This window comes from Sturnira hondurensis, unplaced genomic scaffold, assembly GCF_014824575.4.
Source record: "Sturnira hondurensis isolate 20B ecotype Veracruz unplaced genomic scaffold, ASM1482457v3 Scaffold0021354, whole genome shotgun sequence".
Lineage (NCBI taxonomy): Eukaryota > Metazoa > Chordata > Mammalia > Chiroptera > Phyllostomidae > Sturnira > Sturnira hondurensis.
The window spans coordinates 19,501,872-19,646,050 of NW_028093985.1; the positions used below are offsets into that span (position 1 = coordinate 19,501,872).

Consider the following 144,179-nt stretch of genomic DNA (forward strand, 5'->3'; position numbering starts at 1 on the left):
GAAGATCCACTTCGAGGTTCACTTGCATGGTCACTTGCGAGCCTCAGTTCCATAGGCCGCTTGAGTCTCCCAATGATGGAGCGGCTGGTTGACCTCTCCTAGAGCTCCCTCACCATGTGGTAGCTTGTCCCGATGAAAGCGATGTGAGCTCAGGCAGGTAGGTAGGTGGATAAAGAGGATCCACCTGAGACAGAAGCCACAGCCATTTTACAACCTAACCTTAACAGGACAGCTCATCACTTCAGCCCTGTCCCATTTACTAGAAACAGCCCAGCTGACACTCAAAGGGAAGGCAACTAAGCTCCAGCTCTTGAGGGGGCTGTATCAAAGAATGGGGACACCTATCTTTAAAACCACCACAAGTTGTCAAGCCCTGGTGCCAGATTTAAGTTTTCCTAGATTCTAGTTTTTGCTGTAACGTTCTAATTTACCATGGACGATAAATACGGTCATTTCCCTACTCTCAAAATGATAGACTTACTTCTTTCATTTTTGAGAAAATATCTCACCAAACATTCAACTCTGTATAACCATAGTTTCTCTGACAGTCATTCTTTCGAGTGAAAATGATATTCTGTGAAAAAAGCAGTTAGTTCTGCTCACTGCTCAAATAAGTATACTACTGCTTTTCCTTGGAGCAATCATGTATTTCTGTATGCAGAAGGGCTTTACCCATAATTCCTATTAAATCACATAGAACAGCCCTGGCTGGTGTAGCTCAGTGGATTGAGCATGGGCCTGTGACCCACACGATCGGGGTTCGATTCCCAGTCAGGGTGCATGCCTGGGTTGCAGGCCAGTTCCCGGTTCCCCGCAGGGGACCCACAAGAGGCAACCATGCATTGATATTTCTCTCCCTCTCTCCCTCCCTTCCCCTCTAAAGATAAATAAATAAAATCTTTAAAAAAGAGTTTCTTTTAAAAAATAAATAAATCACATTGAATATTAAAATCATGTATACTCAGAGGTCAAAATTTTTTAATTTTGATAATTTTAATTTTGAAAAATTAATAATTTTTACCTCTTCTCCAGGATACTCTTTGGTAAAACTGACTTTCTTTTTTTGTTGTTTGTTGTTTGTTTGTTTGTTTTGGGCAGACAGACTAGACTGCTCAGGACTTCAAACTGGGAAAATCATTTTAGAAGGGGATAAATCAGGAAGCGCTTCAAGGAAAAAGGTTTGTACTGAGATTGGCTAGGAATTACATTCAGATTGGCAGAGAAGGAAAGGCGGGAAGGACAATAAGCAAAACCGTGGGGCTAGACTGAAATGAGCACGTTGTGTGCAAGAACAGAGAGAGGAAAAGGGAGCAAGGTGTGTGGGCTTGATACAGGCACCTGTGAAGGCCACCAGCCTGCTGCCTCACGACACAGACCCTGTCTGAAGGAGCGGTGTGACAGAGGCGGATTGCTGCAAGTCCAAGGGCTTCTCGGGGTTGCTCTGGAACCAGAAATGTGGTGGGAGATTCCCTGCAGGGTTCCACGAGGCAGAGGGGGTCATGTTTGCCTCTTCGCCACTCCTGAGGGCACCAGTGCTAGTCACGGCCACAATTAATAAGAGCTTCCCCCATCTTGCTTTTCCTCCTTCCCTCTCGCAGGTCTGACGAGGCCCACAGCGGCGCGGAGGAGGGAGATGGGGCAGTGGGAAGAGGACAAGCGGCTGACTCTCCCTCCCGCCTCCACTGTAGACTTCTGGGCCCGGTACAAAGCTCAAGTGGGAAAGAAAAGAAATTTTAAGTGAAATGAGATCAGAGTTTGGATATTACACTGGCCTGGACTCTAATGACTAAAAAGATACCACTCATTTTTCACCTGGGAGCAAGCACAAAACTATAAAATCTACCTGAGATTTCAAGGAAGTAGAGATAGAGCACAGCTGAGCTTGAAAAAAAAACAGGTGGTGCAAGTCCGAAGGACAGTGGGAGAAAAGAGACAGCTGCTTGCAGCTGACTGAATTCAACTCTTTTAATAAACCGGCTACAAGAGCTATGTATCAAACACTTATGTTTGCCAGGCTGGGGTTCTGCTGGGCATGTTTCGATGACTGGACAAGATGTGTGTATATTTAGGCAAATGGTGTTTTCAGAGTGACTGGAAGCAGGCTAATCTGAGGTCACGTCCTTGCTCCTCTACCTTAAAAATGCGACACATTTTAATCTCTTGGACTCTCTCATTCCCTTATCTATAAAATGAAGATAAACAATGCCTACTTCCTAGGGTGGTGGTAAAGAGGAAGTAAGATAACACGCTTGGTAACACCGAGTCTGGGACACTAAGCCAGTGGGAGCCATGGTTACGGTCACCACGGTCTTAACAGCAGTAGCAGTTTAGGAAACACTGAACAGACATGAGCATGCAAGACAGGCTGACAGTGAATCAGGACTAGAATGAGGAGAAAAATCAGAAACACTGAGTAATAAAATAAGGCAAAAGTGGTAGCCATACAGACAAGATGGAGGTGAAGGGCCAAATGTAAGGAACATTTGAGAGCAAAATAAACAAGAGGTAACTGTTTAGCTATAATATTGTAAATAAAGAGAGTCAAAGGTAGCTTAAAATTTTAAAGCTTGGTTGGATGAGAGAAAAGTAGAAATGGGAGAGATACATACAGACACTGGCAGAAGAAACAGATTGGATCTACAAGAGTGGTAAGAAGAAAATATTAGTTTTATTTTGCTATATGCCAAATTTAGGTGATGCACAGCTTTCCAGTGCAGATAGCCTATGTTTGGAAAGTCATTATTTATTCACTTGTGTAGTATTTCTTGAGAACCTACTCGGTGTCAGACATCATGTTAAGTTCTAGTGAGAACACTATAAGGACTTGGCGTTTCAGTGAGACATCTGGGCCAGACAGAATAATTTGGGGACCTTCGACATAGAGCTGGTCCCTGAAATCATGAATATGAATCAGTTTACTCATGGGGAGTGTCAGTAAGAGACAATCTCTGGGAAGAGTCCCAGGTAAGGAGACACAAGAAATGGGCAAATGGGTGAGCACTCAGCCAGAATCACATGTTGTAATTATTTTTATATTAAATTCTAACCACCTAGAGCTTATACATATTTAATTATGACAAAAAGTGGTTTCAGAGCAGCTGTTCATAACTTTTAAACTTTTTATTTTGAAATAATAACAGATTCACAGAAAGTTGCAAAAATAGTAGAGAGGTCCCATTCATGCTTCCCCCAGTTCCCCCTAATGACCACATCCTGTGTAGCTATGGGACAAAATGAAAATCAGGAAATTGACCTGTATAGCCCATTGGCTTTATCCAGATTTTACGAGTTTTATATGTGTATATACATGTGTGTATAATTATATGCCATGCTATCCCATGACTGGATTCATGTAATCTTTCATCCTTAATTGTTAAATATTTTTCTTTCTGCTCACTTGTTCCCAGGGTTATGTGAACAACCCACACCACAGCAATTTTTTTGAAGTATGTTTTTTAGTTTATGGATACTGACTAAAGTTCAAACAGCCAATATAGCAAAGGTCATAACAGACTTTTAAAATATTTAATTAGCAAGGAACTTGTATGTGTTTTACTCTATTGAATACATTGATCCAAATTCTTCTGAGACTTTTAGCCAGTCACTCACTGTTGTCCAAGTTCTTTATCAGAGAAGTGTGAGTTATGATTTCCAAAGTCCTTTATAACCCTGCAATTCTACAGTTTTAGAATTCTAATTCCTAGTCACTTGGTCTCTTGATACAAAGCACAGACTTGCAGTTACTGCAACAATTCTTTCGAGTCAGGTCAGTTTCTTACCCAGTGGCCAGTGGCCAGTGGCCAGAGGGGCACAGTTAATCACTGTCTTATTGTAGCAAAGCTTGAAAGATTTTAACAGTTTCCACAGGTTTCTTCCTGTGGCTTCTTCCTCAGAATGGCTTGTAATACCTTAGGTAATGGCAGAATAAGCTAATAGTCATTCTAACAAAAGTAACTTATATTTTTCAAATGAAAACATATTTACTCCATAATTTTTAATAACAATTTAACTAAATCATCATGAACCATTTCTATTCTGGCAACGTGTAACATGTTAGCAGTGAACACCATTCGTACTTAATTAAATCAAAATTTGTGATACTCTGACCTGCTAGGCAAGGAGGAAGTTTTATTTAGGAAGTAAATAGTATTAGGTCAATTGCCAAGAAAAGTAATATTTATAAAACTAGATTTCCCCCTCCTCCAAACATCTGCAATTAATTTCATGAAAATAATAAAAACTTTTGTGCTTGGGTAAAACTGGTAATAGAAGGTCCATGTAAGTAAGATCAGTGTTAAAGTAAATATTTGTAGGCTGAGTAAACCCTACTTTATAGATGTAGACAACGGCCACATGAGAAAGCTTAAGACTATGTTTTACATATTGATGGCAATGCACTGCGATAGTAAAGATAGCTTTCTGTTACCGAACAAAGGGTCCGGGGGGGGGGGGGGCAATACTTGGCCCACCGAGGGATGCCAAAAACTGCTACAGAAAACAGGGGCCCCTCCCAAGGACGATACACTAATATCTATAGGGCTCTTCTGTCCGCCGCCAATTGGAAAGACATCTCTCAATGCCAGAGATTTGTGAAAAGGAAACAAAATGTTTATTTAATGCTATTCAGGCCTAATGCCTTCCTTAAAATATTAAAGTCTTTAAGGGTATACACCTACACACATACACACAGCGCTCCCTTCTCCCACTGTCCCAACTCCGGGTACCGTAAATCAGGAAAAGAGCACACGTCCGTTTTTCAGGTCGCTGGCACGTGAGCTGTGTCGCCTGCCTGTCCAGGCAGGATCTCCAATTAATCCAAAGTCATGTGGCACCTTCCACTGGCAAGAGTTCTTTGTACCAAGTTCCAGTCAAAGTCTCTCCTGCTTTCCAGGCCCACCGAAAGCGTGCGTCTTTCTTCTTCACCTGGCCGCAGGGATCTCCATTCTGGCATAGCTGCGTGGTTTTCCCTTTCACCTGGCCAAGAGGGGGGTCTGCACTCTGCTGAAACCGCGTGGCTCTCCCTCCTAATGGCTACAGGGGTCTACATCTTTCCAAAACAGCATAGCTCTCCCCCTCACCTGGCCAAGAGGGGTTCTTTTCACTCTGCTAAAGCCACATGGCTCTCAAGCAGGCACTCTCTCAGAGAAGCAGCCCCAGTTCCAGCCTGGGTAGCCGCCACTCACTTCTCTCTGGCCCAAAACTTGGCCACAGCTATTTAACATATCTATGAAACCAGTTAAAGGTTATAGATATGTTAAATAACCATTCCAGAGGTTAGCTGCAAAACTGTTGCTATGCAAAACAGCTCTCAATGGCCCTGCTCCATTCTTCCCTTCCCCCAACTGACACCTTGGGGGGGGTGAGGATATCTTAATATTTCCTCCAATATTCCTGTACACTTTGAGTTCTGGACACTATTCCAAATCTTTTCTGGGCTCCCCCTTGGCTGCACCCTGTATCATTTCCACTTCAGTAATGTTCCAGAAAATAATGTGCACTAAAAGGAACACCACGAAGTGTTTCAGTACACTTCGTGGTAATCCTTTTACTGAACTAAGGTTAATAGAGTAGTATATCATTTCATTATACCCACAGTCTTTCAAGGGAAAACTTAAGAACACAGAGTACTTGGCTTCTAGTCAACAAGGCTGGTAGAGAGAGTTAAGAAGTACAAAACATGACAAAGCAAAACCAGGACATTTAAAAATAATAATGGCAAAAAATAGAAAAGATTTTATGTTATCGTCAAATTTTGGGCAGAGAAACTTAGCCAGATCTGGGGACCTACCTCTAGTTTTTTTCTTGTACTTAGGAACAAATATCCATTTTGGAAATACCTATGAAGGAATGTAATACCACAGAGAGACCATTTTGGGGGCACTAACTCAGGGAGGCAGGCCAGAACACCCCCAACTTACAGGTGCTCAGAGGCATTAAGTAATTCTCCATTATCACACAGCTGCTGAGGGGCAGAAATGAGATAGAAACCAAATCTGTCTGACTCAACAATGTACTGCCACTAGGCACAGTCCACACTAGTACTATCTACTTATCATTCCTATACATTTAAATGGAGCAGAGCCTCTAGTGAAATGCACTCAGCACTTTGCTCCTATATATTGCACTTATTTTTTAAACCACAATAAAATACCATTTCTATTAAATCAGATGATGTTTTTATCCAATTAAATCAAACTATATGTTCAAATATTTTCTATTCTTTTGGAAAAGAAAAATTTAAATTAAATATAAATAGGAAAAATTACATTTGTAACATATATAACAAAGGGCCAAAAATCTTCACTTCCCATGAAATTCATAAGTAAATATGTAAACATGCCAAAGGGAAAAGACAGACAAAACAAAGGATTACTGCATTTATTTAATAGATATTTTCTGAATGTCTTCCACATACCCTGCACAGTACTATATATATTAGGGGTAGAATGAACAAGAATTTATTAATTTTATTCCTTATTTCTAAAAAATTATTTATTTAGGATAATTCCATTTTGCAAAAATATTCATGTCCATATGTTGGGAACCACTCTGCCTGGTTTCAGGAGTTGTAACTGCCCCCCATGGATAAGGCTGAGTGAGGGGCCTGCAGAATGCGAGCCACTAGGGAGACAAAGCTTGTTTCTGCTTCATCCCCTGCCCCCAGTGCCTGGTTGGGTTAGTCTATGATGGGTACGACACCCCAGAGGGGGGCAATCTAAGCCAGACCGGATCACTTGGGAGGCCACCATGGAAGGACTAGGGGGCTGCAACAAAGAGGGAGTGATGGACCCTCACCCCCCAGCTATTCTGGCATAGCCTGAGTCCCCATTTCCGTGTGGGAGAAGTGCTTCCTGGCTCTAATCCACTCAGGCCTAAAAACCTATGACTGGGAAGGCGGTGCAGCCCTGTGCTGGGAAGGGCAGGTTCTCTGGGGTGATCAGGCCTTAGAAAGAATATGTAAAATCCTGTGAAATCTGCTTTGTTTAGAATGCTCTCATTTAAATGATAAGGGTCCAAGCAAGAAGTTTGTTCCTCAAAGTTTTATGCCCCTTTAGCTATCTGACCCTGACTGAGAATAAGCCCTCATAGTTCTTTGAATGCTATCTATTGCTTAATCCGTACCTGTATTCTTGTGCAAATGAACCCAACAAAAGCCCCTTGAGGAAGGGGGTCTTGGCCCTTCCCCTTTGAGAGATTGGCCACCTTTCCTCCCCAAGCAGATCATGTCTTGGTAGTTTCACTTTCATCTGTGGCAGATGGGGGACTTTGAGGGCAAAGTCGCCCCCATATCCATATACACAAAAATATCTGGAAGTGCATATATTAGGTGGTTATCAACAGGAGGTCAGATTTGTTTATTTGAAGCATAAAATAATGAACATGCATTTCATTTGAAATAAAGTTTTATTTTAAAAGTTTTAAACTTACAGGCATAATATTATTCAGTTATTTCACCTATGGTTCAGGGGTGTTTTTTAAATAAAAATACACTTCTCTTCTCTTATCCAGTGAAAGGTGGATTTCAGCAGAAATGGATTCAGTCCTTTCTTTGATACACTATCTGCCTGCCTCCTGGATCTTGTCCCAAAGACACAACAGATGCACAAACACTGACAGACTACACACAGAGACACAGATACACAGACACAAGACAGTCTCCCACACAGTAGACACACACACACACACACACAGAAACTCACAGAGAAACACAGTCTCAGCCCTGGCTACTGTGGCTCAGCGGATAGAGAAACACAGTCTCATTAAACTTACATTGGTGTAACTGAAAGTTGGGCAGAGATATGATGGTTGTAATCATGGAAACAGCTTATATTATTCTCTAGATTTTCTTTTCTTTTTTATTGCATGCAACCCTTGAATGCAATATTTTCCATGCTTGCATATTATAACGTGTATAACTTCCTTTAGTGGAAAGATTTTGCTTTTATCTGTTTGTTCTATCTATTTGTCCTGGGAACTAGACTGCTTGAGAACACGCGATAGACGCAGGGGCAGCTGCCAGTCTCACGAGATGACAAATAGCCCCAGGGACTCAAAATGGACTAACACCGAACAGTTGACAGGAGACAGTAATTTTCTTCACTTACTTAAAAAAATTAATTTGTTTAGACTCATATATAGAATTTTGTTACTAATCATAAGAAATTGTTTTAAATAAAATACGAGTACCCATTCATTAATTAAAGAATGCAGTGGAGAGATAACACCAGCCCCCATAATATATTCCATATAAATAGTATTCAATATTTCATTCATGAAATTCAATAATTACATGTTAGTAGCATGTCAATGACTATTTAAAAAATAATGGCTTATTGACAGTAAAATGTTTTCTGATTCTGAACTTCTTCAGTTTTACAATTATGTGCAGAGCTAATGATTAACATCTTTTAAAAGAATCAAATACAGGTCAGCAGGTAACCTTGACTGGGGTGGTTCAGGGGGTTGGGCATCATCCACACACTAAAAGCTCGCTGGTGTGTCTCCCAGGCGGGGCGCACATCTGCACTGTAGGCCTGTTCCTGGTTAGGGGACTGTGAGAGGCAGCCAACTGATGCTTCTGTCCCTCTCTCTCTCCTCCCCCTCTCCCTCCCTAAAATAAATAAACAAAATCTTCATTTAAAAAGGTCAGCAGGGAAAACTGTACTTGAAAAATAATTAAATACATTTTAAGAAAAAGGTCAGCAGGTAGTAAGTATGAAGTATGTTTCCCTACTACAATTCTGTAAAAAGAAAATTGAGTATTTATGGAGAGCCTGCTTTAAACCTAACACTATATACATCTATTTGAATGACAATAGACTAGTTTGGATTTCACTGTACTCTAATATTTATCCAATTTTTACTACAGTATATGAAGCCTTTTCATTTTAAATATTTTTATACCTAATAGCTGTCAAGAAACACACATTTACTGAAATCTAAAACAACACATGAGTAAGTCAAAACCTATTTCAAGAGTACTATACATCCAGTGTTTGTACATGGTTTCTATTCAAACACAAATAGTCCAAGGTGTCTATTACTCAGAAACCTCCCTATATATTTTTTAATATTCCAGAAAGATTCGTCTATCTCCTCACTTTTCTATTTCTGTTAGGAAAATAAGGGAGGCACAGAGGGGGGAAAGGAGGAGAGGCAAATGTTTCCTGTAATTGTTGGGGGGCCACCGATTCCTGAGGCATCTCCATTTGACCTCCTCCCACCCTAAAACATCAATTAATTCTCCAGACTCTCCTTTAGCTTTATTAGTAACAAATGTCTTGACGGCCTGTTTGATTCCTTCAGAACACAAAGTCTTCCAGAATCGAGAGAGGACTGGATGTTTTCCTACAGGCACCACTCTAAGGGCCAGTCCCAGCGAGGCTCAGGCAGACCCTCTGCTTTCCAACAGAAAGGCGAATTATATTCTCCCCTCCCTGCTCATTCCTTTAATTGTTCGAATGCTTCTTAAAATTCTAATGCTTCTTTCAGTAAATACAAAAGAGGGGACTTTCTCCCTTTTTCAATCTTACCTAAGCAGAAACTCTGAGTACATCATCAAAATTTTCAACAATTCTTATTCTGTGTGTTATATGAGGATCGTTCAGAAAAAGTCCAATTGGTTGTTAATGTAACGAGAGCAGTTTGCATAGTATCGATGTAAACTGGCAGCCAAGGAGTGTGGACTGGAATGCACATACGCGAACAATGACGATGTCACTGTACTAGTCAGTGGGGGCGGTAGACACTGTCGAGTGAGCATGTGTATTGTATGGTCATTGCATTCAAAATGACTGAGCAAGCAGAGCAACAAATCTGCATCAAATTCTGCATTAAGCTTGAACATTCCTCCACAGAAACTATTCCAAGAATTCAGAAGTCCACAGCTATGGACAACTGGTGATTGGCAGCTTCACTGGGGCAATGTGCCTGCTCATGTATCATATATCATGTATCACGTATCCTATCTCATGTCTCCTAAGTTTTCTGGCATCAAATCACCCAGGTGACTCAGCCCCCCTACAACACAGATATGGTGCCCTGCAACATCTGGCTTTTCCCCAAATTAAAACCACCTTTGAAAGGGAAGAGATTTCAGTCCATTGATGAGATTCAGGCAAATATGACGGGGCAGCTGATGGTGATTTGGAGAACTGTGTGAGGCCCCAAGGGGTCTATCTTGAAGGGGACTGAGGCATCATTGTCCTGTATACAGTGATTCTTTTATCTTTTTCAATAAACATCTCTATCTTTCATAGTACATGGCTGGGTACTTTCTGGACAGACCTCATCTATCATATAAAATACATAACTTAATAACTTGTATATAAGGTATATACTTTATACTGAATAATAATAAAGTATGCTATTCATTTTTGTCTACTATTTCTGCTTCACAGTTGAAGAGACAACAGCTCCTTACTAGCAGGAACAGGCCTTATCGAGCTGCGTACACAGGATCCTGGGGCAATGGGGGGCCTGGTCTCGCGTTCGACTCCACTGTTTTTGAACCTGAGGGCGTTTTGACACAAAAGCATTTTCAGTAAAAATATCTCACATCAAAAACAAGCATTAACTCATCTTAGAATTCTACAGTCAGTTAGATTATCATTCAAGAATAAAAGTAAAATAAAGGGTATTTCTTTAGACAAAAATCAGGAGAATTTACCATAGCTACAGCCTATTCACTTTGATTCTTGAATGACAATTCAGCTGAAGGACAATGGGTGCATGATAAGCAAATTTAATAAAAGATTTTTAAATGCATGTACAAATCTAACCAATCACCTTTAAAATAATAACAGGGACTAAGTTTATCAGCATAAACAAAAAACTAAAATACCGGGCAAAAGTTACATGTAAGGGGGTGCGGGTAGAGACATTCTAAACTTATGCATTAACTGATAAAAGAATTGACATTCCCATGATAAGAAGTTGTTCTAAGAACATGTGTGCCAGATGACATTTTCCAAAGACGCCGCAGCGGTGTCTCCATCCCACATGCTCTTCTGCAGTGTGGCCCTGCGGAAGCACTCCTCCCGTTAGGAAAGGAGGTCTATGTTCTCTTCCCTTCAACCTCTGCAGCCTTGGCATTCACCGTAACAGAGAAAAAGCTGTCGAAGTGATGCTGCGTGCATTCTAAGACCACAGTATAAAAGGTGACACAGTTTCCTCTTTGACAGTCACTTCTGTATCCCTGAACCATAATGCAAGAAGTCCAACTACCCTGAGACTTCTATGCTGTGAGGTAGGCACAAGGAGAGGACATATGTAGGTGCTCTGGCTGTTCCCTAGCTGAAATCCCAACCAAATGCAAGCACCACCTGTCAGACATGTAAGTGAGGATGCCTCCAGATGATTCCAGCCCCAAGTCATTGGGCCACTTAAACCTGTTGCTTCACTGCAAAACATTAGAATCTACTCCTCTCATATTTATATATTCATCAGGGTTAGCCAGAGAAGCACTGTGGTTCCATCTCTCTGGCTAACCCTGATAAATATTGTTGGTGACAAAACCAGCCCAGCCAGTCCTTAGAGAGACACCAAGGGAGGGGAGACACAGGGAGAAGGAAATATCCTGTCTCATTTTGCTCCTTCTAACCTCCCCATTGACTAAGTGCAACTAGAAGCTAGAAAGAAGAAAGAGCCTATTGACATAGTTCATACTGCCTAGCTCCCCAGTATACACAGCAGGGTGGAGAAGAGAAAAGGGTGGGCCTGGATTGGCAAGGCAAGAGTTAAACTCATATAAAAAAGCTGGGAAATTATTACCACAAAATTCAGAATGGTGTTTACCTCTAGAAGGGGGAGAAGATAATGATCCTGAAGGGACACATGGGTGGAAGGGCATTTTCTTGACAGAATGGTGGTTTGTCTTAAGTGGGTGTTTGTCTTATAATTACTCATTAAACTGTACACTGATGTTTTATACTCTTTGTGTATTTCATAAAAGTTTAAAGAAAATAATGCTGATCAATACTAACTTGTGTATTCGAATTCTAAAAGTTGGTGCATTTTCAGATGAGCACATTTGTAGCCCTTACAACAAATCTGTTTAAAATACAAGAGAGTTTTATAGACAAGCAAACAAGTCCTTACAAGTGAAATAATTAAATAACTCATAACTAAAAGATCTCTTCTGTTTCTTTTTTTTTTTAAGGTGTTTTAAGCCAGATGGGGATGAGAGAATAGCAGCTAGAGTCCTGGACACGTTTAAATGCTGATCGCAGAGAACAATAGAGAGGTCAGTGCTGAAGAGGTCGATGGGGCAGAAAGGGAGAGATGGAACGCAGTCCCCCCAAGTCAACAGGGACGCACTCTGCCAGAGGGATGCGATGAGGAATATTTACTGTACTGTGGCTGCAGGAACAGCATGCATGTGGCTGCATATAGATTGTTGGCTAAGTAGTGGGAAACTGAAGGCATTTCCCTATTTGATGCTTCTGCTCTCTCTGTGGCAGAAAACATGGGGAGGACATGTGCGAGTCAGAGATGGAGGCCAGTGAGAAGGCTTGAAGCTCTCTGACATCATGGAGGACCAAGCACTTACTGGAGCAGAGAGAAAAACAGTGAAGAGGGTAAGTGAGTGGGGTGGGTGGGGGTAGACTGGGAGGTTGCTAAATGACAGCAACAGGAGATGGGCAGGGGTGGATAGCCTCTCTTGGATCTCAGAACAGAAATTCTTCAGGAGGATAGAGGAGTGATGGTCTGGCTCTCACCTTCCACTCCAATTGGATTGCAGTAGGTAAAATAGAAAGTTTTGGCAGGAAGCCAAGCGTGGGCAAACTCAGATGACCAAGATTAAGGTATAGTTGGGTCTGTGATAAGATTATCAGGGAATGGGACAAGTTATGTTAAACTGGCTGTAAGGTTTTAAAGAAGAATTCGCCCTAGAAGTGTCCTCATATTAATTAGTGGATGGTATTGTGGCCTAGATGCTCAGATTGGCTCTGGAAGACTCTGAGTTTTTAGGTCACTTTCTGACATGAGAATCTCGTGGTAACAACCACATGTTCATTATACATAATTCTTTCTCTACATGTTCAGCAGATTATCATATTCCTTCGAAGTTCTAGGTTAAGAACCATATTTAGAAGGTGTCTAAGTATTGGACGTGGTTATGGGGTGATCCTCATGGCTAATTCTATCACATAGATAGATATTATTCTCTCCTAAAAGGCTGGATCTGCCAATCAGAAGAGACTACCTTAAAAATTGACCAGAGCATGAATAGGCTTAATGTAGTTTGCTCTGGAAAGTAATGTTTCTATGACAATTCAGTGTTTCCATAACTCTAATTAAAGTGTTTATACATGCAAAACATCCTTGGGATCAAAATAACCTGAACCTGCTCTGACTGGTGTGGCTCAGTTGTTTGGACATCGTCCCACAAAGTGATGGTTCACTGGTTCTATTCCCAGTCAGGACACATGTCTGGGTTGTGGGTTCAGTCCCTGGCCAGGGTGCGTAAAAGAAGCAACTGATAGAGGTTTCTCTCTTGCACTGATGTTTCTCTGTTTCTCTCTTTCCCATCTCTCTAAAAATAAATAAATAAAATCTTTAAAAAAATGATCTGTACCTTAGGTGCTTAATAAACATTTGTTAAACTAAAGAGGTAATAATGGGCTTCCCATGTAGACTTTCCTACAGAGAAAAGAAGGTGTTGGTCACATACACTTTTAGGCCCTCTGATAGTTCCCTTTCTCATTATAAATGAGCAAATTGGTATTCTAGTCTATGCACTGGCCTCCTGTGCATTGGGCTAGCACAAACCTTGTCCCGTGAGTATGATCGACTTTGGGAACCCTGACAAAATAAAGTTTCTAGACTTCCAAAACCAAAACCTGGAAAATGTGACTTGACTGAGGCAATGTCATCCTGAGGCCAGCCTAAGCAGCCCAGCTGGCCTCTCCCTAGGACACCTCTAGCTTGGTTGTTTGGAACAGTGACTCTATTTAAATCAGTTTGACCTCCTGCAATAAAAATCTTTGAGACCATGATGGAGTTGTTACCAAAACAGTGTTGTAATCATAGTTAATGCAAGAGGACTGAGTAGTCTATTAGAAATCATAGTGAGTTAATAAAATATGCTGGCTGAGAGTGCTAATTCCAGAGTCTAGCACGGGGAGTTACTGAGAGTGCACAATTTGTGACTGTTCAGGGGTAGCGACCTAGAAACCGACTTCCCTTTTAAGGCTGCAGCTAGTGAGTTCTCATATGCTTGTAGCAAAACAAAGCAAGGCGACGTAAATGCCGCCTCTTTGTCTCTTCTGTTTGTATTCTAGTTCATTGCTTCTTGTTACATGGGGTTGCACATTCCAGAGCGTCTGGTTCTTTTTGTTTGTAGAAATCATAGACTATTCTCACATTTCTGAAGAGGTAGACATAATGACCAGTAAAAACATAATTTTTTCCCAACATGACAAACATTCCAATAGTAATTACTAATTATGCTTTTGTTTCTGTTCACCTACAAAAAGATAGTTTATAACTGACCAGTTCTACAAAGTGTCATTTCTTGCCACGTTTTCCTCTAAGAGTTTTCTAGCCATCAGAATTTCATAAATTCTCTCTTAAGATTTACTGATTTCCATGGTGGTAAACCAAGACATGTGAAAGAAAAATAGCAGTATAAACAAGACCATCCTTTAATTTTACCTGTTGTCAAGTAATTTAATTCTTATTTTTATACTAAATCAACAAAGGTATACTATAGCTTCAAAAAAAAAAAATCCTGGGCTTGCTGTGGGCAATTTATGCTGCCACCTGGGTGGGAGGTTAGGGACAGGGATGTTGGGGGCATTGTTTCGGAGAGGAAGGTCTGAGAAGCTCTGCTGGCTTCTGGAATTAGTCCAGAGAAGTCTTTGCTTTGCTTTCCCTTCTTATCCTTCACTGAGAAAATTATGAATGCCTTTCAGTGTGGCCTGAACTGCCCTTGTCCTACCCTGTCCTAACACTGGAAGGAGTTTGTAACAGGAGAACACCTGGGGAAGCACACAGAACAAGCCCCCTCACTAGTAGAAACTGTATCAGCCCTGTAGGAGAGGGGCAGTTATTGGCTGAGAAAGGGGTGTGGATCTTGCTATTGTGCGAAAAGAAACTTGTAGGGTAGCTGAAGAGATGATAATGTCCAGGTGTTTTAATTTGAAGGCAAGAGGAGAGAATATCAATCAAAAATGGTACTCACATCCCAGATTAAGATTTTAAAAATAGAATGGATTCTAAAGAGAACATGGAGATCAGCAACAGTAAGAATGTGCCCAAGGGGATCTCTGGAGAAAGTGAGAAGTAGGAAAAAAGGAAGAGAAAAAAATGTCCTCCAGATAAGCCAAAAAATGTCAATTCCTCAGCTGGGTGATTTGTTAGAATGCCAAGAGGACTCTTCGCCAAGAATACAAGCTGCCAACTTCATATTGAATGTATCAGCTGGACTTTCCTTGAAGACAACAATCTGTAAGAAAATTTAATTGCTGTTCGCTGTAAAATGGAGTTTTTAACTGCACACAGGATAACAGACTTGGAAGTGTAAAGTAAAAAGCAGGTACAGAAAAATCAGGATCAGAAGTACTGTGTGAGGGCAGAAGTCAGGCTAAGGGGCATGTGATAGCTGTTGAATGGAAGAGGAGCACCTTTCAAAGAATGCTTGTGGGATGCCCCAGGTGGGACAATGTCCAACTGAGGACCACAGCAGAGAGGCATGAACAAACACAGGAAGTTAAAGGGTACAAAGGATGATGGGGAAGCCTTCAGAGAAACTTACCAAAGTAAATAACACAACCTTTAGTAAAGTTAAAACTACAGCCAGATTATAGTACTATTAAAATGAATTGATTTTTTAATGTATTTGAGTTTTCAAAAAGAAATGTCTATCAGCAAAGTAGTATAGCACTCAAATCAAACATCCTATATTTATGTATGGCTACAAATGGAAAACTTCACAAAATATTCTGCATGAATACATGACATAATCAATAAGGCTCGATTATGTATTTTTCAAGGGCTAAATAACACAGCAGGCATGTAAAAGGCCAACCAACCAGATTCTTTGAGTTACAATCCTTTGAAAAATGCTGGTGGAAACAGTCCTGGTTCAAAGAAACATACGTGTGCTGGTATTTTAAAGTAAAATTTTAACTGAAAAACAGAATGGCTGTTTTAAAAATACAATTTGGACACAATGATAGAGGTGGGTGGGTAACATAAATTAAATCAAACAAGAATTTTAGACCTTTCTCTGAAAGAGCTCACAGTAGTTGTTGCACATAAATAACCCTGGATTTCCACTTCAGCTTCTCTGAAGAGCAGTGAGGATATTGCAGCCTTGCAATTTAGAAGAAATCCACAATTAGAAGAAAACTGTTGGCTATTTCTCTAGGAAAAATGACCCAAATAATAAAACAAGTAAAGTCAACTTTTCTTACGACTAACTATGGTTACCAACCCTGGTATGTGACTTTGCTTAAGTTACTCTATAAGAAGTACATGCAAGCTCTTGCAAGAAGAAAAAAGTCTAATCTTGAATTTTATGATTTTTGTGTAAATTTGCAAACTTATCACTCATTTGATTAGTAATACAATACAAATACACTTTCCACCAGGCTGACTCTAGGCAAGTAGGTCTGCGGTCTATCTGTGTTGCCTTCTCCTATCTCCTCCCACTTCCTTTCTCACAGCCAGCCAACCGCCCCCCCCCACCCCCGCCCCCCCCACCCACCCCCGCCGCCTCCCCGCCCAGAGTCCTGGTGGCTCCAGATTCCACCAGTGCCATCGTCCTTCTAGGCTTGCCCTCTAGAACACAGGCATCAGACTAGCAAGTTTGGAAACCATTTAAAAAATTTTTTGTTTTCCAGCCCTGGCTGGTGTAGCCCAGAGGATTGAGCACAGGCCTGCAAACCTGAGGATCTCGGTTTGATTCCCAATCAGGGCACATTCCTGGGTTGCAGGCCAGTTCACAGCAGGGGATGCATGAAAGGCAACCGTACATTGATGTTTTTCTCCTTTTCTCCTTCCCTTCTAAAGATAAATAAATAAAATCTTAAAACATTTTTTTTAATTTTTCAATTCCAGCTGACATTCAATATTACATTAGTTTCAGGTATACCGTATGGTGATTAGACATTTATATAACTTACAAAGTGATCTGCAAACTCTTTTGACTGAACAGCCTATTAGAAAGAATTTTGAGTATACCCTCAATATCTTTATAAATTAAATGCATATATTAATCTCAATATAACATACTAAAATAGAAAATTTTCAATAGATGAAATAACCATAGTTTTAAACATTTTAAAATGTATTAATAATAATACACAACACATTTTTCTCCAAAATGTTATTTTTAAGTTTTTAGGGGGAAACAATAATTGAATATGCCTCCAATTTTTAAAATCTTGATTTAACATTTTGTGAGACAGCAGTGCAGGTGTCTCTTTTGTTCAGTTTGTTTAAAGGCTCTCTGAGCAGAGCTCACAGAGATGTGTGGACTTAGATGGGAGAACTGCTTCACTAGCTGGGTTACTGATATTTTTCAGTCCCGTCACTCATTACACAGAGATTTTGGTTGAAGTCTGATGAATACATTTCCATCATGCCTACTGTTACCCATTTGCTCCAGCTAACTAATTAGAAGGTCTTGTACATTTTTATAGTCTTAACAAGTGGCTCCAAAATCCATAGGATTGTACTTAGAAAATGTTCAGGTTGGTTAAAAAATCCTGTAAGATACCAGAGTTTTTATAGGCTAAATACATCACTTTCGATCACAAAAGATCACATAATAAAGGAGATATTACTAAGCATCCACACAGCAGAGTGGGCAAAGGGCAAAGCCCCTGGGCCCCGCGGTCTAAGCTGGAATCCCAGCTCCTCTACTCCCCACTGTGTGGCTGCGGGCAAGTTACTGAGCATCCTTATGCCTCAAGGTTCTCCCTGGTAAGTCAGGGTAGCAGCAGAGCATATTCAATAGGGTCATTATGAGAATTAAATGAGTCAATAATCATAAAGTACTTATCATATTTTGCCATGTACAATGTGCTCCTGAGTATAATGTGCACCCACGTTTTCAGTCCAAACTTTCAGGGAAAAACCTTTCACTTTAATTTTTAAGTTCAATTTTTTATTTATTTATATTTAGAAAAAAACTGATTTTCATATTTCAGGGTATTAATTTGCATACAGATATTGTTATAGCTTTCTAGAGTAACACTTTTAATGCACAAGTATAAATAAAAGAATTAAAAACATTTATATAGATTGGAATTAGTACTATCCATGTATAATGCACATCCTTACTTTTTCCTAAAAAATTTGGGCAAAAAAGTGCACATTATACATGGAAAAATATGGCCATATCAATATAATACCTAGCTATACTAAGTATATTTAAGTATGTAAAGGACTATGGGTAGATTTCTTGTGCCCTGCTATTAGAAGTATAATCATTAAAATTGCTTTTGCAATCAATTGGGTATTATTTACCAAAGTAGGACAGACACATACCCTGTGACAGCATACCCACAGAGGAACTATATTTTAAAACGAGTAGTCCTAGCAGCTTTGTTTGTAATATGCAAAAACTAGAAATAACGCCCATGTGCATCTACAACAAAATGGATAAACGAATGGTCACACTGAATGCTGTTCAGCAACAAAAAGAAATGGAAGGAACAAATCACAGCTACATCCACATGGATAAATCGTACAAATGATGATAAGCCTAAGAACCAAGACACAAAAGAGTACATATTTTATATAGGTACTCTATATATGCCTTTTATATAAAGTTCAAAGAGAAGAAAAACCAAAATATTAGTTTAGGAATGCATCTATAAGTAGTAAAACTGTCAGAAAAAATAATCACCACAAAGTCAGACTCCAGGTTATCTCTGAGAGAAAGGACTGTCACTGAGGAAGGGCAACCAAGGGGTGTGTGTGTGCATCTTTGCCTGGGTGTTGGTGATGCTCTATTTTTCTGACCTGGGAGATGTTTAGAAATGTTTATTTTATAATTATATTAACTCACATGCATAGGCATTAAGTACTTTTCTTTATGTGTATGATATTTCATGATAAAGAAATGTTAAAAAATATCCTGCTATACAAATCTTGTTTTCACAAAATTAACTACATTGATAACATCCTATATTATTTGTGTTCTGGCTTCAGCTTCTTTGCTAGAATAGCTGCCTATGAGATGTACTGTGCATTTAATGTGGTTGCTGTCACTGTAACCTTAGTTTGGACTCCTTCCTATAGGCCAAAATTTTTTTTTATTTTTTAGTCTAAACAACTAATCCACCAGTGGTTACACTGACACAAGTTTTGCAAGTTTTTATTTTTTTAAAGTTAATTATTGTTTAAAAATGTCATTAAAAGATGTAATAGAGAAAGAATATCTACTACCAAAATTGCCATTTTAAAATGAATTTTATTATTGAAACACAATCTAGTAAAAACCACACTGAAACAGAATCTACTAAATACAGTAGCATGAGACATATTAAAAACATCTATGCTTTCAGTTTAACCTCATCATAAACTTCCACACTGTGTATCTTATTCCAATAATTGTGTCTTCAGGTCTTGAGCAATATTTTATAACCATATTCTCAAGGTATTCACGGTCAAAGAATGCAACTATTACTTTCCATTTGTGTTCCATGTATATTTCAGCCATTTTTGTTTTGGCAAGAAGCAAACTATTTTCTCAATTTTATGTTGCTTTTTGACTTTCATTTTTAAAAGAAAGTTCAGAAGCTTGTCAGCATTTATAATTGGTGAGTTCTCTTTAAAGTATCAGCTTGAATAGTACTTTAGTTTAATAACCTGGAAATACTGTTGAGTTTTATCTCCATGTTTGGATGTCTAGTTTTTAAATGGCTAGCTAATTGTGATCAGCTCAGAATACTGTTGTCTATTAACTATAATACACAGAGTGAAGTCAACGTTAGCAAAAGTAGATATAAATTCATACTTAAACCGGTGTTCTTTATAATTTCAATTATGGCCAACTTATCGTCAGATCTGACCAGTCATTAGTTTTTCACCTTTCAATGTGGCTCCCAAAGGCTGTCAGAAATGTCAGCTTATGTCTGTTGCCCATTATTGCATTATTAACACTGTCACCACTGCTCCACGCTGAAACAGTCAGTTGACTTAAATGCCATCCACAAATTGTGGCAATATGTTCAAAGTGAACTAAGGGGAGAGCCTTCTCCTCCCCAGGCCTGCACTGTGCTCTCACCCACTCCCAAGAATACCAGGTGCTTGCCTTCCTACTGACCAAGTAGGGATGTCAGTGCCAATCCTCATGTTTAACATTAGTAAAGCTTACTTTCTCTCCTTCTTTTTGGTAAAAAAAAAAGTATGCTTTTAAATAGAAGTTCAAATACCTCATTCTGGAATTTCAGGGGTTATCACCTACACACCTTTCTGGAGACCCACGCTCTAGTTAAGTAGTCTTAAAATAATGTTAGAAAGCCCTCTTTTAATGAAAGTGAACATGAAACTCTAACATTTAAAAAATGGATGGCAATAAGCTGCTCTGACTAACGCTAAGATGGGAGGAGTGGGGGCCCTCTCTGCTAGGCATTTTCTCCATTTTTCAGCCCTCTCTACTAGGCATTTTCTCCACCACCTCTTTATATAGGCTCGAAGATTCTCTGTGGAAACCTAGTTTCCTTGAAACACAGTTGGAAAAATCTTATGCCAGGCCCAGCTCCTCACACCTGCCCTTACTGACACTTGCTCCCTCTTTAGACATTAAGGACCAGCACATTTTTAAAGGCTGGCACGCCTCCTACTCACAACATGGGGACCAATAATAGCTCACGGAGTTACTGCCCATGTACCTTACACTCAGATGTGGCTACATTTTATCTGAGGATAAGAACATTAAAAATGAATACAAAGTGATGGCCCTTCAGCTGAGAAAACAGGAAAACATGTTGTCTGGGCTGGAGGCACTTCCTTGTGTGTTCCCCAGTTCCTCGAGGTTGGAGAATAGATGATAATCCATTTGTTACACCCCAGTTAAAAAAATAACAATGCTACAAATGAAGAAAACTACAAATGTATAAATCAAATACAAAACTGTTAATTAATAAAATGTCTTAAGGTAATTATGAAAAATCATTAAGATATCAGGAAATGGACCATCTGTGATACTGTACTAACAAGAAAAGTAACACGAACTGCTGTAAAAACTGACCCCAAAATGTCTGGCTGAACTCAGTAAAGATCTGTTTTCTCATTCATATCACAGTACAAGGCATGCTATGAAGAAACTATGCTGTACCCACTCATTTAGGGACCCAAGCTTCTTCCACACTGTGGACCAACACATTCAAGCACATGGTGTCAAGGCTGGCCTGGTTTCATCCAGTTGGTGGATGGAAAGATAAAAGAGTAGAGAAGGCATACCTTCTCTTAACTGCAGGGATTATACTCCTCTGATAGGAACTAATCATGTGGCCCTATCTTTGTGCAAACACTTTGGTACATCCGGTTGAGCTATGGGTCCTGGAAGAGAAACCGGTTTTGGTCAGCACTTAGCAAGGCTTCATCACATAAACAGAGCTTGGTATAGGGATTCCCAAAGTATGACATAAATATCACTAGGTCTGCCTTTGGAAATCTCTTGGAAAGTCTCTATCACTCTCTTTTCAACCTGCTGTAATAAAGGAATCTGCTTGCCTGCACTAATTTCAGCTCTTGTTCCCAGAACAAGCCATGATGTTCCATGTCTACACTTTTGCATGTAATTTGCATACGTCTGTCCATTCTCTCCAGTAATACTTCCCTTCCAACCTCCTCTTCCTCCAAATCTAGCAAGCTCCTTTTCATCTATTAAGACCTAAAACGATGCTTACTTTCTCTGTGAACTTCTCTCTGATGACACAGAAGACACACAGATCTCTCTTTAATGTTCACTGGACCTTACTGTTGTAGTTTGTACATACCTCTATTACCAGGTTATTTAGCCTGTACTATAATTATTTAAGAAACCAGTATGTTTTCAAAAGGGTCAGACACATTAATATTCACAATATAGTGACCATTAGTAGTAGACTTAGCTTCTCAGAGGTAAGGACTGAGTCTCATGTATCTTAGTATCTCCCATGCCTACTCAGCACAGGTCTGGCTCACTCAGTAATTGAGGGAAAAAATGCATCCTGCCTCCATTTTCGCCACTTCCTAGTCAGTCTGTCTGTCTGTCTGTGTCTCTCTGGAGTGGTGATAAAACACATAAAATTTACCACGTTCACCATTTTTTAACTGTACATTACAGTAATGTTAACTATATGCCCCTTGTTTGCAACAGATCTCTACAATTTTTTCATCTTACAAAACTAAAATGATACTCATTGAACTAATTCCCCATTTCCCCCTCTCTCCAGCCCTTGGTAACCATCATTCTACTGTCTGTTTCTAAGAGTTTGACTACCTTAGCCACCTCATATAAGTGGGAAAATTTAGTATTTGGTATTTTATGACTGGCTAACTCACTTAGTAAAATGATTTAAACATCCATTCACAGTGTAACATATGATAGGATTTCCTTCTCTTTTTTTTGAGGCTGAATAATATTTCATTGTATGTATATACCACATTTTATCCACTCATCCATTATGTGTCTTTGATTTTGGCCTGTGGTCACTGGGGAGGACTACAAGAACATGTATTTTCTATTGACCCAAAAGAAAAGTACATCCTGTACTCAAATATTTCAGGATGGCTTGGGTTCTGGAGACTAAAAGATAAATTATCCTGAGTACCAAGGGAAAGGAGATTTTTTTTAAAAGAATGATTTTACCAAAAAATGCCTCCTATCACACCCTATTTGAACATAAAAAACTATGAACACAATTTCCATCTGAGGAACAAGAGCCCATAATAAAAAGCTGCTCGCATTCAGAAGGCCTCTCTTACCCCAGTCTTTTCAGCGCCCTCCTCAGTACCTCCTGTTTCGTACCCTCAAAATAGCTCTGCTGAGAAAAGCAGCAGCAAAATTTTAAAGTAGGGCAAAATAAATGAATAAAGGGATAAACAAGAACTCGTTCCACAGAGCACTTGTAAGAATTCTCATGTTTATGCAGAAGCTGAGTAACCTCCGGCCCTTTTTGAGATTAGTAGGTTCCAGCGTTCATTGGCACTGAGCTAGTTTGAGGCCCTTTAGAGACATTCATAACCTTGATGGAATCTAAAGTATCTTTGCATTAGCATGAACTTTATTTCTGCAGTTCGTCTGGGGGCTATTATGAAATACATAGCCACAATGCGTATTTTTTAAAATCTCAAGGTAAACTAGCATTTAGTTTGTAAACGCATTCAACACCTCACGCATCGCAGTAAAATCCCCAGCGCTTAAAATCCTGCAGTTTTTAGTAATATATGCCAAATATAGCTTGAAATTGTAAATAATCCCCCGCAGAGCTGTATTAGCAAATTGGTGTGTGAACAAAGAGCCCTTTCTGCACCAGCATGAATGTTGCCTTTTTCCCGCCCGCCTCACAAGCATAATTTTAGAAAACAGCTGAAGCGCATGTTGACAAATGACAAAGCGACAGACATGGTCAAACACTTCGGTCAGTGCCAAGCATGGGCTGCTGCAGAGGCCAACCGGCTCGAATCCCTAGCTTCACTAACCTCTTTTCTCCGGTCTTTAGGGCGCGGGGCCCTCACCGTCCCCCCCCCGCCCCCCTTTCCCTGGCTCCGGTTACAGCCTTTCGAGTTGAACAAACTTGCTGCAGGCGGATTGGCGATCCGGAGCTCTTCGGCTGGAGCGCTGTATTTATTCATTTATATTCTGCGGCCTCTCGCCCGGGCCGCTCCTTTGTATCCACCGCCTCCCGGATTCCCGGGCCTCCGCCGGCCGCACGTCCCTTGCGTCTGCCTGGTCTCGGGGCCGGCACGTGCTGCGCCCGCCCGGCCTGCCGAGGGGGCGGAGGCCCAGCATTTCTCCTAACCCCTGTAAGGCCAGGAGGAGGAGCACCAGCAGCAGAAGGCGACAGCTGTCCGGCCGCGGGAGCGAGGCGGAGCAGGGCTGCGGCGCCCGGGAGCCCACGACTCGCGGCGGGGGCGGCAGGGGGGCGGGGAGCGGGCAGGGATGTTCCCGGGCACTTCCTGACTGCTGGCCCCGCGCTCCGCGCCGGACGCGCGCGCCCCGGCCCCCTGCTCGCTGCCCGGCGGGGGCCCGCTCTGCGTCGGCCGCGCCACGGTGGAGGCACTGGAGGGGGTCGTGGCGGGGAATGAGCTGATTGCGGGTAAATACGCCTCGGACCGGCCGGAGAGGCCGTGGGGAGCCGCGTTTCTCGGAGTCGCCGCCCTGCCCTTGGATTCGAGACCATGTACGTGCGCGTCGCGGTCCTGCTATTGTCTCTGCCCGGGCGCCGCTGCTGCGTGCGCCCCAGGGCGAGGGGCTCGCGCCTGACCTGGCCGCGCGGCCGCCTGCGCTCCCCGTTCAGGCGGAGCGTCTCGCTGACCACGCGACTCGTCCCTCTGCCCCTCTCCGTCCTGTAGGTCCATTCATATCGTGGCGCTGGGGAACGAGGGGGACTCCTTTCACCAGGACAGTCGGCCGTCGGGGCTCATCCGTACGTACCTGGGAAGAAGCCCGCTGGTCTCTGGGGACGAAAGCAGCTTGTTGCTGAACGCAACCGGCAGCAGCGTCGCGCGTCCGGTGTTCACGGAGTATCAGGCCAGCGCGTTTGGAAACGTCAAACTGGTGGTCCACGACTGCCCCGTTTGGGTAAGGCGCGGCAGCTGCTCTGGGATGACACTGACGCAGCTTTTCTTTTCATTTTTTTTTCCCGCCTCCCCTCTTTCCCTCTTTCATGAAAATGAAGTGCCCAGGGAGAGTTTTTGAACACTTTTGGGAATACATTTGGTTCTTTGTTTCAAGGGGCAGGGAACAGCCCTAAGTGCACTCTTAGAAGGCAAAAAGCCTCGGTGGGAGAGTGGAGCGTTTACACTTTAGGACTGTAGCTTGTCCCCGGGTAGACGCTGACAGTTCCATGTGCCAGCCACAAGGGACAGGGTTACTAAGTTTCACCAGCAGAGAGCAATGTTTTTTTATGCCTACCCTGTCAGTGATAGTGTAATACCTAGTGTTCTAAAAATAAAGTCCTCTGAGAACTCAACACAGGCAAAGAAACGTTTCACTGGGGCAGTTCAGAAATAGGACCCTGGAAAGGAGAAGGAGAGACAGGGACTGAGAATTAATTTTTAAAAACTCATGTATATTACTACCTACCTTTGAAATTTCTTAGTGTTTCTAATTGTAATAATGCAGACCCTCTTGATATATTAGGCATTTGTCTTTAGTGATTCATAAAGCAAATGATATTACTAATACTGCTTGGAATTTTGAAAAGCTTTATATTTTGTAATAATTGACAGGAATTGTAATGAAGTCGATAAACTCTAATATAATTCTTGAGTGTCTGATAAAAGGAGAAAGAAATTTTCTCATTGACACTTAAGTTTAAGTATACAGTAACATCATATTTTTAAATGTTTTCATTTCATCCTGTTTAAAAATGCCTGATTCTTTACTGGTATTTAAGTCATATTGCTACTAAACATTACATTTTGTAACAGAACACAGTTTAGTGTCTGAAAAAAGAAAATAGAAATTATCATTATGTGAGATTTTTACATTTAAGCAGCATATCTTGAAAACTGAATTAGGGGCTATAGGGAACTAATATACATTCCTAAAGAAATGTATAGAATTTACATATAACATTTTCTTATGCAAATTTCCATATTATGGAAACAAAAGATCACTTGTCCAAACGTGTGGTTAAAGGGAAATTTATATTAACAGGCTAAAATAAATTTAAAAAACAGGTTTTTTCAATAACTGTGATGCTATTAAACTCCTGGTTATGACAGCAGTGAGACTGATCATAAGACACATTGGTAGAGAATTTATTGACTGGAGTCCGTGCAAGCAAATAAAACACTTGTTTTAACGTGGTCACTGCACTGTGAAAGAAAGGCCGTACAGTCTAAAAACTTACTGGTTTTACACGAAGCTGAGCAAATGTTGACTAAATACAGGAAATAAAATGGAGGGAAAATAAAATAAGCTGAATTAGGGTGTTAGGGTTACCTTTTATGTTTTTTTCTTTGAGATGTTAAGTCTTTCCCCTTTATGTTGTTAATTTGGCGAACAGCGATTCTTGTAATCCCGTGAATTGTAGTAAATGGAATCTTCTGGATGGATTTAGATAAGCCCCAGTAGTATGGGTTTTTGCCTTTTACTGATTGTTATGTTAAATCATGCTGATTTAATCTCTTGTTTGGTTAGACTCTGGCCCTATAGAAGGCATTGAGTTTGTAACCAGGTATGGTTTTATAGGTTATTATGGTCCACAGATATAGTAGAATACTTTGTACAGTTACTCTTCATAAGGTGATTTTCTTCTCTTGGCATTAAATAAAAGCATATCAGAGATATTAAAGTTGATTGTACTCATACTCATCAGCTGATATTTGGCATGTATTTCATCAGAATATTAAATATAGCAGAGCAGATAAAGCACAAGTTCTGATATCAAAAGGAACTGATTTCAGATCCTCATATTTCTACTTGGTAGCTGTGTTCCTTGCTAAGTCACTTGTCCTCTCTCTGCCTTACCTTTCCTGTGTATAAAGTAAATATAAGAATCCGTACCTCCTAAAGCCATGCCAAAGAGTAAATGAGAGTCCATGTAAAAGATCTTAATATAGAAGGTAGCTCGTGATAGACACCTGGTAAGTGGTAGCTACTACAATAATAGAGTATTTATGACAACTTTGGTACAGCCAAGTATCACTGAAGCTAAGCCAGAGTACAATAGTTTTCCCACGCATCACTCAAGATTCAAACAAATCTTTAAACAAGTACATTGATGCAGAACTGTTAGTACTTAGTAAGTATTGTGTTTGCAGCCCCACAATCAAGTGGAATAAAATCATTGTTTTGCTGTAAAAATTCGGATTAGTTTTTAAAGATGGGCTTTATTCTACAAATGTGGCTCCAAGCCTTGTGTTGCATAACCTCCTAAAGGAAATCCTGAAACTGACTTACAAAGAGTGGAAAAACTTTATTTCCTTCATATTTCTAGAAACCAGTGGAGCATTTTCTCTTTGACGTTGTTTGAGAAGAAATGTGTTGTTTCCTTGAACCTGGAATGAGATAGTTGTGTTTCTTTTTTCTTGCTTTCTTCTATAGATCAGTAGTCTTACTCTGGATCTTTGCCATATGTACTTGGCATTTTAAAAATAAATACGCTTCAAATTTATTTTATGTAGTTCATTTTTTGATATGTTTTTCTCAAACCCACCCTCTTTATTGCAGTATTATTTTATTTCTATACTTTTTCCTGTTTACCAGAAATAATTCCAGAAGCAGTGAGGTAATACATGCATAGTTTTCTTACGCAAGGTTTGAAACTCTGATTTATATTTAAAATAAAATAGAAATTAAAATTAAATTATTTATGACTCTGTAGTCTCAGTACCATAGTGTTAATGATGCCAAAACATATTTTTATGACATTTTCTCTTAAATATTTGTCCCACCACTCATCACTCCCCATACACCTCTCTAGTAGCTGGAATTTTGAATTATTTGAAATGCAAAGAACAAATTACTTTTGATTTGTTTTCCCAGAGTTAAATGGACACTTAATATTGATCCTACTTATGTTTAGTTTTTGTATACCGTTCTTCTGCTGTCCTTCTGCCGTGCTATCCTTGCACACTTGGAGCTCCCACACTATAGCAGATACAGTTGGAACTGAGTGGGTTTGTGGTTTGGGATTTGGAAATTAGCACAGAGCTCTGCTGGGAAGCTTTCACATTTTCTTGATCTGTGTCTTACTTCACTTCTCCCCCCTGTTATACCCTCTACTAAGTGCAAGACTTTGCACTTTATATTCCTATAGTTTGTCTTTGGGTGGGTTTTTTTTGAGGGGGGTTAATTTTCCTTTAAAATGCTGTATTCATCCTACTTTCAGTAGGGTATGTGTAGCTAAAAATTCTGTAATTCTTGTTATTTTGAGTGTACTTGTAGGAAATGGGTGGGTTGGGAAGGCATAGGGAGGCTTTGCATAGGAAGGCTTTGCCAGGCCTGGGGAGGTACTGGTGAGATGCAGCTCTCTGCCAAAGGGCATTGCTGTGAATCACTTCTCCGGAATTTTCCATCATAGGTTAAAAGCTCTGACACACAGGCACAGATCTTTATTGATTGATTCAACACTATTAACTCTGTTTTAAACTCATATTTCAAAGTGAAAACTGTCATAGTCCTACAGTTTTTGGACCACCTAGCCATATCAAGCTATCTGTTTTCTTTCTTTGTGTGTATGTGTGTTCCAGTAAATCTTTATTCTCTCTCTTTCTCTCTCTCTCACACACACACACACACAGACATTGGACCAGATTTGCCTGCAAAGCTATTTTCCTAATCCAATTTTATTATATCGTAGAAATACATACTAAATACACATGAAAACATAAATAATGATTAGTGGTTAACTAGAATATGAAAAAAACTACTTAGGCATATTTAGTAATGGTATTAAGACACATAAAGATATTTTATACCACTATGCACAGAAACTTTGAAAAATTATTTTTAAAACATTAAAGGGCAAATTTTTAAGGGCTCACATCCACAATGAATTATTTTTGGTCCAAGTTCTAAATAGAAGTAATATAACTGTAGCCCAAAAGTAAGGATTTCAAAACTGGAAGGGCTTATCCTAAGTTTTTAAATTTATATAAGCAAAATACATGAATTGCCACTATATTCCTTACCACGTTAGCCCCTTATGATACTGTATGTTTTTGTGGAGGCATCCCCCCCCGTGCATGTGCATGTCCTTACTTCAGGTATGCAGTGCTGTCCAGAGGATACATGAAGAAGAATAGTATAAATGAATTTTTAAAATATGGATACAATATACGATCTCCACAGAATTCACAGTGCATCGCAAACAACACTGAACATTCTGCAGTGTCTAACTGGGTCGCAGAAAGTCCTTCGAAGCTTCCTTACTCAGACGATGCTTTTGTGTCTAATGTATAGTGTTATGCTCTTAAAATTATTAGTTGATAAAAATAAGGCATAATTTTAAAACAAAAAAGTGCTTATTTTTATTTTTATTTATTTTTTTAATTTTTTTTATTTAATTCTTGTTCAGGTATAGCTTTCTGTCTTATATTCCCAGCCCTGCCCAAAGTGCTTATTTTTAAATACAGTTATTGAAAGAGGTTTCTTATTTCGGTAGGCTCTTGGGAGTTCCGTAAGACATGTACCACTACCTGGTCGTCTAAGCTGAAAGAAATAAAATGTTTTTAAAAATAGAGGAGTTGGTAGACTTCAAACATTTTTAAAATTATGTAGTTATTTTGTAAAATAAAATTTTTTTGTGAATCCCAAAAGTTCGAAATATAGGAAAAAATTAAATTACTGTGTTACAGTTTATTTCACGATCAATTTGAAGACAGACTAAAGATTACTCTTTGCATTTTGGTTTAGGATGTTTTTGACAGCGATTGGTACACCTCTCGAAATCTAATTGGGGGCGCCGACATCATTGTGATTAAATACAATGTGAATGACAAGATTTCATTCCACGAAGTGAAGGATAATTACATCCCCGTGATAAAAAGGTCATCACATTCAGTTCCGGTGATTATCGCTGCCATTGGGACCAGGCAGAACGGCAAGTATTTAATGTTCCTTTTATTATATTGAGAGGGCAGGTATCATATTAATTATTAATAGAACCAAGTTTATTAACTATTAATGCAGTTTTTGATAAAAAGCCCCAAATGACTGTGGGTTCAAATGCCAGCTGTTGTCTCTTCATCCTTGGATATGTTAATGAGACATCAAAGGAAGGGATTGCAAACTTCTGCTCTGATTGTGCTGGGTCAGATATCTCAGGGCCAACGCAGAATTCCCTCTCACTTGGTGATATTTTGTCATTCTTAATGGTATTTTCTCAGTAAAGCTGACTTTAAAGTTTTAGTTCTATTCCTTTATTTATTTTTATTGTGGTATAGCAGAGTGAGGACATAAAGTCCACTAATCTTTGAATGCAGCTTGATTCATTTTTCCTTACGCAACCATCACACTGATTGAGATATAGAAACATCTGTGGCACTTAGTGTCTCACTGGCCTCCTCCCAGTTAATAACACCCTTCCAGAGGTAGCCACTATTCTGACTTCTAAAAACATAGGTTCGTTCTGTCTGCTCTTGAACTTCATACAAATGGAGTTATACAGTATGTAATGTCTAGTGTCTAATTTCAGTTAGTGTAATACTATTGAGATTCGTCCATGTTGTGCTTATCTATCATTTGTCCTTTTGATTGCTACGTATCATTCCATTGTACAAATATGCTGCTCCTTTGGATGTTGCTTACGTTTTTACCTAGGAGTAGGGTTGTCGAGCTACAAAAGTAGGTGTGACCATTCCTTGAAATCACATCTTCTCTATTTCTCTACCTTTCTTTTCATGGCTGGCCATGAATTGCAAAAGTGTTATCCGCACTTCCTGAGTTCACTTCCTGACTTCCCATTTATTCTTCAGTCTGATTTTTACTTTTACGATTACACTGAGTTTGTTCTCAGTCAGGGTTGCTAGTTTATATGTTTATTGCCAAATTTAATAAGTTCCAACAATAATTCTCTCTTTGAAATTATTCAGTCACACCTTTTCCTCCTGATTCCCAGTCAGGGCACATGCCTGGGTTGCAGGCCAGGACCTGTAACCACACATCGATGTTTCTCTCCCTTTCTCCCTTCTTCCCCCCGCCCTCTAAAAATAAATAAATAAAATCTTTTTAAAAATACAGCTATTTGTTCCTTCCCAATTGTTCTGTCTTCTTGTTCCCCAACACTGCCCCCCACACGTACACCAACACATCCTGTAGTTGTTGCCCAGAATGTTCCATCCTTTGATTTCACCTCTTCTTGCTCTTTACTTTGACTGTGAACTCCGTCATCTCTTGTCCTTGCCTTGTACAGACACTGGTGATTACCCAGTCTGTTTCTCTGGCTCTCGTCTCTCTTATGGCCCAGAGCTCCACAGACATCTTCCTTTCTCTCCTGAATTCCCTGTCTTGGTGAAGAATGCCAAACCTATCCATTCACCCAAACTAGAATCATCCAACCCAGCTTTTTCTCCTCTTCCCTATAGCCAGTTGAGTAAGAAGGTCTTTAGATTCTGTATTTTAAATAGATCTCAAATTCATTGTTTTTTTCTTCATCTTCATTGGATTTCAGATTATAGTCATTTAATTATCTGTCACTGTGACCTTCTTTTTTGACCTGCTAAAGGGACAATTCCAGATTTTGTAGGACCTGGAACATACAATTTTAGAGTTTTTTTGTAAGAACTGCCCCCCCCCCATCACAGGTACCTATATATATTTAAAGTGAATTGAAAGAGAAAAGAAACCACAACAAATTACAAACCTAAATAGCTGTCAAGTACCACAGGTTGTTAAAAGATGCTTCTATTACTTAACACCTTGACACTTCTTTAACTTTTCTTATATTTTAGAGGGTGCAGAGTCTTTAATCACCTCTTCGTAGGATAACCACTTTTTAATATGTTCTATGGAAAGAAGAAAATGATCAGTTTTTCCCCTGAATGTTTCTTCACTGTCTGCGTTGGTCCTGGCACTATAATTTGTATTGTTCTCGTCCTTCAACTTGGCCACTCTGTGCCATAACACCAATGGCTTAGCACAGTGGGTGGCAAGAGCACGCCTAGAGGCCATTCCTACACCAGGACACTTAACCATGCAAGGAAGTGACTGCGAACTACAAATAATATATCCCTAAACCTAAATCTAAACTCCTCTTAGCACGATCCCTTAGATGCTCCTGTTTACTCTAGAGCTGCCTGACACAAGGTGAAATGGCCTGGATGGGAAAGAGACAGTTGTCTTAACTAGACATAGCTAAAATATCTTATCTTGAAAATTTCACAAAAGCATGTGACCCTGGGAGCCTGACGCTCAGGCTCCTCCCAGGGCTTTGGTAAGGACCACAAGAACAGGGCCTGAGGCTGGAGCTTTTTTTAAAAGCTTCGTGGTAAATTGACCTCTAGTCTCCAGTTCCTACCTGGCCTCTTTCTGAAGCACATCCTCACAGGATAATCATCCCAGAATACAAGTCAGACCGTGACACTCAATGCACCAAATTGTTCAGAAACTCTTTTCTTTTTCCCCAGCTTTTATTTGCAACATTTTAAACCTAAGAAAATTGATAAGAATAGAACAATGAACCCCAGAAATTACACACACACACTTTTCTCCTCTGAACCACTGGAGAGTAAATTGTAGACATTATGAGATTTCTTCAGTTCTAATTATTTAAGCCTGTATCACCTAAGAACAAAGTTATTCTTCTACTAACTGGAATGCAACTGTCACCCTCAAAAATGTAACTGTTACCCATTATACTGTTATTTAAAATAGTCACATTTTCCCAATTGTTCCAAAGCTGTTTTGTTTTTAAAATCATGATGAAATAAAGGACTATACATCGGATTTGGTTGCCATGTGTCTCTACTCTCTTTAAATCTAGAATAGTTCCCTCACCTTTCGGAGACTAGGGTGGGAAGGGAAGTTGGTGTCTTTCATAGCATTGACATTTTTAAAGAACCCAAGCTCATTATTTAATTGCACAATTCCTTCAGGTCTGATAACTCTGGTTGCAGTCAGCAATTTTGGGGGCAAAATAGTGATGTTTTTTGCAAAAGCAATTTTTAAATCACTCCTTCTATACTTACTAGTTGGTATCCTTCTGTAAACACAGCTTTCCCTTCTTTCTGCTCCATCTTTCTTTTAGAATCATTATGATTCATGAACTTGCTCTTTAAATTCAGTATCTTATAAACTGTTCTTCTCATTATTCTCTCTGGTGCTCACATTACCCCAAATTTTCCTAGAGAGGGCCTCTTCAAGCTAACACCAATTGATTTTTGAGTCCTTCCTTATTTTCTGGCATAAGATGTCCAGGCTCACCTTAGACCTTGCCTGCCCCAGCCCTGGAATCGGTCTTCAAGGAACCCTGGTTCCTCATCATGAGTAATGATGTTTAGAAACCAAAAATTGGGCTGTGGGAATGTTCATTACTTTAGATGTCATGGCTTCTAGGTCCATATATACGTGGCTCTATCCATTGGCTTTGTCCCATACACACACACACACACACACACACACACAGGGCCTGGCCCAGATAACACATGTTTCTATTACAAAATCATAGGCATGTAATTCTGTAACATAATCTAATCACACTCAGTCACATCATGTGACATTTTTGGTGAAATTTTCAAATTAAAACTATAAGTTATTATGTGCGTGTTATTACCCTACCAACCACACTCAAGCAGGCATTCCTTCTGCTGGACCCTCTGTGTGTGTGTGTGTGTGTGTGTGTGTGTGTATAAAATCATGGGTTCCCATTGATACCCTTATTCCAATTCAATATTTGTTATCTCATTTCAGTAATTTTCTATGGTAAAGTCTTATCTGAAATACAAGATAAGTGTACCCTCTGGGCCACATGCCCACCATACTGAACTACTGGAAACACTTAATGTCTTTCTTTAAATCTGGGAAAATCCCAACCTTCTGACTTCTTCAGATACCACCGTCCCTTCATTTTCTCTAGTCTCTCTTTTTGAGACTCTTACTAAGCTAATATTGAGGCTTCTGGATCTTCCCTCCATTTCTCTTTCTCTCTCTCTGTCTCTGTCTCTGTCTCTCTCTCTCTCTCTCTCTCATGTTTCCAGTCCTTTTATTTCTCCCTGTCCCATTGTGGGAGAATTTCTTGGTGTTTTGTTTTTTTCCCCCAGCTCACAAATTAGTTCTTCTGGGTCCATTCTTATTTTAAGATTCTGTTTTGATTGCTCTGTTAAGTCTGGTTTTGAGGGGGGTTGCACTTTATGTCTTTCATTTGAGGAGACTTGACTTCATGGTGTGGATGCTTCCTAAACATTTGATAATTCTTGATTTGCCCAGTGTTGCAGTTTGGATTCCCTACTGGATTGATGCCTTTCTCCTCCTCCGCGCATCTGCTGTCTGGGGAAGGGGTGGAGTGAGGGTACACACGGACCTGCAGGCCTGTCCGCTTTCACTGCGACACTCCAGCCAATCTCCCCTGGGTCACCCTGGGGTCTCCTTCCCCCTCACCATCTTTGAGCAGTGAATGTTCTTCTCTTTCTTTACTGTTATTTTTACGGATGTCCCTATTTCCCCTCCTCCTTTGCCCACCTCCACCTAGCCACCCTCCGCCCTTGATGTTGCCGCAGTGCAGAACTTGAAGTCCTACCCGTGCAATGAGTTTTAGCTTTCCCCGGTCTTATGCTGTCTGCCTGCAGTCTCTCAGGCCCTCCTAGTGTTTCTGAGTTGATGAAAATCTCTCCTCTATTTTTTGTGTTGTTGTATATGCACATCTCCCACCTTCCTCCTCTTCCTTCCTCCCGATTCCCTCCTTTTCTTCTCTTCTTCCTTTCTCCCTCACTCTTCTTCCCGCTTCCTTTTCTTCCCACTCCCTGTATTTCATTAGTTTGTGAGTCAGCAGGAGAAGACAGAGAAGAGATTGCGGCGAGGGCATCGCCTGCCATCTTGGAACTGGAAGTGAATGCGTTCCCTGACGTCCAGGCTTCCGCATGTGCTCTGTCTTACAATACCAAGTGCCTCTGTGTATACCCCATCATACCTGCATAGCAAATTCATATTTATATTTTAGATCTCTACCTCTTCCATAATTCCCCAGGCAGAGTCAATTTTCTTCCATTCCTATGGTGATTTTGTATAACTTTCTTTTAGTACTTACATTGTAAATGTTGGCAGTCAAGTCTGTCTGGGTTCCACTGACCATGAACTTCTTTTCTTTGTGTCTTCTTATATCCCTAGTATTTGATGTAGTAGGTGTTCAATAATTATTTGTCCAGAGAATGCTTTAATGGTTTTGTGAATGATATACTTAAGTGAAAAAAATAAATTTCACTGACAAGATGAACTTAATTTACCATTTAAGATTTGATCACAAAGTAATTACAAAGCTAAACCTGTCTGTTCAACTTAAGGACATTTATTGTCTCCCCTCCACCCGCCAATCCCTTGTAATACATGAAACTCCTGGTATCTCCTCTCTTGATCTCTTTTTAGAATTAGTTCAGCAAACACAATCAGTCTCATCTCTTTCCTTTGTTATACATGTTTTGACAAGTTAGACTCTGTATATCTTCTTCCTCATTCTCAGCTCTGAATAAAGTTTTGGCTTTTAGTGAATATTGCATTTATCTTTAAAGTAGAAAGAATTTTCCCAACAATGCCTAGGGTGTATTCATCACCTTCAGCTCCTAAAAATTGTCATACTGTCTTCTTTTCTCTTTGAAGCTCTTACAAAGCCTAGTGCATTGCTAGGCTGGTATTCGTACAAGGATTTCTGAAAGTTTCAGCAGTGGCAACATTGTAAGGTTCTCAAAGCCACTGCTTTGAAAGACTTGCCATTCCTTTGAATTCCAGGGTACATTGTGTTTGCTTTAAAATAATACACATTTACTGATGACTACAAAGGCAACATATAAGAAAAAACCTACAATGTTAACTAGAAGCATAGCACTCTGATTTGCAAAGTGTCTTTGATCCTGAGGGTCGGCTCACAGAAGCGAGCTCCTAAAGAAGGCACCACGGTTTAAAGTTATTTGGGTCCTCAGTGTTCCCGATGACATGTTCCGTGAAGGTTTCTTTAATCCGTAAATGTTTTGTCCATTGTCCTACCCAACACATAATGACTAAGCAGCTTTCATTTTGTGTGTGTGTGGACAGAAAGAAATGTCTTCTGTGACAGTGAGGCTCTGTAAGGATTAGTGAAAAGGAGGAGCTGTCTAGGCTTGTGTGTCACCAAGGTGCTTGTGGCTGCTCACGGTGGAGACGCCTCCGCTGGACTACACCTGAAATTGGTTTCCTTTAAATCCAGATTATTGGTTAAAAATTATTTTAAATTATGTTCACTTAATTTCCCACTTGAAACACTACTGACTTTGCTTTATTTTTGAATAGAAATACAGTTTAATGCCTGCCCACCCCATTCCATCGACATAAGGAGACCTTTGTAGCCATCTAAGAAGCCCTCTGTCTCCAGAAAATCAAGGACACTGCTGATGACGGCTTTGTAAAGACTGTGAAATACCAATTTCAAAATAGGCTAAATTCTGTGTGAAAACTTTATCTGCTCCAAACCTAAAGTTTTCTTAGAAAAAGTAAATGCAGAAAGTCAGAGTAGAACTTACGACATAATTTAGAGGACTCAAGCTTAACTTGTTAAATCACCATATATTTGAAATCTGTAATTCTTTACTCAAACTAAATTTTTAGCTTATTTTTCATGTTCCTTTATCAGGGGGAGCAACAATCAGTTTTTTATTATTTCTCCATCTCTAACACAAGGAAACTTGGACAGGTCACTTTACTTCTCTGTGCCTCAGTTTCCTCCTCTGTGAAATGGGGACTTGAGTAGGTACATGGTTTCTGAGCTCTAAAATCCTTCCAGTGGAGCTAAACTTATTTCAGTCGTGTGTGCACACACATAACTACATGCATGTTATGAACATGTGCTAAACGTCCATGGTGGATGTGGATATTTATATGTACTATAGTGGATATTTAAATATCCACTATATGTACGTGTATGTGCACCATGTGTGTGCGCTCATTGGCAGGAAATCTGTTGTGCTGCTGTGGGGAGTTTCCCAGATGCCCTTTCAAGGCCACTGTTGTTACTAATCCTTCTGTCACTGGGCCTGTTGGTGCCTGCTGCCATGTAGCTGAGTCCCTTTTCAGACATTACCTTCTGCTGATAGAAGTTGCTTGCCCAAGGCTATGCCCTTCCACGTGGCAGTCCTCCTCTAATCTCTGGTGGATTTAGGAATATAAAGGTCCAGCTGCCTTCCTCCGAATGGGGAACCATCCTAAGGGCCACGTAAGCTCCAGAGCCCCGCCGGCGGTAGGATCAGCGGAGGTCCCTGTTGCAACTCTGTTGCAGTTTGCATTTTCCCTCTGCCCAGGCCGACTTCCTCCACTGCTGAGAAGAGTTGTTTCCAAGGTCACCCCCAGCCCCATAACCCTCCTGCACACCAATTTCCATCAGTCTGCTTCCAAGGGAAGCCAACCTACAACAGCATGCATTTCCAGAAATAGATTTACCCGCTTCTGCCTTGGCTGCCTTTAAACAGTGACATATCTGATGCTTTGGCATGAAACAAAATGAAGCTAGCCAACCAATACCGGGTTGAACATACATTTTGAGCCTTATTATGGAGTGTGTATTTATACATAGCTTGGTCTAGCACCTTCCCAGTCAGATCTGGACATGATATAACCATGAATCTTGGAATAATATACATTTTGAATAAATACTTTTTATTCCTTCAGGTTTTTGTATTTCAATCTTGAAGAAAAAGAGTGATTGGATTTGTTCTTTGCAGTTGAATGCTTTAGAGTCTAATAATTGAAATGTTTGGATTGATAAGAATGCACTTTATAGGAAATCTACAAAGATGGTGGCAATTTCACTCTCTCGTGAAGATTCAGGTCAAATTGAGGATTCTGTTAAACTGAAAGTATAAGGTCTATTCAGACTTGGTGAACATATTTCAGATTTAACAACCCACTGTTTTTTATGGTGTCTGTGGGCAACCAATCTGTTCAATGTGTATTGATACTGAGGATGTCAAGGCTGTTTAAAAGGAAGTGGTCCAGCCATTACTGGCTCACGGTACAGTTACTGTAATAGCCTTGGAAATATTCAGTCACCTATTTTAAGTTCTTCTGTTTTGTAAAATACCATTTATTCTTCTTGCAGTTTAACGTTTAACTTGTTTAACGTTCAGATCGTCTATGTACATGGGTTTCTTTCTGTTTAAATTCAAAGCTCTTTGTTTCTCCCGTTTATTTTCCCAGAAGACTTACCTTGCACATGCCCTCTGTGCACCTCAGACAGAGGGAGCTGTGTCAGCACAACGGAAGGGATCCAACTCGCCAAAGAGCTAGGAGCTACCTACCTGGAGCTGCACAGCCTTGACGACTTCTACATAGGAAAGTACTTTGGAGGAGTGGTGAGTGGGAATTCCTGTTACGTACATCAGCGTCATTTGTCAGGGCGCGCTTTAGCTATTTTCCAGAACCTCAGTTAGAACTTTAGTTTTAAAAGCATGATTAGTTTTAACTTTGAGAAATAATATGTGTGTAAGTGGAAAAGAAGGTGTTGTTAGAATAAAATGGTGATTTTATTTTTCCCTTCAAATGAAACATTTTCTGTTGCCTAGTATGATGGTTTAGAATTTTTTATTTGGTGCCACTTTGTTAAAGCATGTTTACTTACACAAACCCATGATGTCAGCTTTAATAGCAACCTTTAAATAGCTCAACTATCTTGGCATCCTGAACCAGTGGTCTTGAAAGTTCTTCTTCATTTCTGTCTTCTACTTGAAAAGAATTACCTTTGTGTGTTTCATCAAGATTCCAGGTACTTCTGATTTTGGTGTTGCTCAAAGCTCCCCAGAGGAACTACCTGTAAAATAGCTCTTGCTGGGTAAGCAGGGAGCGGAGTCCGTTGCCCTGTTGCAGTGACATTGCCTGGCTCTGCAGGCATCCGTGAGGCCCAGTGTAGCACACGGCCCCTGCCCCGCAGCGTTAGGACGGCTTGGTCCTCGGAGAATACTGGGGAGTTGTTTCCGTGATCAGACAGGATTGGGAGTGTTGAGGGTGGTATGGCTGGAGACTCGAGTTGTCTCATGTAAGTGTTAACTAGCTTTGGAACTATCTTCCCAACCCTCTAAGACGTGACGTCTTTTAATAGACACATGTAGGAAACACTGGTAGGAGGTTTCAACCAAGTAAAGCCTGCATTAAGCAGGAGCACTTTGGACTTCCCCATCAGCATCCTAGCTCCTCAACAGGTGCCCTTCCCTGTGCCAGAATATTCACTGTGCTGGCTGATGCGGAAATGTTGAGGTTCCCCTAGATAACTGTAGAAGATGCATTTGTTCTGGAGTTATTACTAAGCTCCAGATAAGAACCAAAGATAAAATAAGGACCGAATATAAATGGTTCTGATTTCCATCAAATATAAATGGCTATTATTCCCCCAGTGTTAGAGAGAAACAGTAATAATCAATTATTAAGGGAGATATACTCGTAATACTGGCATTATCGATGATTGAGAAACTTTTGTCCCACTTATCTGTATTGATAAGCAGTGGGTAGAAGGAGTGACAGGGGTGAAATCTAATTTTCCTGTCAAGCAGATTATATGATAGTAGCTTTAAAAACATCTCAATTTGGTTTAATACTCTTATATTTTCCTGAAATACCTAGGGCGTTGGGGGCTTGGGGGAAGACAGTTGAGTTTCATTTATTGGAGAAGAAGGGGCTGGTTCTCCTGGCACGGGTAGCAGGGAGGGGAGTGCTTAAGCCTGCTGTTCCCCGTTCGGGTTCCCGAACCTGAACTTCTCAAGATCACTCTTCCCACCCCCCAACTCCCACTCTCTCTTCTCTCTTTCTCTTCTTTCCCCTCTGTTTTTCTTTGCTCCTAATACCTAGTGTTATAGCTAGGGTTGGATGCATGATGAGGAATGAAGATGTGGTCCAATGTTGGAAGAAAAACATGGTGCTTTCCTTTTTTTCTTAACTCAAGACTTAATAAGAATGTGGAAATAAGATCAGAGTGCTTTCTTTTTAGACTCTTGAAAAGAAGAGTACAACTGAGATCTTGAGCATAAGAAGTAATGATGTTCATAAGAATATGCATGGAGGTGATAATGTCAAAGTGAAAGCAACATTTAAAACCTTGTGCTTAAAAGTTAGTGATGACGAGCTGTGCTACTGCTGGTCAGATTGGGGCGAGAGAGGCTTGTGCCCTTGAGCTTCAGGGGGCCCCATCTAGCCCTCCTCCAGTTGTACCCTCCCCACGGGGCACAAGACTCTGGAGCCAAGGGATGTGCCCACGAGAGCTGGTAGCCCTCATAGATCTGCAGCATCTAATGTGGTAATCACTAGCCACATGTGGCTATTTATATTTAAATTCATAAAAAATTTTCAGTTCCTCAAGTACACTAGTCACATTTCAGGTACACATTTTAGTAGCTATGTGCGGCTACCAGCTACTGCATCAATTAGCACAGGTAACTACAGAACATTTCCATCAGCACAGAAAAGAGAGTTGTATTGACTGTGTTCCAAAACCCAGCACTCCAGAATTCTCTGGGTAGCAGGCCCTGAGTCTGTTTCCCAGGCCTGTGCAGGCTTCTTTCCTGGGTCCCTCCTCATGCAGGTGGGCCACATTGCTGGTGAGTGCCTTCGCAGACCTAAGAGGTGGCCATGGGGTGATTGTGTATGGAGACCTGGGGAAGGGAAAGTGGATGGAGCTTGGTTGTGTGGCCATGGACATCTGTGTCTGTGCACACACCGCCTCAAGGCAGGAAATGGGAAAAGGGCTAGGAAGAGAAGAGGGTCTGGGGCCCTGGAGTCAGAGACCAGCTCTCCTCTGCTGCTTGAGACTCTGAGGAGTCTGAACATTTAAATCTGACCCTGGTCTTCCTGGCTTTTATGATCATATATTTGTCATAGAAGGAGGATAGAATATCTTTTATGTAACAGTTTGTATCATTTAAATATTTGGATATGTGGTATGGGACCAGAATTTGTACTTTTGTGTCAAGCCTCACAGCAAAGCATAGGCCTGTGAGGAGCTGTGTGAGTACATATGGTTAGGATTTTAAATTTATAAAATATGGGATATACTTCAAAGTAATTTATTCAGGAAAAAATAGAGCAAATGTGAACTTCCCTAGTTGATATGAGCATATGCGACATAGCCAAACGTCTTTCTGCCTCAACTTTCTCTAATACCAACTGCCACGGTTACTGGAGAGACACTTGTTGACGGTGACATGGTTTTATTGCTCAGCTTTCTTGATTATTCAAGGGAATAAACAATTCCTTCTCAATTGGATAGACAAGTTATGTTTAGACAAGGTACAATCTGACCTACCTGGAACATTTTTTTAAAACCGAAAAAGGTGTTGGAAAGTGTTTGCTAAAGCTTCGGTGTAGATGGCACCGGCATTGGAAACATTGGGCAAATATGATTTGGGTGCAAATAATCATGTCAGATACACAGCTTTGTTGGAGCTTTAATTAAAATTTGATTCATGTTTTAGTTGGAGTATTTTATGATTCAAGCCTTAAACCAGAAGACAAGTGAAAAAATGAAGAAAAGGAAAATGAGCAACTCGTTTCATGGAATTAGACCACCCCAGCTTGAACAACCAGGTGCATTTATTAGCTGATATCTAGTCATTTAGTTGGTATTTATTATAGACCATTTTACAAGTCTTAGAGCAATTGTTCTCAAATTTTAGTATATTTAGGACTCACCTGGCATTCTGATTCAGTAAACCTGGGTTGGAGCCTATAATCTGCCTTTTCAACAAGACTCCCAGGTGATTTGGAAGCAGGTGGTACTTGGACTGTATTTTGAGGACTGCTGTCTTAAAAACTTGAACCTATATAGATTCTTAAAAATAGTGTGTGTTGTGGAGAGCTATCTAGATTACAGTCTAGTGAGAAATAACAACCAAATGCAATGCGCGAACCTTGATTGGCTACTGGCTTGATAAAAACATCTAAAAGACATTCATGGCACAGTTGGATAAAATTTTAATGTGCACTAGAAATTACATGATATTATGGAATTATTGTTAATTTTCTTATGTGTGATAATGCTGTTGTGATTAATAGGATGTCATTAATCACAGACAGAGGGGAAGGGAGAGAGAAAGAGGGAGAGAAAATCAATGTGTGGTTGCCTTTTGTGTGCCCCACACTGGGGACCTGGCTTGCAACACAGGCATGTGCCCTGCCTGGGAATTGAACCAGCAACCCTTTGGTTCACAGGCTGGTGCTCAATCCATCGAGCCAGACCAGCCAGGACATTATTATTATTCTTTTTTTTAAATTTATTTTTATTGTTGTTCAATTACAGTTGTCCCATATTTTTCCCCTGTTGTTCTCCCTGCCCCTCCCACACATACCCTCCTCCACAGTCAATCCCCATCCAGATGTCCATGCCCATGGGTCCTCTGTACATGTCCCTTGACTTGCCCCTTCTTAGGAGATGAATTTGAAAGCATTTTTTAAATATTTTATTTATTTATCTTTAGAGGGGAAGGGAAGGAGAGAGGAAGAGAAACATCAATGTATGGTTGCTTCTCGTGCATCCCCTGCTGGGAACTGGCCACTGCCAGGAACTGGCCTGCAACCCAGGAATGTACCCTGACTGGGCATCGAACCATGATCGTCTGGTTCGCAGGCCTGTGCTCAATCCACTGAGCTACACCAGCCAGGGCTTATGAATTTGAAAGTATTTAAAGCCAAAATGTTTTGATGATTTTGCAACTTTCAAATGGCTCAGCAGTGCGAGTGAGTGTTGTGTGAGACAGACAGAGAGAAAGAATAGAGCTAAGGCAAAAAATGACAAAATGTTAATGATGGCAGACTTTAAGGGAAGGATAAACGTGTGCTTATTGTATCAGTCTTTCAACTTTCAGAATATTTGCGAATGTTCATAATACAAGGCTGAAAGAAAATAAAGTTAAAAACTAATAAAATTGCATCCACTGGTATCACAATTTTGTGATACAAGCAATAGAATAGTGCTCTATCCAGATCAATTTGTTGTGGACTTTGCTTTAAAAATGAAGTACTTGATAAGTATTTGTTGAATGAATGAATGTAAATTAATCATGAAAAATATAAATTGGTATGGAAAGTCAATTCCAGGTTTTAAAAACAAATACAGATATAGATACCATAAATCAGTGATTTTCAGCTTCTTTTCACCTCACCGCACATGTTAACTTATAAAATTCTGTGGCACACTAAAAAATATATTTTTTCCAATCTGACACAATCAATAGGTATAATTCTGATTCATTCACACTGGATGGCTGTTGTTGGGTTGGCTGTTGTCATTTTTTTTATTTGATAACCTAAGGGCAAAAAGATCAGTTCCCCTGACTGAGTAGTCAGATAGTGAACATTCTCAGAGTTCTTGCAATGTAGCACACCAGTTAAAAATCATTGCCATAAGCGGTACACACCTGGCTTTGAATTTCCTGTTGTGCAGAGTGAAAGGAGAGACACGGTCTATTATTGTGGCAAACACTGGGGCCATAAATACTTCCTAGATGGGAAGATGGGTGGGGAATAGCCAAATAAATAATGCAGATAGATAATTTCTTAGTTCTTATTAATCAGGAAGAGAAAACACACCAGTTCCTGAGAGAAAGCAAAGCATTTCATGTTATTTACCACTAAGAGAAGTTTCTCATGTGGGTCTTCATCTGGGGAGACTAGGAGATAGAGTGAACAAGGCTTTCAAAAGTGTCCCATCAGCAAATGCAGTCTCAGCTTTCCCAAGGCTGTTTCTCCTCTGTTAGGAGAGCTGTGGATATCACACTGAACATAACCCAGAGGCCCAGGACAATACAGGTCTGGGCACACACGTTTGTTCTGGTTCTCGCTTGTTGCAATGAGACAAATCCTGGATTCTGAGGCATGTGACTTGCAGACTGTACTCAGCCTTAAAGGGTCTGTGAAGGTACCTCAGACAGTGGAGAGGGGGAAGGGTGAGGTTCAGTGCAGAAGGAGCCTGGCCCCCAAATTACCTTGTTATTCATTTTATAGACTGGAGTTTTGCTTTAGAACAAAGCATTTTCATTGCCAAAGAAGTTTAAATTTCACAGGTTCATGTGATTGCAAATTCTCCAAGCAGCCCTTAACAGATAACACTGCTCAGCTCAGCTATGGATAACAATTAGAGAGCAGACAGTTTCTAATCAGAGTCTATGATGAGAGTTTAGGGCGTGGTCTTCTGTGGGGATATTCTGGATTGATTACCTGTTTTTGATAGTAATCAAACTAGGAAACGGAAGGTTGCACCTTCTCTTGGAAATGAGGAAGCCTAGCCAACACTGCCTGGGATATGCTGAGGGGAAAAAGCTCATTCTAGGAAAGAGTATTGTTTTACTAGAAAGAAAAATACACTAATTTTAGGGTCAACATAAAATGGTTATGGTGGTTTTAAACAGTGAAATCCAAGATACTGAGCCCTGGCTTTGAGAAGTTGCAGTTTTAATAATTTATCTCCCCACTTTCAGTCCCAGGAGGAAAATGACTTCCAATGTTAGGTTGGGTTTCTTCAGGACTTATTCTGTAATTTGTTTGAATTTTGTATCAGGTATCAGTAACAAATGAGGACCACCAACATACTAAAATTCAGTATCTGGAGGAATGTTTTATTTTGGGATGGACAAATGATGAGAGATGTTATTTTATTGTTCCTTATGGCATTAACAGGTTTTTTTTTGTTTGCACTATGAAAAATACAGCATTTCTGTGTGTCTGTGCTATGAAATCCTAGTCCTTGGATAATTATTTTTATATGTTTTTAATTAGGTTAAACTATAAAAGAAAAAACTGTAAAATTGCTGTTTTATAGGTCGAAATGGCCAAATTTGGCAATTTCATATGCCTCAATCTAATAATACTAAAAAATACTGTTTTGTTGTGTTTAAGGTGAACCTGAAGTGATTGGGACTGTAGACCTAGAGGGTAACTTACTATTTTCATTTTCTTTTTTGAAACAGAAAAAATGCCCGTCTTAAAGGCTGAAGCATCGCATTATAACTCGGACTTAAATAACTTGCTGTTTTGCTGCCAGTGTGTGGATGTGGTATTTTACAACCCAGATTTAAAGGAGGTTGCAGAGGCCCACAAGATCGTTCTCTGCGCTGTGAGTCATGTTTTCATGCTGCTTTTCAACGTGAAGAGCCCTGCTGACGTTCAGGATTCCAGTATCGTCCGAACTACTCAGGATCTCTTTGCTGTCAACAGAGATACTGGGTTTCTAGGTGCTAGCCAGGAGTCTCTGGGCAACCCGCCATTGAGTGTCGTTGTTAAAGACGCCCTCTTCTGTTCGTGTTTATCGGACATTCTGCGCTTCATTTATTCAGGTATCTTGTCAGACGGTTCTGGTACATTCTCTTGAGCTTTTCAAATGTAGTGTGTCTGTGGTCCTCGGGAGTATTGGTTAGTTTTACATTTACCTTCTTCCTATCATCTGAAGTGAAGATTGTACATGAATTAGTCTTGGCCTTATGCACAGTAATTGTTCCAAGCTTTCTGTGTTCTTTATAAGTTTACTTGCCCTGGTTTTAAAACTACTTATAAAAGCAATAATCTCTTCTCAGATTAAGGAAGAAATACCCCAAATGTGAAAATACAAAAATTTATTGTCCAGCTTAGCTTTAAAGACATAAACTTTTCCAGGTATATATCAAACTAAGTGTCTTTATCTTAAAACCCATGTATATTCACCTTTCTCTCTGATACTTAGATTTTGGAAGGGAATGAGGAGAGGAATTAGCAGGATCACTGTGTTCTGTTTAGGAACCGGAAACAGGGTCTGATATCTGACCAACTTTGGCTATGACTGCTTTAGACTTAAGTTTTGTTCTTACTGCACTCTAACGTTTTTAGGATTCAGCTTATCTTTCTCTTTGTCCTTGTAACAACTCAATAGCAACTTTATTTTAAAGAATAGAAGTTTTATCTGAGTCATTTTAGAAAATGAATTGAAGGTCTCACATCTGAATGTCCCATGTAGGAGTGGAACAGAATAGGATGTAAAAGGACCTTTAAAGTGAGCATCTGCATATGCGTCTGGGGGGAACTTCTTTCTTCTTCAGCTTTCTTTTTCCACGTGGTATCATGCAAATAAAACATTAGGTTAAGCTCATTCCTTCTCTCAGATGTGTCTGGAGAAACAATCTGTTTTTAGACCTCAGAATTGGGGACAGATACGATGTTAATAAAGGTATACAAATAAAGAAGTAGCATTCCTGTAGGAAAGAAAGTTTTGAGTAGCCTTCAGTTGAAATGATTGATACTAAAAATAAGATTTTACCTTTTTTATTTGGGTTGTGGTTATATAATTTTGTGAGTTAAAAATTAATGATTGTAAAAAGTACAGTTGCAGCATGCAGATACAAGTAGCTTAAAATATATACCTATTGGAGTAGAATGTGGTGGTAGGTGTTAAACCCATTGTTCAGTGAATTTTGGCTTGGAAAAGGTGTCAATGATCACTCCTACAGGGCCCACTAGCACAGTGCCTTCTGCATGGTGGGTTCTCTGTTAGTGTCGGTTGAGTTAATGAGTAGACTCCAGTAGCAGAGAACCATCATATGAGGAAACCAAACTAAAGACTTAATATAGGACTGCAGGTTTTTATGTTGAAACCTAGAATCTCACAGTTCAGAATTTAAGACTGATTTTGCAAAAATAGAGTGTTTGCATGATTAAAGGAAAAAATGACTTTAATGATATGTTTAGAAAACTATGGAGGAAGTGTTTGGCTTTCCCTTTCAATGATTTTACTTTTACAATTATGAATTATTCAGGAAGTTTCCCACAATGTCCACTGAACACTTTCAAAGGCACGTGAACACTTTGAGGTCAGTTATATCCTCTTTAATATTACGACAGTAAAATTGCTAGCTGTCTCTCTAGTGACAGAACCTACTTGTCTTTCTGCTAGGGACTGATTTTTCTTTTAGTTGCAAAATTAATACATGCAGATGGGAAAAGGGAAAGAAGCTCATTCCCTAGTTCCCCTCCCCAGAGTCAGTTACCTATCATCAGTTTTTCATAAGTTCAACTCTAATGTTATTTGAAAGAAGAAGAACTGGGAAATTTGCATTGATGAAAATGTAATCTTTGGTAACGGCTGTTTTCCAGGAAGCACAGGCAGTTCCCCACGGCTGGAGCATAGAGTGGGAGGCGATAACGGGAAAGGGTGAGGCTGACAGGGCTGGTGGGACCTGTTCCTGCTGTTCTGTTCTTAGAAGCTGTTCTAGAATTTTAAGCATGAGCAGACAGGGCTTTAGAAAACTCATCTCTGGGGATGTTGGGAAGAATGAATAGAGCAGACCAGACTGGGGTCCAATTAGGAGGTCCCCTCCCTCTGACGATCAACCTCAGGAAGGCAAACATTCAGACAGCAGGTAGTTGGTGTTGCGGTTTGTCCATCATCTGGGCCAGTGCTTTTCAAACATTGAAGTGCATACAAGTCACCTAGGGGTCTTGTTAATGGGCAGGTTGTGATTCAGTAGCCCCAGGGTGGGGCATAACATTCTGCATTCCCAGCAGTCTCCCAGGGATGTGGGCGCTCTGGACCACCGCAGTTGCAACACCTGCTCTTGGAAGAACTGGTTACCAGCCACAGCTGCGGGCTCAGGGTCTAGCATTCACTCTGGAGGCCCAGGAGAGAAACCCAGTCCTCAGTTGTAGGGTACAGAGTCAAGATGGGCTCAGCTGCAAGGCTGACCAACACCACACTGTTTGGGGCTGGGGCTCCCAGTGCCTTATTGTCACCTCTTCCTAAAGCTGGGAGAAGTGAACGCTTAGCGGTTGGGTGGAGACTGAGTCTAGGAATAGCGATTACAGGGCCGAGGGCTGCGATGGCAAGGACAGCCTGCTGACAGCCTTTGATGGGTTCAGAGCTCGGCTTCTTAACCTGACGCTGAGCTGTTGCACTTCTGCTCTGGCCTCTGTATATGTGTCACAGCCCAGCAAGACATGGTGTCGGGCTTGACCGGGGCCACAGGCCCTGGGGTGCAGGGAGGCCCTGGTGCTGGCTGAGGAGAAGCAGAAATAAATGCTTCAGTAGGTGCTGCGTATTAGTCTTCAGTTATTTAGAGAGTATAACCGCAAACTCAAGCAAAATTTATATTATCTAAGTTATATTTGAAAACATATTAATGCTATATTTGCACAGTAAAGACACTTTTTAAAAATACAAAAAATTTGCTGAGAAAAAAATCAATCAGATCCCCACTCTCAGTGTCTAAACATTTATTAATGTTTTGTTTTACCTTCTAGTCTTTGTTTCTGAATCGGTTACTGTTTTTTGTTTTTTGTTTTTTTTTTCCTCAGAGACTTCGGTAAGGAGGTCGGGGTTGTAGGGTTCTTTTGTTTGTTTGTTTGGATTTTTTTTTTTGCTGTTGTTCTTAAACATTTAAAAACTTGAACAGAGCATAGGTTTTAAGACTCAGTTATGTAATGGTTTCCTCACAGAAGCCTACCCCCGGGCTGTGTTAGGGGCCTGATGAGGACAGGAGCTGTTTGTACTCACGTCAGCTGGGTTGGCAAAGCAGAGGCAGAATTCCAGGACATGACACACTCAGGGATATTTGCCCTGAGCAAACGTGGGCTGAAAAACCATGCAAAACATAGGTCCTGCCTTTAAAACAAAATGAACCAAATTACAAAGAATGTCTTAATTTTTTAATAACATACTTGTTTAATCTTTAGGAATTTGAAATTTTGTGTATACAACAATTGGGCCCTATATTTAGGAAGGGCCTGTTTAATAGTCTGGATAGCACATTACACCCGTAAGTTTTCAGTTTATTTTTCTGTCCACATTTCTGAGTAGACACCATGAAAGTGTGTACATGTTACTGTTCCATTGGCTAACAGCTGGCACTGCGTGCTGTCTGGGCACTTGTGACTGACTCTAAAGAAGGAGCAGTTTGAAGCGTGAGGGCAGCAGTTTCCTGGCTGGTGCAGTAATCCTTAAATGGTATACAAGTGTAACATTCTTACACCCCTCATGCCGTCTTTATGCTTGCAAATTCCTGAGCCACATGATCTCAGATGGTTAGACATTGAAATATTTGTAAGAGCCTCAGGAATTTAGCTCTGAGTTCTTCCTGCCACAGATGGCCCTTAGAATTGCACATCACTTATTGAAATGCCGCCCCGGTAAGTGAATATGCGGAAGTGCACTTTCATCTTCCGTTTGCATAGTATCCTTCAGCTGTTGGAGCTGTGCTGTGGCATGCTCTTGTCTGCACTGCATAAAAATGCAGCTCAGGACACACAAGTGCACTGTGCTCTGTAAGAGTCTGAGTAAATAAATGCTCTGAGAAGTTAACCCCAGCCAGTTACGCAAGACAAGTCTAAGTTCTAGAGACCTGCTGCACACACAACATCATGCCTATTGTTAACACTGTTGCACTGAATACTTAAAAATGTCGTAAGAGGATGGATTGCATGTTAAATGGTTTTACCACAGTAGGAAAAAAAAGAGAAGAGAGAAGAAAAGAAAAAAATCCCAGGCTAAGGATCATTGCTTTATTAGGACCTAAAAGTGTTAAAGATGATTACTTAGCAAGTCTAACTGTGAAAACAGCCCAGTCGTTGACTAGTCTTGCTTCCAGGTTTAGTTATTGGATCTTTATGTCTGTTCCTGAACAGATCAGTAGCCTGTGGGAATTTGCCTGCTACTTATCCCATATATTTGGATTTGACACTTGCTTGCTTTCACATAGTCTTCTGAATGGGGATATTGTAGAGGTGTTCTTTAGTTAATATGATTTTATTTTTACGAGACAGTGTCTGTGCTCTCCTTCAACATGCACAAGTGCAGACACATCAAACATACCTGCATGTACTGTTTGCTGCATGCCAGGGACCCTGGGTTTGATAATGGGTGAAATGTCGAAGGACAGAGCCATGGTCGTCAGTACTCAGTGCGCATTAGGGTGACCTGGGAGGCTTTTAAAATCAATGTCTGGGCCCCAGTACCAAAACTTTTAATTTACTTGGTCTGAGGATGAGACCTTCCCCAATGGTATTTTATAGAAGATCTTTAGGTAAATGTAATGCATAGCTAGAGTTGGGAATCCTAGGCATGGAGTAAATTTTCTTGCTGTGGCATCCTTTGGCTTCTAAAGGGTTCTTCTAACATTTTAATATAGACTTTGTTGCCTATGTGTGCATGTGAAATTTTCTGGAGCGATGATGCAAATAATTTATCAAATCATGAAAAGAGTATGTTATCTTAAAGTTAAAAATCATTAGTGCAGAAAGAGGAAAACAGAAAGTATAGACCTGCTCTAGATGGCACAGCTTTGGGAATTTGAGGTGGAAAGGGAGCAAGCAGTGAAGTCAGAATGCAGGATCAAAGGTGGGAAGAAACCTGGTGGGCTGGAGCCAGCGGGCACCAGCTGGGAGAGCCAGCTGTGTTTACTCCCCGTTCTCTCTTCTGTGCTGTCATGTTGGTAGCTAGAATATGGTCCTGGTGGGAGTATTTACCCCACAGAAATAGCAAAGGCCTCAGATCAGGGCCCTCTCCCGTCCTCTCCATCCTCCCAGTATACACTGTAGTCATCATGAAGGTCAGGGGAGGGGAAGTTTAAAGATACGTAAAAGTGCCAAGTGCCTCCGTCGTCTGGAGGCCTGAGAGCTGCTACACTATCATCATTCTCACTCTTCAGGTCAACTTCGGATCTCCTGGGCACAGGCTGCCTGCGACTACCTGATCTCCTTGGTTCCATACCTGTTTGTCATGTGCCCTCTCCACTCCCCAGGATCCAGGGGGGCATCTGGCCAAGTTCTGGATACATAAAGGGAAACATCAGAAGAGATAGATTGAGAGAAGCTGGAAGAGGGCCCCAGGGTACCCAGAGAGGGGAGGTGACTTGCTTTAAAGTCACACCAGTAATTAATGGCCGAGATAGAACTAGAAACAGGGTCCCCCAGCTATGGCCACTGATACATCTTTTTGAATTATGTTTTTAGAAGTTAGGACTTTATATAAACCATGGGGTGGGTGAGGGTGAACTCTCAGAATATCGTGATCAGAAGTGTACTTTTGGATACACATCGGCACTGAGTAAGGGGGTAGGCCAGATGAGGGAACCGCCACTAGGGAGTGGGGAGGCTGCTTTAGGCCATGTGTGGAGAGTGCTTGGGGGAAAGGTGAGCTTTTGCTGACCGTACTACAGGAATTTCTTAAGACAGCGAGGGAGAGGGGCGGAAAGAGTATGAGCCACAAATGAAGCAAGCCTAGGAAGAGGTAATTTGGAGCTGGGTTGGGGTAAAGACGGGGAGGGAGGGACCAGGTGGGGTGGTTTTGCTCCAATGCCAGGGTCACGTAGCTCATCAGGAAATTGCCTACTCCCTGTCCCCTGGTTGGCCTGTAGAGGTGGCTGTGGAACGTGTCCAGATGTGGCCCAGACAACGCGTGAGACCCTCTGACAGCGCGTTCTGTCCCCACTGCCCGCTCCTCTGCCTGGTGGCAGTTGCTGCTCTGCATGATTGGTATGATTTCATTCAACCTTAGAAAAGACCACAGGGCAAGTACATCATTTGGGCATTGGACCACGTGTGATGGTGACTCAGATTCTGGCCGTTGCAGGTGTCACTGGCTGACCACCTGCTCCAGGGAGGTGGCAGCCGTGCAAGGAGGAGGACTAGCTTTTGAGTAATTTAGGGGAAGGCAAGCTTTTTCTTTTAATGTGAGAGCTGTGTAAGTGTTTTAGTGTAGTTACAAGGATGTATATTTGGTAAAGAAAAATTAGACTATGAGAAAAGAGGAACATTGATATTATATTTATTTTTCTTCCTGCATTAACAGAAATAGTCAACATGTATTCCTTTGTTTACAGGTGCTTTCCAGTGGGAAGAATTGGAAGAAGATATCAGGAAGAAGTTGAAAGATTCTGGGGATGTTTCAAATGTAATTGAGAAAGTTAAATGCATTTTAAAAACACCAGGAAAGGTAAGTTTACTTTGACATTCTCTGAATTATAAGTGGTACACTATAATGAATATGATGTTGAGCCACAAAGACTCAATAATATACAAATGTTTTTCTTCAGTATACTTTTGCCATTTAAATATTTTCCATGTAAACACATTATTTCTCACCATCTCCCGTTTTAATTCATTTGAGAGAACTAAAGTATGTGCAGGTCAAAAGCGTTCAAAGCACTGACCAGGGGGCCCTGGTCCGAGATGCTGCCCTGGGGCTGCGGGACGTCCAGGAGCAGGGCAGTCTGTGTGCGCCGTTCGCGGGTCTCAGAGACCTGTTTGAGCCAGCGATTGGCTAAAGGTCTGTTTTTCATCTAACACAGATTCAAAAGTGGACATTAGATTCAAAGGTTATAAAACTACAGGCTTTCTGTGTGGTCATATAACTGTGCACATTAAACCTTTCGTCATTTAGCTTGTATAGTGTCTGTAAGGGTTTTAAGAGTATATTTGTTACATTTTTAAAACAACAACATTGCACAGTTTAGCCAGTGTATTCTGGTTTAAGAATTTGTGATAAATGAAGTGGCTATAGCATATAGAAAGGTAAGTTATGTGCAATGCCTAGCAGAATATAGGTTTATATTAAATGTAAGAAAATTTTTTTCTTTAGTTTTTATACAGATTACTACTATCAATTAACAACTGAAATTATTAACGTTTTAGTTAATATGTTAAAAATGTAAAGCTGTACTAGTTTTTGATGAATATTCCTGACAGTTCTTTAATTGAGAAAAGGGACACTTTTTTAAACAAAGTAACATGGAATTAAGGGCAAGACCTTCCTTTTCTTGTCTCATTAACACGTTGAAGCAGAGGCTGCCCAGTGTTACAGGTGTGTGGCACGGCGGTAGCCCTCTTGCAGTCTAAATCCACTAAAGGATGCTTTTGTATAAATGTGCACATAACCTGCACTCAATTTTCAAAAGTTCTCTAGATAACTAGTTTATAGACCAGTGAAAATGTCTGTCATATACATCTCTGTGCTCTCCAAACTCCTGCCCTTTCATTTAAGGCATAGCTGGCAAGAAAAAAAAAATATATATATATACACATATATATTTATATATATCCATGCATAATATGCATCTACACAGTATTCATAATACACAAACTCATAACCTTTATGTTTGAATGGTTAAGACAGAAATGTTGCCTTTTGTTCTAAGCCAAACCTTCCTTGGGTTTGATTCTGGACAGTCATTCCTCTGAGTACTAAGAATAAAATGAATTGTTATTGGGGAAGCAACGGATCAGTGTTTCCCTCTCAAATCAATGTCCCTCTCTCTCCCTCTCCCCCTCCCCACCTCTCCATCCCCTCCTCATATCCCCCTCTCCCTCTCTCTCCACCCTGCCTCCCTTCCTCTGTAAATCAATAAACATATCCTTGGGTGAGGATTTTTTTAAAAAATGAGGAATAGACTGGATGATTTCTAAGGTTCCTGTTAGCTCTCAAGTTTTGTGATGCTTTTGACTGTTACTCTCTTTAATGTGAAGCACTCACCTGAGTCCTTTCCATCAGTTCCTTCCATGTGTATTTGTGGGGGCGACTTTGCCCGCAAGTCGCCCCATCCGCCACAGATAAAAGTAACACTACCAAGACATAGTCTGCTTGGGGAGGAGAGGTGGCTAATCTCTCATAGGAGAAGGGCCAGGAGCCCCTTCCTCAATAGCTTTTATTGGGTTGTAATACACAGGAATATAGGTGGCAAGGATCAAACAGTAGATAACATTTCAAAGAAATCTGAGGGCTTAGTCTGAGTCAGTGTCTGTCAGGTAAGGGGGTTTGCAAAAACTTTGGGAGACATACTCATTTCCTGCTCAGACCCTTATCATATCAATGAAAGCACTCTTAGCAAAGCAGGTTTCACAGGACTTTTAGGAATTCTTTCTTATGCCTGATCACCCCGGAACCTGCTCTAGCTGGCAAAGGGCTGCACTGCCTCTCCATCGGATTCTCAGGTTTAAGTGGATTAGAGCCAGGAAGCACTTCTCCCAGATGGAAATGGGGACTCAGGCTATGTCAGAATAGCTGGGGGGCGAGGGCCCACAACTCCCTCTTTGTTGCAGCCCCCAGAGTCCTTCCATGATGGCCTCCCAAGGGATTGTGTCTGGCTTAGGTTTCCCTCCCTCTGAGGGGTCTTCCCCGTTATCTACTATCCGACCATGCATTGGGGGCAGGGGAGTAAGCAGAGGCAGCTTTTGCTACCAGAGACAAGCTTTGTCTCCTTTGTGGCTCTCGTTTCGAAGGTCGCTCACTCATCCTTACCCATGGAAGGCAGTTACAACTCCTGAAACCAGTCAGAGCGGTTCCCAACATGTAGTAACATGTATAATGTATAGAATCAGAATGTTCCCTTTGGGGCCAGAATTTGTATGGTCCTGTTTTGCCCTTCTGTCTTGCTCACAGATAGCATTCTAGAGTGGTTTTTGTGTGTGTGTGTGAGTAATAATGTTTTCTCCTCACCAGATATTTGAACTTCCCACCATAGTAGATTAATCCAGAGTGGGGAGTTGGTGACCTTTATTCTTAATGTTGAAGTTATATGCTTGGGCTTTTTTTTTTTTTTTTTTTTTTTAGGCCTAAATCTTGATTCCCCAGCTAGGCAAGCAGAGGTCAGAGTTCACCACAGGCTGAAGTGATGAGATTCATCAGGGGAAATGGGTAGAAGGGGGTAAGGGGAGAGGGACTGGCCCTTGACTCCTGAGAAGTCAGAAAGATGGCAGCAATGTCAAAATAGAGCACCAGATCCTGAGCTGGGAGCCGAGGAAGCGGGAGACCAGCAGGTCGGACGGAGGCACAGGGACTGGAGGCCACCAGCTAGAGCCAGGGGACAGACCAGTGTGGTCCTGTGGGAGGTTGTCTGGGCTCCAGTCAGAGACCTGGCAGGCAACCTGTCATAGATTCCAGCAGTCCCCGCTGAGGGTGGGAATGGCGTTTAGGATTATAAAATTGTAGATTATGGTGGTGCTGAATCAAGTCATCACTCTTGGGTACTTTAATACTGGTCTAGTAGGACATTGTGTAATAAGGGAAAAATGGGTACTTGTGTTAAATGCAGGTTGAGTTTTTGCATATGTACTTTCTGAATTGATGAACAAAGGAGCAGGTTGCATTTGTAAACATATTTTTTCTAGGTTGGATGGCTGTTGTCTGTTTCCCAGGTAACAGAGAATCCCAGGGATTCAGGACCCCACGGCTTCTCAGCCGTGGAGTCGAGTTCTCACTTAGCCAGAGCATTCGCCCCTGGGAGCACCACACAGCACAGTGCCGCTCCCTGACAGGGCACAGACGTAATAGTCCTTGACGGTCAGGGCCCATGAAAGCCGTGGCCGGGGATTCCAGAGCAGGATCGTTTAAACATTTAGCACATTTCCCAAATTCCCTAATCAGATCAGCCCATGTGTGTGTGTGTGTGTGTGTACATATATATATATATGTATATATATATATATATATTTCAGAGACTTTTGTATAACATTTGCCCTTGTATTTTTGTTCTTACTTATAGATTAATTGCCTAAGGAATTGCAAAACCTATCAAGCCAGAAAACCTCTGTGGTTTTATAACACTTCCCTCAAGTTTTTCCTGAATAAGCCAATGCTTGCTGATGTTGTCTTTGAAATACAAGGTATGCTGCATTTTTACAAAGTTTATTATTCACTGTTATTTCTTGTTTTCTTACCTAACCTTCTACTTCAGCTTTGAATATTTTGGGTGTAAGAATGACATTTCTCTATTGCAGGAAATAGATTAACACTGAATTTCAACAAAATCTTCTAGAGAAATGAAGTATTTTATTAAAATAAGAAACACAATTTATATCTTCTTAGTTTTTTTCTTACTATATGTTTCATTAATATTTAGGGGCCAGCAAGGGATGGGGTGATCTTTAATATAACCCTGTTATAAATATTTTTGTTTGTGTATTTCTTTAAGATCCTAGTTTTTGAATCTTCTGAAACCATCCTCCTTAAAATTATATTACCTCTGGCTTATTCTCTTCCACCCTCTTTCTTTTTATTTGAGCAAAAGCAGCCAGGCAGGGCGGAGTGTCAGGCCAGGCTTCCCCAGCATGTGGGTAGTGCTGAGTTACTCCTCCCAGCACCAGAACTGTCTGTCACCAGGGCAACTGGGAACTGCTTTTTATCTCTGTAGGAAAGTACTGCCACCTGTTTCATTAAGATGAGCTGAAATAATGCCCATTATTGATTATGCACTTGGATAAGTTTGGCCCTTTGGTAGATTAAAAACATAATCCTAAAAATGAAATGTCAGCTCCCTTCAATTATGCAAGGATAGAAGGAGTTGTTTTTAAATGAAATAAGTACAACTTCAGGTGGGCTATTACTAAAAGGAATATATAATTCTATTTTATGGTAGAAATGTATACAGCTAACAGTCATTTACTTTTTAAAAATTTTCCCCAGAAAGATCCATTTTACTTTTAAGTTTGGCCACTTAGCAAGACAAGAAGTGACTTGGAAACTATCCAGAGTGCCTTCTAATGAGTTACAGTCAGCTCTGTGTGCAGCGCAAGCTTGGGACACTGAGAACAGGGCAATAAGAGTGACCTTGGAGTACCTAAAACCCAATTTGGAATAAAACAAAGCTAATGAGACTAAATTTGCTTATTTGCATGAGAGTTATTAACACCTGCTTTTAATTTGATAGGAGGCACTGACACCAAATGTTGTATTAGTGTAAACCACTGAAAAGATTTTCAAAGGGAATATGCAACCCATGAAATATGTTATGTAAAAAGAAAAGAAATAAGCCCTGATGTGGAGAATCCTTTCTCCTCAGAATCTCTTGCTTTTCTTCCTGGATTCCACCTGTGGACCCTTGCAGGCCCCTGCTCACGCCCCGCCAGTGCGGAGGAGGGGGTCTGCAGGGCTGGGGGCGGTGTGCCTGTGCAGATGCCCAGCCGCGGTGGCACTGTGTGGCGCCTCTCCAGCTCCAAAACCAAGGCCTTCCAGGGAGTCAGGAGCAAAGGGGAACAGGATGGGGGAAGCAGGTCCAGCGGCAGTTTCTCTGGCATCCCCTTGAGGAGAGACAAGCCTCGCTTGTGGAGAGCGAGGGGCGGGCAGCTGCCAGGATGTAGAAGGCAGCAGTGCTGTCCCTTCCTGAGGAGGCTGAGCTTGTTCGGAAGCCCTACCTCCAGCCTTGGCTTGGCCCAGCCAGTGTGTGTGTGGGCAAGTCACTTACATGTCTGGCCTTAAGTCTTCTCATTTGCGAAGTGAAGAAGGAGGTAAACCATAGAGATTCAGGAGAGGTCCTTTGTGGCATTAAGCTTGATGAGGTAGGAATGGAAAGGCCTGGTTTGGATCTTGCTTGGAAGCTCATCTACTGTAGAATGGGTTTGCTGTGTTGCTCTACATTTCTGATCCTTTGTTCCCTCACCTGTAAAATGGCTTCCTCGGGTCCACCTGGCAGGGCGGTCGCAGGGAGTGAGGCGGTGTGTACAGAGGTGGAGCCGGAGGCCGCAGTGGCGGCCAGCACAGGTGGATTGAGGCGCTGTGTCCTCCTGCATCTAGGGCCTCCTCACCCTTCTTTCCCAACGCTCCGGGCCATTGGCGGCAGCTGGCTGGAGGTGACGCAGGACGTGAAACCTGTGTCCTATCCCTGGACTAGACAGTCACCAAAAATACCACCCCCTCAATTTGTTGTTTGGGCTTGTATCTTTTTCCATGAAATAATTTCTAAAGAAGGTACTGTAGCAGTTCTAAAACTAGTCTTCGTAAACACTTAAGCCTGATACAGAAAGACATGAATTTCCTTTTGACATTTGAGTCTGCCTCGTGAAAGATACTTTTACATTCTGTTCCTGTTTACTTAAGTAGTACATATTCTAAATCTCTCTCGAGTTAGGCAAGTTTTCTATTTTCAGAATGAAACCAAAAACATTTCTAAAAATTTTATTTTTAGAGCTTGGCAAGTAGTGTGAAAAGGAATAACAAATGTAGCATTTTATTTTAGCATGTAATAAAAGTCTTGGATAATCAATGCAAAATTACTAGGAAACTTGGGCTTTTAAATTTTTGTTTCACTCTTAAAACTCTTTTCCTTTAAAAAAAGTTTCTTAAAACTGTAGCAGCAGTTAGATATTACAAAGGAAAGAAACTTTGGGCCTTGATATTTTCAAGGAACATGTTTATCTTTTAACTAGAAAAATCTATGTCTTTTTTCGTCCCTGAGCAATCCTTAGGCTCTCTCCTGTTGCTATTTAGTGTATAAACACTGCACGATGTTTATTTAGCAAGTTTTGTACAACGTTTGTATACTGATACAGTGTATGTACAGTGTTAGAAATGTGCCCAAACCGAGGTGTTGTATTACAGTTTCACAATACAACAGTTTATAATACCAGAAACAGTAGTTGAAAACGGTGAGAAGCAAAAGTTGATATGTTCTTAACTGAAGGTGTAATGGTTTTCTAAACTAAATTCTAAGGTTGAAATTGACTCAAAAATGCCTTAAAGTATTGGACGTTTTGTTGCTGATTTTGTAACCACATTATCAATGGAAATTTTCTATTAAAACTCCTCCAAAGCTACTTATCAAAGTCCTTCCCCATCTACTGTCCATTGGCATTTTTGGCCAGTCTTAAATCGCTCTGTTTAACCCAAGTGAAAGGATATCTAATTTGTTTATGCCGTGCTTCTAATTTTCCTGTCCCCCTGCCACATGGACCTAATTCAAGATATTAGAACCTTGAAATTGCAAGTTAAATTGCACTACCTGTTTGAATTCTTTGTTAATTGTTGTATACATTTGCATACATATTACAGTGCCCTCTGAGTACAGAAGCTGGTCATTCTGTAGATGGACACTGAGGGCAGGCAGCCTACAGGCAAAGAGATGGGGAGGGGAAAGGGCGAGCGGGTGTGTGCGAGCGGGTGTGTGCGCACCTGGGGGATGCTTACTGTGGCCCTTCTCCCTCCCCTGTGGGAGGTGCCTGTGTGGATCCCAGTGGTGGCAGTGAGCTCAAACCAGCCATGATGGGAGCAGCCTGTGACTCCTGAGGGGTTAGTAGCTCTGGAGGAAGAAGCCACTAGGCTTAGATGGAACTCTTTTCTGAGCCAAAAGATGTTTTGCTTGGCTTTGAAGACAGTGAAGAAAGCAATAATTGTAAATATTTTAGAGAAGAGTATGAGATTTTAGGGATGCATAGGTGAAGACTCTTGGTCACGGGAGGGTGGCTTGGCTCATAGAGTTACTTTCCAGAAGGTGACATCTTTGTCACTCACACTGGCAGTGGCATCTTCCACCAAACGAAAAGCCTGGCTTCTCCGAAGCTGGGTAGCTTCTTCCTCATCTTCGTATCTGCACCACTTAACGTGGCAGGTGCTGGATAATGATTTGTTGAACGGATGTAGAGCACACTGAAGGCTGGCCGTGGGTTCCTGGCTTCCTAATATGGTGAGGGTAGTGAGAACGGCTTCTCCACCCACAAGCCCCGGGAGACACATGTCCCTTCTGGAGTTTGCTGTTTTGGCACAGTTGCCGGAGAAGAAGTTTTTACTGGAGAGTCAGTTTAGTTTAATGAGCTTTGGTGAGGCGTATGGGCTGAGGGGTCCTTTAAAATTTTCGGTAGCTCTGGCTCTCCCAGAAGCAGGCATTGCTCATTTAGGAAGGAGAGATTCCCTGGGGAGACAGGGGAGGGGGCAGCTAGCCATCCCCTCCCCAGTTTCCTGTAAGATCTGAGTGCTCTCCTTGGCTCCGCAAAGCTGCTGATTCTGCCAGAGATGGTTTATTTCCTGTGTCTGCTAAGGGGAGGCCTGGCCAGGACTGTCCAGTGAGTTGGCCAAGAGAAGAATGGCGTTGTTTTCTCCGGAGGCACTGGGCAGGGTGGGAAGTAGTGGTACTTCGGGCCAGTTGGAAAGGGTAAAAGGATAGATGTTTCATCATAAACACACAAAGCAAAAATTGTTCAGGGTTTCTATCACCAAGAAATGCAAACTAGTAACAAATAATTGCCCGACTTGCAAATTGTGGTTTCAAAGTCAACTTTTGAGTTCTTTATTTTTCTGTGAAAAACTAAAAAGTCTCTGAATGAATGCTGGCCATTGCCCCCAAATATGGTTTCCATGTATCAGCTTAGCTGTGCCTCATGCAGTAGCAGTCTAATCACAGGGAAGGTGCTAGAGTAATAACTCGGCCAGCTCATCTCACTTAACCTCGTTTCCCTTTGGAACCACACAGGTACGACGGTGCCGGCCCACAGGGCCATCCTGGTGGCGCGCTGTGAGGTGATGGCAGCCATGTTTAATGGGAATTACATGGAAGCAAAGAGCATTCTGATTCCAGTTTATGGTGTTTCCAAAGAGACTTTCTTGTCCTTCTTAGAGTACTTATACACAGACTCCTGTTGCCCAGGTGAGCAGTATAAATAAATGTTAGATAATATCTAACAATTCTTTCTCTTCTTGTCACCCGTTTCAATAAATCGCTCCACGTGAGATCTGCCTTCAGCTAGGGTTTATCAGAGACCATCTTGGAGTGTGCTGAGCAGGTGGAGGTAGTGCTGGAACAGCAGTCAATTTTCAGTCAGTGCAAGTGGCTGAGCCGTGACTGGGAACCTCCTGCGACTCTCAGACTCTGACGTGGGTTCATGTCAGGTCCCAGGTGGCATGGTGGTCCCTGTGGGCACCCTGGAAATGGAGGTGTCCTGGGGGACCCAGTGGCTACTCCAGTTCTATAGATTAGGACAGAAATGTCCTTGGGGCACTGTCCCTTCTGTGAGAAGAGGGTCAGGCAACTGCTTTTGTGGCTCTACAATTTGATGAGGGCACTTCTGGGGACTTTCAGTATACTGAGGCCTCCTTGGTCATCTCTCTGGCCCAAAGGATGTGGGCTCTTTGAAGGCATTCTTCTGACTTCTCCTAAAGCCAGGCTCTTCTAAAGCTGACTTCAAAACCTTTTTCTAAGATGTTTAGAATACGTAACTGACTGAAGGCTTTCTTTCCCTATTCAGTGATTATATTGGAACCAGGAATTAACTGTTTTTGGCAGCTACAAGTTGGAACAGATCTTAACAGGTTTCCACTAGCCGGAGGCAAAGTCCTTTCCAAAGGCTTTTAAGCCTGGGGATGCAGGCACAGGAGACCCTTTGATAATCTTCCCCCTTTGGCCACCAGATGGCTCCCACCACAAACATAACTAGAATAAGGCCCTGGTGGCTTAGTCCAGGCCTGAGACCTTGATTACAGAATGAGGCCAGGCATCCTAGCAAATATAAAAAGAGAATTTTTATGTAACTCTCTTATGCCTCCTTAAATTCCTTACATTCTTTTGTACTTAGGAACCAAGAATGCTATGAATATTTAACATAATGAATAGAATACTTTTATTTCTGTGATTTTCCCCATGCAAATATTCTAGTATCCAGATTAACTTTTTGATTATCCATTTTCACTCATTCTCCCTATACTTTTTACAGATTTGTAAAGGGCTTTATCCTGTAGTTATTATTGCTTCTCTGAACATTTTTTTTAGTTAGCAAGATAAAATCTAAAAATTAAAGCTTCAATTACTCTAAGGAGAGGATGACTGAGAAACTGAAGTTTCTTAATATTTCAAATCTAGTCAGGTTTTAATTTAATATACATATTTGCCAGTATCAAAATAATAAAATAAAACAATAACACTCATTCTGATGAGAATCAATGCTTTTGGGTTTTTTTAGATTTTATTTATTTACTTTTAGAGGGGAAGGGAGGAAGAGAGGGAAATATTAATGTGTGGTTGCCTCTTGCACATTTTTTTAATTTTTATTTTTATTAATGACTTATTGTTTATGCTATTACTGTTGTCCTATATTTCCCCCCGACACCCCCTTCCACCAAGCCTGCCCCCCACTTCCAGTCAATCCCCTCACTGTCGTCTGTGTACGTGGGTTCTTCATGTGTGTTCTTTGACTAATTCCTAATTCCTTCACCTTGGTTCAGTGGGTCCCCATCTGCCCCCTTCTTTCGTACCACTGTCAGTTATTCCATGATTCCATGCCCCGGATTCTCCTCTGTTCATTAGTTTATTTTGTTTATTTATGATCTTATAAATGAGATCATATGGTATTTGTCTTTCACCGCCTGGCTTATATTTGAATAAGTCAATGAATAAGTACTGGAGATGCAGTGTACGACATGACCGTAGTTGGCACTGCTGTACATCTAGGATAGTTAAGATTGTAGATCCTAAGACTTCTCATCGCAAGGAGAAAAGTTATTTCTTTTCCTTTTTATTGTATCCATATGACATGATGGATGTTACCTAAATTTATGGTGGTAATTAGTACCTGTCAATCAAACCATCACCCTGTACACCTTAAACTTACACAGTGATGTATGTCAGTTATTTTTCACCAAAACTGAAAAATATGGTTAGTGGTAAGTTTTATGATATGTTTATTTTACACAATTAAAATAAAGCAAATCTGAAGCTAAAGCCGGAAGTAGAAGAACTGCAAGGCTTTAGTTTAGCTGGAAGAGGGACTGGCCCCATAACTCAGACTGATCATTAAGGGCAATGGTACAGTCTCCCCCTCTGGAGAGCTGGAAACAAAAACAATGCAGGCTCACGTCTGAGTGTGAAGTTCTTTTTTAAATGGCGTTTAGAATGCTGACTGCTCCAAGGTTTTCTCCGAGGCATTCTGTTCTACATCACATGAGACAGTCAGCATTTTTGTTTCTTTTTTTTGTTGTTGTTGTTATTGTTTTGTTTTAGGTCGTGAAGGAAATGGTTTTACTGTCCGCTTTCTCTTATTTCCCTTGTTCGCATCAGCCGGCATTTTCCAGGCCATGTGCCTCCTGATCTGTGCTGAGATGTATCAGGTGTCCAGACTGCAGCACATCTGCGAGCTGTTCATCATCACACAGCTGCAGAGCATGCCGAGCAGAGAGCTGGCGTCCATGAGCCTCGACATAGTCGACCTGCTCAAGAAAGCCAAGGTAATGCGGCCCTATGCCTCTGCTTATTTGGTTTTCTAAAAATCTCATAAAATTGTATTTTTAAAAATTGCATCTTCTTAGGAGATACATTAGTAGCTGTCTTAGAGTGGAAGTTTGGCTAAATGAGGTTCAAGTACCCTCACAGTAATTTCCGTGGCTGGGTAATTTTGAAGATAGGGTTTTTGAGCGATCCCTTTCTAAGGAGGTAGAATTTGCTCATAGGGAATTTTTCAACTAAGTGGTGGCTGTTATTAGGGTAATTTGAATGTGAAGCTATATTGTGTCATGTCAGTGTTATAGGAAGTAGAATTTATATTGAATTTACCCCAAAATGATCACATCTTAGGGTTCCTGAAAGGAAAATGACAGGATTGGTCCATTCATACTGACAGAGATGATTAGGCTGAACTCACTTACTTGGTCAGTCATTCATCCACTTCATGAATCTGTTTTTGAAGTTTCATTTGTTTGTAGGAGGTATTGGTGTACCTCATTAATCCTTTCAAACCACCTTTTGTTGATATGTCTCCTGGTAGCAGGAATATATTTGGTAAAAATGTTTGAGTTGGGCATCACTGCAGTACACCAGGCCTTCTGGCCTCTTCTAGGCTCAGGGCCCTTTTGTTTTTTAGTTACTGTTTTAGTTTTGTTTTTGTTTTTAGGGAACAGAGCTTATGCATTTCAACTAATTGTGAGATATTTACATGGGGCTTGGGATAAAGAGCTACTCTCTAGAGTTAATTTAAAAATGCATTTTTATTCTGCCTAGCATTTTCACAACCTCAGTTCATGTTTGATGTACCATCTTCATTCTATTTTAACAAGTCTGTCATACTTTTTAAAAAGGGACCAAACCTCTCTTATAGTACTTTTTTAAATAGACAGTTCATACATAAGAAAACTTCCTGTGTGGTTGCACTGATTTCTTTTAAGTGCTGCCTCCCCGCCACACACACACACACACACACACACACACACACACACACAGTTCCTCATCAGCATCGTTTAGGGCCGTGTTGGTGGAAATTTTTCCAAACTTCTTTTCCCTGACAGTGTGGTTTCTGATTATGTGATTATCCTTATTTTTTCTGTTGAATTTTAAAATTCTAAGATAAGTCTTTAAATGTTACTGCTTGTTTCTGATCACTTTTCTGTTTGCTAAGATAAAGCCTACATTTACCAGTTCTTCTCTCTTCTATTGTGGGTGGTCGCTAGTTTGGAATTACGGATCCCAGATAGCAGGATAACCAAGTTCTCTTTGATTCTTCTAGTTGAAGGTTCTACTTTACTAGCCAGTTGATCCTGTGGCTGGAATTTAGTTAACCTTTTCCTCATTATTTGTCTGACTTGCTAGGAGGTGAAATTGTCTTTTAGCAGATTGAGGCTTTGGGGCTCTGTGAGTAGTCAAAATTTCCAGTCTTCCTGTCATCTCTGTCAGTTTCGCATTGTGTATCAGGGAAGCATCACTCGTTCCTCCAGCCGAGGTGAGCAGCTGTGGTGTCCCCTCACTTCTGCTTCAACTCCCCCTGCATTCTTTCGGTCCCTTACCTTGATTCTTACCTTTAGGTCCACGTAGTTCCATCAAGTTTAACTCTTAACATATAACAGAGGCTTCTTCCCCCTAATTCAAATCAGTTCCTTCAGATTAAGGGAGAGATTTCCTTATCTCTACTCCCCTTTAAACTCTATCTAGCCAAATTTGTTGATTCCTATGAAGTCCTATTTACTTTCCTATTAGAGTTTTCAACTCAACTTCCTTATAATCTGTGCATTAATACTTGGCTGCTTCAGGCTATCAGTTTTGTTTCTGACCTTTTCCTATTGAGTTCTTGGTACTTTCTTCTCCATTATTATTCTTTACAGAGCTGTTAAACGCTATAGCATTTGGTTTATAGTTTTTTAACGCCTCTTCTTTTTTATTCTGTTGCTTATTTGTCTAAACCTATTAGGCCAGCACACATTCTTCCCTAAAAGTAGTTTATAGTGAGATGCGTTCCATCTCTTGCCAAGAACCCACAAGTATATCTTAAATTTTGGTCAGAAATAAAATTCTGCATTTGAACTATCTTTCTGTAGGCAGCTATTTCTTTCTGTGATCTCCCTTCTCTTTGCAAGTCACAGCCATCAGGCAATGTTCTGAACTTTTGTTGGTAGATTATTCATCTAATAGTATTCGTGGCTTCTGTTGAAACAGCTACATGTTCTCGCCCTACCACCTGGAGATCATTCACGTTCATCTGCTAAAAGATAAGGTGAAAAAAGTATTGTTAAAATGTGATGTGGGATTAGATGACCTGTAAATTCTCATACAACTCAAAAATTCTGATTTCATCTAATAAAAATCAGAGGGACCTATGAATTTACATGTTAAAGTATTCTCACATTGCAACTTTCCAAAAGAGCAGTATTTGAGTTTCTTTCTTGAAATTTGAGATTACAGCCCTGGCTGGTGTGGCTCAGTGGATTGAGTACCAGTTCAGTTCCTGGCCAGGGCATATGGCTGGGTTGCAGGCCAGGTCCCCAGTAGGCATTGCTTGAGAGACAAGCAATCGATGTTTCTCTTGCTCATCAATGTTTCTCCCTCTCTTTCTTCCTCCCTTCCCCTGTCTCTGAAAATAAATTTAAAAAATATCTAAAAAAAGATTTGAGGTTACAAATTTTTCTTCAACTTAAAATTACTTATATTTAAATAATAATTTTGAATGTCATTAAAAGAGCTATATTTGTCCTCAGAGTGGAAACAATTTAAATGTCCATCAGTAGATGAATGGGTAAACCAAATGTGTTTTACACACACAATGGAATATTACTCTGCTTCAAAAAGCATGAAATTTTAATACATGCTGCAACATGGAAAAACATTGAGGACATTATGCTAAGTAAAATAGGCCAGACAGAAAATGAACAAATACTGTATAATTCAGCTTATATGAGGACCTTAGAATAGTCCAATTCATAAAGGTAAAATAAAATAGTTGTTGATGGGAAGTGGGGGTAGGGGAAAGGAGATGTTTTATTTAATGGGTAAAGAGTTTCAGTTTGGGGTGATAAAAAAAGTTCTGAAAATAGATAAAGGTAATGATTGCACAATAATGTGAATATAAATAATGCATTGAACCATATCCTTAAACATGGTAAATTTTATGTGTACTCTAACCATAACAATAACAAAAAGAATTATACTCATGTACCAAAGTTATGTGATAACAAGTTATTGTAATCTGAATTGGGTGCTTAGATGGATCAGTGAGTATCACTGGATTGGTCCAAGGTGATGATGTCATGGTCAGGTTGTTGTAAGTTCCCCCTCCATTAGCCATTGAAGGTCAAATATGCTGGAAATCCTGCTCAGTGAAACAGTACTTCTGAGTTAAAAGCAACTATTCAAACATACGTGCTCACAGAAATATTTATGCTTTGCCACCCATGACCTTAGGTGGATGACGTTTCCCCCTCAAAGTAATTTTTGGCTTGCTCGTTGTGTAGATTTGTTTAAATACGGCCAAGTGTATGCCTTTGCTAACCGTAATCTTACATCTCTGCTACACAGACATAGGTGCAGTGAGTGAAGGCCATGACCTTAGATGAAAAGCTTGAACTAAATCCTCAAGAACCTCAAAAATAGTCTTTGTGAACCACGAATGCAGTCATACATCTGCTTAAAGATATTCAGCCACTGCAGTAGCAGTAGCTTGTTATTCACTTGATTCCGTTTATTCCTTATCATAATTTTATTATTATGTGTTATTAATACTCCTTTTTCTTTCCATTGTCAGAGTAATCGGAAGGCTGCGTCAAACATAGACGCACGAGACATGGATTTGGGCTCCCCATTCGTTCTCCCAGACCGTTCTCTAATCCGGTCATCAGAGTGCTGGGCACTGTGTGCAATGCTGTTTCACTGTCCATTTCTCTTGCAGTTTCACCACTCTGATTGCCTTTCAACCTGGCTACTTCATTTCATTGCCACTAACTACCTCATCTTCAGTCAAAAGCCTGAATTTCAGGATCTTTCAGGTAGATTGCCAATTACTGTGTTAAAAGAAAACTTTGTGTTGTTTGTTCTTATATTTGGGACATAATTTGTAGGAATAGTGGTTTTTAAAAATTAAAAGGTCAGTGTAATACATTCCTTTTACATATGCAGAGTGGTACCTGAGGATACATTAACTAGTCACCCGCGCTGTGTAAGTAGCTTTGTGTGTATTACACAAGAAAGTTTTCTAATGATGAGAGCGCCCCTGATTTTAAATACATTTTTCCCTGAAGTGTCGAGATAAGGAACCCTCAGGCAGCATTTGGAGTTGATACAAAATATCTTGGCTTTATCTACCCAAATCAGAAGCAAAATTAAAGCAGTGAAGATTGAAAAACATTTTTATTGTAAAGAAATTGTAATTGTTGTATATTATTTATAATATATAGTTCTGTTGTAGTGATATCTCTATTAAGTATATCTATCTAGGAATTCACAGTATTACCTGGGAATAACAGTTTTGTATAGATCAAAGAGTGCCCCAAAACTCACCCTGGCCGGGTGGTTCCGTTGGGTAGAGTGTCATCCTGATAAGCCAAGGTTGCAGGTTCAGTCTCTGGGCGGGGCACGTACAAGAATCAACCAATGAGAGCATAAATACGTTGCACAACAAGTTGATGTTTCTCTCTCTCTCTGTCTCTCCCCTTTCCTTTTTTTTTCTAAAATCAATAAATAAAAAAATATTTTTTAAACTTACTGAGCAGAGAGTATGCATAGTGTGATTTTAAAGATAAATTATAAAGATTAAAACCAATCAAAGGTTGAGCTTCTCAGTTGTTACTTAAGAGGAAAGAAAAAGAAAATAGACTAGTTATCAGGGTAGGTAATCACTGCAGTGCAAAGATCTGCTCATGTTATTAACTAGAATAGACTCAAGAAATAATCCAACTAGAAGGAAACTAAAAGATCACCTAGTGAAGTAAATTCAGGCTCTAAATAGAGAACTCTCCTTGGAGGTGCCTGAAGGGCTTCTGGGGTGGGGCAGAGAGTGTGGAGTGGGTGCAGGGAGAGGAGGGGGTGAAGAGAAATGCAGGGAAGAGAGGCTACATTTACACCTCTCGGAGTTTTCCCTCTCACCTTCAACCAGAGTAGCTCCATTTCTGTCTCCTTTATATCTTAGCTTTCTACATGTGTTTTACTTGTAAAAGAGAACCTGCTGCTAAAAAACCCCCTGAGAATCTCTGGTTTCATTTGGCTACTTGTTGTACAGTTAAGGAAACCAAAAAATACAGTTTGGGGCAGCTGTCTTGGCAGACGTTCAGCCAGTCAGCAAATACTGAGTGGCTGCTGGCAGCCTCTTCACATAGAATTCAACTCTTAGTGCCATAGGGGAGCATAATAAACCAAAGCAGAACAATAGGTATTTACTAACCACTTGCTTTGTGCAAGAAATGAACACAAAGTCCATGCATAAAGATAAGGCATGTTTCTGCTTGCTGTTCGTTGGTAGGGACATTCTTAAACAGTTATTTTTTTTCAGAAGCCAGTTGAAATGAATGGACATTTTGATTTTAGAAGCACCTTCATTTTCCCACCTCAGGTTACCTTCATTTGAAAACAAAGAGTACAGTTATTTTCCACTTACTACCTTGCAAAAATGTATGATGCACATGGAGAGTGCTGTCACAGCCTTGGGAGAAAGATGCTCTGTAAATCCTTCGAGTTACTAATTTTTATTTTATTAGTTACACAGTGATTTATAAGTGTGCTCTGACCACCTGGCGTAGTGAGAAGCAGGACCCCAGGGCGTGTTTGAACAGGCAGAGTAAGGAGATGAGGTGCGTCAGTGGTTACCTTCTGCTCCTTCGGGGGGACTACAAGGTATCACAAGTGCTCCGCACCAGTGGGACCTGCTCTGTGCAGGACCTGCCGTGACCATCCTTGGGGCAGAGATAGAAAAGCCTCTGTGGATAAGGAAAATCTGATAGTCTGAACAGGTGGTCACAAACTGGGAGTCTGTGGGTTGAAGGTAGCCTGCCAAGGAGTTTTATTTAGACCACATGGTTTTTGTTTTGTTTGCTTGTTTTAATTTAGTGTCAGCATTTAAAAACTGTAACATTGTCACTTTCAAAAAATCCAAAATTTTGGCCTCTTTTGAAAAGTTGTAAGATCCGGCTGCTCTGGGCCCATCTTCCCACATGACAACCCCTGGGAATAGCAGTAGCTGCCTGTGTAAAGGAGCGTGTCCTCCAGGCTGTGACAGTCACTTCTCCTCTCTGTTGCCTCACACTTGGCCTACTCCTCGTGCGCACCTGAAGTTCAGGAGGGTTCTTGTCACGATCACTCTATAGCTTTCCTAAAGAATTGCCTGTTTTCAGTTTCAAAAATTACCGAATTATTATTAGAATAGTTTTAACTGAGAATTTTTCTTATTTAGAGTTATTTAGAAATTCAAAGGTGAGACTGGAAGAGATCTCATCAATTCTGGCACTGATGCATCTCAGTTAAATAGCTCATTAAATATTAGACATTTTTTATACTGGACTCATGAACAAATAGCAATGCACAGGGATATAAGTTACCTTTGGCATTTATGAAATCATTATTCTAGTTTAATTTAGGTGAATATTGTATTACACATTTTATATTATAGGGGGTACTTTTTGTCTTGTGTTGTTGGTGGTGGTGGCCAGAGCTCATCTGTGATAACTTTTTTCTTTTATCTTAACTGAGGGAGCAGTTCTATATCACCTTTGCATCCTGATGAAACAAAAATGAGTTTCCCTGAGCAGCTAATTCAGTTCTCCTTGTCTGGTCCCCACAGCCTGGATCCAGACCTTGTTGATCCAAGTTAGGGTGGGTAGAGAGGTGGGGACCGACTTAGCAGAAGGAAGCCTGAGTGCCCCCAGAAGGGAATAATGATGAGAAACAAGCTGATTCACCCAGCGAAATACCAAAAGCCTTCAACATCCGAGGGACCAGGTGTATTATAAAGCAGAATGAGGTGTGGGGCTAAAAGCAAGACAATAACTTAAATGTTGATAAGACACTTTTACCACATACCATACCACCCAGGCTTCTCCTTCATCGTCACTGGAGATGGGAGGTTCACCCCTAAAGAAATGAAACCCAAAAAGTTATAAAATCATGAACTCTGAGCACAGTCGAGTTAAGCAGGGAGCTGGACTGAAAACATGGGGCTTAGGCGAAAGTGTGCACATTCCATAGCAAATGTCCAGCCTCCTTCCTGCATCCAGATTGTAGAATTCTGGCAGCCATGTGTTTGCTACCTCCAAACATGTGCAGCACGGAATTAAAGCATGGTGGGGGCGGGGGGCGGGGAGCCAGTTGCAATCCTTTGGGAATTCTTTCAATGAACCCAACATTAATCTGCTCAGTGGTGCTTCAGTGTATTCATTCCACCAGAGAGCAAGTCTAGCCCCTGCCCCAAAGATTCCCAAAGAGCTTTCCAGTATCTCACTCCTCAATAGAAAGAGATGACTGAGGATCAGCAGATATATGAGTCAGTGTCCAACCTCCAAGACAGACACCTTGGCCATTCGCACAGAACACTTCCCTTCTGACACTTCTGCTCACGAAGTGTGGGGGTTTTACCCCACCCCAAGTGGTTGTCCTCACCACCAGCTGGGTGACCCACCATTTAACTCAGTTCTGACACTCTACCTGGAGATAGTGGGAGGGTCAGATCCCACAGGTTAAGGGCTCAGTCCCACAAGACTGTCTCCCACCCCACTTCAGACATCAGTTGCAATTCCAGTATTTCCGACCAACTGGTTATAGATTAGAGGTTCCAATGACTCCTTCCTTGGGTTCAATTAATTTGCTAGATGGGCTCACACACTTACCTAAGTTTACCAGTGTATTAAAGGATACAGATGAGCAGCCAGATGAAGAAATGTATCGAGTGAGGTCTGGGAGGATCCCGAGTGTGGGAGCTTCTGTCCCAGTGGAGTTAGTTGGGGGGGTCATCCTCTGCACACAGATGTATTTACCAACCTGGAAGCTCTCTGAACCTTGTAGTTTTGGAGTTTTATGGAGGCTTCCTTGTATGGGCATGACTGATAATGAACTCAGTCCTTTTCTTAAGAAAATGTAGGGGGCAGCAGGGAGGCATGGCTGAAAAATTCAAGCTTTTAATCATGGCCTTTCGGTGACCAGCCCTCATCCAGGAGCCTAGCCAATGTTGCCTCATTAGACTAAGTGACACTTTGTCACCCAGGAAATGACAGGGGTTGCAGGAACCTTGAAACAGGGGTTAAAGACCATGTATTAGAACAAAAGACACTCCTAGTGCTCTTATTGCTGAGGGAATTACAAGGGTTTCAGGAGCTCTAGGCCAAGAACTGGGTAGAGACTATTACATATGTATATTTTCTATTATCTCACAAGAAGGAACTTAGAGGGTTAAAGAGACCAAAGGAGTAGAAGAAAACCTTAAAAAAAAAAACCTTTAAAACTATCCTCAAAGAATAAGAAATATACACCCATAAAAAGCAGGGGTAGACTATTACTAAGGAGAAATGGTAGATGTAAAGACAGAAAGTAGGGGGGGTGCGGGGGTTGGTTTCCAGGGCCTGGGGGAAGGGGTGGGGATGAAGCTCTTGGTCACTAGGCCGATTTCGGTGTTGTGATTTGAAAAGGGTTCTGCAGCTCAGTTTCACAGCCACATGAATATACTTCAGGCTATTCAGCATACACTGTGCACTTAAAGTAGTTGAGGTGGTCTATTTTATTTCATGTGTATTTTACAATTTACAAAAAGCAGTAAAAGAATAGTCATTCTTGGAAATTTGAAATATGATAGCAAAAACTCAATAAAATAGTTGAAAGCTAAAGATAATGAAATGTCCCAGAAAGCAGAACAAAAAGAGATATGGGAAAGAAAGTTAAAAAAAAGAAAAAGTTGGGGATTTAATACAGGAGGTAAAGATCCTGAATGATAGAAGTTAATACAGGGGGAAAAACGGGTGAAAATTAGCAAGAAATGATACAAGAGGTTGTCTATCTCAGTAGTGAAGGCCTTGGGTCAGCCGAGTGCAAGCGTCTGCTAAGGGCTCAGCTTAATGAACAAGATACACCACTGAGACCTGTAAAAATAGAAAGTAGGAAAACACTGAAAACATTACAGGATAAAAAAACCACATATTATTTACCAAGGACTATGAATCTGAGTGGTAGTGGAGTTCTTAGCAACCCTGGAAACTAGAAAACAGTGGTGTGCTGTCTCCAACATTCTGAGGAGAGTTTTTAACCAAGGATTCTGTACCAAACCAAATCAAAAATCAGATTGTGTCCGAGGGTAGATTGAAGTCATTTCATCATAAGCAAAAATACTTCTGATGTACCCACTTTTTTCAGGAAGCTAATAAAGCAGAGGTGTCAAACTCATTTTCACCGCGGGCCACATCAGCCTCGTGGCTGCCTTCAAAGGGCTGAATGTAGTTGTAGGACTGTATAAATGTAAGTACTCCTTAACTAGGGGCAGGGAGCTCGGCGCTGCCACCAGGTAGAAACAAGGTGCCGGGCCAGATACAACGAGGTGGAGGGCCAGATTCATCCCGCAGACCTTGGGTTTGCCACCTGTGTAATAAAGGTTCTGCTTCACCACAACTGGAGAATAAACAAAGTGAAGGACTGGAGTCCACAGTGGAGGGATCCAGCCCAAAAGCAAGGAGCAGGCCTAGAGAGCAGTAGGATGCAAGCTCTGAAGAAAAGGTCCCCAGGGCAGCAACGACAACACTGCAGGAATGCATAGATTATTTGGTAACTCTGGTTTGGTGTAAGATAAAATGGAGAGGATTTTACAGAGTTTGGGAGGTTGCCCTGGCCCCTGTGGCTTAGTTGGTTGGGGCATCATCCCATGGACTGAGAGGTCTCAGGTTTGGGGACATTCCCCTGTTAGGGCACATACCCAGGGTATAGGTTCTATCTCTGCTCAGTGTGCATGAGAAAAAACAACCAATTGATGTCTCTTGTGCATCGATGTTTCTCTCTCCCTCTACCTTCCTGTCTCTCTAAAAGCAATGAAAATAAATGTCCTTGGGTGAGGGAAAAAAAATTTTAAAGAGTTTGGAAGGTTGAGTTAGCTACAAAGAAAAAAAAACAATTAAATGAAAAAAAAATGAAGCAATGGACAGGATGTATCCTGGTGACTGATTTAACCAAAATTGTATTCAGTGATTTTGGAAGGCTTGAGGGAGGTGTAGAGAGCATGTAACAGAGCTTGGATGTCATCTATTAAGTAGGAAACTAATATAAACTTGATCCCAAATAAAATACATTCAATTAACTTTTTTTTCTAAAAATTTTAGTGGAAGAACGCAGTTTTGTTGAAAAGCACAGATGGCCATCGAATATGTACTTGAAGCAGCTTGCGGAATACAGGAAGTATATTCACTCCCGGAAATGCCGTTGCTTAGTGATGTAACCTGGCACTTTTATATACGTACACTTTTCAAAAATATTATTATGAAGAATGGGGTACCTCTGGGTTCCAGTAAATTCTTGTGACCGAAACATGGGCGTTAAAAAAACAAGCAAACAACAAATATTTTATGGTGTTAAAAATTACCATACAGTTTAATGAGTTTACTAGCTCTCTTCAACAAAAACTGTTGTGATCTTAAAAGGGAACGACATACACCATAGGCTGAATCTAAGGCTTGACCCTAGTGTGTGAAGCTGTTGTACAGCTACTTACTCCCTTGAAGATGCCCTGTTGCTTTGGTAACATTAATACCCACCCCAGTTAAGAAATGTGTAGCTTAAAAAATCATGTAGGATTAATAGTAACATTTTATCATGTCTGATTAATTGCTCTGTTAAAATAAGGGGCATTTAAAGACCTAGGCTGACTATTTCTGTAATGAAAAATCTAGGGGAAGACTGACCAATCTGAGACTTTAGGAATCAAAGGTTGTCTGCGATTTCGAATGTGAAATGACACTTAGTTCCAGATCAGTGACAGCGTTTGAACGCTCATGAAAAGAAAATTCTGGTTTTTGTCTGAGCAGCCCAACTGAGCCACCTTGTCTCCTCCCTGGGATTCTGATTAGGCAGGAGATCTAAGCAGGGATGACTCTACGGCCAGGCCACCTGTACAACTGGACAGGGCTACGGGCTTACACGGGCCCCTGCTTGTTCAGTGCTCTGCGGTCACCATCTTGCAATTCATAATAATGTTTGAAGAAGGGCCCTGCCTTTCCACTTGGTACTGGACCCCCCAAGTCACGTCGGTCTCGTAGTGGGATAGGTACTATGTTTTCTCGCTCCAACGTCCGTGTCCCTGAGAGCAGAGAAGAGGCGCTGCTGTCCAGGGAAGACGTGGAGGCTTTCTGAGGGGAGGGGAGCCTGTGGGGGTTCTGGGATCTTGGGGGGGATCCGTCCCACCCAGGGCCTCTGCTGCTACTTCACTGGAAGTGAGAAACGCCTTCTGTTGTCTTGCCTTTGAAACACTCACGGTTCTGTCTCTGTCACAGCCCAGCAAATACTTGCTCGTTCATTCTGAAAGGCCAGGATATTGGTAAAAGTGACTGACCAGTGTGACTTCAATGTGTATTTATAAAGATGCTCATGGGAAAAAATGGTTTTTTTAGAGAACTTGCTGTCGAAGCCTCCAGTGTTTTTGTTTAAGTGTGTTTACTACGATTAGGACGCTGGTAGCTCGAATTGTTTCTGGGGACCCCAAGGTTGTTTGATGAGGAATAGCATGAATTTGTCCTTCAAGATTACCCAGTGAGTAAAAAGAAAGGCTAGAAATGAGAGACTTGTTACAAGTAGAGAAAATGGTATTAGGGTAGAGGACAGAATTATAAATTCTCTTGTATTACTTGTGAACAGAATAATTACCCTAGAAACTCACAAACTGAGAGATGATGAACCTGATTACTACTACTGTGCTATTGTTAGTATCATTTTCATCTGTAAAACAATTCAGTATTGGGTATATTTTTCTTTTAATTTCTAGTTATTTTAGAATACATAGAGTTTCCCAACTGCTCCAAGGTTTGATTAAACAGTTTTATCCTATAGTATTGGAATCACATACAGTTAGTCCTTGGGTGTGCACCAGCACTGTCAGAGGGAAACAATAAAATTTTTCTACGTATTTCTTCCAAGAAACCTGATTTTATTTGAATTGTGCTGGTGAAGATTACTATAATGCATTTCATGGTTTTTGTACTTTGAGTGAATCAGCCGTTGGCACATCCCACTTGGTATGGACCAGCATTGTGAAGAAGAGAGACTGCGGTAGGTTTCTGGAAATCATTCACATTCAAGAACTTTTAAAATGCAGTGATAGCATTTGGTTCTTCATGGGCCTATTCTTACCCCAATGTTAATCAGAGCGCGTAAAGTTCTAAATCAGTAACTTTTAATCTAGGAAATTGAAAAATAAAAATTCAAAAGCAAGATATATTCTTGCAAGAACTATTTAACATTGAAAGGGACCACAGCTAGTGTTTTGGTTGGTTGACTGGAGTGCAATTGCAAGGCGGTGTTCTGTGGGTGCTCGGCGCGGGGTTTTCGTGAGAGAAGGCCTTTGCCATCTGCGCAGAGGTGACGGCTTGCCGGAGCTGGTCAGAACAGTGATCAAGTGAGTTCTTGAATCTAGATGAAAACTTCTGAATTAGTAGAATGTAAAATAACAAGACACTAAAAATAGCTGTTGTGGAGAAATGAGTGCTCTTTTGATTTTATTTTTAATTGAAAGCCTATTTCTTGATGAATGTGTGCTCTTTGCTGACCTGTGCTTTGACATATTTACCAGTCATTTTACTTAGAGAAGATGCTGTTTGGTGGGACTAAATCCTTTTCCTTCTGGGCCAGGTTTTCACTTCATAGAACCCCTTGCATACTTGTGACTATTCTGTGTTCATACTATAGGAGAGTAGGCTTGTAATATAAAGGTTTCAGTAATGGGCCTGAAGTTCGTCCAGTGCAAGGCAGCATGGTGGCTGCATCATGGGTCGCAGCAAAGGACTGAAGAATTGGATAAATCTGACCTTCAAGACTGAGAAACTTTTCAACTATAATTTTAAAGACTACACTACACTGAACAGTTAACTATACAAAAATATTCTCAAGAGTATTTTATTTTATTTAAAGCATCTGTTTAATTCAACCTTTAATAATTTTGCAAGGAAGGGTATGTGTGTATTTTAATATAGCCTGATCTGAATTTATATGTTTTTAGCTTTAGTATTTAACATTTTGTAACAAATAAACCTTTTTTAAAAAACAAGTTTACCACAGCGTTCTATAGTTATTTTATCTTGGATGTTAAAATGCTGGAATTAATTTGCCAATATTGCCTTATGTTTTTGAAGTAAAATTATGTCGCACAGAAAATTTCCATTATGTGTAAAATTTTTAGAGAATTGCTGATATTATACATGACTCATATGCATGTGATGAGAGAAAAAACTTATATCATAGCTTACATAAAAGGTTATATTTAACGGGTGTTACAGAATTTTTCTTAACAAAATAATTGCCTTTATTTACAAAAAAAATGTTTTGATAATTATTCAGCATAGAAGTGAGTCCTCCCACTTGCAGGCTTCAGTGTTGCCTCTGCAAAACAGTTAAGAATCTGGAACTTTCTAGAGCTGAGGAGCCTGGATAGGAGCTGAAGAAAGACCAGACAGCCATAATGTGTGGATGGAGAGTGCACTACGCAGTGTGGTCTCTCCCCGGAGGCTCCTGGGTTGTCAGTGAAGGCTGCTAAATCCATAAAGGCCTCCACAGTGCCACTGGAATTGTGTTCCTGACACAAGTCTGATCCGGGATCACACACTCCTAGAAGACCTCTGTTGCCCATAGGGGAACCTCCACAGTCATCACTGCCCTTCATAACCTGTCTCAGCTTTTCTTCTTTGACTCTCAGGACTGTCTGTACACTTGCACACTTCGTACACTTCCTATGGCTTGGTTTGGGTTCCCATTCCCTGTCCACTTTGCAGACTCCTGCATATCCCATAAAGCCCAACTTAAGCATCGTCTTTCTTTTTGCTTTGTCTGACTCTCCCAGGAAGAATTAGTTGTTTCTGCACGTGTCTTTCTTAGCTCTTTATTCACTTAGCCCTTTGTGCACTTACCGCACTTTAAGAACTCGTGTATTGGTGGTCTCTGCTTGGCTATAACTTGAAGCAGGGACCATGTCTCAATTATCTTTGTGACCCCTTCTCTAACCTTCTGCTAAGCACAGGGACTGACACAGACTGTGTGTCTAAAATAAATGGCACTGAAAAGGCCAGACTGCCTCAGCTGGAACAAGAGTCAAAACTTGCAAATGCCAGTGGAAAGTATGCTCACACTTGAAGGTCTGTTTGCTCTGTGTCTGGAGCAGCCTGAGTCAGTTGGCGTGAGAGCCGGGGCGACCGGGGCAGCTGGCTGTCTGGGGAGTTAATGAACATAGAGTAGAAAAGTGATCAACTGTTGGACCATTGAGTGGGGTGCAGAACATGTACAAAATGATCCTTGAGGACACCTCTGCCTGGGCATCTACTGCACACTGGGCAGCAAGATGTGTTTGGGGAACAGAAAAGTTCTTACTGGACATGATGAAGGGCAAATGGCTCCCAGTGTTAAACATAGTGTTGACTTTGCCAACAGTTCTTTAACTGTGTGCAAATGATGCCCCTGGAATGCAGCTGGCTGTGTTCTCAAAATCTTAGTTGTCTTGCCCTACTATTAGAGATAAACATTCAACAATGAACTAATGATCAGCATTAATATGAGAGGGTAGACATTTTCTCATTTACATGTTCAGAGAGCTCTCTTATTTACTCCCATTTAAGGAAATAGCATGGAGTTTAGTGGACACAATACCGGATCTGGCACAAATAATGCCCCTTGTTTAGTACAAAATCTTTTATTATGAAACTGTAAGCATGTAATTCTATAACATAACAGTATCACTGAGGCACACCATATGACAATCCAGGTGAAATGTTCAAATTAAAACTATAAATGATTACATCAGAATTATTGTCCTGCCAACCACACTCAAGCAGGTGTTACTTCTGCTGGACCCTGTATATTATTTATTTTTAAAAATTAAGTGGAAAGGAGCCTGGATTTGAGTTTCTCCTCCTTTGGTGGAAACTTGGAGTAGAAAGATCCTCAGGAGAATACTTTCTCAAAAGCAAACTAACCAAAACAGTAAGTTTTCCTTAAACCTGAGCTTAGTTCCTCATCTATGACTTAGTGCCTGTCTTGTTTACAATGACAGGTTTTGCTACTACATCAGAATATACTATTTGTTTTGTCTGAAAGTTGTCTACCCTTCCATTTTCAGATTTTTAAAAAAATATTCAACTTCCCTTAAGAATTGGAAGCAACGTTGAAGCACATTCATAAATATTTTTTTAAGGTTTTATTTGTTCTTAGAGAAAGGGAGAAGGAGAGAGGAAGAGAGAGAGAGAAGCATTAATATGAGAGAGAAACATCGATCCGTTGTTTCTTCTCGTACACGCCCCAACCTGGGATCAAACTGCAAACCAGTCACACGCCCTATCCAGGAATTGAACCTGCAACCCGCCCAACCAACTAAGCCACGTTGGTCAGGGCAATAAATAAATAATTTGTTAAGCCACATGGTCTATAGGACAAAGTCTAGTTAAACCAGTTTTATGAGCCCCAGAAATTCTTATCACAGCAGGAAGTTACTAAGTGGCCACTGTCCCCTCTCACAGAGGTCACTTCAGACTTCTGATAGTTTTTCCTTTCTTCCTCACTGCGAGTACCTTGCTTTTGCCTTCACTCTGAGAAACACTGAGGCTGTAGAAAAAGAACTACAATTTCCTCAGTCCCGGTTTTCATTAAATTATGTGGATGACTTATTTTCCTGGAAATAACATATCTAATTTTCTGTGCATGGTCACCTACCTAACAATCCGCCATTGTCCTTGGGCCTTGTGTCCCCTTGGGTGGAGGAGGAGCAGGGGTGGTGGTGTAATTCGCAGTGACTTCCTCTGAGGAATGAATTGCCTCAGAGTGAACTAGGACATGATGACCGCCCCCCCCCCCCAGAGGCCGCAAACAGCCCCGAGCAGTGGCGAGGAAGGCAGGCTGCAACGCTGCAGGGCCCTGGAGAGGTTCCCATGCTTTCCCTGACTGAAAGGAAATGAAGGGACATTTCCTTGGCAAAAATTCAAATGTAAAGATCATTTAAAAAAGCAAATAGGTAAGTGTCAAGAATTGCCTGGGCGTTTTCCTAAGCTAGAAAAGCCTGGGCGTTTTCCTAAGCAATACCACCATTAACAACAAAACTTTCTCTTCCGTGACTCTCACTATCTTTAATGAATAAGATTAAAAGGCTGATCTTGTAGGGGACGTTAGTAGACATCAGGGGTTCCTAAGCTGCTCTGGGGTACCAGTTTGGACATACTGGTTGTTTGTGTCTTACTTCTTTTTTTGTATATCCTCTGGCACCATTTCCAAAACATAATAGTTGGTTAAGAGTTGTCTGTTGTCCCTGACCAGTGTGGCTCTGTTGGTTGGAGCTTGTCTCGTAAACCAAAGTGTCATGGGTTCAGTCCCCAGTTGGAGTGCTTGCAAGAGGTAACCGATCGATGTTTCTCTCCTCTCTTCTTTCTCTCCCTTCTCCTCTCTCTAACATCAATAAGCATGACCTCAGGTAAGAATTTAAAAAGGGAGAGAAAGATGTCTGCTGAATGTAACAGGACATGGGTGATGGAGAACCCAGCATAGTTACTAGTCTCCAAGGCGGCAGTGTTGACTGCTATGGCCCAAGCCCAGCATTTCTGCTTAGGGACCAGCGAGGTAAGTTCTGTAAAGGGCACAGAGGACACTCAACAGAAGTGGAAGAGGCCTCACCTTCAGGGAACTTCGAGGGCAGGGCTTTTGGGGAGGTCAAGTGTGGGAGAACAGGAGAGCTACATGAGATGCCCCAGAAGTAACTTGGAGAATCGTAGAGAGGCACACCACACAGGCAGAGGTATAGTCAAGTGAACTTGCTGTTGTTACTACTGTTCGTGTGAACTCCATGGGCTGGTGAGGATTGGGGAAATTGAAGTAATATCTACTGTTTCAACATTATCATTTACTGCAATTTTACTAAGTGCCAGGCATTTTTTCATGTTTTTTTAATTTTTTTTTTTTATTAGAAGAGACAGTATAGCACAGGAAAGTAGTCTGGGCAAAGAAAGCAGACTGCCCAGGTTGATTCAGATCCCAGCTCCGTGTCTTACTGTGTGACCTCGGACAGATGAAGCGTCTCCTCTCTCTGGACTTTGCTCATTTATAAAGTGAAGCTAATGGAGGTAGTAACCTCATAGTTTTGTTGGGAGGGATAAAGGAAGTGATACGTACAAAATGCTGAAACCAGTGTCTCCCAGAGAGAGACACTCTGTAAGAATTACCATCATTGTCATCATCGTCACATTATTCCAGCATTTCCATCCCAGCATGGGGCGCATGCTGTCCGTATCCCCATTCCAAAATGGGCACAGTGAGTAAAAGGGTAAGGCCATGCAGCTAATAAATGGCAAAGTTGGAACCTGATTCCAAAGCCCCCATGCTCTGCCGACCAGCAAACAGCCTCCGTGAGCATTCTGGGTAATGTAAATAGCCCAGCTAAGGCTCCCTGTGGAGCTACCCCAGTGCTGGCTTTGGGAGAAGAAGAAACTGGACCTGTCCCTGGGAGCTTCCTTGCAAGGGTAACTCTAAGGTCAAGGAATCATCAAGGTCATCACTCCTACCCTACCTCCGTCCCCTTTCCTCCACTCCCTGCTTAGAAAGCTATTAAAAGGTCTGATCTGATCATGATTTTTAAAATGTTTTGACTGGTTAACACTCCACCTTTGTGGTTAATATTTGAAATAAGTAACCCAAGGCTGAGGACTGGAAAACAAATAGCATATCCTGGTATGAAGAGGTCAGAGAGAGAGGTGGGTGGTTGCAGAACCCATTCAACCCCCACAGCCAGGAGGTGAGATTTGTCTGTTAATCTGCTTTCATTTAAACTAATTTTAATTTAGTTAATTTCATTATTATCAATTCTATATCAATATTGATGTCAACAGTGGGAACCCAAACTGGGTAAATTTGCATAGCCACATGTTGGGAACCACCCTGCCTGGTTTCAGGAGCTGTAAACCCACCATGGATAAGGCTGAGTGAGCCACCTTTAGACCATAAGCCACTAAGGAGACAAAGCTTATCTCCCTGGCAGGGGCACCGCTTCCGCTCCTTTTTTCATAACTGGCTTCCAGTGCTTGATCAGTTAGCCAATAACGGCTAAAATTCCTCAAGGGAGGATTGACCCCAGACATGATCATGTGGAGGCCCCAGGGAAGGACTTGGGGGGCTATGGAGAAAGGGGGTGACGGACCCTCGCCCCTCAGCTTTGATGAAGCCTGACTCCCCTGAGTCTGCGAGAAGTCTCCAAAAATTCTTTGGCTATCTGCCTCCTCTGCCTGACTTAAGCCTGAAACAATGACGGAGGGCAGTGCAGCCCTGTGTTGGAAAGGGCGGGCTCCCCGGGAGATAAGGCCTGAGAAAGAAAGTATAAAATCCAGTGAAGCCTGCTTTGATAAGAATGCTCTTAGATAACCGATAAAGGCCTGAGCAGGAAATGAGTTTGTTTTCCCAAAGTTTTGTAGCCTTTTAGCTGATAGACCCTGACTTAGAAGAAGCCCTAATACTTATTTGTATGCTATCTACTGTTTACTGCCTGACAATGAGTAATAAGTTGTACCTGAACTCCTATGCAGAAAAAAACAATAAAACCCTGTCAGGGCAAGGGTCAGCAAGCTCTCCCCTTGAGAGGGTGGCCAGGCCACTCCGAGGCACTCCCCTCTTAAGGGAGTAGCTGTGCCGTCCCTTTTCCTCCATAGGACTTGGTAGTCCACGTGAATTTGTCTTGATTTTCCATCCATGATGCCGCGGGCACTGCAGGCCAGTGCATGCATCAGCCACAGGCACACACATCTAGGAAATAGCCCAACTAGGATTTGAATTCAGTCCATGTTGCTTTTAAACCATTGAAATCTACTCTTGGAGCAGGGATTTCATGTTCTTGGGCCATTTTCTAGAGCAACTGTGCAACTTAGATGAACATTCTCTTGTGAATTGAACAACCAAAATGAGTGAGTTACATGAGCTATAGACTATGCCTAAATAAAGTTGTTTCAAAAAAAAATCAAAGGAGGGAGGGAGGAAGGGAGAAAGGAAAAAAGGGAGGAAGGAAGGAAGGAAGGAAAAGATGAGTAGCCAGAAAATTTTTTCTTAGTGGTTCAATAATCACTATAAACCAGCTACATGAGTTCAATGAAGACCAGTAGAACTGGATAAACACTGAAAAATTTGGTTTCCAGGTAATTGCCTTGCACATCCCCTTGTGAACTTCTTGCAAATTTCTTACTCAACTCTCCCCTCCTAAGGCTACCCCTACAATACAGCCTGGTGACCACGGAATTCTACACTCCAGAAAGTATAAACACTCTGTGTGCATGTTTGCGTTGGGTGTGACGTGTGTGCAGCTGTGAACAGAGTTCCAGGATGTAGGACTCTGAAAGAATTCAGTCTTCAGGACGTCATTTTAGGCGGTTACCAACACTTAGGGCTGTGCTGATAAATGAGCTCCAACAGCATGCTTTAGAGCACAGGCTTTGGGTTACAGGCTTTGGGTTACAATAATGCTTGAACTGAACCAGCAGATGAAGATGGATTTTGTGTCATTATGGGGAACGTCAGGACTTATGCCAGCTGTCGGCGAAAAGTATAATAAACAAATTAGGAGATGCTGACATGGAAAAAATGGCAAACATTGATGAGAGGCACCTGGTGAGCACCTCTGGCCGGCAGTGGTGTCACAGAAAGCGAGGGAGGGTTGGCAAACGGAAGGGAGGGACACGAAAGGGAAATAAATCAGCATTTTCTGTGCTTGTTGCTCTTATAACAAATTCTGATTAGTGCTTCTTGAAGCAAGGACAGCTAGTTAAAAGCTTTGACAAAGGATGGGTACTTCATTACTACGCCGGAAACTCACAGTTCGCAATAGTATGTCAAAGACTCTGGACGGTAAAGCTGGCAAGCCTGTGTGGGTGTCTCCGGGTAAATCCCACAAGCTCAGAGCTTGTCCAGCGCTGCTGCCACTGCTCCGCCGCTACCGCCAGGACACTCAGACACTCACTTCTAACATGTCGCAGATGCTGACTTAGTGCATCTGGAAGGTCCGAAGAGTAAGGCTGGGCGCAGGGCCTGGCTGAGCTTCCCGGCTTAGGAGCCTGTGTAACCCAGCCCAGCGTCACCCATTCAAGCTGGAGATGCCCCTCCGGGAGACTGTCTCCCCCACACCCGTCCTTTGTTGTCCCCTTCCCACGTCTCAGCAAAAGGAGAGAGTGTGTACGCCTGTGGGGTTGGGTGAGGCTAAGACCGTGATTTTTGTTTTATTCTTTAAGAGACTTTATTTTTTTTTTTAGAGCAGCTTCGAGCTGAGTCCTCTATCTAATTTGGCCTTCCAGGGTGTTGCTGGTCCTCCATTCCCAGAGTGGCTCCTCTGGCCCCTGTTTGCCCCTTAGTTAGGATTGGGAAAGATTGTGTTAAAGAGCACCCATACCCATTCCTCAGAGTGACTTGGAAGATTAGTAAGGAAAGACAGTGCAAAATCCCTACCTTAGAAACAACTTGCAACTTTAGGTATAAAGTATTGCAAGTTTCACAAGGCATATAAAAGTGTGAAGGCAGTTGCTCTGCTCTCTCCTGAGAAGGTGCTGCCCAGAGGCCCCAGCCCCTCTGGCTGGGAGGGGGAACCCACTGGGAATAGAGCCCCAGGTGCTCTAGGTGCATCCCAGAGAGGTTACACAAGTGCTGCGCTTTCATTGGCTCTCCTAATACCCGTTCTTCTTTCTGCAGCTCTGCACAGCTCGCCAGGAAAGTCACCTGGAACAGGAAATAGAAATCTCTGAGTAGATATAGACCCACATTTAAATATCACTTGTGCCTAAAGGGACCAGGTCAGAATTCTTTTTCACTAATTACGGAGATTAAATTCTGCCCCTTTAAATGTTCAATGTGTTTAATAAGATAATATCACTTATGAAAGGAGTTGTATTTAAAATGTCTCAGGAGCCCAGTTCTTTAAAATAGTTCCAGGACCACTAATAAGTGTTATGGGGCAGTGAATTAGGGAGCATGGCTTTCTCTTAACATCCAAATGTCAAGATAATGACCTATATTACTCACTGGGGATACGAATAGTGTGGTCTCAGCCACACAGGCCCATGGATCACCAATGACCATTGTGTCCCCTTAGGGCCACCTTTGGACAGCCTTGAATGGGGAGGAATGACTGCCAGTTGTCCCACTCGGAGCCAGGCAGTTACTAAAATGAGACAAGCACGGGGAACTGAGTCATTTGCTTTTTAAAGTGAACAGAAGGAGTGTAGCTTTGGCTATGCATCTTTTGCCTGGTTATTCTTGTTGCTTTCCCCCTGACAACCTCTGTGCCAACCTCTCAGTGCTCTTTGGATTAGTTTTTCTATCCCTGCAATTCACACAGAATTACTCTGCAAGACACCGGAGAAAACAGAGATTACAGGAGTCTGTACCCTGACCGGAGGCTGCCAAGCCCCTTTCCCCTGCTTGGCAGCCAAAGCTGGAGGAAAGACCCAACCCCCACCCTGAGCCGAGGAACAGGAGAAACTGAACAGCTCAAAAGAAAAACTTCCAGGAACTAGATTACTTGGGGCATCTGAACCTGATCATTCACTCATTCCTATATCCATTCATTCAAACTCCTAGCAGATATTTATGAAGTGCCTACTATGTGCAGGTAGTCTTTTCAATTCTGTAGACACAGCAGTAAATAGACACAAATTTCTGGCCTCAGGGGTCTTACATCTGAGTGGTGAAGACACATAGTGAACAAAATAACCAAGTAAAGTACCAATATATTAGGTAGTAAATAAATTGGAGAAAAATAAAACAAGGAAGAGGCATGGGGAATTTCAGTGATATTTTTAAGTAGGGTGATGTAGAAGGCCTTGCTTAGAAGGTAACATTTCCACCAAATCTCTGTGGTGAAGCCCAATCCACACACACAGATGTTCCAGCCAGTTTTTGGTGTGTCATTTGTAACAATTTACAGACAACCAAATCTCAAATGTTCTAAGGGTCACAGAACATTGGAGGCCTTCATGTGTGAAGCAGAAATAGAAAACAGGGACTCAAGGAGAAGAGAGGGACTACAGGCATCAGAAGACAGACTCAGCTATGATGAATATCTTCTGAGGGAGAAGCGATTGCACCCGTAAAACAAGAAAAATGCAAACACCTGAGAACAAGAGAACTTGTGGAAATAAGAAAAAAATCATCGATTCCCAGCCAGGGCACATGCCTGGGTTGCAAACCAGTTCCTTGCAGGCTTAACTACCAGCAGGGGATGCACAAAAGGCAACCATACATTGATGTTTCTCTCCCTCTCTCCTTCCCCTCTAAAAATAAATAAATAAATACAGTCTTAAAAAAAAAAAAAAGAAAAAATCATAATTGGAAAGAAAAAGATCAAACATCAAAGAGATAAGAGACTGCACTCATGAAACAAAACTAATTCTATAAAAAAGCAACGTTCAGATAATACTGAAGGGCTATGAAAAGCATGATATCAGAAATTAAAAACTCAATAGAAAAATAAGAAGATAAAGATGACTATATCCCTCAGGGGAAAAAATGAGATAGAAAGAAGACAATTCCAGAAAAGCCAATATCTGATTACTGGGAGTTCCAGAAAGAGAACACACGGAAAATGGAGGGGAGGAAAGTGTCCATAAATAAATCGATAGTTTCTTACCGGGCCTCCAGCCCTCCAAGTCCATCCCTAACATATGGAAATAGGCGCCCACCAAGGCACATCACTGTGACATTTCAGAGCACAGGGGTCCATGGGAAGATTTTGTAAGCTCCCAGAGTATAAAGCAAAATAAATTAGATAACCAAATAGTTCATCCACAAGGGATCAAGAATCAGAATGGCTTCAGACTTTTTTTTTGAAGTTTAAGGTGGCATCAGTCTTCTTAACAGCAACACTGAAAGCAAAAGGCAGTGAGAGGTGTCTTCAAGCTTCCGGAGGAAAACAGTTTCCAACTAGGAGCCATAGCCAGTGGAACCGTCATCAAATACAAGGGCAAAATAACAATATTGTCAGACAAGCAAGGTTTTTATACTTCCCTTCTTGCTTTCTTAAAACCTACGGTGGATATTTGGTCCTCTGAAATGAAAACGAAAACTGAGAAAGAGAAAGACAGGATCCACTACTTTTCCCCAGTCTCTGTTGGTGTAGAGCTGCCTGCGTGTTAGCCTCTTAGCCCCACAGGGGCTCCCAAGGGAGACCCCGCTGCTCAGCCTCCCCTGCAGCCAAGCGCTGCGGCTGTGGCCTAAGCTCTGGCCAACGAGATGCGAGCAGGCGGTGCGCACAGCCCTTAGGTTGATGGGACTTCGCGCAGCAAAGCCACCCGCCTGCCTCTAGACTGCTATGAGAAATAAATTTCTAGCATAATTGTATGTTTTTGTTACAGCACTTTAGCTGTAACAAATATATATGGGGGTGGGAAACAGAAGATTCGATCCAGGAGAGATGGAAATGGAGTCCCTAGGAAGACAGTGATACGAGGTACATCCCAGGAAGAGAGCCCGGAGCCCGCATAGAGGGCGCTCAGTGCAGACTGAAGCAGTGTCATTCTCCACGTCGGGGGGGGGGGGGGCTCCCTGTTCCGTTTCCTTTCTTAAAACTGGAGAACAGAATACCCAAATGAGCCCGCAGCAGGTCCCTGCCTGTACTTTGCTTGCCTTGCGTCGATGACATTGCTATTCCCCACACCACGCGAACCGAGCAGTTGAGGGGTGTGCACACCACCCCCTCCCCCTGCCCACCGCCTGCAGAAGTGGTGTGTGCTTTGACCCGCTCCTGAAAGCGGCTGGAGGTGGTCCACGACTCGAAAATGCAGAGCAGCCCACTTCTGTTGACCTTATTTCTGGGGGCGGCCCCTTAGCTGCCCGAGCAAGGTCCTCCCTAACCATGGGGCGCCCTGTGTTTCCAGGCTCACTCAGGACTACCCCTCCGGTCAATTCCCAGGGAAGCTGGGCTCCCCTTCAGCTCATCTCTTCCTGGGGCAGTTCATCTATTTTCATAATATTGCCCTTTTCTTACACAGCTAGGTTGCTGTTTGGTATTGCTTTTTCAATGTGTATTGCTTAGGACAGGGTTGAAAACTCGTTTTCACTGGGGGCCACATCAGCCTCGTGGTTGCCTTCAAAGGGCCAAATGTAACTTTAGGACTGCATAAATGTAACTACCCCTTAACAGTTAAGTGAGAGCTCGGCACTGCCACTGGGTAGAAACGAGGAGGGCCTTGGGTTTGCCACCCATGGCTTAGGGGTACTGTAGGGGGTAAAACTATAAACAGAAGCATCAGAATGACTACAACAGAAATGAGCTAGATTAACGTGCAGAGCGAGGAAAGGATTTATTGGGAAGAGACACATGGGCTTCTAAGGTGCTTTACAGAGACACTGTTACAGAGTTGCTTTATATATTAACATTAAGGGCATATATCCAGTGTCAATTTAAATAGAATTCTGCCTGCTTACCTCTTATATGTGTTTAACACATTTTACAATATTTTTAAGTAGGTTTCAATAGCCATGAAACTGATCAATGTGTAGCAAGGACTGGGGTTTGCCAGGGGGAAGAGAAGGAAAGACTTTGGGTAGAGACTGACATGTTAAACCACACGCAGGTGTTGCTCTGATAAAGTCCAAGTTCTGTGCCAGGAGCTGGGCTTACAAAGGTGTTAAAATCCAGACTCTTGCCTTTGAGTGTGGTATTTCTGCATCTGGCAAGAGACCCGTGCAGAAGACTAAGTGCAGCTCTAAAGTATTCAAATCCGGAGTGCTTTAGGGTTGCAGAAGAGGGAGCAATGGCTTTTTTAGACAAAAGTCAGGGAGAAGAGAGGATAGGAACAGTGTAGATGGTCTATAATTGGGCCCTGAAGGAGGAATCTGAAAGCAGAGCAGAGGAGAAGAGACACAACGAGGAAGGGCAGGTGTGGGGAGAAGCACAGACGAGCGGTCCCCAGCAGATCAGGGACTGTGCAGGTTGCGCTCTGCAGAGCCGCCAGGGGCAGCATCACGGTGTGGCACAGTGTCGCCTGCACAGAACGCACGATCCTCCAGTTTGGCTAACAGGACTGGCATGGGCCCCCAAGGGAAGAGAGAGGAAGCCAAAAGTTCAAGGGTATGAGGTGAGAAATGGAAAAATGGAATGTGAAATGGAAAAAAACTATTAAACTTTAAACATTATTCAATTGTCTAGTGTTGACATATTACATTCAAATTATTTGTCATTTCAACATGAGATTAAAAAATCACGCCAACCATTTGTACTCAGTGAAGGACAGCACCATGTGCCTTTATTTGTAATGGCAGGGAACAAACATGACCACAGCTTCTGATGGATGTCTCTCACATTAATATCATCCCTTACGGTCTTAAGAACATAAAAAAGAATTGGACAAAAAGAAAATCTCTGTCACCTAGGACTACTTTATTACACAGAAATTAACCTTTCACAGGAGAGACTGCAAAAGGAAATTAAATTAATCTTGTGATTCTAGGACAAACTTCACAATGACGGATTCTTAAGTTTTCAGAGGAAGGAGTAAAAGGAGAGAAAATCATTTAGGACGGTGTTTCTCAAATGCTACTTTCACAGACATATTCTTGGGTGACTGGGTTGCAAGTTTACGATAATGTTTTGAACATGTTTTAATTTGGTCATAATTTAAACAAATCAATACACATTTGTGCAGGAGCACCTGATCACCTCACATAACAGAGCTGCCACAGGGTCACAGCATCTGCTTGCGCTTCTGACCCGAGGCACCAAGCAAAGGCCCGCTGTGTGCAGAACTCTCCAGATGGCATTCCTCAGACCGGGCCTCGGGCCCTGCACAGGACTGGTGGACATTCCTGTGAGCGCTGTGTGTCATCAAGCTACGGTGCAGTGATGCTGAAGGTAGGGTGAGAGGGGACTGGGGAGACACATGTTGTTTCAAAGCGCACCCTGAAAATACCTACTTCATTTTATGTATAAACTCTATGAAGTCAAACTCAACAAACTAATTTTGGGGGTGGTAGCATGAAGTTAACCTGCAGATTCATCCTAGGGGGCCTGGGATACACTTGGCTAAGAAGTGCTGGCTTAGAGGTAGAGTCCTGGCACGTGAATAGGTAGTATAAGAGCCACGTGCAAAGGAGAAGGAACTTTTGGGGGGTCAGTGAGGGAATCCTAAGCTATACCTTGTCACAGTCTTTTGGAACCCAAGGGCCACCCCCCAAGAAACCTGAGGAGTCCATCTGCCTTCTCAGACCTGTGGTTTGTGGCAGGCAGGTCCCCTTTCAACACTAAGTCAGTAGAAGCAAAGCCTGTTTGTTGCCAAGAACTGCCCGCTGCCATTTTTTTGGTTTAGCTATTTCAGAATTTTAAGTAAACAGTTGCTGGGTAAAGGAAGGCCCAGGTCCCAGTCAGGAGGAAGTGCTGTCATCATTCGTGGGCCGGTCAGCTCTCAGGGAGGTGTCAGCCCAGGGTCTGCCCTGCCAAGGAAACACACAAAGAACTGAGTTTTCCTGACAAGGTAAATTCCCCTCACTTCCCTTTCATCACCAGCACACTTATTCTTGTTATTTAGACACAATCTGTTACAGATGGCCTTGAGAAGCAGTTGTCAGCCAAATACTGAGAGCACACAATGCCAAAGGACAAGGCAAATATAGGGACTCTAATAATTGGGGAAATGATACTTCCCATATTCCCAGGAAAGTCATTAGTTTTCTCCCATTTTTAATCTAAGCCTAAATAGCTGAAAGAAGAAAAAAGAAAAAAAAATGTTCTGGAAAACATCTGGCACCACAATTAATTGAGTTTTGAGTGCTTTAGTGCATGTGGTAAGGCCAGGGAGCTAACACAAATACAGTGTTCACCTGCTGTGATGATGTTATAGAATTGTGATTACAAGGTTTATAATATTTTTATCACAAATGGTTCAGTGGTAGTTTTTCAGAACTTTTTTTTTTATTTCTGTTGCTATTCTGAGTAACCACCACAAATTATATATACTCATCGCTCAAGGGTAAGTTACTAATTAGTGGGCAATAAATACCCCTTAAAGAACATTTTGGTTTAAGGACCGGAAATGTCTCCTCTGACTAACAACCAACCACTGAATCTGTGTATGAGCGTGAGGACTTGGCCTCGGTGGGAGCTAGCTAGTGCTAAGAAGAGCTGGGGGGAAGGGGAGCTCATCAGACCCCCAAAGTATCCTGGTTCCTTTCTAAAAGAGCTCATCACCCTATGGGAAGTCTCCCCTTCAGCCAAAGATATCCTTTAGGTTATAGTTTTAGAAAACTTTGTTTTGATGTTTGAGAAGTCCATGAGATTGAAACTGAGTTGCAGTACGAACGCAGGTGAAGCAAAATTACCCTGATTCCACACTGCACTTATTATAATCTGAACTGCTTACCGTGGCCTGTGGGCCCAGGCCACTGTCCACATTTGTCACTCCTCTTCCCTCTCACTGAACTTTACTCAGTCTGTTCTTCCTTGTTTCTGATTCTGGAACTTTCTGTACTAGTTACCTCAAGGCCTTTGCATTTGCTAGTTCCTCTGAGCTTTCCTGCTTCAACACAACAGGACTGTCACATGACCTTTAGCTCAACCAGCCCCTCTGAGAAAGACCCTCCCTCACAACGTGAGTGAACTTCGCTCCCCACCCCCTGCCATGTTCTACCACATTCGTCTATTCATTTGTTTCAGGTATTATTTACTTGTTTTTCATCTGTCCACCTCTCTAGAATGAGTGCCATGTTATCTTTTTTCCCATCACTATATTCCCAGTGCCTCGGACAGTGTCTGGCACATTGTAAATGCTCAATAAATATTTGTGAAATGAAGGTCAAGTGAAAGGATTTCTCTCATTGACACAATTCATTCCTTTATGAAAGGGGGAATTCACAAATGACGTTACAGTTCCTCAGATCCCTCCACACCACCCTTTTCCTAGCCAGGGGGCCTTCCCAGATCATGACAAAACCTGGCAGTAGAATCCCACCATCTCCCGGTTCTCCCAGCGCCCCTGGCCCGAGTCCCATCTGTCGCTCACCATAGTTACTGTAGAGCTCCTATTTGCTTTAGCCGTGTCAACAATTCCCCACGCTGATGCATATTTATTAGATCAGTGCATCCACCTATACACTCTTCACCGATAAAGACTCGAGGTACCTAGAAAAAGTAAACAAGTCAGAACAGTTAAGGAGCTTAATTATTAACTTGGAGAATGAATGACATATTATCCTTCCTCTAAATATTTCCCATGATCCAAACTTTACAAATCACTTTACGATTTCCTCCTGTGTATGAAAGGTCAAACCTTTGTCTAAGAATAAAATTATGCCCTGGCCGGTGGGTGGGGGGGTAGGGAGGGGTGTGTGGAAAAGAGTCCTCACAACTGTGTTGCAGAGAAAGCGTGGAAGGTCTTCTTAAGTCACAGAAGGGGCTGCCTGCTCCTGTGGCACCACAGGCTGGTGGGGACCTTTGCAAATCGAATATGGCTTTTGTGAAACTGAAAGAAGAACAGCCTCAGAAAGCTGAGGTCAGAAATCCAAGTTTCCCCCTGGGTCCTCACCATTACTTTAGAGAACATAAAGCTTCCCCCATAAACTGTTGGGGTCTTTTGGCTTCTATCTCCCCAGGAACACTTAGATAATGTAGTTCTAATGTATATTGCAGAACTGCTATGGAAGGCAGTGCCTATAATGAAATAAAAACACCTGGTTTTTATATTACACTATTTTTATGTTACATACGGAAGAGATGTAATCATTGTAGGATTTCTACCTTATCAGAAAGAATTGAGCAACTGCCATCACCCCTCCAGCTTGCCCCATCTCCACCTTGGACGCGGGTGTTGGCCAAGAGGGTGTTAGTTAAGTTAGCAGGATAGAACATCCTGAGAAACCAGGAGTCCTCGTTTTAGGCAGGGGAACCTGCACCAGAACTGCCAGAGGGTTTGTTGATACATAGACTTCTACTCCTCCTGGTCAACCCTGCCCCCCCGCCAAACTTGACACAGATCTCAGTTGGGGCCCAGGAATCTGCATTTTCGAGAAGTTGCTGAGTGGTACTGACAATTCCTCCCAGGGTAACCAAGGCTTTTAACTTTAACAACTCCCAGCCCCCAGCCCAGGTGCCCAAGACAGGCGCTGAAACACAATCGAGCTCTCTCCGGCCCAGAGCCTTGTGTAGCCATCGGGCAAGGAAGCTGGTTTGCCTGAGAGCCCAAAGGCCCCTCTGCACTTACACCTGCGCTCGAGTCTCCGCAGCCCAAAACCACCTTAAAGCCACCAGTTAGCTGCATTACGGGTTGCACCAGACATTGGCGGGGGCTGTGGTGGCAAAACAGGAAACTTGATTCGGCTGAGGAAGGAAGGGGACATGTGCCCTCAGTGCCTGCCCCTTCGGGCCCCATCCCCCTTTCCTGAGGAACCTGAGTCTGCTACAGACAAGCAGCAGAAAGAGAACTCCCACCACAAACAAGCTCGGTAGTACAGCACCCTCAATCTCCTGGAGCAAGTTTCTCCAGTCCCCAGCCTCAGTTGGGTGCATCCGTCTGTGCTCTAAAGTTGCTCGGATACAGCTACTCAAAGCTGCCTTCCAGCACTCCTCCCCACCCCCGTGGCTACAGGCCTGGAACAAGCCACCATCGTTCTTCCGTTCATCAGAAGTGAAGCTACGGTCTCCAGGCGTCTTTGTTTCAACCTTCGACTTGGCCCCCCTCCAGTCTCTTCCCCACAGCTGCCAGGGTGATGCTTTCTAAACTAAGGCAGTTCACCTCACTCCTCTGCTCATTTCACATCACCAGCCACAGTCCTGATGGTATAACTTGAAGGGCCCTCCCAGCCTATACCCCATGATGTTCCAGACTTCAGCTTCTCCTACTATCTTACTAGCTTCCAATGACCCAGGCACACAGGCCTCCTCATGAGGCCCACTTCTGGCCTAGGTGGGACCTTTGCACTTGCTATTGCCTGTGCCTGGAACACTCTTACCCCTACATTTCTGCATGCCTGGCTCCCTTACCTCCTTTAGAGATCTAGTCAAATCAATGAGGCCCCAATGATTCTATCTAAAAAACTGTACCTTGCTGCTTGCTGCCTACCTCCCTTTCCTACTTAGTTTTCTCCATAGCACATATCAATTGTCACCTTCCAACACACTATGTCTTGCATTTACTAGAATGTGAGTTCTGCAAAGGTAGGAGTTTTTGTTTGTTCTGTTCATGGAGATGTTTCCAATGGCTGGAAAAGCACCTAGTGTGTAGTAGGTGCTTTAAAAAAATTTGTTGTATCCGGTAAAATTATCCTTTAAAAGTGAAGAAGAAATACTCTTCTCTCTCTCTCTCTCTCTCACACACACACACACACACACACTGAGGGAATTTGTTGCCATTAGACCTGCCTTACGAAAAATATTTGAAGACATTATTCAGAGAGAAGGAAAATAACAGGACAGAAATTCAAATCTATATGGAGAATTTCAAAGAAGGAATAAATGAACGGCCTGATCCAGGACTCGTGGCTGCAGCAAAACCAAAACAGGTTTCTCCAGGTACATGGCCTGACCGAAGGCATACATTTCTGTAGTTACTCAAGTCCTGCTGGCTCTTACTGCACACACAGCACCGAGTGCCATTACAGGGTAGGATGGCACGTGCTTCCGAGTTTTCCATCTCTTCCAAGACACATGCCTCATTGTTGGGGACCATAAAGCACACAATTCTAAAGAATATGTTCTTCCCCTTGGAGGAAGCTATGAAAAAATAATTTTTGGAATTTAAAGACAAACTTAAAAAACCACTAGAAGAAAAGTCATTGATTACAAAGAAATGAAAACAAAAATTGTTGAACGGATGCATGAAGAGGCTTGTTTGTCCTGCTAGAGAATAGATGGTGCCCAGCTGAAGGCCGTAGCTGCCAAAACTTGTTGCACATTGGAATCACCTGGGGAACTTTTCCTGGCTAGAAAAGAAACTATTCTCCCAGCTTTACTGAAGTATAACTGACAAATATACTTGTGTATATTAAGGTATAGAATGTCATGGTTTGGTAGAAATTGTAAACTGGTTACCACAATCAACTTAATATATCCATACCTCACATAGTTGTCATTTGTGTGTGTGTGCTGAGAACACACTCTGCAAATTTCAAGCATACAACTCAGTGCTGTTAACTACAGCCGCCATGCTATATCCATTAGATCCCTAGACTTTACTCCTCTTATCACTGAACGTTTGCACACTTTGACCTAGGAGAGATCTTTAAACCATTGATGCCTGGTTCTCACTTCTCACTCGGTGACTAAATTGGTATGAGGGATGATTTGGGCATTGGGATTTTTTTTAAGCCCCTCAGCTGATTTTAATGTGCAGCAGCATTTGAGAACCACTGGCCAAAAGGGATCTGTCACAGTGGGGGCTCTAGGAATACTTGCATGGTCCTTTCCCTCCCATGGCCCAGGCAGCCTGTAGGGCTGGTGGTCCAGCTAAGTGGCAAGAGTGCCTCTTGCCACTGAGTCCTCTGCTCCAGGACCTCCCAGAGACAAGAGTCTGCCACTCACAGCTGGAGCCCTGGAAGCAACAGGGTCACAACGTCTCCCTCTGCACCAGAGTACTGACTTCTCAGGAGAAAGCGTCCTGTTCTTTCAAATCGAGAACCCAGGGAACACCCTGTGAGCCAAACTAACACTGAACTTGGACATGTGCTTCTGGAAACTGTCTGAGAAAGTTCATCTTGAAAGAGAACTTGGGTGAGCTGCTGGGACACCGGTTACCCCAGCCAGCACCAAAACTGATATAGGCAATCGGGTTGGCTGAGCATCCCACAAGAAGCCCTGGGTGTTGAAGAAGCCATTCCAGAGAGAGGGCGGCAATTCTTGGAGAGTCCTTCGGTCTCTTCATAGCAAAGAAAACTCTGGTCCAGTCTAGCAGCCAAGAAGGTCCTTGAGGGTCACAGAGGAGGGGACTTGCCCAGGATCACACAGAAAACCTGTGTGAGAGCCAGACCCTGGCCTCTGGACTTCCTACTATGACAGGCCTAGAAACATCCTATAATTTAGGACCAGGAGCAAATAATAAGCCATTTTTAATGATAAGATTAATAATATTTTTTCAACTTTCAGTATCATTTATTTTTTCTAGAATCCAGATACAATTAACTGTGCCCATTAAGAAGCTTTTTCCAGTGGGAGGAGTTAGGCAAGACATGGACGAGTAAGCCCATTGGGTCAGTGTTAGAGAGCCCAGAGGAAAGACTGAAGGACGGCAAGTCCCACTTAGCCAGGGGAAAACGGGAGAGTGCACGCGATTCCCATGGGGTAGCAGACCTACAGACTGCATCTGGCCCCTCACCCCAACCCCCCATCCCGGCCCCCAGCTCTGCAAGCTGAAAACTGTCACTTCACAGCTTGCTTAAAACAAAGACTCCAGCTAACTCCTCCCACTCCTGACAGCTGCTGGACCCACGGACCCTGACGCCCAGCACAATCAGCTGTGTCCCCTCCTGGGTTCTGAGAGGACCCTTGGCGGCAGTCCTGCTGCCCATTCAAGGGAGCAGTGTTTTCTCTCAGGCGCCCTCCCCCACCTCACACGCCTCCCCGAGGAGCCTTTAAGTGACAGAGCCCTAGCGGTGTTCTAGAGAAAGGCACAGGCTAGGCTTTCACAGCTCTAACAAGAAAAAGGAACCCAGGCAGCCTTTCCCTGCGCCTTTTAGAACAAAACCCCAGACTCACTGTTCTGGCTCCGGTGAGCTGTTGCAGATAATCTTGAATCTTGTCTGGGTCAGGGGTGGCTGTGATATCGACAAATTCCAAAGCCCCTGGTTTGAAGGAGAATTGGCTGAGGAGCTCTTGGGCCTGTCTGCAGTAGGGGCAGGTGGGCTTGATGAACACCACCACCTTCCCAGAACGGATTTTGCAGTTCACAAACTCCTGAGCCATGCTGACAGGCTGCTGCCTCCTAGGTGCGAATCCTCAACTGCAGGTATCACTCAGAAGTACAAAACGGAGGCCCAGCCAGCTGGCTCTCATTTGAAGGAACCTCCCTGGAGGAGGAGTTTGCCCGATAGCGTGCTGGATTTTTAAAGGGACAGCCCCAAAGCCATTCCACTCGAAGATGATTCACCAGCTAGTGATTCCAAGGAATGCATATTGCATTTAATCACCAACAGCTGTGCTCAGGATGTCATTGTTGTCCTCGGATCTTTTAGGAGTGCCTGCCCTTTGGCAGAAAGCAGAATCAGAACACACTCTGGGGATTCACAAAACAGCACAAACCAGCCCCAGCCTGGGGACTGAGCAGGCAGTGACCTTCTAGAGCAAAGTATTTGTTTGCCCTCCAGGAGACAGCGTTTTAAAAAACATGCACACAAACAGAACCATTCAAGAAGCAGAGCACATGGCAACCTGTTCAGAGGAAGTGAAACTAAACTTACGCCTTGTCTTGAAGTTACTTCCAGGCCTTGTACTGACCCTGATCAGTAAATGTGACCCTGAACTTAAAAATCTGGAGATTTCACAAAAGATTCTGATCTTGAACTTCTCTTATAAGTCAAGTTATGCAAAACAGCTTGTAGCCCTCCGTGGCAGCAGCTGGGGTTGAGCAGCTGCTGTCCACTTTGGACGGGACAGAATGTGACTCCGGTTTGCTGGACAAGCTGGTGCTCTCCTCTGGGGTGCTGTGCCCCCTACTAGGCAGACCTGTTCTGCCTACAAGTCTGTTCTAGGTCAGGTCTGATTCCCTCTGTGCTCAGGAAGTTAGATAAACAAATCAGGGGAAAGGCCATTTGCTTTAAAATGACACCATCCTTTTCCCCAGAAAGTGTTACACTCAACCCAGAGCATCACCAGAGAGCTGCGGCCGGGGTTGGAGCCGGACGTCCCCCTGGGTGGTCCTGTCTGTGGAATCCCGAGCACAGTGTGACTTCTCAAGAGAAGGAAAGGGATTCCCGGAAGCCGCTTTGATTATTACCAAAATTCAGTGGAAAAATGGGAAACAGATTCAGAGTCTCGGACAGGAACCAGAGAAGTGAGACCTCTGCCAACAGGAGGAATGTGTGACGCCAGGAGGCCTGGGGCACTTGTCCTGGTCAGGGCTTGGGATTTCCCAAGCCTTACCTCCATTTCCCTCCTGAATAAGCCCATGGAAGAGTCTTTGCTGTCTATCTTCTTTTTCTTTGACTCCCATGGCCAGTCCCTCCCTGAGGCTGAGGGCCTCTTCTGGACCCTCAAAGCTGCTGCCTGCTGCTGCCGGCTGCTCGCCTGGCCCAGGGTTCGGCAGCGTGCCTGTATCTGGCGGTTCCCTTGGCGCCTTGGGTTCGAGGCTTCTCCTCAGCGTGTGACCGTTTGAGTCTCCGCCTGGTTAGAAACCACCACGGCCACCACGGTCTATCTCATTTGGGCCTGCGTTCCTGCTGCGGCCCTTTTCTTATCAGACAAGTTCAACGAAACTGGCTGTTATGTTTGCTTTCTGTCCTTCCCTCATCTCCCACTCTCTCCTCATCTCTATGCCATCTGACCTCCTTTTCAACCTTCTGCTGAAATTCGTTTGGTCAACACAACCGTGACCTTTGTCTGCACTGCTACGTCACCTTGCAGTAAAGTGTTCTGACTCGGGCTCACTCAGAAGTGTGAGTGGGTGTGGACCTTCTGGGAAACTGGTGGAGTGAACCCTCCAAAGAATGTTTGCACAGGGTGCCCTGAGGGTCTGGGTTCCTGGGGTGGAGGCTGGGGCATAGGGACACTCAGTCATCTGCCCCACAGCTCAGCTCCAGGCAGTGGCGTGGAAAGCTTTTGGACCGATGGCCACAGGACACAGTTGAAGGAGGCACTTTCATGAAGGACCATGTGAGACAGGGAACGCAAACAGGTGACTGGGGTGGGGGGTGTCTGCTCCACGTCTTAGAAAATGCTGGGACTTCTGCTCAGTGAAGAATTCAGAGCATAGACCACTCTGCTTCACTGGCATGGTGACAGTTTGTGGCTTTGGCCAATCAGAGGATGTGCTGGTCCATCAGGATGCAGATTGTGTGTCCACTCCTCTGGGCAGTATCCCTGACCATGCACCTGTTTTCCTCACGGGACTGGTGCCCCTCAGCTGAGCTCACGAGGCATGCTATGCCCGACTCATCCCATTTCAAATGTTCTTTTTACCCATTTCAATGTTCTATTTTATCCATTTTCTATTATCTACAGGGAGCTTTTTGAGGGCAGGGCAAAAGCTTTCATCCCTATATTACCAGAGCCCAGATACTGGCCCTTATTCATCCACCCACACATCCATCCTATGCACATTTATGAATCAACTACTCTGGGCCAGACACGAAGATCAACCACATGCAGCCCAGTCATTAGGAGTCTACAGTCTGGTGGGAGGTACAGACACGGACAGTGGACACAGCAGGACGAAATAATCTAGGTGGTACAACAGAAGATAATACCGTTTGGGCACGGGGATAGCCAAAAGAGAGTGGTCACTTTGGTCTGGAGGGTGGTTAGGGAAAGGCTGACGAGGTGAGCTAGACTGAATCTTGAGAGGCGATACGTTTGTGAGTCTACAAGGCAGGGGAGGGCACTGCAGGCAGAGGGACCGGAAAAGCAATAATGACACAGTTACCTGGCCTTGAGCAGGTCTGCCTAGGGCCAGCTCATGTGTGGGTGCTTGACTTCGTGTAGGAGAGATTTCAAACACGAATCCAGGTGACTGTGAGAGTGCACTCATTAAAGCTGGGGATGGTAAAACAAGGAGGGGCCCAGCAGCAGGAGAGCCTGGGCTGGGCTGCCTTAGCTCACTGGGAAGTCGGAGAAAGGGGGGCTTGCGGACAGGTCAGGGGATCGGCCTGGGATGAGCTGCCAGATGCCCATTGTCTTAGAGTTTAGGAGGTGCTTGCTTGCAGGGAAAGAACTGGGAGAAGGGGAAGGAGATGTCTCCAGCTGCTCCCTGAGGGAGAGCTTGTGCCAGGTCCTTTGTCTTGAGGCTTTTATCTTTCTCTTGCAGGTGGGAATTTTAGGGGAGGTCTCAGGGGAGGGTTTCATCAGAATATTCTGCAGTTCTTCGGGTGTGCCCTTTCAGGGTCGGGACTCCATGATGAGTCAGTGACGGGGTGGGGGCTCTTTAATCACTGGAGTTTGTCCTCATGTCGCCCATCTGGTTTTGCTGCTCTTCTGAGCCTGAAGCTGAAATATGCCTGAGGCCTAGAAGTTCTCTCTAGGGAGGGAAGGTTACCCTGAGGGTGAGGTCCTTGTTTTCCCAGTTTTGGCTCCTACCAGACACTGGGGCTTTCCACCCTGGTGACCATCTGCACCTGGCTGTAAATTGCCTGGCCACTGTGTCCAGCTGTCTGTCTCAGTGTCCCTACTCCACGTGCCAAGGGATCATCTCAGCTTCTCACTGCCCTGTCTCTCGGTGTTGAGGGTGGCTGTGTGCAGTGGGAGCACTGGGGTTAGAGGTGGGCAGAGTGGAGAGAGACAGCTGGAGAGCAGGGGGCCCTTTACCAAGCAGAAGGGTGAGGACTTCACACATAGGAGTGAGGAGCCGTGGTAGGTATATTTAAAGCATGAACAGATTTACAGTTAAATGTTTGTTGAATTCAGGACTTTCTAGACAGATCACGGCTATGCTGGCCCTTTGATTAGGCCACTGTTAGTAAATGAGACATGTTGTCAGCAGCTTTTGGATTCATGGAGGTGCTGGTTTGTGGCTGTGCCTGTTTTCAGTCTGATCCTCTCTGGTAACGTCTCTCTGGCCCTCGCCAGGTATGACCACAGAGCAGTCCAGCCCTAACTGGAGATTCTAACTCCAGATTTGGCCCCAGAGGACTTCTCATTGTGACTCTAAGTATATAGTCCTGCTGGTCAGACTCTTCCTCACCCTCCACCTCTGTGTGGGAGAGCTTGATGCTGAACCCATTGTCCCCGACAGCGACCACTTACTGTGGACCTACTGTGTGCCAGCCTCAGTGCTAGGAGCTATACATACATTGTTTCTTATCCTTATAGCGACTTTGGGAGGTAGATGCTTTAGATCCCAAACTGACCAGAGGAATAAGGAGAGGATCCCTGACCTGGAGGGCCTGAAGGTCAACCAAGGTCACAAGTGGAGGCTGCTTTCCAATGAGCTCCAACATATTATTTGGGAGGTTGCCACCTTTTCTAAGACCCAGGCTCAGTTTTACATATGGTGTGTCACCTACTAACTAATACTGGTGACCTGAAAGTCTCTGCATCCCACTGAGGTTTCTTGCTGTCATTTAAGTTCAAGACTGTATCCTTGAACAGGATAGGTGTCTTTCTAGGCTTTCTAGGTGTCTCACCACGCATAGATCTTACTCTTGCTATTGGCTTCACAGGAGGGAAAAACCCTTATTCCTTTTCTCTCCTTAACCTAATCACATCAGGCTAGCCAAACTAAGCCTTTAATTTAGTTTGAATTTATTAGGAGTCTCCTTATTAGGGTTCCTCTGAGGGAGTCCTAGGGGGTTTTGAGGGAAAACACATAGCTTCACATTTCAGAGCATCATGTGTTATATAATCCCCCAGAGTCTGTAGCCCCAGGCATCTAACTATATTTAGCCATTCAAATATTTTAGGTAGAAAGTAACTGGTTTTGATTAGAGGGGTTTGTTTTTCTTGGCTGTCGGGAAGTCGGAGGTAGGAAATTGGCTCTGAGGCTCAGTGGTCCAGGCCTCTGGGTGAGTGTCTCTGGGGTTCTCTGGGCCCGCCCCTCACGACTGCAGGCTGGCTACAACCGGTCTGAGCATCCATCCTCACACGGCTGTGTTGTGAGAGAGTGGGCAGAGGCCGGCACAGGCTGGGCATTCCTTCTTCCACGGCTTTCCCCCGGCAGACTTCCCTTCTGCTTCCTCTGTTGGAAGTGGTTCACATGGTCACCCCCAAAGTCAGGGGCTCCCTTCTCTAAGCGCATTGATCTGTGCTCGATACTTGAATTCTCTGCGCCAGCAAGAAGCACACTTCTCGTAACTGGTGAACCTACACTGACACATTGTCACCCAAAGTCCATAGTTTACTTTAGGGTTCTCTTTTGGTGGTGTACCTTCCATGGGTTTGAAGAAATGTGTGATGACAGGAACTGCTTATACAACAACTGCCCTAAGAATCCTCTGTGTTCTCCTTATTCATTTCACCCTCTCAGGAGGAGCTCTTAATTTTCCATGTTATACCTTCCACAGTGAATTTTTATCATATTCGTGTATTAGTTTTATGTTTCATGTTTTACTTGTTTAAAGTAGTGATTGGGCAGTGAGGAGGGGGAGAAAACCAGTGCAGAGTAGCCTTTAAAGAGCTTTGGCAGGAGAAGAGGACGTGACTGGGCGACTGCTGAGGGAAAGAGCAGAATTGAGAAGTGTCTGTGGTGTGAGGGAGCTTGAGCACATGTTTTGTTTGTTTTTTTGCAAAGGTAGCAACCAGGTGAAGGAGGAAAATACAAGTGAGAGAGAGGTTGCTTGGTAGGGCAAGGTCACAGAGAGCTGAGAGTAGGGGGTGGAGGATCAGGCAATGGGGTCGGTCGTGGCGAGAAGGAGGAAAACATCTTCCGAGGGAGGGCTGTGGTGGCGGGGCCACGTGGGGAGGGACTTCTGTGGCTGAGTATGAGAAGCCAAGATGCTGCAATGAAAGCCCCAGTGACAAGAGGCTCTAGACACTGACGCACGGCCCACACAGCCGGATGTGGGCTCCAGGCCGAAGAGGAGGCAGGGGAAGCCAGGAGAAGATGATGAAAGAGCAGAAGGGGGAGAGGCTGATGTCACAATAAAGATGAAAAACTGGTTCAGTGCCAGGGATTTAAAAAATAATTTTAAAAATTATGCTCAAAGACACGTAATCCAGGCTTATGAGCAAGTACTTGGTGGCTGCCTGGCTGTATGACTAAATATAAGAAGCAGTGTCAGAAATGCTGAACAAAACACTAAAATGTTTTTTAGGACTTCTGGCCAAGATAGCAGTGTAGGCAGACATGGCTCTCCTTCTCCCAAAACCACATCAAACTTTCAACTAAAATAGAGAACAACCGTCACTCGGAATTGTCAGAAATCAAGGTGAATGGAAATGTGACAACTACAGAATCAAAGGAACCACATCCACCTAGACTGGTAGGAGGGGTGAAGACAGAGAACAGGCTGGTCCCACATCCATGTGTGGTGGATAAAATTTTGGGAGAGATATCTCAGGTCCAAGGAGTCCCAGCCTGACACCAGGCCCTGTAGCCCAGGGCTCCAGTGCCAGGAAGTTAAGTCCCCACAAATTCTGGCTACAAAACCCAGCAGGGATTGAGTTGGTAGAAGCAACTGCGGAACCCTAAGCAGTTCCTCTTTAAAAAACCCATACATGGACTCACCTACTCAGACTCACTCCCTCTAAGCTCCAGCACCAGGGTAGCAGCTTGAAAGGCACCAGCGGCAGGATGTGAGAAACTGACGTGTTGGCATCAAGGCAAGCAGAGGCCATTGCCCCTTTCTGAACCCTCCCCCCAGAGAGCCAGCAAGCTTCTGCCACATCTGAGACACCATCAACACCTTTGCCCCACCCTGGAGACCCCCTGAGACTCCGCCCACCCAACTGACAGCCATCCAAGCTACTTTTCCATGTGAATGGCGGTCTTAGCTCATGCTTCAAAACTTCCTAACTCTTCCCAAACAAACAGCTGGCCTCAGGTCAGACCCAAGCCAGGCACTAGCAGAAGCCAGCCTAGATTCATAGCTTGGCTTCACCTGGGACTCTCCAAGGCCAGCACAAGTAGCAGCTATTCCAAGATTGCTTTATAGGCCAGGCATGGTGGCCCTGAGCTGACCTTGGCCTGCCCTACCTGGGGAACCCCAGAGCCTGCACACCCAGTGGGCAACTACAGACTGTGTCAGAGCACCACTCCCCAGCCCCTGCACAGCTGATGCCCCATGGAAGATGGAGGTTGTGGTTAGTGGTCACAGCCAGTCCTTGCAACTGACTGGCTTGGGTAAATCCCCCCCATTGATCTGCCAATAGCAGCCACAGCTCAACTACAAGAGATGGGTGTTCTCAACCACACAAAGGGCATACCTCCAGTGCCCATCTTGAGTGATAGGGGGGCTGTGCCACTGGATCCTACAGGACACCTACTACATTAGGCCACACTACCAAGCCAAAGTCAAAGCCACTCTACCTAATACATAGAATCAAACACAGGGAGGCTGCCAAAACAAAGAGACAAAGAAACATGGCCCATATGAAAGGACAGATCAAAATTACAGAAAAAGAGTTAAACAAAATGGAGGTAAGCAATCAGATGTAGAATTCAAAATACTGTTTATAATAATGCTCAAAGAACCTAGAGAGGAACCTGAACAGCATTAAAAAAAAACCCAGTCACGGGGGGCAGGCAGGGTTGGGAATATAAGACAGAAACCTGTACTTGAACAAGAATTAAATAAAAAATTATATTTAAAAAAACAGTCAGAAACAAAAGATACACTGATTGAAATAAAGGATAATTTACAGGGAAACACAGTAGAGTGGATGAAGCCGAGAATCAAATTAATGGTTTGGAACATAAAGCAGCAAAAGCAACCAATCAGAACAACAAGAAAAAAAAAGAATTAAAAAAAAGACAAGGAAAGTATAAGCAGCCTCTGGGACCACTTCAAGAGGTCAAACATTCAGATTACAGGGGCACTGGAAAGAGAAGACAAAGCGAGAAACTGAAAACTTATTTGAAACAATAATGAAAGAAAACTCCCCTACTTTGGTGTAGGAAGTAGACATGCAAGTCCAGGAAGCACAGAGTGTCCCCAAAAAGGTGGATGCAAAGATGCCCACTCCTAGACACATCAAAATTAAAATTCCAAAGTAAAGATTGTTGGGGACCGCTCTTCCTGGTTTCAGGAATTGTGACTACCCCCATGGCTAAGGATGAGTGAGGCACCTCCAGATTGCAAGCCACAAAGGAGACAAAGCTTGTCTCTGGTAGCAAAAGCTGCCTCAGCTTCCTCTCCCTGCCCCCAAAGCATGGTCAGTGTTGATGATAGGTTAAGATTCCTCACAGAGAGAGGGGCAACCTAAGCCAAACTCAATCACTTGGGAGGCTATCATGGAAGGACTTGGGGGGCTGCAACAAAGAGGGAAAAATGAACCCTTGCCCCCCGGCTATGTGACATAGCTTGAGTTCCCACATCCTCTGAAAGAAGTGCTTCCTGGCTCTAATCCACTTAAGCCTGAAAACCTGATGGGGAGGGGTGCAGCTTCTTGCCTTGCTAGAGCAGTATCTGGGGAGAAATCTGGCATAAGAAAGAATTCAAAAAAATCCTGTGAAACCTGCTTTGCTGAGGGTGTTTTCATTCATTTGTTAAGGGCCTGAGCAGGAAATGAGTATGTCTCCCAAAGTTTCTGCAACCCCCTTTCCTGACAGACACTGACTCAGACTAAGCCCTCAGATTTCTTTGAGATGTTATCTACTGTTTGGTCTTTGCCACCCTGTATCCCTGTGTATTACAACCCAATAAAAGCCCCTGGAGGAAGGGGCTCCAGGCCTTTTTCCTCTGAGAAACTGGCCACCTCTCCTCCCCAAGCAGATCATGTCTTGGTAGTGCTTACTTTTATCCATGGCGGATGGGGGTACTTGAGGGCAAAGTTGCCCCCACAAAGATAAAGAGAGAATTTTAAAAGCAGCAAGAGAAAAGAAGGTCATTACCTATAGGGGAGTTCCCATGAGACTGTCATCTGATTTCTCAAAAGAGACTTTGTAGGCTAGCAGGGACTGGCAAGAAATACTCAGTCTTGAAAAGCAGGGACCTACAACCAAGATTGCTCTACCCAGCAAAGCTATCATTTAGAATCGAAAGGCCGATAAAGAGTTTCCCAGGCAAATAAATAAATAAATAAGCAAAACTAAAGAAGTTCATCACCACCAAACCATTAGTATATGAAGTATTAAAGAGACTTATTTAAGAAAAAGAAGGTCAAAACTATGAACAATAAAATGGCAATAGATACATGTCTATCAACAATTGAATCTAACACTCAAACTAAACAAACAAGAAGAACAGAGACAGAATCATGGGTATGGAGAGCATTTTGAGGGTTGCCAGATGGGAGGGGATGTGGGGGAGTGCAGGAGGTGGTGATGAGATTAAGAAGTACAAGTAGATCGTCACAGAATAGCCAAGGGGATGTGAAGTACAGTCTAGGAAAGGGAGTCGCCAAAAAATGTGCAGGACCCACGGACATGAACAAGGTGTGGGGACTGCCTGGGGGAGTGGGGCTGCTAGGGGTGCATGGGGCAAAGGGGGGAAAATCTGGACAACTGTAATAGCATAATCAAAAAATACAATTAAAATAAAACTTTAAAAAATAACAAAAAATAAAACTTTCTTTTTAAAAAAACAGTTTCAAACCTTTCATGGGAAACACAATTTTAATCTGGCTGCAATGACCCTACAACCAAATGAGGTCTGTGTGAGGAGGGAGGCAGCCCTGGAGGAAAGTGAACCACCCAGGCCAATTAGATACTAACGCACCCAAACAGTGAATTCATACTTTTGGGTTATCAGGTGCACAGCACCTGCCTTACACAGAAGTGGATGCTACATTTATGCACGACTGGCTGTGGGGGAAAAAAACCTCACATAGCAGCTGAGATGCTCAAAGGAAATGATTCACTTAGGGACAAAACGTCTTTAATGGGAAAGGACGGCTTGTCCTGCTCAGGGACATCGCTGGGCACATGTCTATGCAGTTGTCATTTGGAATGACTTGTCCTAAGTGCTTGAGGTAAAACGGAAAGAAGCAGAAACTGGGACATAACGATCTGAGCCGGCAGTAGCTACTGAACCCCATGCCCAGCAGAGTTAAGCGATGAATCAAGAGGAAACACCAGGCTCTTAGCCCTTCCTCACGTGGAATCTTCCCTCCGTGTCTCTCTGCCCATCATCCTGTCCCTACGCAACAGCTCTCAGGTTTCACAACTCCTCCACAGCATCTGAGGGTCAGCTACAGGTGCCAAGTGTACCTGTGACAAAAATGTTCTTCAGCGGGCTTCTGCTTAATACATTTTAGATATCCAAATGATGAAAGGAGATGTAGTTGTTAATAATAGCAAGGGAGATAAGACTGTGCTAAGTTTTCTAGGGTCTAAAAAAACTGAAGTGTAAACTTGTGTATAAAACATTTATCTTCCATATGAATATAAAAATGTAGGGTATAGAGTATTATATTGAGTATGTATATATATCTGTCAATCTATCTGTATGAGATAGCTATAGAGATATAGAGAAATGCATATATCTCATATAGATATCCTAACATTAAAGACTTCCAAATGAAAAACATATCAATTTTTAAAAGTTGCAAATAACGTGTATTTTTTTAAAATGAGAAACAAAAAGTGATCCATGTGCATGGACCCATGTACTATGTAAGCATGACTGAAATGCCAGCAAGGTGGCTGAAGGTCACACAGCAAACGAGGCAAGTGTGGCCTCTGAGGGGAGGGATGGTAGACCTTTGGCTGTGCTCTGGAGACTTCTGTATTGTTTGAAACGTGTGCAGTAAGGACATATTCATGTATAACTTACATAAGAAAAAGAAACAATAAAGAGCAACAGTGAAAACTATGTGATCAACCCTTGACAACCCCCTGAGAAACTGGAGAACTGGAAAGGTGGGAATACAGACCTGAGCAGACACTCTCCAGGTTTATTAATCACAGCCACACTGGGAGCTGACCCATGTGAAAGAGAGAGGGACATAGAGAGGGAACGGGAAGTCTGGCAGCCACGCCAGGCCCCAGGCCCTCACTTCTGCAGATCTGAACTTTGCTGAGCTGCAAAGTTCATTCCCAGAAGTTGTAACCCCTCAGCCTCTCCATGGCAATGAGGAGACAAAACCAACTAACAGCCTTACTGAAGTTGCTGAAGAGTAATTTTCAGCAGAATATGGAATTTTAGGGCTTACCCGTTGGACTCTGAATTAGTAAAAAAAAATTGAAGTCTTTCTGGAGAAGGCCGATTGTCCGCCTGTGGCTGGTGATGCTTGAGTGCTAGGGCGTGAGCTTGCCCGGGGCCTGGCAATGAGGGTCAGCGGGTGGGGACCGGCAGAAGCCAGCACCCCTGTGCATGTGGTGGAAACACTAAATGGTCAGAAACTGCCAGCCCAGAGGAAGAAACCTCTGAATCTTGGCTCACATTAAAACTCTGCAAGAGTGTTGGTCTCAGGTGAACAACAGCTGCTGAAGGAATGTCTTAGAGACCCAGCCTTCGAGGTCCTTTGTGTCTCCAGGTGACTGTTGCCCAACTCGGACCTAATTCCCGAGGTTGCTCAGGTACAAGGTGGCTGGGGAGCTAGGGTGGGCTATAGTCAGTCTTTGAAACCTCCTACCAAAATTTAAGGAAGTGTTGTCTTTCTAAGCACAGAATTTAGAAATATTAGCCCTGGCTGGTGTAGCTCGGTGGATTGAGCATGGGCCTGCGAACTAAAGGGTTGCCGGTTCGATTCCCAGTCAGGGCACATGCCTGTGGGCCAGGTCCCCAGTGGGGGGCATGCTAGAGACAACCACATATTGATGTTTTTCTCCCTCTCTTTCTCCTTCCTTTCCCCTCTCTCAACAAAAAAATAAGTAAAATCCCTTTGAAAAAAGAAATATTGGTCCAGAGCATGTGGTCCTTCCAAAAACGTTACTGTTCCAGGGGGTGCCAGTCCTGTTGTCTCTATGGCAGGAAAGCAGATGTTAAACTGGAGCTAGTGAGTACAGTGAAGGCCGGGGAGAGAGATGAGTGTTTGTCTCCATGGCCGAGGGGGATACAGCATGGAAGTGGGGGTCCAGGCCCTGTCGACCAGGGAGAAGGGGTGTACCGCACAGCCGTGGAAACCATGGACCTCCAATACGCTTTCCTGAAGCCTGATATGCCTCTTCATCGTCATCGTCGTCCTGCTCTTCTGGGTCCCTTCTTGTTGCCATGGCAAAGGGGTCCCAGCTTTCCTTTCTCTGTGAAGCCGAAGGATGGGTCATTGGGGAGGAGAGCTCTCCTTCCAATATCGGCACGGCACACCCAGGAGGAGGAAGGGCCCAGGCATGGGCAGGGCGCATCCGCAACAAACCGGGTGTGGTGAGGGCACTGTGGAGCGTGAAGACTCAGAGAACACACAGAGGGGGGTTTTCTGAAGACACACTGTGCGTCAGACAGGAGAGTAAGAAGCTAGGAAAATTCCTGGGCAACTAGAAAGGGGAAACTGAGACAAGAGAATTAAACAAGGCCAAACAGTTTGAGCAATTTGATTTATAGCCAGCTGGTGAACCAAGGATACTTGAGAGCGAGTCGTTTAAACCTCTCCTCCCTAACCAGAGAATACAGAGCCTCCCAGCCGTAAACTGCAGGCCTTTGGGGAAGAGAGCAATGCCGAGAGGAATGCTGGCACAAAGGAGAGATGACACCTAACATGGGACAAAGGGAGCTGGTTTGGGAAGAGCGGCGTGACTCCCTGGTCAGCTCCCAGTCCTAAGAGAAACAGCGCACGTGCACGTCTTCGTGCCACTAGGAACTCCCCCTCCCCAAATCCAATGTTTCCCTGATATAAACTTACTTCTGAAAGCTCAAGGTACTGTAGATGTCAGGGTTTTAACCCGCCACCTCTCAGACCGCTTGCCTGTGATATTAATAAAAGCGCATCGATAAGGAGCCCCCTGCCTCTGCTGTTTGGGTGAGTGGTCACGTCACCCCAGACTCGGTGCCTTTGGGTTTCTGTTCTGGCGACTCCACTGGGACAGGGATCCGGACTCTTCGGTAAGCCCGAGTGTTTGACGGAGAGTCCCATCGGCTGCCTGGACGGGGGACCCTCGGGTGTGTGTTTGGGGACTCCCTGGCAGCTGCCAAGTGATTTCGCTTGGGGACTCTCTCCAATTCTTGGCACCCCGCCCCACCATTTACGTGGTAGGCACGTAAAATCCCAGTTCCCCAGTGTGGGCTTGGGTTGGAGCACTTTTCTGGCTTTGGCATGCGAATTTCGTGTGTTGCTTCTTTATCTCGTTGGGTACTGCTTTTAATTAATTGTCTTTGGGGTTTGTGTCTCTGTTTCCCCATGGGAGGGCGTCAGTTTTGTTTGAGAGCTCTCCTGTTTAGCTTGTCTGTCGGAAATGAAAGGTGGTATGAGGTAAGATTCCAAGGCTAGTCTCAGTTTGAACTTTGTCTTTTGTTTCAGATTTTGTTTTTGTGTCTGTTTTGAAAAGGAGCAGCTTGGTCTCGATCTTATCCAGAGTCCATTAGGTCGCGTTTCCGCTGACTCATCAGCTGACAGCCGTAAGTCACTAATTAGTTTTGCTAAGGTCTAATAAATAGACTCAGATCACGTATGTGCAAGCTTTATGTTGTTACCTCATGAGGATTCTACTTAGAGAAGATTTACATTGATGGTTTAAAGAGGGAGGAGATGTTACTCCCCTCCCAGGCTGTAAAGCTCAGAAACAGAAAAATAACAAAATAAGTCTTTCACACATTCTAAACGCGCCTCCCAGAGGCCTGGGAACTGCTGACGTCCCCGGAACAGTAGAGGAATTAATACTACTCCCCAAAAGCTGTGTGGAGGCAGCAGAGGCACCGGCCTCTCCCCAGTGGGGAGGGGCACATCGGCACTTTGAAGGCAGGCTGCTCACCGGAGCCTGGCTTCTCTGCCGCCCCTCCACCAGCCTCTTTAAAGTTGTCAAGGACAAAAATAAGGACGATATCAAATGTGGTGTATTTTAGGATCACGTACTCTGGAAAACACTGAATATTAAAGCTGGTTTAAATTGACTATCTCTGAAGTTATTCACATAAAATGTTTGTTTTGTCTGAGTTTACAGGAATAAGTTCATTGATCCCTACTACAAAATGTTTTAATAAAATGGCTTGAACAGCCCTTGTTGCCCTTTGGTTTCATGGGGAGATAGAGTTGGGGGCTGGGAAACCAACTTGTCGCCCTGGTGAAATTCAAACCCTTAGGCCTATGTGTGATCAGCTTTCAATTCTGTCTGCATAGGAGACACCCCTGGGATACTTCAAAAATACTTGCCTGGGTCCTACCTCAGACCCACTGAATCAGACCCACTTAGGTTCATGCTCCCGCCAAGAACTCAGGAAGACCCATCCAAAGACCTTTTCCCTCTTCTTGCAAGGAGGCAGGAAATTCCCTTTGTGCTCGGACTCACCTGCCAAACCTAGGGAAGCTTACCAGCCCTGTGAGGTGCCGCTTTACTGTGAAAGTTACTCTCCTGTGACATCGAATCCACAGAACTGGGTCTCAGGTACTCTGGGGAAGCAGGGCCCTTGCCTCCCTCTGACAGTCTACCTATTTGTTTATGTAATGTATTTACCCCTTAGAGAGCACAAAGATTTATTGAGAGGAGGGTGTAACAGAGTAGTGGGTTAATTCCTGTGTGGAGCTTTTGTGTGTGTGTGTGAGGAAACCTCCCTTGGACAGGAAAGAAGCACAGGCTTTTGTGTTCTGAGTTCTAGACCCTCTTGCTGGGGGTGGGCCAGGGGCCAGGTTTGTGCTGTTTTGCACTTTAAAATGGAAACGTTAATTTTGAAATACGGGGAGGAGCTGGAGAGAAGAGGGGATGGGAAGCGGGTTTTGGGGGGAAGAAGGAATAGCCTAGTTCCAATGGCAGAGAGAAGGTGACAGGTTTCAGGTAGTGGGGACCTGTGTGCCTCTCAATACCTGGCACCCGAGCTGTGATACCCCTGGGGTGAGGTCAGTGTGGGGACCTGGGGGTGAGCACTGAGTCTCAGGACCTGGGAGCTGGGAGGCCCGGGTCTGGCGGCCGGCAGAGGCAGGCAAAGTTTAGCAGAGGAGCCTGTGGGTGGAGCTGGGCCGGGCCACAAGCAGGGAGCTGGGATGACGGCTGTGATGTCCCGAAGTCCCTGGCCCAATGTACTTGGATCTGGGAAAACTTAAAACTACAGAATTCTCTGTTGGCCCCAGAGGAGGGTCTGGGGCACGGTGACCGGGGACTGAGCCAGGTCTGTTCTCTGTAGAGATACTAAGAAGTGTGGCAGTTCTGCTTTTAGGTGCGATTCCCACCACACACTGAGATTGTTGGTAGATCACTGAGGAAGGGAGTGTCCATTCGGTGGCTTTGCAGAGGGGGTAGAATGGTGTGGAGGAGAACGCATGGGGAGAGACAGCAGAGCTGAAGGTGTGCGGTGGGGAGGCCGGCAGAGGACCTCCTAGAAGCAGATGTTAAAAAGGGACGTGGACCGGAAGTCCGCGGCTTTCTGTGGGCATGGATGGCAGGCCCTCCTCTGCCTCCCTCTGGACATCCGTCACCAGGGAAGCTGAAACCCGTTTCCCAAGGCTTCCACGTGGGTGGCTTCTCCTCCTCTTGCTTCCTCTTTAGAAATGTTTTCAAAGTAACTCTGGTTCGTTGTTACAAAAGATGATATATGAAAAAGATGTGCTTCCTCTTACTCCTGACCCCAAGCTCAAGTTCCACTCTCCACATGCAACCATGGTTACCTGCTCCTTATTTATGGACATGGTTGTGTATGTACAAGGCTTTCCCCCTAAACAGCAGCTTATCTGCCCACTGACCTGTGCTCGCTTTGCTCAGGTAACACTGACCTAGAGTGTGTGTAGCTCCAACCCATCTCCATCAATGCTACGAAGTATTCCACTTGATGAATGTCTCCAAGCTCACCGAGCCAGTTTCCTGTTGCTGGGTTTGGGCTGTTTCCGTCCAGCAGGGCTGCGCTACTGTGCCTGTCCCTGTGATGTGATCACATTCTCCCCCAGGAGCCACGGTGTGGCAGAGCCAGCTGGAGGGGACTCAGGAGCCTGAAGTCAGAGACCCAGAGTTACTAACTCCCAGGAACTGTTAACGCTGAGGCACTTTGGGGCTCCCCAGCCCAGGAAGTGGAGATTCAAGGTGATCCTAGAGAGTTCAAGGGCTGAGGGTTCAATGTCTCCCTCAGAATCCCGGGAACGGGCCTCCTGGAGGCCCTCACCTTCCCTGCAGCACCTTCCCATAGCATTTGATCAAATTGACTGGATTTTAATTTTTTTGTGAACAAAAATGCGGCATCTATTTCATTGTTCGTTTGATTGTCTGTTTCTCTTTCTTTGTGAATCTTTCAGTGGAGACCCTTCCAGTTATTTCTGAGAATCAACCGACGGTGGTGTCCTGCATGACCTTGACAGTCCTGTCAGACTGGGCGATGTCCCCGACACTTTTTACCTCGCCCCTAGGTTCAGGCTCCATCTCTTCGGCGCCCCGCTGCAGTGATGCTGGGCTGAGCCTGCGCCGCAATTTTTATCTCCCCCGGAGTCTCTGATCCCGCCGGTCTGCCTGTCCACATCTGGGGCACGGCCTCGCTCTCCTGCCGAGTCCCCGAGCTCCTCTTCTCACGTGGGCAAGGGCACAGGTGTTCCAGTGTGGGTGTCGCCTTCTTCCAGGACTGCGTTGATGTTCGGGGATTATGAAACCAAGCGCCTCGCTTCCTCCTGACCTGAAAAGCAAGTGGAAATTCCCTTGGGAGCAGTAAGTGGGCGGCTGCTGTACAGACATCTGACAAGTTTCCTAATAGCCGAGATAAGCAGTGGAGTGACACACCTGACAGTCGCTTGCTGGCCTGTAGGCCTCGTTCTGACCCGCCGTAGCGCACCTGGCTGCTGCCCACTCGCCTCTGACAGTTCCATCCCTTGTATGAGAAGAAACGGGTTAGGAAGAAAGTCTTAGGTAAAAGAAAGGAGAAAGAATCACGGGGCTCCCGTTTCCGTCGCTCCCCTACCTGGTGGAGTCCTGTGGTCGCAGCAGGAACACGAGCGCCCCCTGCACTCGCTCCTGGCTGTGGCAGTGGACCCCCTGGCTCAGGCGCAGGCAGGGCTCACTGGTGTTCGCTGGCATGCCCCCAGCGTGCCACGAGGACCCGCAGGGTTCCAACGGGTCCGTGTCCCTGCCATCCGAGGCGCTGAATATTTTAAATGTGTTTGGGTGTATTCTGAAAATCATATTCAGTATTACACAGTAATTTTATACATGGAAAATGAAAAGGAATTTCTTTTGTAATTCAAACTACAGAAGGTGTGAGGTTCTGCAAAAACCTATTGACTGGTGAGGTGGAGAAATGCAAGAGGCTGGACCGGAGAGGAGAAACCGCTGGGACCGAACCAGGGTCTGGGGTGGTGTTAGCAAGAATTTTGCACTGATCAGAGGGCACATGGATGAGCTACAGTTGAGAAACAGTTACATAAAATGGGTCTGATTCTGGACAGGCACCACTGTCCGTACACATGAAGAAAACTCGTATTATTGCCTCTTCTCTGTGTGTTGGTTGGAGACGTGAGTTGTGAGACATTTTGAAATCACTGAGCCATGTGGTCATCGCAAGTGCCTGTGGCCTTCCTGTGACTCTGGGAGCCCCTGAGTGGTCTTCTGGTACACCCTGGCTCGTTCTGGTCATTCTGCTCCTTCAGGCTTCCCTGCTGGAAGCGGAGGTCCCCAGAGGACAGTGTGAAGTCATTAAAACTATGGCTTCAGTGCCAGGCAGACCTGGTGCCAGTCCCTCAAATGCCAGTGACGGGCCATGCGACATCAGGTGGGTGACTTATCTCTCCAGCCCTCAGTTTCCTCTTGGTGGGTGGCATCAGACTGAGTGGTATTGGAACCTCCCTCAGAGGAGAGCTGAGGGTTACATGAGTCACACACTGAGGCCGTTTCCAAAGTGCCTGGCAGGGATGAGTCCTCAGCACATGGTAACTACTGTTGCTGATTCACAGGGGTGAGAGAAAGATTCTGGGAATTTTGTTTCCTGTGCAAGAGGAGACAGACTTAAGTGTCTGAAAGGTCCCATTGCTGGGAACCTGACAAGGGTAATGATGAGGAATAATGGCCATAAGAGAACTGTAAGATTTCTGAATTATGACATTGTCCCAGTTCTCCATGCATCTCCAGTTTAATGAAAAAGGAAAATTTTGTTCCTTATTTTCATGAGTATCAACTGTAGCTGAAAAGACATGTCCTAGGCCTCGCTAGAACTAGGAAAAGAGAAGCTCCCCACAAACAGAATAGACAGAAAAACATAAAAGGCTGGTACCCTGGGGCCTGTAGGAACATAGCGAGCAACCAGCCAAGGCTCAGAATACGGCCCTGGGGCCTCAGCCAGCCCAAAGCCTGTGGTACTTCCTGACACAGTGGCTCCTAGAAGCCAGTTCACCCAATCACACTCCCCACAGGGGCTCAGTCCAAGTTTGTGGCTTACTGCAAATAAATGTTAGTTTAACAGACACATTGTTGAATGGGCAGGCGGGCCTGGCTGATAGTTTCTGTTACCTAGCTGCTCTCCAGCCCACCGAAGGCATCGGGTGCGCATCGTTTGATCAGCAACAGAGAGCACCATTGCTGAGCAGACAAAGGGAGTTCACGGCTGTGGTTTTTACTGCCTCAAATCCCTTCTTCCACCAATGGAATCAATTTTTCCTCTAGGGGAACCGCTCCTCTTCTGCTCTGAGCCTTTGGTTTAGGTTTTACCTTTTGAAGGCTTGGTTCTAACAAGATGTGGCCTCGGGTAAATTCTCAACTCCTAGAGCCAGGGGTGGGTGTGACACAGGCTGACCAATCAGGATCAAATCAATACGTTGAAGGCAGGGCGTATGCTACATTCCAGTCAAGGACGCGCTACTCCCAATACCTGGAGCTATTGGGACACAGGTGGGCTTTTCCTGGGGGGCTTTGAGTTTAATGCCTGCAACTGTTGGAGTTCAGCTTTGCCTTTAGGAGAGACTCAGTGAGGATGAAGTCAATCAGAATAAAGTGGAAACAAAATGGAGAGAAAGAGGCCTGATGACACCATGTGAATGACCCTGACCCTTTCCACAAGCTGCTACATTCTCCTTTTTGCTCAAGTTGGTTTGAGGTGAGCTGCTTTCACCTAAATATGGCAAGAAACTGAGGACATACCTTCTGTTTTCTTCTCAGCAGCAGAGTGGAAAAGCAACAGGGCCCTTTCCTTGTGACTGAGTTTATAAATATCCTGCCACAATTTTTTATTGTATTTTTTCCATTACCATTTAGTCCTCTTATACTCCCCCCACTACACGCACAATCACCACACTGGTGTCCATGTCGATGAGTCCTTTTTCCTTTTAGCTCAATCCCTCCACTCCCCATCACCTGAGCTGTCATCCTGTTCTTCCTCTGTGAGTCTGTTTCTGTTTTGCTTGTTAGTTCAGGTTGTTCATTAGAGTCTACAGATAAGTGAGGTCATACGGTATTTGTCTTCTCCAACTGGCTTATTTCACTTAGCGTAATGTTCTCCAGGTTCATCCATACTGTCACAAAGGGTATAATTTTCTTCCTTTTTTTAAATGGCCAGGTAGAATTCCATTGTGTAAGTGTTCCATAGTTGTTTTATCCATTCATCTACTGATGGACACTTGGGCTGCTTCCATATCTTGGCAATTGTAAATAGCACTGCAATGAACATAGAGGTGCTTATGTTCTTTCGAATTCGTGTTTTGGGTTCCTTTGGATACATTACCAGAAGTAGGGTCACTGGGTCAAAAGGCAGATCCATTTTTAATTTTTGAGGTCTCCCCATACTGCTTTCCGTAGTGGCTACACCAGTCAGCATTCCCACCATCAGCACAAAAGGGTTCCCTTTTTTCTGCATCCTGGCCAGCACTTGTTGTTTGTTGATTTACTGCTGATAGCCATTCTGACAGGTGTGAGATGGTATCTGGTTGTGGTTTTGATTTGCATTTCCCTGATGATTAGTGACATTGGGGATCTTTTCATGTCTCTGAGTCATCTGTCTGAGTCATCTGTATGTTCTCTTTGGAGAAGTGTCCATTCAGGTCCTTTGCCCATTTTTTAATTGGATTTTTTTGGGCATTGAGTTATGTTGGATATTAACCCCTTATTAGATGTGTCAGCAAGTATGTTCTCCCACCTGTGGGTCTCTTCCTGCTGACCCTTTGTTACCGAACAGAGGTCCAAGGCGGGGCCAATACTTGGCCCACCGAGGGATGCCACAAACTGCTACAGAACAACAGCGTTCCCTCCCAAGGACAGTATGCCAATACCTACCGGGCTCTTCTGTCCCCGCCCCCACCGCCAATTGGAAAGACATCTCTCAATGCCAGAGATTTGTGAAAAGGAAACGAAATGTTTATTTAATGCTATTCAGGCCTAATGCCTTCATTAAAATATCAAAGTCTTTAAGGGTATACACCTACACACACACACACACACACACACACAGCGCTCCCTTCTCCCACTGTCCCAACTCCAGGTACCATAAATCAGGAAAAGAGCACACGTCCATTTTTCAGGTTGCTGGCACTGTGGGCTGTGTCGCCTGTCCAGGCAGGATCTCCAATTAATCCAAAGTCATGCGGCACCTTCCACTGGCAAAAGTTCTTTGTACCAAGTTCCTGTCAAAGTCTCTCCTGTTTTCCAGGCCACTCAGCCAAAGTGATACAGGGTGCAGCCAAGGGGGTGCCCAGAAAAGATTTGGAATGGTGTCCAGAACTCAAAGTGTACAGGAATATTGGAGGAAATATTAAGATGTCCTCACCCCCCCCCCCCCCCCAAGGTGTCAGTTGGGGGAAGGGACAAATGGAGCAGGGCCATTGAGAGCTGTTTTGCATAGCAACAGTTTTGCAGCTAACCTCTGGAATGGTCATTTAACACATCTATAACCTTTAACTGGTTTCATAGATATGTTAAATAGCTGTGGCCAAGTTTTGGGCCAGGGAGAAATGAGTGGCTGCTACCCAGGCTAGAATTGGGAGCTGCTTCTCTGAGAGAGGGCCTGCTTGAGAGCCATGTGGCTTTAGCAGAGTGGGGGATAACCAGGTTGGAACTGGGGCTGCTTCTCGGAGAGAGTGCCTGCAAGAGAGCCATGTGGCTTTAGCAGAGTGAGGACACCCTCTTGGCCAGATGAGGGGGAGAGCCACGCTATTGAGAAAGATGTAGACCCCTGTAGCCATTAGGAGGGAGAGCCATGCAGTTTCAGCAGAATGCAGACCCCCTCTTGGCCAGGTGGAAGAGAAAACCACGCAACTTTGCCAGAATGGAGATCCCTGCGGCCAGGTGAAGAAGAAAGACGCGGCTTTGGTAGAAGAGGCCCACACGGCTTTGGCGTGCTCCCTTTGGCCGAGTGGCCTGGAAAGCGGGAGAGACTTTGACTGGAACTTGGTACAAAGAACTCTTGCCAGTGGAAGGTGCCACATGACTTTGGATTACTTGGAGATCCTACCTGGACAGGCAGGGGACACAGCTCACGTGCCAGCGACCTGAAAAATGGACGTGTGCTCTTTTCCTGATTTATGGTACCCGGAGTTGGGACAGTGGGAGAAGGGAGCGCTGTGTGTGTGTGTGTGTAGGTGTATACCCTTAAAGACTTTAATATTTTAAGGAAGGCATTAAGCCTGAATAGCATTAAATAAACATTTTGTTTCCTTTTCACAAATCTCTGGCACTGAGAGATGTCTTTCCAATTGGCGGCGGACAGAAGAGCCCTATAGATATTAGTGTATCGTCCTTGGGAGGGGCCCCTGTTTTCTGTAGCAGTTTTTGGCACCCCTCGGTGGGCCAAGTATTGCCCCCCCTCGGACCCTTGTTCGGTAACAAAAGGAGGGCCCCGAAGCAGCGTGGGCCTCTTCTACCAAAGCTGCAGGGGTCCGCACTCCACCAAAGGCGCATGTCTTTCTTCTTCACCTGGCCGCAGGGATCTCCTTTCTGGCAAAACTGTGTGGTTTTCCCATTTCACCTGGGAAAGAGGAGGTCCTAACTCTGCTAAAGCCACATGGCTCTCTTTTTCAATGGCTACAGAGGTCTACATCTTTCCAAAACAGCGTGGCTCTCCCCCTCATCTGGGCAAGTATGGCCCCATGTCCTAGAGCCAATCTATTCCAAGCTCTCACCCAGGCACTGTCTCAGAGCCTCAGCCCCCAGTTACATCCTAGATAGAAACCACTCCCTTCTCCCTGGCTCACAGCATGGCCACAGCTATTTAACATATTTATGAAACCAGTTAAAGGTTATAGATATGTTAAATGACCATTCCAGAGGTTAGCTGCAAAGCTGTTGCTATGCAAAACAGCTCTCAATGGCCCTGCTCCATTTGTCCCTTCCCCCAACTGACACCTGGTGTGTGTGTGTGGGGGGGGGAGGGGGTGAGGACATCTTAATAATATTTCCTGGATACCCCGAGCTCTGGACCCCATTCCAAATCCTTTTTCTGCCCCCCCCTCCGCAGGCTGCACCCTGTATCATCTTGGTTTTCCCAACTTACATCATGACTTAAACTCTTGCAGTGAATTTAAAATTAATCCAACATTTTGTAAAGTAAGGAGAAGACAGGAGTTGGTGAGAAATAGGAAGTGTTTTACAATGTGATAAGATTTGGGGCCCAATGTCTACCCATATGTCTATCGCCAAGCCTGTGACAGCACTCCAGGGAGGAGTAGAGCCTTTTTCTTCATTGTGTTGCAGGCATTTTGACAAAGGGTGGTAAAGAGCTTTAAGATCCTCGGTGAAAAGGTGGGAGAGAAAAGCAGGCATCCGGACAATGGAAGGTAGTGTTCTCTTGTCTTGTTCCATGGGTCTAACTTGGGATGCAGTAAGTGTCAAAGATGTGTTGCACCTGAGTCTCCAGCCTGTGTCTCTGGTGAGAGAAAAGGTCTCTCTTCATTGAACCTGAGAGGCAAATGCAAACACCCCTTAGTTTCACGTGGGTTGACAAACACACTGTGCTAACCTGTGGGTTGGGTGTGGTTCTTTCTTGCTCCCATGTGGGCATACCACACTCTCCCTTCTTCGGCATATCCAAACTATCCCTACTGTGTGTGACTCCGGGAAAGTCCCTAGCATCCTTCGGGGTTCTCATCTGTAAAATGAGCAGCTTGCACTAGTTCTTGCACTGTGTTCCAATAGCAACAGCAAAAGAGCTTGTGCAGAAACCCAGCTGGAGATACTTGGGGCTGGCTGGGCCTCCTCCCTGCTCACCCTCCAGGTGAGCTCGCCTAACCCCTAGGACTCTGAGGGACCATCCAAAACAGGCTTCCCAGATGTTCCCCAAGGCCCTTTCCAGCTCCAGACTTTACGGTTGTGTTATCCTAAGTGCCTCCTCTTTGATGAAATCTTTCTAGCACCCTGGCTTGCATGGATGGCTTCTTTTTCTGTACAGTGTAGTTTGTGAGCATATCACACACCCTCGCCATGCTTATAAACCGACATTTGTCTTCTTCCAAAGCTGGAGCGCTCAAAACTTACTTGGGAAACTAAATATAACTAAAAGAACTCTAGGAAGTGGGGAGAGAAGCTTTGTTCACAGGCTGGGGAAATCTGTGCATCTGTCCCAGCATGTCACCTGTGCTGGCAGAGGTGCTGGGCTACTGGCCCAGAGCACGGAGCAAGCCGAGCAGGCCCGCGCAGCCCTGAGCCCCGTGCTGGTCCTCCCCCAGGCCTTCTCTTAGTGCACGTGTTGGCCGAGCCTCAGTCACGGGGCGGTCATAGAGAGTGCCTGTGTGAGCTGGGCCGTGGCCTCACCTCGCAGCCGCACTGGGCCAGCCCCTGAAGTTGGAGATTGAGTCCCTATTGGAAGCATCACCAGGAGGAAAAGACTGGGCCTGCTGGCCCTAGCACCCCACCTGTGTTAGTCATTTTCTTACCACTGTGGGTAGAACTCTGCTTTCCCAACTAGAGTGCTTTACCATCGGCATCGTCACTCCGGGGTTCTGTGTACACTTCAGTAATTTTAGAGACATAATTCATATGGGTGGATTTTATTCAAGACTGGCCTTGGTCCAGTGGGTTCTAACAGGACGAACTGTACGCCGTAAGCAAGTTCCTTAGGCTCAGGTAGGAACATTGTGGTTGGAGCACCACCTAGTGGCAGCAGAGAATAATGCGTGTGGTGAGCGACAGGAATCTTTCCAATGGGTGGGTGTATGGTAAGAGAAATAGCACTTAGGAGTCTTGAGTCTCCAAAACAATTCCATTGAAAATATGCTTTAAAGTAAAATTATACTGGACATAATTTTAGTCCTTCCTTAATGATTCTAAAGACATGTCAGTGTCACCGTAATGAACACTAGCTTTTATTTCAGAGTACTATAAATGTAGGAGGTTGGAAAAAATCTCTAAGAAACTTTCCACCCCATTTAAGTTTCTATTTTAAAAAATTTGGTACATCCAGAAATAATATACCATGTAACCACTAAAAGGAAAGAGAACTGGCTAAAATAAATAAATAAGGTGTAGAATACTCCAATTTGTGTGAGAAACACATTAGAAGTACCTATCTATGGTTTACAATATATAACTACATGCTTGTTTTGTTGGACAGGAACCTAATAATTAATCATTGTCTTTAGGGAGACCCGAGGGCTGGGGGAGGGGTGGAAAGGAAACCACCGTGTGCACAGGCATGTGCATACGTGCACACACGTGTGATTGGTGGCTTCTGGGCTGCTTTCATGCCCTTTGGATCTGGCAAGTAATGTGTTGTCTATTCTAACAAATAAAAATTGTGAACATAGATTAAGTCCTTAATAGTGCTCAGCAGTGAGTCGCAGCTATTGTTATTATTAACTGTGATTGGTAGTAGCAGCAGTCACAATGGCCATAATCTTGTCATTTTTATCTTCTTTCTAGAAAACCTGAGTGCAGAAACTACTACCCCCCAAGCTAGCACCTTAAAAACCTGGACTTTTCCCTGTCAGGGAACTTCTACTTAGTGAATTTCTTCACTAGCTGATGTTTCGTTATCTGGCAAATTAATAGCTTTTCATTTTTATCCATCCATCCATCCATCCATCCACCCACCCACCCACCCACACACCCATCTGTCCATTTATCTACCTTCCATCCATCTCTTCACTTATTATTTATTAGCTCTGGTGTTCTTAGTTTATTTGTTAGCAGACATAAATAACTGAGTATATGTAAAGCACTGATAGGTGATAGCTACTATTGTCTTATTCTTTCACTGGTATCTTGCACATGTTACATGAACACCGAGTCAGCGAAGTTTTTGAATCATATTTCCATAAAGGCAACATCAGTGGTGACATATGGACTTCAGCCGACAGACCGTTCCTAAGCCAGGTTTGTCAGTGACACTGTGGTGTCACCAGCAGCACTTTGGCATCTGCAGGACTGGCCTCGGAGACTCTGAGCCTCTCCAGGGAGACACAGGCTGATATATTCGGGTCTACGTTTTGGGTCAGACCCTCTGAAATTTGAAAGCCTGTTCATTATGATTCTCTCTAATTTATGGACTTCTTGAAAACCATAACTCTTTGAGGAAACGGGGTTAAAATGTAGTTTGTTGGTGTACGAGTGTCTGCAAGGCCCGTTTCAAAGCCCGGCATGTGCACACACGTGCACACACGTGCACCCATAACACCACCTTGGTCTCACACTGCAGACTCCCAGCACGGCACACAAGAGTGAGCCCTTCTTCCCAAGGATGCTGAGGATGCTTCTCACTAGGTGATGCCTAACAAGGTCCTTTTGTTTCCCACACCTGCTGTTGTCTGCAACCTGACGCTCTAGGCCCGATTCCTGCTCACCTGGTCAGTCACAGCTACAGTGGCAGCGGCCAATCCAGGCTTTCCTGGGTGACTTCAGCCCGTTCGCTCTCCCTTCCCACTTCCCCAGGTAGTCGTGGTACATGTTTGAACTGGCCCATGAAGACAGTTCTTGGACAATTTCAAATTAGCCGCCAAGTGTTGTAGAGACTTCAAACACAAGAAATGGAAGGGGTCAGTGAGCTCAGGGCTCGGGATGCTGCCGCCTGTGGTCAGAGCACCTGCTTCTGCAGGTCAGGTAATGGAGTGCTGGGAACTGTGTGACAAAGGTGATGGTAGGGTCACTTAGACGGAGCCAACAGTCCTGGCCATTGCTAGCCAGGAACCAGCTCTGCTTCACGTGAGTTATTCCTTTTCTAAATGTGCTTTTAGTCAAAATTAATTATTTACTTGGGATCTCTACTTCTTGCCAATCATCCAGCTGGCAAGCTGCATCTCCTCTCCCCAAACCAACACCAAAGAAACTGTGGAATCGAAGCGGAAACACAGATTCTAAAATTTAGCAACAAACCACCCACCCGAGCTGTGCTTCTCCTTAGGATTAATGGCTTGAACATTCACGTTACTGTCGAGAGAATGTTTGAATGTTCTTCCCTCTCACAGAGTTTCTCCCTCCTCTGATGGTCCAAGGCCCCCCAAAGGGCTGCTTGGTTCAGTCCATCGCCAGTGCCACCATCTGTGCTGGGCTGGGGACTGCTGTGCCAGCAGCTGAGGGCAGGCCCCGCCCCCTGAGGTGGTGGTTGAGGCACAGAGGCTCGTGAGTCAGGAGGCTGGCCCCTGATGAGGGTGTGCGAGAGCACGCCCTTCTCCCAGCCTCTCACTGGTGTTACAGCATTTTGTTAATCCCTCTCCCTCTCTCTCTCTCTCTATCTCATACACACGCTCACACAGCCATTGCCCCCGAGTCATGCCCATAGTTTGGGGTGACTGGATCTAGTCCCAATACATACTGGGAAAATCCCTCCCTGAGCAGGCCCTGTCCTAGAGCGTAAGCCTGGTCACCAGTTCAGATGCCCTCACCAGTCTTTCTTTTGATGTTGCTGCCAGTCTGCTGGCCCCTTTGGGACATTTAGATGGTGGCTGATCTGACATGGAGGGTTCACTGTTTTTGGTGGGGATGGCTGGAAGGCTAGGCCCAGCTGGGCTCATCTCTGTCTTGAATGGTCTCAGGCCTCTCCATGTGCACAGTCAGTAGGGCACCTGGACTTCTTCCATGAAAGCTTGGGGCTCCGAGATCCTTAAGGATGAAGTTGGAGCCAGTATAATGTTGGCCAAAGCAGTCACAGGCCAGCCCAGATTCAAAAGGAGGAGAAATAGACACTGTGGGGGCAACTTTGCCCACAAAGTCCCCCCGTCTACCATGGATGAAAGTAAAACTACCAAGACATAGTCTGCTTGGGGAGGAGAGGTGGCCAATCTCTCATAGGAGAAGGGCCAGGAGCCCTTTCCTCAACGGCTTTTATTGGGTTGTAATACACAGGAATACAGGTGGTAAGGATCAAACAGTAGATAACATTTCAAAGAAATCTGAGGGCTTAGTCTGAGTCAGTGTCTATCAGGTAAGGGGGTTACAAAAACTTTGGGAGACATACTCATTTCCTGCTCAGACCCTTATCGTATCAATGAAAGCACTCTTAGCAAAGCAGGCTTCATAGGACTTTAGGAACTCTTTCTTATGCCCGATCACCCCGGATCCTGCTCTAGCTGGCAAGGGGCTGCACTGCCTTCCCCATCATTGGTTTTTAGGCTTAAGTGGGTTAGCGCCAGGAAGCGCTTCTCCCAGATGGAAATGGGGACTCAGGCTATGTCAAAATAGCCAGGGGGTGAGGGTCCATCACTCCCTCTTTGTTGTAGCCCCCGGAGTTGTCCCTTGATGGCCTCCCAAGTGATCGTGTCTGGCTTAGGTTGCCCCTCCTCTGAGGGGTCTCACCCATCTCTGACTAACCGACCATGCATTGGGGGCAGGGGGATGAAGCAGAAGCAGCACTGCTGCCAGAGATAAGCTTTGTCTCCTCAGTGGCTCACATTCCGGAGGTCGCTCACTCAGCCTTAGCCATGGGGGGCAGTTACAATTCCTGAAACCAGGCAGAGCGGTTCTCAACAAGACACCATCTCTTGGTGGGAACTGTCAAAGGATTTGCAGCCATCTTTAATCCACCATGAGGACAAACTATGGGCCAGGTATACACAGAAGCAGGGCATACAAAAATAAATAAGACGGCCCTTCTTCAAGATGCACATAGTCACATAAGGTTAAATGACCAGCAAGCGAATGAAGGCAGTACATGAGATCAATGCAAAGATGCTTTGTAAGATGCAAAATAACTCTAACGTGAAGGATTAGCTCTACGACTAGGAAACAAGGAACTCCTCTAATGCTCTCAAGTATCTGAACCCAGTTACTGACTAGTTGGCCAATAATCAGGAACAAGGCTAAAAGTTTTCCCAGCGCTATCGTCCCCGAGTCTCAGACCAGCCTTGCTGTGGTAACTTCCACCAGGTGGACACAGTAGACTCATTTCTTCTTGTTTAATGACACATCTTGAGCTCTCGTTTCATGTCAGCGCCCGCCACCCTCTGCTTCTCGATGCCATCGAACAGATGCTTGTCAAAAGGCCCACACTGGCCTCTACTTAAGAAGAGATTTTTCCGTTTACAATGGCCACCCAGCTGTTCCCTGCAGGCTCTTGCTCCGGCCTCTCACAGTCATTACTTTCCTGCCGCCCTCACCTGGGCCACGAGGCAACACATTTTCGGGTTATAAGGCAACAGAGTTGAAGACATATTTAAAGGTGCTTATGTTTTCTTAGCAAAACTTATTAAGTGTGTGCTGTACACAGAACTAGACAGCTGACCGCTTGGAGCATACACAGTTTTCCCCTCAGAGAACAGTCACCCGGACAAGGATTTAAAACCATACCTGTGTTTGATCCGACTGATCAAGTGACACATAAATATAAACAAAATGAAAATGTAGACAATTCAAAGAGCAAAAATATAAAAAATAATCATAATCTTACCATCCAATGCAGTATTATTGACATTTTGATTTATTTCCTCCTGTTTGTTTATTCATTTACTTTCAGTTAACAGAAGTCATAGACTTCCTATTTTAGGAGTTTTAGCTTTATAGAAAAATTGAGCAGGCAGTACAAATATTAGTCATCTATTCTTGTTTCCTGCACACTGCTTCCCTCAACTGAGATCCGGCATTAGTTGGTACTGTCGTTACAACTGATGAACCAATACCAGAACACCATTGTTCACTCAAGTTCATCATTTACATTAAGGTTCACTTTTTGTGTTGTATGGTTCTGCAGGTTTGGGCAAATGCATAAGGAAGATCATGCACCCACTCTTACGGTATCATACTGATTAGGGGTACATGTCAACACAGTTTTTTTCTCTCTTCGTGTCAGAGCACAACACAAGCCTTCCTTTACATTATTGCACTTTTCCTCCACATGTTGATAAACTCATAAACATCACAGGCTATGCCAGCCTGTACCTAATCATTGCCCTAATGATGAGCATTCCCATTACTGACAATTTTTCACTTACCATATAGGATATTTTAAAATCGGTTTAGCCCTGGCTGATGTGGCTCAGCGGATTGAGTGCCAGCCTGAAAACCCAAAGGTTGCCAGTTTGATTTCCAGTCAGGACACATGCCTGTGTTGCATGCAGGCCAGGTCCCCAGTTGGGGGCCTGTGACAGGCAACCACACATGGATGTTTCTCTCTCTCTCTCTTTCTCCCTCCTTTTCTCTCTCTCTAAAAATAAATAAATAGACTCTTAAAAAAATAAAGTCAGTTGAGAGAAATAGCTTTACAGGACCTAGATCAGTTCAGGAAGAAGCACTGTGTGGTGTCCCCTAGCACGTCCCAGACAAAAGGCCTTTGTCTAAAAGCTCAAGGCCTTGTGCCACGGAGCTCGGCCCATTTCCCTGTGGCTGCCCTGCACCTCGTGGGGGATGGGCCTCTCTGGAAGGCAGGGAGTGGGGGAGGCTGGCCCCCTCTTAACTTCTGTGCATTCGGAGGAGACTGCCCTCTCACCCTCATCCCGCCAGGGCCCCCAGAGCCTGTAGATGCCAACCTGGTGCCGCAGTGTTCCCCCATGTCTGCAGTTTGACTTCCAGAGGTTTCAGTTGCCCTTCGTCAACTGTGGTCTGAAAAATTAACTGGAAAAATTCCAGAAACACTGAATTTGTACATTTTAAATTGCGTGTCAGTCTGAGTAGTGTGATGAAATCTTGCATCGTCTGCTCCATCCTGCCGTGATGTGAATCATTCCTTTATTCTGGGTACTACCACGCGGTTCCAGCCCCCGCCCGTCAGTCACGCAGTCACCGTCCTGGTTTTCAGAGGGACAGGCAAGGCATCACAGTGCTGGGTTCCGGTGGCCCGCACAGCCACCTCAGCTGTGTTGGGATGTCTCGCCCTTCACCTCAGGTGTCTCGTCTCGTGGACACTCTGTCTTCTCAGCCGCCGAAGGATGAGTGCAGTAAAGTAAGACGCTCTGAGAGTGACAGAGGCTTATTCACATAATTTTTATTACAACATATTGTTATAATTGTTCTATTTTATTATTGCTGCTTTTGATCTCTTACTGTGCCTAAATTATAAGTTAAAATTTATCATAGGTATGTATACATAGGAAAAACAGTATATACAGTGTGGGGGCAAAAGTAGGTTTCCATTTTTTGTACGGGAATACTGCAATAATTAATAAATGATAATACAAGAAGAAACCCTGTGTTCTGCATACTCACAACTGTAAACCTACTTTTGCCCCTCCCCGTGTTATCTCTGGCTTCAGGCATCCACTGAGGGCTTTGGCGCGTATCTCCTGGGGGGTCAGGGGTCACTACTGCAGTGTCTTGGCCCCGAGGACTGGTTGGCGTACCGGGGCAAATGGCACTGGTCTCCGTGGAAGCGAATTTCTCCTGTGTAGGGCGGCTTTGACGAACGTGTCACTCTGATCCCCAGGCAGGTCAAACTGCCTGTCCTGGACACTTCGAACTACTATGCAGTTCCTACAGAAAGTTTTCACCAGAGGGCACGCACGCAGGATGATATCCGCTTGCCGCATCTCATGTGAGCGCGCCCCAGAATTAACGAGAATAATAGCACTGCCCCCACCCCGCCCCGTGGAACTGATTACCATAAAGCCCGGAACCTACGGAGCCCCAGCGCCTCCTTGTGCGTCAGCCCAGGTTACCCCACAGCAACTCACGCCGTCGGCGTCGTTTTTCTCGACAGAGAGAAGCCTGGGAAACTCTGAGGTTCTGCGAAATGACGCCGCCGCAAGCTGCTCTTCCATCTGTGCCAGAGTCCACGGCGGGCGCGTGGCAGAAATGGGAGCCGCGTCCCGCACAGCGCCTCCCCCTCCTCCCCGCTGCCTGGGCCCACGAGACACGCACACGAGCCTCCTCCTGGGGGTCCCCGCACAGCGCAGGGAGCCGCTGTGACAGGCCTTGTCTGTCTGTGCGGTTCGTTGTCCAGTCTGCCCGCTGACCTCTGACCCAGGACTGTTTGTTCCTGCCGTCCACAGTCTGTTGTCCCGGCTCAAAACAAAGTGAACGACGGCTCTTTCCTCAAGCGCTGCTTTCATACTCCGGGGTCAGGGAAAACCAGTGGCGTCCTGTGGCTGGTGAGTCACCTGGGCCTTGAAGTACACAGTAGATACACCGTAGTTAAGGGCCCAGCGGGGTACAAACAGCTGGGAAGCAGGAAACATTGGGCCAGAGAGACCTGGGCTTGTGTTCCCTTAGGCGGGCCACTTAAGCTCTCTGAGCCTCAGTGTCCTCATCTGTAAAGAAGGCTGATCCCACTCCATATCTTACAGAGCAGCTGGGAGGATTACAGGAAAAAAGGAAAAGGTAAAGCACCTGGCCTACTGCTTGGCCAAGTGAGCGCTCCGGATGGTGCAGTTTCTATTGCTCAACCCCCAGGAAACCCCAGAAGAATCACCCTGTTGCTCGCTGGGGTTGTCAGCCGACGCCTGCGCGTTGCCGAAGCAGCAGTGCTGTTCATTGGACACCTTGGCTTTGGGTTGCAGGCCTCCTGCTTCAGCACCTGTCCGCGGTTTTAGGTCAGTAGCCTCTTAGGCGGGGAAAGTCACCTCATGATTGTGACATATGTGAGCTCATCTCTAAAGAGCCAGAGAAGTCCCGGCAGATACCTCCACATGCCCACGTGTGTGTTGTCTGGCGTGGAAGCCACGGACTGAGGTTTGATTTCAGACTTCTTCCCACGGGCTAGCTGGAGTTTACTTCATCTCAGACTCAGCCTCGATCTCCACATGGACAGCCGTCCTGCCTGGCTCGGGGGTGGTGACAGTCCTTGTTTCCACGTGGGGGGAGTCTTTTGAAAAGGGGACCAGTTCATTAGTTAGCTGTCATCGTTGAAGGAGAGCCAAGATGTGGGCAGTTCATTTGGTTGAGACTACTTTATCTTCTTGTACAGAGTAGTGGGAGGAGGGGCTAACTAAATGGCATAATTTATATAAATGTCGGCCAACTGTAGAATTCCCCACCAATCTAGCAAGGAGGATGACGATGGTATCACTTTTTTCTAGCTCTGTATGAGGAGGTTACAAACAGACACACCCAAATGCGCAACCACCTGCCCCCGCTTGCACGTGCACACACACCACACCGCATTCCACAATGAGGAAAGGATTGCGTGTGGCCTTGAGGACTGGTTTGGATAAATGGTGCTTATTTCTGCTAGTGTTTTTAGTCTGCTTCCAGTCAGGCCTGGGTGTTGCCTCAAAGCAAACAGGACTTCTTGGTCGGGCGGTCAACTCCAGTGGGCTGCTTGATCACTGAGCGTCCAGCAGGTGGCGCTGCGTCCCACGTGGATCCGGCCCGTCTCCTTTGTTCCGGAGAAGGCCCGAGTTACTGGGGAGTCAGGAAGTGGGTCTGCGTGCGTTCCCGCGGAGCTGTGGCCCTGGCAAACGCACATGATGACACACCGGCTTGATGAAGGTCTTTGTCAGAAGCAACGGGATTTGGCGTCATGGCACCATAGAAAATAAAGTGCTTCTGCCTGCCTGGAGAGAGCACATTTGCTCACCATTGATTCTGGGGCATTTACAGGCAGAATGAGTTCCTGTGAAATGTCAGGATTTGGCCATGACTCAGAGTCACTTTCTGTAAACCAGAGTCAACATTGCACTTCCCCTCACTGTGGGCCTTACTTGAAATTTTAGGTCACCAAATGTATTTGTGCTAACTGGAGAGATTTGAGTATTTCATAAGCACTTTTTTTACAAGTGCAAACAACTTTAGGACAGATTTCCAGTTAGATCTTTTTCAATCTTAGCTCCCAAAATTGGTTGACCTTATTTACATGTATAAACTTATGCCATGTAGAAATATTTTTTTGCAAAACACTTCTTTGGCAGGAAGCCCCAGAGGAGGTTATTCATGGAAACAATGATTGACTGGACCAGGCATGGGAGCAAGAAATGCAGGTAAAGAGGAAGGCAACTGAGGAGACGGGCTCTGAGGTTTTGTTGGGGGTTTTGTTGTTGTTGTTTTGAACCTAGAAAAAATGAAGGTGACTAGAATGAATCTTTTCTGAGAATTATGCCAAAATTTTGATATTGAGGGAAAGAGATGTGATGGGGTTAGAACCAGAGAGAAAAAAACAACCTAAGAGAGTTTGAAAGGATTTAAGCAAGTGAGCGAGAAAGGGCCTGAATAAACCCTGGGTTTTACATCAGGCGAAGCACCTGAAGAGAATTAACTTGGAGGCGGGAGGAAGGGGAACGGGAAAGCTTTCGTCTGCAGAGAGCAAGAACAGCAGCTGGCCTGAACTTGAGGGCACATCGGGGAGCAGCGTCCCCAAGCCAGGAAAAGGTGATTCTCCTACCTGCCTTTCTCCATGGGGGGGCTCCTGACTCCTCTCCACCACATTTAGAAGGATATGTGTCCTGGAGAAGTTCCCTGTGTCCTCAATCCCAGCTTCAGTTCATCGTTTCCCCAGGATTTTATCCTACTGATAGCCAATACCACTTCTCATGCCGCAAAATCTCAAATTTCATTGTCGCCTAAAAGTTCTCCTACAGAAATCTCTATGCCTGGTTGGCTTTTTTGGTGCTTTTATTTATATTTCTTTCTTGCTTTTTCTTTATTTGTTTTTGTTTGGTCCTGAAAAAGGGAAGTTAGGAAATCATCTATGGCCTCTCGAGCTGCCTTTTCCTGCCAGGACTGGGGCGTGGGGGTCGTGGGGGGCGGGGATCTGCAGCCGCTGGCTGATCTCTGTCTTTAGTGGCACAGGGTGGGGCCAGCACGGTGCTGGGGGGGCGGGGCCAGCACGGTGCTGGGGGGGCGGGGCGAGCTGAGTACTTGCCCTGAGCGCCTTTCAGACATGAGGATGTGGATGTTTCAGGTGACCGAGCAGACAACCAACCAACCAAACAAAAAACCAAAACGCCTCAAACACTTTGAAAACTAAGTCTAGCAGAGTTTAGCTTTGTCCAAGTTAACACACCCCCATCCCCATTGCTGCCTCTCAGGTGACAGGAAGAATGATGCTCACACATGTAATGTAGTCTCGTGGATGATGTAGGACATGTTACCAGTAATTCTTGGCTTTGAGTGTAAATTCTATCTTCTTTCTTACTCAGAGAAATATTGGGATTCAAGAAAACAAAAATTCCGATTCTTTGTGGTTGTGTGGGTATATGTTTTATGTGCGAAAGTAAACAAATGCCAGCTGAAACTTTGCTAAGTAATAGCCTTTGCTGAATTCAGTGCATCAGGGTAGTAGAGAACAGCAAGGCAAAACACCTCAAAAGAACAACAGCCCCCCCCAAACTGGTATCCACACATGCATGCACTCATGCATGAAGAACTTTGCTTTGTTGTGGCTTTTTAATATCTGACTTTGTGGAATAGGTAAGGCAGATTTACATTATTTTGGTGACAGGGAAACTGAGACTCAAAGAGGGCTTAAGTGGATTTCCTAAGACAATATTATGTCAGAAGTGCAACTAAGTTTTCAGCTACCAATTCATGTCATTAAACTCCTGCCTCTTGTCCTTGACAAGGTAACTGGGGAAGACCAAGTGCAGGTCTGATAAACAGCTCATTCCATTTTCAGAGATGCTGAGGTCAAGTGCTTCCTACAAGTCGAGAAGGCTTGCCAAGATGGGGGGGGGCACGTTCCCAGGTGCTCAGGTGAGTGCTCTTCCCTGGGTGATAGTGCCTGACGAATCCAGCAACTGTGAACACGCAGGCAGAGATCCAGGCTAGAATATTCCCCAGTCAATTAACAGCATTAGTTTTAGGCAGTTTGAGAGGAGTGTGACCCGTCAGCCAGGCTTTTATCACACATCCCTCTCCCCTTCTTGAGGACTGTTTGCGTTGTGGACACTTNGGGGGGGGGCACGTTCCCAGGTGCTCAGGTGAGTGCTCTTCCCTGGGTGATAGTGCCTGACGGATCCAGCAACTGTGAACACGCAGGCAGAGAGCCTGGCTAGAATATTCCCTAGTCAATTAACAGCATTAGTTTTAGGCAGTTTGAGAGGAGTGTGACCCGTCAGCCAGGCTTTTATCACACATCCCTCTCCCCTTCTTGAGGACTGTTTGCGTTGTGGACACTTCTATCTATATTTCTAGTTTTTAATTCTCCATGATTGCTGAAGTACCTGTGACCCTGTTTTACTGATTCTCGCAGATGCCCCGCTGCCCCAGAAAGAACGGATAACTGTTGAATGGGAAGCAGTGACTGTGGAAAAGCCAGGAGTTGCCTCAGAATTTCCTTATTGATTGCAGCTAATTATTCACAAGTTTTGCAGATAGCTTATCTCCCAGAAATACAGATTTTTTTTTTACTAGTTAACCTTCTTCCTGCTGAATCAGAGAAAGCATATATTCTGGGGTAAAGCAAGAGGGAACGGGTGCAGCAGATTTCCACAGACCATTTCCTCTCCCTGCTGCCTTTTCCGAGCCAGCTCCAGTCCCTGAAGCCCTGCGTCTGCGGGCAGAGCTACGTGGGGAAACAGCTGAGTCACAGCTTTGAGTCTTCTCTGTAATTACAAAGTTTATCACCTCATCTGACACAGAAATAAAATACACATTAGAAAAGCTCTTTAGAATCAGGGTTGGGGGAAGTGCAAAACCAGCAAAAAACAGCTTTTATAACATGAAGGGTCCCCCGCCCCCCAGAAGTCTGGAGCTAAAGGTTACAAAGAGAACACAGGAGTCATCTCTGCTTCCTTCTCAGAGTCATAAAAATGAAAACATCAGAATAAACAACACTGTAAATGTCTCATTCTGTCAACACATATCTTCCAGTTATTTTGTTTCACGTCCTCTTTTCTGTTAACACTGCCTCTCAAGACCTCAATTCAAAATCACCTCCATCATGGAATCTTCTTGTCCCCCTAGTATATATTTCTCCATGGTATATTATTTTGCTTCTGAAACTTAAACAAAAACTGCCCTCAGATTATTGTCTGTGTACATACGTGCCCACCAGACTGGACGTTCCTCCAGAGCAGAGGCAATGCCTCCTCAGCCTCTTTACTCCCCCTCCCATGGGGCGGTATTCAGTATGAGGAGCACCCAACTTCAGCTCTGTCTCATTCCCAACTCGGGCCCACCATGTGCCCACCCCACAGGCTAGGGACAAAGCCCCATTCCCGAATGCACAAGTAGCCAAACAGCCCCCCGAGAGCCGGGGCCTGTGAGCTAAGTCACTTTCCCATTCTCCCTCTCCCCACGTGTGACCTTACTGATACCATCTCCTATTAGATGACAGATCTGGATGTTTCTGTTGTATAGCTGCTGTTTGCCACATGCTTCCCGGACAGGTTTCCAGGTAACCTTAATGATTGTGCTTCTGGGGAAGGAGGAGTAGGAAATAACTCACCTTTTCAGTAAGTGGTTTTAAAAATATAACAGCATTTAAAAGCTTTTAAAGAGCAGCTCTCTCCTGGCTGCTCAGGCCCTGTTTGCTGATAGCAGCCCCCATAATGCTTCACGCTTGGCAACCTCAGATTAGGACAGAATGCAGATTCAAAGGCCAGAAGATTGATTGTTCTGTGGAGGGCTTTGCACGAGGGGAGTGGGAGAGAAATCACTAGTGGAAGTGAAGCTCACAGTGGTCAGCCAGGCTGGCTTGCCCATATGCGCTTCATCCCTGTGTGAGGCTGAACAAACGCTTTGTCTCTATAAGTGAATTCGAAACTACAGAGGGGCGCCCCTTCTCCTGCAGGTCCTAAGGTGATGGGGGACCTGGTGGGTAAGAGGTTGGGGCCGTCACAGCCTTTCCTTCCACTCACATTTCCATCCAAACCTTGGCGGAGGAATGCCCCCAAATTGCTTGTGTGTTTTGCTTTCATGTGGCCACAGTGAGGCCACCCGGGCTCTCTCTAGTACAGCTGGATCCTGCGGCTCAAACTGGGCCTGACTGTCCAGTTTTGGGAACTGGGAGGAGTTTTCCCCTCTGCCAGGGCTTGGGGTTTACCTTCCTCAGCGTATTGAACAAGAACCTCATGTTTACAAAACTCCAGGCCCCCCGGTTTCTTCCTGGCAGGGCAGGAGGAGAAGTAGGCACATCATGTTGACTAGGCCTTGCAACTCAGTCCCTTCGATCCAGCGAAGCCAAGTTAGCAGGGAAAGACTATGGGTGGGGTGCAGGGGGTGAGGCCGTGTTCTGGTTGTTTGAGCTCTGAAGACAGAATTGAAAAATTCTCACTGTAAACCAAATCATTAGATCTCCTGCATATAGCTGTGTTTTTCTAAAACTATTTATAAAAGCTGTATATAAATTAAAGTGTAAAACCTTAGCTATATTTTAAATACTCCAGGCAATGCAGTGGTGTTGGTTTTTCTTTAAAGAAGCGTTGTGGATCCTCTAAAATATGTACACTCGCCACCTGGTTTATTTTTCTGTGCAAATTTACATGATTTTAGTACTCATACAGTATTTGATGATGTCCACTAGCCGCCAAATCAGCCCCAAACCTCCCCAAGGGTTTTTCTCCTGTTGGCACGGCCTCAAGCAGAAAGCCGCTTACCTCCACGCGGGCACCCACCTTGGGCCTGTTGGTGGTGGACTCTTCCATCTCGGTGTGCAAACTGCCTCTCACGACTTAGGGGGAGCTGGATTACATAGCACCTCCTAGGTTTTAAAGTAAAAAAAGATCAATGTCCTTTGTATATCGTGGGTCTTGTGGGACCTAATTAGAATATGCACATAAGTCTTTTAGAAGACATGAGAGGTAGGAGTCCTGCAATATTTTACATGTGTGAAGAGACAACCATATGTATTTTGTGTTCATTAAGTCTATGAAAAGAAAGATTCCAAACCACCACCAAATTATCATTTGGTTTTATCATTTGGCTTTAAAGACGAAAAGTACTGGCTTTTAAACAATTTCCTTAGGTAATTGGGGCTGTGCAAGGGTTGAATGCTAGGAGGTAAACAGTTTGTATTAATGCAAATTCAGGCTCAATGTGTCCCAGATTCCAGAAGGACTGGCCTCTCTGAGTCATATCATCCTTCGGTGGAAGTGTCACTGGGGAGTGGGGAATGGCAAAAGCCAGTCTGCAGGGCACTAGGAAGCAGGGCCTGACGATGACATTTAGAGTCCCCATGAGTCAGAGATACTAAAATTCATTCTCCCCCACACCACCATATATAATTCAAAATAAGGACTGTGCAAAGCCACAGCATAAATGTAAAAAATTCTTCCATGGTAACTACCTGGTGATTAAAATATTTTAAATTGGTACTTTCTCTCTGAATGCTGCTGTCTAAAGCACATGCTTAGTCTGCCTGTTGGTTACCTTAGCAAACCTAACAAGGTGGGGAAGGGCAGCTCTAGAGGTGGTCCTTTGAGAGAATGTAGGTGGAGGCCATAGAGAGCCCTAGCTAGAGAGCAGCACACCTGTCCAGCCCTGGTGCAACCAGAGTGAAGAGACAGACCCAGCAACCTTTCTAGAGTGGGTGGGTCTCAAAATGTGTGAGGCAACTCCTTGTAGGTCCTTAGTTTGCACACATTCATTTTCTGGCTGGTCGGCTGGAAGCAAACAGACAGCTCATTAGGAAAACAACCAAAGGGCTAAATATACTGGAGGAAGTAGGCAGCAGACTCTGGACAGATGAGCATGGCTCACAGTCCTTCATGGGAGGTCAGAGGCCAAGCCAAACCAATGTGTCTGTCCCTCAAGATCAGTCACCTAAGGCTTTGTCAGACCAGGATAGGAAAGGAGTTTCAAAGGGCCTTTTGTGGAATACACACAGATCTGGTCCCTGAGATTCAATTTCAGGATCTGGAAACCTGGATAGCAACTGCTTGCATGTGCAATGCTTAGACATCAGCCAGGGCTCGCCCATCCTTTCTTTCCTTTCTTCCTTTCTTCCTTTTTTCCTTTCTTTCTTTTTCTTTCTCATGAGCACTAAGGTTTCCCTATAGTTGGGAAAGAGATCACTTAAAAATGGTTACTTATTTTGTAATAAAACCAAAGAATATTACATAGTACTCTTTCCTGAGCATTACTCAGTAAACTGTATAGGAAATATATTTTAAAACGATTGAAGACATTATTATTTGTATGATAGATCATGATGCCTAGTTGATGATATAATATGCATAAAACAAATCTATGGGTAGATCAGCAATAACCTTGTTAAAATTGGAAATATAACTTAAAGCAAACTCTCAACTGTGTTTGGCCTCCAGTTTCTTTTGCTGGATCCCATCTTCTGTGTATATTATTATTACTTTTATTTCCTTTTTTTAACTTAGAATGGCCAATAATGCTTTCTAATGCTTTCTATCTGCAGTGAGTGTTATAAACATTAGAAATTATCTCTACCAGGAAACCTGGGAATTGTGTCTATGTTTACTGTTTGGCTCCTGTTTACTATTTTACTGTCTCATTTTTGATCAGCACATAGTTCTTGTTTGAGTGTTTTTTGTTGACTGGTTTTCCCCAAGATCTTCAGATTTCGTTGTGAGAAGAAGCCCGCATCCCAAGAGCAGGGGCCCAGCCCCCGGATCTGGCTGGTGCCCAATTCCTAGTCTTAGGCCTATGGCTGGCCCTCCTGGTTCTCTGAGATAGATAAGCATCTGTGGCTGTTTACGAGGTTGTTATGGACATCAAACAAAGCAGTGATGCTGACAGCATTACTCAAGTTTAAATTATGTGTCATTATTAGCAAAGTTTCTATTTTTTCCAAGACAAAGGAATACTGGTACTCATCAACTTAGTATTTCTATCACTCTTATCATGCATTTTACATTTCCCCCTTCTATTTCTGTCCATGCTGCTCTTCAAATTGTGTAAGTTTAAAATAATGTCATCACTGAGTCATGACTCTGAGTCAGCCCCTGAGAACATGAATCAGCTGAAATGAAGGGAGGACTCATCTCAAGTCCAGTAGGACCTGACTCTGTGAAGTCAACTTCTATTGAAGACAAAGAAGCTTCTTTCATTGTCAAGTTGTAAGTGAAACTCTCAGTCAAAGTAAAAAATTAGAACTTCTGGGGAAAAGAACCAGGCCAGTCAACAGGCAGTGAATAGAGAGTCAGAAGATTTTGCGAATAGCTGCAGAGGGCAATTTTAAACCTGCAGGCCCAGTAACTACTAATCATCCTTGAAGACAAGAGTATCATAGTCTCAGCAAGCTGAGTAAAGGAGGCCAACCAGCGAATCAAGCCAGTAGTTACACAACGGCTTGCCTTGCAGTTCTGGGAGCCGGCTGACAATAGTTTCTTCTTCTCTCCGCCCTTTCATTGAAGCATCTTGATCCAGTAGGGTTGAACACCTGTTAGAAGCAGATGCCTAAATCATATTCCTTAAGCATTTGTCATGATCACCTGCCATATTTCTATTGTGATTGATGTATTTATAGGCAAACAAATTTGTCTTCGAAGCCCTAGTGCAGGGTCTCAGTCTTTGATTTTACACCAGAGCCCCCTTGGAAGTCTGGTGGAGTCTGTGGACCCCCTCTCAGGATGATGTTCTTAAAAGCAGAAAACCAAATATGCAGCATACTAATAAAATAAGTTATATTGAAGAATAGTTACCGCACCCATTAAAATATGTAATATAGTAACATCCTATTACATAAAATAAGATCTACTGGTGGATTTATTAAGTACTATACCATCAAAGTAGTGATGAATACTAATAATATTCCAGAGTATTGGCAACAAGTATCAGCGACAAATTTACAAGTAACTATTGAGATTTGTTATCTATTTTCAGAATTGAAGGAAATGCTGAATATCAGCTCTAAGTTAGTAAAAATAAATGAAAGAGTCTTCTCCACGTCTGAGTGCGGAATTCTAACCAAGAACTCCTTGGGTGGAGCCCAGGGTAGGCACCCTGCCAGAGTGGCTTCTTCCTCCTGGCCCAAAGGACAGCCACATGAACTGAGGACAGCACTGAGCGTATCTTCTCATAGTATCTACTTATCAAAGCCAAGTTCCACAGCTCATCTTCAAATGGCGTACTTTTGCTTAATGGAAAGAAATGAAAATTAAAATTCACTTGGGAACTGGAGACAATGTATATTTGTTTTGTGTTTTTGTTAAGGTGACCAGATATCCTTCCAACAGGTAGTCAAAGTTTTAGAGTGCTTGTCTAAATACACTTGTAAAGTCATCCACACTTTCATCGAGGGCTTCCAGGCTGGGAAGCGTTCCCATACAACTTTGTCCTCCAGCGTCCTCCGACCCCGTGGCCTGGGACTGCCACGGAATGTGAGCCAAAGAAGGTGTTTTTTTTCTTAGCCAGTTTCACTGTGAAGACATTTGCGATCCCTTCCCCACCATGAACTAATATGCCACATGAGTAGAAATAAAAACAAAACCTACCATTGCTTGGTTTGGGGAAACTGGTGTTACTTTGGAGCTGAAAAGAAGCAAAGAATGTACTGACGAACACGATTGAGCAACATTTGTATAGAATGTATGCTCAAGAAAGAAAAAGGATTTAACAGATCTTTAGAAATACTGTTTTAGTTCTATCCAATATGTCCCCTGGGGCAAGGGATATAAAGGAAAGAAAAAACAAATGGGACTACATTAAAATAAAAAAGCTTCTGCACAGCTAAAGAAAACACCAGCAAAATAAAAAGGAAACCAACCATGTAGGAAAACATATTTGCCAATGATACCTCAGACAAGGGTTTGATCTCCAGAATATATAAAGAACTCACGTGACTCCATACCAGGAAGACAAACAATCCAATTAAAAATGGGCAAAGGACCTGAGTAGACACTTCTCCCAGGAGGACATACAGAGGGCCATAGGCATATGAAAGGATGCTCAGCATCACTAGCCATCAGAGAGATGCCAATTAAAACCACAATGAGGTACCACTTCACACTGGTCAGAATGGACATCATAAACACATGAACAAACAACAAGTGTTGGAGACGTTGTGGAGAAAGGGAACCCTAGTGCACTGTTGGTGGGAATGCAGACTGGTGCGTCACTGTGGAAAACAGTATGGAATTTCCTCAGAAAACTAAAAATGGAACTGCCTTTTGACCCAGCAATTCCACTGCTGGGATTATACCCTAAGAACCCTGAAACACGATTCAAAAGAACCTACGCACCCCAATGTTCATAGCAGTGTTATTAACAATAGCCAAGTGCTGGAAACAGCCTAAATGCCCATCAGTAAATGAGTAGATAAAAAAACTCTGGTACTGTTACTCAGTGGAATACTAGGCAACAGAAAGAAGGAACCCCTACCCTTCACGACAGCGTGGATGGAACTGGTGAGCATTATGCGAAGTGAAATAAGCCAGGTGGTGAAAGACAAATACCATATGATCTCACCTGTAAGTGAAACCTAATCAACAAAACAAACAAATGAGCGAAAAAGAACCAGAGATGAGGAAAATAAAGAACGAACTGACAATAACCAGAAGGGACAGGGAGGGGGATAAGGGGAACAGAAAGGGAAGGGGCAAGTCAAGGAACACGTACACAGGACCCATGGACAAGGACAGGGGGGTGGGGATTGTCTCTGGGAGTGGGGGTTGGATGGGGCAGAAGAGAGCAAGGGGGAAAATGGGGACAACTGTAACTGAACAAAAATTAAAAAATTTTTTAAAAAGAAGAAATATGTTTTAACTTTTCAGTGACATAGTTTCTAATTTTGGCATTTTTAAAGGAGATGTTGCTATAATGTTTTTCTTTGAATGCATACAACTTTTGCAGTACACTATATTGGAATCAGCCAAATTTTATATACATGTGTATTTATAAAATATGCATTATATATGTATGTTTGCTGTGTACCCACATGTATAGTTTTGTTTTTGTATGAGCTAGTAGCTAATACTTGGGCAAAGTATTAGCTAAAAAAATAAAGGCTAGTAAACCAGAGACGAGGCAGGTGTGCTCGTGTTTACGTACACGGCCGCTCCTGTGTCTCTCATACAGCACCCCAGACAAGTGCCTGGGGGCGTGACACGCGCTCTGATAGAGGTTGAGATGAAACTGGAGAAGGAAACAGCTATGAATATAAAAAAGGGAATTGCCTGTTTTAGGAAATGTGGAAATGAGATTGTACACAGAGAGCAAGTTTACTTTTGAAAATAAGCTTTTCTGAAGTGATGATAAACAACTTGTCGCCCAGCTGGTGGACAACACTCAGGGGGATGGGCAGCTGCCCGTGCCTCTGGGAAATGGCTTTGGGTGGCTGAAGGCGGCGATCTGCGCGCAGCTGTTGCTCCTCGTGCAGGTGGGGCTGCTGCGGGGCGAGGAAGTGGCTCGCCTGGCTGGTCTCACTGCTACCCTGTACTTCGTTCGTTTAGTGCCATTTCCCTCGCGGTGGTCTGAGTGTGCCCTGTGGTGCTCTCACAGCTTCTTCTGCTATCTTTTGATTTTGATGTTTCTGAGAAGCAATATGGTCTCACTTGGGTCCCATCTCGGTGGGCACTGGGCTTAGTGGAAACTCGCCAGCCACGCTGACACCAGGCTCCGCACCGGCCGGTGCTGACACGGCCCCGCGAAGCCTCTCGTTTNCTGCTACCGTGTACTTCGTTCGTTTAGTGCCATTTCCCTCGCGGTGGTCTGAGTGTGCCCTGTGGTGCTCTCACAGCTTCTTCTGCTATCTTTTGATTTTGATGTTTCTGAGAAGCAATATGGTCTCACTTGGGTCCCATCTCGGTGGGCACTGGGCTTAGTGGAAACTCGCCAGCCGGTGCTGACACGGCCCCGCGAAGCCTCTCGTTTCTCCATCCCCTTCACGGAGGGTTGATGTTTCAAGTCCCAGCCACGGTTCTTGCAGGGATACAGTTTCAAAATTTAACTGCAGGAAAAACACCACCATGAAGTTTGCCTAGAATTCATCTTCGCAGTGTTTTAAATAGAATTGTGAAACATTTGGAGTCCCTTGCTCCCAAGAAAAATTTGTTCCCTGCTTTTCTTTATAGAAGCTATTTCCTTCCTGGAACGTGTAGAACACAACGCGTTCTGGGATCTGGAGGAGGATTAAGAATGACCTTTGGCCAAGGAACCAGGCAGCATAACTATCAGAGAATCCGACCTATTTTCTTCTTGAGTGTATAATATTGCACCTCTCTGGAAAACACAGGCAAGGTCACCAGCCAACCTCAAGCAGACTCTAAATATTCTCAGATAAATGGTCTTCGATCAGCAGAGAAATTGTCTAAATATATACCAGTGTAAAACCCAGGAAAATCTCTTAAAGGTGTCTCCTGTTCACAGGAGGGGCTGAGAGTTCTTTTAAGAAACAGAGCATAAGCCCTGGCTGGTGTAGCTCAGCGGATTGAGTGCGGGCCTGCGAACCAGAGTATTGCGGTTTGATTCCCAGTCAGGGCACACGCCTGGGTTGCAGGCCAGTTCCCAGCAGGGGACGCATGAGAGGCAACCACACACTGATATTTCTCTCCCTCTCTCCTTCCCTTCCCCTCTAAAGATAAATAAAAAATCTTTTAAAAAAGACAGAGCATAAGGTAAGGCATGCATTATGGTAACACTGTTTCCCTACACCAGCAATCACTCTTTGGTTTGAAGAACATGACTGCCTCATGTGATTTTTTTAGCAATAAGGTTAATAGAGTGATCTTACAGTTGAGTCACACAAATAAATAACAGACATAATTAACAAGTGTGTAAGAACACTCTTTAAAAATAACTTCCCATGTGTTCCATAGCTAATATAACATATGTGGCTAATGAGGGGTTAAATATGATAAACAAGTAGAGTTAATTCAGAAAGAAAATAAATATTTATGAAACACCTAGTACGAGCCAGGCACTATGCGAAGATTTTGACATGCATTATTCCACTTGACCTTGCAACAGGTTGGTGGTTTTAGGTGTTTTACCAGAGATAAAACTGATGTCAGAAAGGAGCAAATTCACAGAATCCCTTTTATATCTTAAGCGGCATCTTACATACTGTCCTGCATCTAATATCTACTCAATAAATTGTTTGAACTAAACTAGGTAAAGCAAAACACTTGAAATTGAGGGAGCTTATTAACTGGAGGGTTTGGGGGGAAAATGATGTTCTAGCTAAAAGTCGGTAGTGTAAAGTCATGTTTTCTTTATCCCCTTCCATGAAAATGACAAAACAGATTCAATTAAAATGGATGAAATTTTGATAGAAAAATTCCATCTGCAGTGAGACTAGGAAATAGCTGAAATCTCAAATCACATTATCTGCCAAATACGGTGAATCTGGACTGACGGAAGGCAGGCTATTCAGAGCTGAAACACAGTCTCTGGGTTCCAATTAGGACTCGGGTTTCTCTCTGAGGTAAGTGCTGTGAGGGACCTAGGTGATGATCTTTCACTTCAAGCAAGGACCTGAAGGCGCCTGGGATGCGAGAGACATGCAGAGCCCCCCTCTGGGGGCATGTTCTACATTGCAGAGAAGAGAGCTTGGTCGGAAAGATGGAAGGAAGTTGTCAGGCAGGACATGTTTGTTTTCCCTGAAAACAGAATTCCTGTTTATGAGGTGAGGCAGCAAGGATGAAAAGGTAACATTGGTAGCCAGCTTTCCTGTGACTGATCTGATTCAAACAAGCAGCTACAAATAAACATAATTAACCAGGCAAAAGATTCGAGAGCTGGGAGTCTCCACCGCACTCCGCACTGACATCCTGCTTGGGTGATCCACTCGCCTGAGAGGTCAGAGACTCTGGCAAATAGGGCTCAAGCTATTGTGAGCAGTCAGACCCACGTTGAAGCCTGAAGTGGCCACCGCTCACCCCCAACCCCTCTCCAAAATCAGTCCTCTTCACACCAGGAGAGAACCACACTCCCTTCAGAACAGAGTCTATATTTTCATGCATGCCTGGGCATATTAATAACACCAAAGCAAATAAAATAAAAAACAGAAACACAGGAGGAAAGAAATGCAACAATCAAAAGGCAGATGAAGAATAATATTCTTAAGAAGAAAAATTCCTTCAAGCCAATGCATTGCAGACCCGTATTTATCACTACTCCCAAAGGCATTTAAAAAATACACGTCTTTGTGAAATAATTTATAAATAAAATATAAGAGAGCCAACCAGAATAGGCGAAAGAAGGTAAAGTAAGCTAAGAATGATGAAAGAAAATGAAGATAAAGCCATCCTAGAAATGAAAATCACATTACAACTGATACTGTTGAAAACATATTTGCAATTCAGAAGTCAGACTAAAGAGAATAAAGTAACATTTACAGGGGAAAAACAAACAAATAAAAATTAAGTAGAAAGATGACAGTTATGGAAGATGGCCAACAGCCAGTTGGCATATGGACCAACAGTGTCCCCAAAGGAAAGAACAGACCAGATGGGGAAGGAAATAAAAATGTCAAAAATAAAATTAAAGCCCTGGCTGGTGTAGCTCAGTGGATGGAGCTCAGGCCTGCGAACCAGAGGATCGCGGTTCAGTTCCCAGTCAGGGCACATGCCTGGGTTGCAGGCCGGTTCCCTGCAGGCCAACTCCCAGCAGGGGACACACCAAAGGCAACCACACATTGATGTTTCTCTCCCTCTCTCCTTTCCCCTCTAAAGATAAGTAAATAAATAAAAAATAAATAAATAAAAATAAAATTAAAGAAAACTTCACTAGAATAAAGTGGATATGTGGATTGAAAGAGATTTTAGGGGGAAGAAACCTGATAACAGAATAATCAACACAAAGACACTGAAGTCAGTCAAGTCACTGAACTTTGAGGACAGTGGAGGGATTTCCTGGGTAAGATGCAGGCAGAAAAAGCACATTTCCTATGGGGGGAGAGAGCGGGCCGACCTCAGAGTTCTTTACAGAGACATTCAATTAGAGAAAACATAGGCGGCAAAATCTAGTTCACTATGAGATGAATCAAAACAAAATCTCAAGAAAGGAAAAGGCTTGGTGTCACAGGACTGAGGTAGAGCCTTGAATCCATTTAATTATAGAAGTAAGCCAAGTGTGTGCAGAATGCAACTACTGAGTCCTGAACATAAAAAAATAATATAAACATATCACATAATAAATAATCCAAAATTGTCAGTAAGGGAATCAGCTGTTTTTCCCTCTCTCTTCATTTACAGCCTGGAGCCAGCCATAGCTGGGATAGAAGTTTTCTGAATTCAGGAAACAAAATGTACTTGATAGCCTTCAGAAATTGATGTACACTGTTTTAAATTTCTGCATTTGTAAATGACTTCTGAACACCCTCTAAAGTCTTTATATTTTGTGGTTTTTCTCATGCTGGAAGAGGACCTGGTGGATAAGGCAAAGTAAGGTAGAGATTGTTAGCAGGTGTAGTGACAAAAATGTTAAACCACACAGTTCAGAGAGTTTATCTGGCCATCGTTGGTGATGATTTCACTATGAGGAGTTCTCTGAATCTCAATTATGAGCCATTAAATTAGGAAGCCACAATGTAAATAGAATACCATGCAGCCGGTAAAAAGAATGAAGTAAGTCAATGGGGGCCGATGTGGAATGATGTTCTAGCAGTGTTGCTAGGTAAAAGACTCAGCTGTAGATCTATAGCTTCTCTTTGAACCAAAGAGAAAACTGCATATGGACATGTACTCTTAGTGCTTTATTTAGTATTTGAAATTTTTGCAAAGGGCAGAAATGGGCAAAGAACAATACAAAGGGCAAAGTTTAATCTTTTATTGGATGACCCTAACTGTCACGATCAGGGAGTTAGAAAGATAATCTGGTGACACTGATTTGCGTAGCAGGGCCCTTTAAGATACCGTTCCCACTGCCAGGCAGACACTTCATTCAGGAGGGACACGGGAGGAGAGACGGTTACAGTAGTGGATGGGAGTGTGGGAAGGCCGTCAGTCATTTGCGGAATGGCCTGACTCAGGGTGGTGTTAGCAGAAAAGGTGGCATTTTCATAACAGACTGAAGTGTTTACCTGCTTGCAGAAGCCAGGATAGTAAGGGATACCTAGCCCAGAGCACGGGTAGGGGAATGGGAATTTTTCCTCCTACAAAGAGGAGTTCACTTTACCACTCGTGGAAGAAAATGGGACTTCATGGCCACACAATGTGCGTGGGCTATAAGGAGACCTTGCTGGGTCCCTCAGTGCCAGGTAAATCCTGGGGATCAGCATCGAGTCCAAAAGGGTGAGTTCCTGAGGCACAGTGGCAGGAAGTAGAGTGCAGCAGAGTGACCAGATCTGCATTCTTGTTTGTGTGCTGATACCCTGTGACCACTCCGGGCCTGTTTCTTCTTGGTAGGCTGTCCCGCCTCATGCTGAAAAGGGGTTAATGGGAGGATGGATTGAGAACATCCAAGGAAATGGTTGGGAAAGGCACGAAGCATTGCATG

General features: G+C 43.7%; 2 protein-coding genes and 1 long non-coding RNA gene across 3 annotated transcripts; 2 read left to right on the forward strand and 1 right to left on the reverse strand.

The window, feature by feature from the left end:
- The first annotated feature begins 10,454 nt into the window (after positions 1–10,454).
- LOC118977495 (uncharacterized) lies at positions 10,455–16,495 on the forward strand. The gene is made up of 6 exons (XR_005064534.1): positions 10,455–10,543; positions 11,086–11,248; positions 12,161–12,244; positions 12,462–12,578; positions 15,351–15,453; positions 16,290–16,495. It is a non-coding gene; the product is annotated as an uncharacterized LOC118977495 (long non-coding RNA).
- Positions 16,496–23,962: 7,467 nt separating this feature from the next.
- On the forward strand, positions 23,963–75,946 carry RHOBTB3 (Rho related BTB domain containing 3). The gene is made up of 12 exons (XM_037032423.1): positions 23,963–24,350; positions 24,523–24,751; positions 29,537–29,723; positions 37,994–38,148; positions 41,254–41,365; positions 44,743–45,108; positions 51,613–51,725; positions 55,270–55,390; positions 59,965–60,138; positions 62,542–62,708; positions 66,629–66,725; positions 73,017–75,946. Coding segments are annotated over exons 1-12 (1,839 nt in total). The 5' UTR covers positions 23,963–24,348; the 3' UTR covers positions 73,133–75,946.
- Positions 75,947–88,109: 12,163 nt separating this feature from the next.
- On the reverse strand, positions 88,110–95,880 carry GLRX (glutaredoxin). Its single transcript, XM_037032242.1, has 3 exons — positions 95,573–95,880; positions 90,891–91,009; positions 88,110–89,325 (listed from the first exon to the last, which is right to left on the reverse strand). The coding sequence occupies exons 1-2, from the start codon at positions 95,777–95,779 to the stop codon at positions 90,896–90,898; spliced, it is 321 nt and encodes a 106-aa protein (XP_036888137.1). The 5' UTR covers positions 95,780–95,880; the 3' UTR covers positions 88,110–89,325; positions 90,891–90,895.
- Positions 95,881–144,179: the final 48,299 nt, after the last annotated feature.

What these genes read in the sequence shown, in the direction of transcription:
- RHOBTB3 (XM_037032423.1), top strand. An exon ending in TTTTAAAAACACCAGGAAAG is followed by an intron (nt 51,726 to 55,269) that starts GTAAGTTTACTT and finishes TCTTACTTATAG; the next exon opens with ATTAATTGCCTAAGGAATTG. An exon ending in ACCTGCTCAAGAAAGCCAAG is followed by an intron (nt 62,709 to 66,628) that starts GTAATGCGGCCC and finishes TTTCTCTTGCAG; the next exon opens with TTTCACCACTCTGATTGCCT.
- GLRX (XM_037032242.1), bottom strand. Translation starts at nt 95,779, where the DNA reads ATGGCTCAGGAGTTTGTGAACTGCAAAATCCGTTCTGGGAAGGTGGTG. An exon ending in AGCTCACCGGAGCCAGAACA is followed by an intron (nt 91,010 to 95,572) that starts GTGAGTCTGGGG and finishes TACTTTTTCTAG; the next exon opens with GTACCTCGAGTCTTTATCGG.